Genomic DNA, 143,799 nt, shown 5'->3' on the forward strand with positions numbered 1-143,799 from the left:
ATTCTATTTTGGTTTGAAGCCGCCTCAGGATTAAGGATAAATCTGGATAAAAGTGAAATATTCCCGGTTGGAGAGGTGGAAGAGATGGAGGAGATGGCTGCGGAATTGGGCTGCAAGGTGGGCTCTTTGCCTTCGGTGTATCTAGGGTTGCCTTTGGGGCTCCTAACAAGAGCGTTGCCGTGTGGGATGGGGTGGAAGAGAAGATGAGAAGAAGACTTGCGCATTGGAAGCGTCAATATATCTCCAAAGGCGGGAGACTTATTCTTATTAAGAGCACAATGGCTAGTATACCATTGTATCAAATGTCTCTTTTCCGTATGCCAAAGTCGGTTGCGAGAAGGCTTGAAAAAGTGCAAAGGGATTTTCTTTGGGGAGGAGGAAACTTGGAAAGGAAAGTGCACCTTGTTAAGTGGGAGGTTGTGTGTACGGAGAAGGAAAAGGGGGGCTTGGTTTAAGGAAGCTAACCCCGCTAAACAAGGCTTTGTTGGGAAAATGGATTTGGAGGTTTGCTTGTGAAAAGGAAAATCTGTGGAAGCAAGTGCTTTTGGCGAAATACGGGCAAGAGGGTCTTGGTGGGTGACCAAAAAGGCTAATGGGGCGTTTGGAGTAGGGGTTTGGAAGGAAATTATGAAGGAAAAAGATTGGTGTTGGGAAAACATGGCGTTTAATATGGGGAATGGTTCCAAAATCAGCTTTTGGAATGACTCTTGGTGCGGTTGTACAGTGCTGTCCCAAAGGTTTCCTCACCTTTATGAGATGGCTGCTAATAGGAATGCACAGTAGCAGATTTGTGGACCAGAATGTGGGCCATGGTGATTGGGATTTAAGATTTGTGAGGGGTTTCAATGATTGGGAGCTGGAAATGGTAGGTAATATGCTCCATTTTTTGAGGGGGTTCAAGCCTACTTTAGAAGAGGATGCTGTTTTTTGGAAAGGGGGAGAAACGGACAGTTTAAAGTAAAAGAAGCATACAACTTGGTGGTAAATACCGTGGCTAATAATTTCCCGAAGAACAACATTTGGGTGGATAAAGTCCCAACAAAAATTCTGTTTTTTGCTTGGGAAGCTACTTGGGGTAAGGTGCTTACGCTTGATAGGCTTCAGAAAAGAGGGTGGCACCTCCCTAATCGGTGCTTCTTGTGTGGTTGCGAAGAGGAGACTGTAAATCACATCCTCATACATTGTATAGTGGCAAAAGTCCTATGGGATATGATATGTGCTTTGGTTGGTGTTCAGTGGGTCTTTCCAGAAACTGTAAAGGAGGTCTTGTTAAGCTGGAGGGGCCCTTTTGTAGGGAAAAAAAGGAAAAAGATATGGAAGTCTATACCGTTGTACATTTTTTGGACCCTTTGGAAGGAAAGAAATAGGCTTGCTTTTAGGGGAGGGATGATAGATATTCAGAAACTTAAAAATTCTTTTGTCTGTAATTTATGGTGTTGGGCGAGAATGTATAGTGGAGAGAGGTCGATGTCTCTTATAGGCTCGTTGGAGTGGATAGCCTCCAATTAAGGGATGGTGGGTTTTCTGTTGTTTTTTGGTGGAGAGGCTTAGCTAATTTGTATACCCCCTGTATACGTGTGGCTTTTTGGTCTCTTATCAATATATTCTGTGCTTACTTATCAAAAAAAAAAAGTCTTATTGGGGGAAGCTGTTCTTATTGCCACATACATGATAAATAGAATTCCCTCACGAGTGTTAGACAACAAAAGCCCCGTAGAGATACTTAAGAGTTTCTATCCACAATTCAGAACCTCAAATGGGCTCACTCCTAGGGTATTTGGGTGCATTGCATTTGTTCATGTCCACAACCAACATAGAGATAAGCTAGAGACCCTCGAGCTATAAAATGTGTCTTATTTGGTTACTCATCCACTCAAAAAGAATACAAGTGTTACAATCCCTCAGCCAGAAAATTTTACATCTCTGCAGATGTCACATTCACAGAAAATAAACCTTTTTTTTTCCCAAGTCCTCTCTTCAGGGGGATATTTCAATGATGGAAGATAGTCCTTATGAGTCCTTTGAACCATTTGACCTTCCTCATGTCTCAACCCATGGTGATGAAGAACCTGAGCCACCCAATTTTACCACTGAACCCATGTCATCCCTTGTTCCAGCCAGTGTCATTCGCAATTTTCCATAGGTTCCTAAGGTGTGTTCAAGGGAAAAGGCCATTCCAGAACAAAAGCAGGTCCAAGAATCCAACTCAGACCCTAAGAATGAAATCACGGTAAGATCAAACCCACCTTTACATACACAACTTGGTGAAACTTCCACTGATTCAACAGACAACCTTGACTTAGACCTTCCTATTGCTGTTAGAAAAGGCACCAGAGAATGCACTAACCGACCACTCTATCCACTATCACACTATGTGTCTCTTAAGCACCTATCACTAGCCTACAAAAATTTTATTGTGAGTCTAAACACTACTATCATCCCTAACACTATTTCTGAGGCATTGAAAAAAAGGGAATGGAAGGATGCTATGAGAGAGGAGATGAGTGCATTAGAAAAAAATAAAACATGGGAGATTGTTGAAAGACCAAAAGGGAAAAACATTGATGATTGCAAGTGGATTTTCACTCTGAAATATAAGGCTGATGGATCTCTTGAGAGACATAAAGCAAGATTGATAGTCAAAGGGTACACTCAAACTTATGGAGTTGATTATTAGGAGACTTTTGCTCCAATTGCAAAAATGAATACTGTAAAAATCCTGCTGTCACTGGCTGCCCACTACAATTGGCAACTACTATAGTATGATGTTAAAAATGCATTTCTTCATGGTGATTTAGATGAAGAGATTTATATGAACATCCCACTGGGATTTGAGGGAAACACAGGTAACAAGGTGTGTAAGATGAAAAAGGCCCTTTATGGGCTAAAACAATCTCCTAGGGCTTGGTTTGGGAGATTTGCAAAAGTCATGAAAGAATTTGGGTACAAACAAAGCCAAGGTGATCACACTCTCTTCATTAAGCACTCGGCTTCAGGGGGAGTAACTGCTCTTCTAATCTATGTTGACGACATCATAGTGATTGGAAATGATGAGAGAGAAAAGCATGAATTGAAGCAGAGATTAGCAACAAAGTTTGAGATAAAGGAACTAAGGAAACTGAAGTACTTTCTCGGTATTGAGGTGACATATTCCACACAAGGGATTTTCATCTCTCAACAAAAGTATGTGACTGATTTATTGGCAGAAACAGGGAAGATTGGGTGTAAACCAGTCTCTACCCCAATGGATCCAAACCACAAGTTGGGAGAAGCTAAAGAAGAACCAATGGTGGATAAAAGAATGTACCAGAGGCTGGTTGGTAAGCTCATATACTTTGCTCATGCTCGACCAGGCATCGCCTACTTGGTGAGCGTGATTAGTCAATTCATGCATGATCCAAGAGAACCTCATCTTCAAGCTGCTTACAGGGTGCTGCATTACTTGAAAGGCAACCCCGGGAAAGGAATTTTGTTTAAGAAGAACAATACTCTTGCTCTAGAAGCATACACTGATGCTGAGTATGCAGGTTCCATAGTGGATCAAAGATCAACTACAGGGTATTGTACTTTTCTTGGAGGTAATCTGGTAACATGGAGAAGTAAAAAGCAGAATGTGGTAGCAAGGTTGTCTGCAGAATCAGAGTTTAGGGCCATTGCTCAAGGGTTGTGTGAACTACTTTGGTTGAAGATTATCCTAGATGATTTGAGAATCAAGTGGGATGGTCCTATGAAGCTCTATTGTGACAACAAGTCAGCTATCAATATTGCTCATAACACTATACAACACGATAGAACAAAACATATTGAGATTGATAGGCATTTCATCAAAGAAAAATTGGAAGAAGGAGTAGTGTGTATGTCCTATGTTCCATCATAACATTAATTAACTGATATCCTAACAAAAGGGTTGAACAGTTCAATGTTTCACGATCTTGTATTCAAGCTAGGAATGGAAGACATCTATTCCTCAGCTTGAGGGGGAGTGTTGAGCTGTAAATAAAATAGGAGAATTATTTTCCTATTATGTTAGTTTTCTATTTCTGTAAATAGATAGTTTTGTCAGTTTCCTATTATGTCTCTTGTTTCCTATTTCTTCTCTTGTAATCTCCTATATAAATTGTGTGTATAATCAATCTAATAAATAGAATTTATTATTTTTCATCCCATATTTCGGGTCAAGTATTGTAAACTTTAGTGTGGAGTTATAAGTGTTTAAAGTTTTAAGTATTGAATCTTTCAAATTTTCTATGTTGAATTTGATTTAAATGTTTGATAAAATAAAAAGAATTTAAATATGAAAACTTTTTATTTTGCATATTTGTCCTTGGAATTATGAATGACTTAAAAAAAATATTAAATCATAAACTTGCATAGAATCCATTTAAAATAACCTGTTTTAATATTGTGTTATTTTAATACAATATTAAGTCACTTCATACAAGATCCCCTATCTAACTATTTAAAACTTATGTATTTATTTATCTTTAAAAACAAGAGCAGTTATTAATCAAAAATTCTTGTTTCAACAAATAAAAAATAAATCCAATTTAAAAATTGAAAATATATTGATAAGTCATCAAAACATTTATTCTTTATATTAAAAAAGAAAAAAATTTAAAAAACTAAATCCGGTTAGAAAAATTTAAAGTATATTAATGTCATCAAATTTTTTATTTTTTATATTAGAAAAGAAAAAAATCATAAAAAATTAATCAATTAAGCTTATTACAAGGATTTAGCATTTGAAATAAGTTGAAAGATAAAACAATAATCTAAAAATTGTAAATCCTTATAAATTTCTTGCCATGTTTAACTTTTAGTGGAGTTAAGGTTCATTTACTTGAGGATGAAAATATCGAAAGCTCAGAATATATGTGGTTGGATTTTATTGAAAATTTGGGAAATATCGGACATAAATTTAGAAAAAAAGAATTGATGGGATGGAAATTGATCAAAAGTCATAAAAATATTGGAAAAAACTCCAAGAAATGATTAAATAAGCAATAATACACATAGTAAAGCTATATATATATATCACATTTAATATTAAAATGATGATTTATCTAGTCTTAATGTATTTAAAAATATAAAATAAATGATGTGCATATGTTTTTTTTTTTGTTTAAAAATATTTATAATTTTATTTAAAAGTTTATACTTCTGTTGTATTTAATTATTATGTAATAGATATTAAAAAAACTCATTAAGAAAATTATCATGCAGCTTAATGGAATTTGAAAATAAGACAATTAAATATTTTTATAAAGATAATGAAAATTTATTTACTTATGTAAGTTTTATTTTAATATTTTGTGTTCTACATAAGTTTTAAGGTAGATACTAGTATAAATATTTTATGTGCATAACAATTCATAGATAAAAGGGAGCCTGGCCCTCAACTTGGCTGGCCATGAAACCAGGTAAGCAGGTATTTTGGGCCAAAACTTTAATCCATGCATTTGCTTAATAGATTAAGTTTTTTAACAAAAATTGAATGTTAAGCGATCAAAATTGGCTTACCCACAAAAATTCACTTTTTAGTAATTAGCCCTTTTATCAGACACATTTTTAGCTTTTAAAAGTGTAGTTTTATAGATCACCCACATAGAATTGAGGGACTATACTTATGTTAAATCTTGTTCTTGTTCTTCTGCCTGCTCCCTTAAAGTATTGGGGTGTTGGTGGGGTGACTGAGATTCCCAAATAATATTTAAAGAAGATGAAATCTAGACCATCTTTAATTCCTAAATTACATTTAAAGAAGATGAAATCTAGACTATCTTTATAGGCAAACATTGAATGTTAGTGTTTTCCATTCTCTTTCAAATGATGCCGGGCATGTTGTGGTAAGAGTTCTATAGACAATCTACTTTTTGTATGACACATTTTGAGTGTGTGCACACATACCTATTGGATTTTGTTATTTTTCTCTTTCTTTCCCCTAGTAAGATAATGAAGCATTGCTAGATGTAGTTTATATGCCAACACCTTCTTCCATGAAGTTCATGGTTCCTCTCTAAAATCTTTTCAAGGACTATTATCTGAAACCGACACGTTGATTTTAAAGTTCCCCTTTCCTTTTTTAACGGTTTTATAAAATCTCTACCATGATTTTTAGGCAATCTTAAACTCCCATAAGGTTTTTGGTGACTAATTTTTATTATTAGGGCTGAAAATTGAGCTTCATTAAAAGTGAGCACCAACATTTAGGATAATCACTGTTCTGGGTGAAAGTAAGAAGCATTTTGTTTCTCCATGGCCAGTATACCATTTAAACCAAAAGGTCCCAGAAGTGGCATGTGATTGAGTGGCCCACCTGATTTAATTTTTTTAATTTTTTATTGGCTTTTGCTGAATTGTTTATATATCTACTTGCACCCTTAATATATTATGTTGTGTTTAATTATTCTGTTGCTTTTCAACCTTAAAAAATAATAATCTTTGTTATTTCTGTTTTATGCTTGTCATAGACTTTGGTTGCTTGTTATCATCCTCATAATCTTGGCTTACTTTAAATTATCTCTTTCTGTAATGTTTTTATTTTGAGTTTATGATCATCTTACATAATGAGAACTTTTGTCTTATGTAGGTTAATCTTTTTCATTTTTGGGGAAATTCTCACATAAATTACAACCTTCATTGAAGTTTCCTCATCATAGGCATAGTTGTCTTTTGGAGTTGAAAGTTAGAATGTCTGTTCTAGGTTGTCCTAACTAGCTACACCTTTATCTTATGGTAGTTTATGTTACTTGCATGTTCATTGCATCCTTACATGCTCATTCCTGTATCATAGAGGTAGAAACCAAGCCATCCATCAAATGACATATCTAGGAACTTGAAAGAGATGTTTTCCGGAACATATAATTAGTGTACCCCTATTTTATTCTCCAACTTTATTCTTTCTGTGCAACATGATCATATGTGGAAATTACAATAGCTTTTGATAAGTTACTTTTGTTGCTTCCTTATTGATGAGTATACTTACATGGACATTGTATCATAGTTGTATAATCTAAAGAGTGATCTGAGCTAGAGGTTGGACATTGCCACATTTACATGTGGAAAATGACATTTGAGTGATTATAGGTGTTCTGAATTCCCCAAATCTTGCATCATGGTAGCTTGATTTGGAAGTTAGAATGGTGCAGTGAACAAGTAAAGAATTGCAAACTGGCTTTTCCATATGACTCGTTGAATCATTAGTCCTGGTTTGAGGATTTGTGAAGCATACCAATCCTTGTGTTCAAGCATGCTCATTGCGATAGGGGTTCAAGGATAGAGAAATGAATGGGTTTGATTGTGCTCTTTATTGGACATGTGATGGTTGAATTTTTTATACTCCTTTTAACCTTTTCTTTGATAAGTTATCAGGCTTCTGACAATCTCTTAAGTTATGTTTAGTTCCTAGAAAGTACAAAGGAAATTAAAAAAAATGTTACGGAAAATGATTTTCTCATGTTTGGTTGTACCATGGAAAATACCAAAAAAAATTAAATATAATTAAAATTAGTTAGAAACTTATGCATTTTCAAATAATTTAATCTTTATACTGATGAGTTAACATAAATGAAATGATTTTGAAGTAACACATAAAAATAATTTATTGAGTTTAAATCTATTTTTTATTTTCCTTCACTTTTTCATTCCTTCATACTTTTCCTCTCTATTTTCTTTCCCTTGCATGTTCCTTCAAATTTTCCGGGAATTGAACACAGGCTTACTTTTCTTGGCTGCTGATTTTGCAGTGATGAAGAATCCTGCCAATCTTGCAAAGCATCAAGGAAACCCCAAGGTGGCTCCAGTAATTGCAAAGATGATGGCAAAATTTGCTGGGCCAAAGTAGACAGTTTTAACATCCCCATCACATTTGAGGGAGTTCACATTGTTCAGTTTATCATGCTTTACATGATTGGCTATCTTATGTACTTGGTATAGCTCTCATGATAACATGTGTACCTAGATTGTCTGGTCATTTGCTTTTCAGTAATTGGCATAGACTGATGTTTGTTTACAGTTTTTCATCTTATAGAGTGAAAGGATTTATTTTGGCTGAGGAACTTTTCTGGCTTTAAATATATGGCTAAGGCTTTTCCATTGATGTTTCAAGATTGGAATTAAACGGATTTCTCTATGGTACCATGGAGAAGAGTGGCACTCAATCAAAAATGTTCTTGTGGTTAAAATAAGTTTCATTTCTTTGTACTATGCAATGGTCGCATTTCGTTATATCTAGGTCTTATTTCTTTGTACCTAGATCATATTTCTTTATCCTATGGTTTCATTTCTTCCTAGTTAAATCTTATCTCTCTAGATTGCCATACATGTTAAGCGCTTGGATTCAAATTTCAATATGTTACTGGATTGGTGCTATAGAATTTTCGGAATTAAAGAGTCATGGCTTAGGCCAAATTCCAGTAACTGTACTGCATATTGTGGAATACAGGTATTGAAACATGCCTCTTAAGAGACTGTAGGATTAATGAGATTCATGTGACTTTCCCACTGTAAATGTTATTACAGCTAAATTGTCTTCTATGTTCACCTTTACAGAACTCGGAAGTAGGTGGCCTATGAGTTACTACAACTGAATTAGGTTGCATTTGTTTAGACTGAATGATATCTTAAGTAAATTCTGCCTCAATTCCAGGTAAATCATTTAGCACGAGAATGTTGTAGTGTGCGCTTCGTTGTTGAAGCATCTGGGCACAGCATCATGAGTAGGGTGAAAACATCCCAACAAATTTTGGAAGCAATATTCGTCTGTTTTTTATCCTTCTTTTTCAGAGAAACCGGTCTTTTGTTTCTTCCTAGGGATAGCTCTGGTCCTGATGAAATAATAGTTCTGCCTACACCAGGAGATAAAAGTGATTTATGCAGCCAAACTACTGTGTCATGTCTCACCTTGGAAGTCATATGAGCTCTTTTAATCAAGTTGTGATTAACCCGGAAGCTGCTCTCCAGCAAAAAATGATAGCCAGGCGGGGATATGCAAGCTACGCAACGGTTTGTCATGTGTGTCTAGACTTGCATATTCAGCGGTAAATATTATGGGCCACAATCCAGAATTCAGCTTTCTCTTTCTATTTCTCAGCAGCCACTGCTAACAGTTCAAATCAAATTAATTATTTCCGATTCTTTTTGGAAGTTGAAGTGAAGTGATCATAAAAGATCAATACCTTGAGAATTTAAGCTTTTTGAAGGCTTAAGAAGACCTAAGACTTTTTGTAAGGTTGCTACTTGTTGATAAGCTTGAGTTAAATTTTTTGTCATGATTTCAATAAAAATCATTCTTCTTTCCAAGAAAAAAAAATGATTTTCAATAAAATCAGATGATTTCATGATTTTCAAAAAAAACTCTAACCCTAATTTTTTCTAAGTTTATGTTGAGGGGCTGTGTGAGAATGAATACATGTTATCAGAGGTTTCAAATCTTGATATGAGATTATTATTTATATACACTTTATAGTTCAAACCTTGATATAAGATCATCTTTACGTTTTATAGCGCAATCGGTTGAGATAAGGAGGATTTGGTTGAGTTGGTTGGGCTTTGATTGGTCAAGGTATAGTTTGCACACTCTCTCTTCTAGTAAATCATATGTTTAGCCAATTGATCAATCGAATCGATTGCTTAAGTCATCGAAGGCATGAATCCTACCATTCACCTATTAGTGCATTTAATAACTGGCTACTAGTAATTGATTTAACTGATTATTCAATTGATTGAACTTTTTTTGAGGTTTTTGGGGATTTTGAGCTAAAAATCTATAAATTAAAGTATTTAAAAACATTTTATGGATATAAGAGTTACTGCATTCAATTGAAAAACCAACTTTCTCTCTCATTTAAAGCTCTTACAAGTACTTCTATTTTAAAACTTGCTAATTTCTTAAGTCCATTTTCAAATCCTTACTAGTTTTCATTTGTGTTGTGAGCTTTACTTGCTATTAAAATTGGAGATTACATCTTTACTTTTCTTCATTTTTGTGAGAAGTTTTTTTAATCAAGGTGGATGGCTTGAAATATTTGTAAAGATTCATTGGAACATTGAAATTAAGTGTACAAATTGAAAACATGTGGTTCAAGCTTTGGAGCTAGTGGAATCCTTGTTCAGTTGAGAACTTGGGGAGAGTGAGTGTAGACAGTTTGACAAACCAATATAAAAGAATTTGCATTTGATTTTCTCAATATCTTATTTTTACTTTGTAATTCATTTTTTTTTCTCATCTTGCCATTAATCAAACTTTTCAAAAAAAAGACCGACAACCGACTCATTGCCTACTGGAGTATAATTAGATTGAATTAGTTTATGTTTACATCGACTATGAAAACATTTTATTATCTTATTTTTGTTATAGGTTAGGAAATGAAAATTTTATCCATCTTATCCCCTATCTGCAAATTATTAAATTATTTCTACAAAATAAATTACTTTCCTATATATTTAATTTATTTATTATTTAATAATAATTCGAGGTGTATATATTAGATGTACACCTTTTAGCTTTTAATATTAAATTTTATCTATTGATTTTTTTTTTTAGCATCTCTCTAATTATTATGATTCTCATGTAGCCTATGATCTCTTTTAGATTTAAATAATAAAAAATCCCAATTAAATATTCAAAGATAACGGAAAGCAAAAAATAAGTAACGGCACAATGTCACCTACTCAGGTGTCTGAAGCTTTCCTTTTTGTTTCTTTTATAAGGTCAAGCCGTTTCTTTGAAAGTACCTCTTTGGTACAACCTAGCAAAGCCTCAGTCTAAGAATGTCTGTGGCCGCCCCGGAGGTAGATCATCTAAGACTCCATTTGACCTTCATGTCCATACCTTCTCCTTCTCCGGTTGGCTGTTGCCACCAGCGACATCTCATCTTTCCAGATAAAAAAGAGTCAATATCATGCTCACTATGTCCAATCAGATTCCATGGACGAATTCCCTAATACCTATTCAGCTATTCTCCATAATTTTTTATTTTTTATTTTTAGGACAAGAATGGGAAGTTTTCAATTCCAGATTAAAGCTGGGGAAAAGTAAACAAAAGCATGATTCTCATTCACCGAGTATAAGCTCTGAAATCTTTTTCACTAACCCCACCTCCTTCTCCGCAATTATTTTTGGCTTTTTGGCCAAACAGTTTACATTGACATATTGCATCCAACTCAACCTTCACATGTATTTTTCTCACCAACCGCTATTTTCATCAGGCATTCATACAAGGCTTTCATGTCTCATCAGACAAAAAGAAACCATATTTAAGCTCCAGCCCAACCATCAAATATTTCTATCAAGGGAAAGTCCCGTCATAAGAGTCATAAGATCACTAATTACGCTGTTGATTATTCAAACCTTTCAATTCTTACAGATATTCTGACCTTGAATCAAGACCCCAATTGTTATGGTTCTTAGGTAAGTGATTAGACCCCTTTTGAGCGTGTGAATGACGACTACTATAGGGATTAAGCTTAGTACCACAGACCTTTGATCATCAGCTGGTTGAAACCTGAAAATCGCTTTCTCAGTTCAAAGCTAATTGGACCTTCACGACTAGAAAATGAAGTATAGGTTTCCAGCTAGCTACTTAATCACTTAGGCTTCTTTTAAATGTGGTGTTGATCAAATCCTTGATTCTTTGATTTAATGACGATTGCATTACCCACAAATTACGTCATTAGAGAGTATAATTAAGTTTGAAAGAGATAGCATTTAATTCATGTTTTGTGGAAAATAGTTGTTTCAACGTCTATGAAATCCAATTTGGTAGCTCGTGAGTCGCTTTTAAGGATGTGCTTGATGGTGTCTTAAGTCATAATTGTGCAATGTACTCTTTGGATGCCCACCATGGATACAAGTGGCAGCCTTTGCTGCCACCTTCCTCATACTCATAGCCTTTGAAACATCAAATATAGTTCCCACCCCCATGTATTATTAAACAGTACAGTAAAGATTTTTGTCTCAAATTTTTGTTCTATTAACTTCATCTTCCTTGAATTTTTCTAATAAACTCGGTATTCTGCCATGTTAACTGATTTAACAAATTCCATTCATTCAACATTGTGGTATTATTAATTGGGTTGAATATATCTTGGCAGATCATCTTATTAAACTGAAGTCTCTCTGATATGATGTTGGGTGCTTACAAACTAAGCAAACACCGATTTGGCCTTAATCAAAATGAAGTGTCATAATCACTTCTCCTGACCAGGTTTCGCCGACTTGGATTGATTTAAATAGTTCTATTTTCATGGAATATACTCTGAGGTGAACAGTCTATAATCCCAACTTTAAGGTTCCATACTTCACTGCACCAACCAGGTTGTTATTGAAGCAGTGACAACAATAAAAGCTTCAACGTTATGCTGAAAAAAGAAGGGAAAAAGAGAAGTGATCGTACAAAAGCGGAATTTCACCGATATGGAAGAAGTTAGGGCATTGGTCACTCTGGTGATCATGAACTCACAACTGCTGCTACCGCCATGGCTGACTGAGCCCCAACCAGACACATCCAACCTTGCAAGCAATGCAACCCCTTGGCTCCCTTTACTATACTAAGTATGACCTTCACTTGCGTATATCCTAAAAAACCCAACGCCATTAATAAATTATGTTTGTATTTTTTCGGACACACTGATTTCCACATGATCGATGTTGAGTTGATTGAATTTTCTGGGAGAGCTTGAGAGCACAGCAGGTGTAAGTTGATGGAGACCGACATTTACGACCCAAGTTTGTGAGTCACTTCCCTTTCCTTATGGGGAAAGTATGTGCCATCATAGATGTACATATTTGAGAGCACAGACCAGAGAAAAAAAATAAAATGTAACCAAGACTATTTGGTGTAGGAGTGTATTGCAAGGCAATTGATACATCTTTTTTTTTTTTTTTCCTTTGTTTTTTTATCTTTTTTCTCTGAAGAGATTAGGACATGGAGAGTCAATGGTTTGCATGATGACCACATTGATTTGTTTATAGTGTCGACATTGACCTTCACTGTATGTTAGTTGAAAATTGGATGAAGCACATTGAGAGTAGGATGTGAAATTTAATTGGAAATCATTGGGGAAGATTATTGGGGGACAGTCGTATAATACTCGGTTTCACACGGATTCTCCTCCGTCACTTGGTTTATGGATGCTGAAATTACTGATTAGTACCTCCTTCACCATTATTTGGTTGAAAATCTACAATGATTAAAGAAAATTTTAGAACCCTTTTTAATAATAGTACATTTAAATCAAGGCTTTTTAAAATAATTTTTTTTTTAATTATGTCATCAAATATCCCTCATGATTTCATAATAAATTTTTTCTTTTTCATCCTCCTTACTCCTAAAACCTTTTCTCTTTCATGATTCTGGTCCTTTCTTTGCTTCAATATTTCATTTAAAACTTGAATCAATCTTGACCATTTGATTTTAATTATATATATGAACTTGACCTAGATGGTTGAAAGATTTTCTTTTTTATCTTATCTAAGGTTTTGTTTGGTTCAAAAAATTTCAGAGAAAATAAGAAGAAAAAAAAATAGAAAAGAAAGAAAAAGTTAAAGGAAACAAAAAATACATTCAAAGTTAATAAATTATTTTTAAATATTTTTTTTCAACCTTACTTAACTTATTTTCCTTTATCATATAAAAATTAAGGTTATGTTTGGTTCGCAAAAAAATACTACGAAAAAAAAAATGTTAAGAAAAATGATTTTCTCATGTTTAACTTCATTATAGAAAATATAAAAGAAAATAAAATATAATTAAAATTAATTTAAAATTTATACATTTTTAAATTATCTAATTTTGCTATAATAGAGATAAATAAGTAAAATAAATTTGAAGAAACAAATAAAAATAATTTATTAAATTTAAACTTATTTTTTGATTTTTTTTCATTTTTTCTTTCTTTCTTTCTATTTTTCATTTTTATTTTAGTTTCTTTGTATTTTCTCTCAAATTTTTCAAAACTACACATAGCCTAAATAATTTTAAAATGTATAATTTTTTAATTAATTTTAATTATATTTGATTTTCTTTCATATTTTTTATAATTAAACCAAATATAAGAAAACCATTTTTACTTAACATTTTTTTTTCTTTCCTCAATAACATTTTTACTTAATATTATTTCTAGAACTCATAATAAGCCTTTAATTAAAAGGATATGTATACCACTAGTGTGAGATATGTCGGCATAATATAGTGCAATTGATTTTTCAAATATAATGGTGCGAAATTGCTGTAATGTTGCAATAACCAAGCCAGAAATCATTACTTCCAAGAAAACAATATATAAATAAATAAATAAATATATACCAAAAATCCTAAAACCTGAAAGGGTTAAAAAAATTAGGGTTTGGGTCATAGGTGAGAGCCTAATGACGTCCAACTGGAAGACAATTGGGGGAAAGGGTCCACATTCAATAACACGCACCTCGGCCAAGAGACCCAAGTCAAAAGCTCCAAAATTTTGGACTATCAACCACCCCAAATCCTACCTAATCTTACAGTTTATTATCTTGTCATTAATTTAACACAATAACTGTCCCAAAAGAAAGTCCATGCATCATATGACCACGGTGAGTCTGCGGAATCAACGTTCACCTATGACACGTGCCATGTGAGAACGTAGAGACTCCTGTTGCCTTGGGCCACTGAATGGAAGAATCCAGAAAGACGCAGAGGTGGCAGATGGCGTGGCCCAATTGGCAATGGAAGAATCCAAAGTGTGGTATAGGCGGCGAATGTGTGGCAAAATGAAATGCTGCGTCTGAATATTAACAAAGAACTTGGTGATAAAAATTGGTCAATGTGTATTTATGTATAATAAGACATGCACGCATTTGTAAGAGAGTGGGCAAAGTTGAAGTGTTGTAATGAACATATATGTTTAGTGGTGAGAAGCTCTCCAACGATGAAGAGGACCCCACAACGACTCTGTGAAGTTTGCTGTGTGGCTCCATCGATCGTCTTGTGTTTATTCAAAGTAATGTGGAAAAGGGAGGCGTATGAAGTGGGTGTTTCATTGTTTTTAAACCTAAGATGGATGGATTAGCAAGTCTCATCCTTGTCTCCACATAAGGAAAGGGATTTTCCTTCTTGTTCCCTTCTAACTTGTTGGTCAGAGGCTCGGATGGAGGGCGGAAGGAGATGTTCCGTACCCATCATGTAACCATGCTCTTCTCTGGATATGTTGCTCTTGTTGTAACGCGTAAAGGGACTTAACTGCTTGATTTATTATGAAATAAAAAATTTCAATCTTTTTACATTTGTCGGCAGTGCCTCAGAAAATGTCACAAAATATTTCATTTTTTATATCTAAAGCAAGAAAAAAGAAAAGGAAGATATGATTGAGACAATGCCAACAGCATCTCTATCATTCGTAGTGAAGCATTTTGAAGTTAGAAATTCATTAGAATATACTTTCTTCAATGCAGTATTCCTGTTCCTAACACCGTATTCAGGATGGGCAGTTTTTTTGGCTAAAGCCATTACATTTCCTTTTTTCCTGCCTTTTTGTTCTCCAATAATTTTGTGGCAGCCAATCACAGAGAGCAAAATCATTGTCCATTTGAAAATATCATCCTGCATGTCAGGGAATGCGAAGGAAGGTACAAGATGGTGGAATATTGTGATTGGCCTAGGTATCACAGGAATAGAAGGCAAAAAATAAAAAGAACAGTGGCGTTGAGGTAAATTTTCGGATTGGATGAGAATAAAAGGTTTGGAATCTAGTCTGTAGCCCAGAATGAGGTTTTCTCAATTTTCTTATGAATAATACTTAGATATCGTACCAGAGATATGACTTTATTATTAAAAAAAAAGGATAATTTTTTATTGTAGAATATTTAGGTTAGAGGAAATATAAAAACTTATGTTAATGTAATATGTGAAGAAACTAATGGGTCAAGCTATCATTTTAGATGGCTTGATGGGGTTTGATCAGATTGAAAGAAACCCCATCTAAGAGCTAGGGTCGACACATCGAAGGGTGGAGCTGGGTTGATTCAAAGAAAGAGCATACCAAAAAGCCACACAAGACACTTGGGTAAGTAGAATACGGACACGTAAACGTGGTGATGACGGAATGGATGATGGAATGGTTGAGTAAGAGTGCAATCACGGAGTGGATTGTGTAGGAAAATGGGAAGAAAAAAATTTGGATGGCTTAGATGTAGGCTGTGCCCTGGTGTCATTCATCATTCACTGTCACACATCTCATATATGGAGCTCAACACACACCAGACCGGTTGTTGCAGTTCCGAAGCTCCTTTCATTCACCAATGGTGGGGCCCTTTTTCATATAAAGCATTTATATATATACATGTCCGAAGGAGATTGTCTTAGTGGTGTGATCATATTGAGGACTTTTATATAAAGGTGGGTGTGGGGCTTTTGAGTCTTTACAAGTTGGTGTGGTGTTTTGAGAGTCTTGTTCTATTAGTGGGTATTAGTGATGGGAAGACAACCTTGCTGTGACAAGCTTGGGGTGAAGAAAGGGCCGTGGACGGCTGAGGAGGATAAAAAACTCATCAACTTCATTCTCACTAATGGCCAGTGCTGTTGGCGTGCTGTTCCTAAGCTTGCCGGACTCCGCCGCTGCGGCAAGAGTTGTCGTCTTCGCTGGACTAACTATCTCCGCCCGGACTTGAAGAGAGGCCTCCTCACTGAATCCGAAGAACAATTGGTTATTGATCTTCATGCCCGCCTCGGCAACAGGTTTATTGATCATCTCTCTCTTTTAGGGTTCCTCATTATATGTATTATCTTTAGAGTGACATGTAGCGCAATTTTTTTATTAACACAATTTGGTAAAGCCAGGAACAGCATTACTTTCCTGCATTAGGGTTGTGAATTTGGATTTTTTTTTTTCAAATATTAATTATTTGTAAGTGTTTGGTGCAGAGTTTTGAACAAACACGTGAAAAGAATGGGAAACCTTTCATTGGAAACCATACGTTGTTGTCTCCAATTTTGATCTTATCAATAATGTAGAAAGATGATGCACTATGAAGGAAAGTGGGTCTTTCCCAATTAAAACATTTGGACAAGCCCACCTAATGGTTTCCTTAAGTTGCTAACTATGGATAGTTGGAGTGACACCTAAATTTGAACAAACATTTTGTGACTGATTTTTTTTTTTTTTTGTTAATTTATTTACATTTAGGAAATGTGATGAACACACTTGGTAAAAAGTTTAAGCATTAGATTTTTACCGTAAAGTGAAGGCATGCATGATAGCCTTTTGAATTTGGTATAGTTTATGTTATTGATTATTCATTTGACACTTGTTTAATGTGCCATTATGATACATAGTCTTATTTTAAAAACGTTGTTCATTGGTTTAAGATATGAATGCTGCCTAAAGGATTGTAGCTGAGTTGATGTTTACTAGAGGACAATATTCTATATTCCAAGTGCTAAATCCATCTCTGCAAGCAAACATGCCCCATAAAGTTTGTTTGATGCGAAGTCATGAGTTTTCTTTTCTTATGGTAATGGGTTTTGATTTTTGGTCTCCTTTCGATTATATAATGATTTTGTGTTGTTTGTGGTCTTTAATTACTAGGTGGTCCAAGATTGCAGCTAGGTTGCCTGGAAGAACAGATAATGAGATTAAGAATCACTGGAACACCCACATCAAGAAAAAGCTTCTTAAGATGGGAATTGACCCAGTCACTCACGAGCCCTTCCACAAACAAGCTGCGGCTAAGGAGACTTCACCTCGGGCTGATCATTTGCCAGAAAATGACACCCATAATCTCCAGTTACCCGATCCCGACGGCATCATCAACTCTGATCAGGACAACTCCAGCTCATCACCACCCGAAAATTCATCCAGTACTGATGAGTCCCGCTTGCTAGACAGCGTTTGCAACGATGACTCACTGATGAATTGCTTGTGGGGTGATGAAATGCCACTAGTTGATGCTTCATGGAAGTTTCCCTCAGCCGGAGAGAACTTCAACAACATGGGGTTACCATCGTGGGATGACAGTTGTGCATGGTTACTCGACTGCCAGGATTTTGGCATTCATGATTTCGGTATCGATTGTTTTAATGACATCGAGGTAAACTCGTTGAATACATTAGAGATGGGGGACAAGCACTAGTATGCAGCATAGTGGACAAGAACACAAAAGGGAAAAAAAAAAAAAAGGTTCACACTTTATAGTGCGCATGTTACAAAGTACCATGTCTGGCCTCACTATAGATTCTCTGTGATTTTATGTATTATGTTATAGAAATATTCATGGATGCTCCAAGTTTTCAAAAAAAAAAGTTCTAAGAGGTTTTCACCAACCAAATCGAAGAATGTTACTAAACTCGAATCATTTGAAGGAGATAAAGAAACCCCAATGCTTAAAGTTGTGTAATCTTATGTAAACGATAGGGACATGCACATTGGGCATAATTGTATACTTAAGTGTTAGGTGGTATTGTGAATATGAAAACCTTTTGTATATAGTGTATTTATTATGTTGGAAATAAGGAAGAAAAGGTTATTTTGATGTGGTTTTTATAAATATTGATGATCCAATTGTTGCATGCCGTCTCTTCTGTCTTCTCTTGTTTTCACCCAGAAAGGAAAAAATATGAAGTAAAGATGGAGTCTGTGGAATCATGACTCAACAGATTGTTGAACTTCACTTTGATCATTAAACTAGAGGAAGGGCGGCTGAAGGCCTTGTTTTTGGGTTTTTTCGCAGGTAAATCATACCACGCTGTTACTCCACAATGGTTATGATGATGCTATTTTACATTTTTAGCATATTTAAATGGTATGTATTTTAGATACGTCCAATACCGATTCAACACACCGAGACCAATATGCCTCGGGACCTCAACCACGACTTTAAACCATGATTGTTAGTTCATGAGGTAGCTCAATTGGCTCACCCCATAACCTTTCTTTCATAATATTTTCTTTGGCCTTCCTCCTTTCATTGTTATAATTTGCCTAATAAAACTCTGTAAATAGCTAGAATGACTCGGTACCAGTATTCACAGGTTCAACCAAGCAGAATTCAGAAGAAAAGATCGAAACATTTCTTGTTTGACTAAAGCATACATATTTTCGAATTTTGACATTTTGAAAGAGATTTTTTTTTCCTTGGATCATTGATAATTATCACCCTACCCTCCCTTGCATATTTTGTATTCATTTAGTACAAAAGATTGGAAGCTTTCACTCGTCTGAGTGCCATAAGATTAATTGATTATCGCCAGGAAGTACGATGCCCAATGTAATCCACAGTGTCACCGTCACTTGGATTAACTTTATGGTATTGTGCTGCAACATATATAAATTAATATTGAGCCATTATCCAGTACTGGATAGAATATAGATATAAGATAATATTCCAGAGGAATCTTGATATGGTCCTATCCCCCGCTCCCCCTGCTAGCTAGTGCTACTGTTAGCTGTATAATATTCCTCATAATTTAAGCCTACTGATGAAACTCGAATGCACACGCACATTCCATTGAAGTCTCTTCTTTTAAGAACTTGTCACCTTGTCATCATTCAAGAGATCTCCGGAAAAAAAATGCACTTAAGCAGGCTGTCTCAGCACTAAATTAATTGCACTTTAAGCAACCATCTCAATCATGTCATCTCCCATCATCCTGATATGTCCATTGGCTTTAGTTCTTAGTGGTGCTAATGATAAGATTCTGAAACCATTGTCACCCTGACTTCTTCTAAACCCTAAGTCTCAAAGCAATGGCTTAATTCCGGATGTGTTTGGGTCATGAAATCATTTGCCTCTACCTAAACTGTTTCATTGCTTTGTTTTTAATGGTAGTGGGAAACGCAAACTAGCACAGATCAAACTCGATCACTGTGATGTATGCTTAAGATCAGGAAGACATAAAAGAAAAGGACATTATGAATTATTTATATATATATATCTCCATGTTTGACCCCCTATGTTTTAAACATGTGTTATCCTCTGCTAGTTGTTGAATTAATAAATGGAGGCATGGAACCATTTGTCAATGTGAACAAGATTAATGGAGAAGCTTTATTGTCAATGCTTACATTTAAGAATGGATTTAAGTCCATTGGATGATCAACACATTGTCTTGATTATATCGTGGCTCTGATTATTATATATAGGATAAACCCTAGAATTCAACACAAGTGATTTTCAAGATGAAGAGGTTGATGAAGAGCTGCTTTCAAATATCTCCTTTACTTCAGTAATTTAAGACCTCTCTACCAGAAAGAAAGGTGACGATGGTTTAGATGTTGATGACATGATTTAAAAAAAGAAAAGCTTCACAATTTTTCCAAGTAAAAGCAAAAATCATGCCAAAAGGATCATTATCCAACTCAGATGTTTTAATTTGAAAAGCATTGTGAGCCATGAATTCCTGTGACCTCTAAAACATTGATAGGAAAAGAAATGACTCGATAGAGTTGGGGGGACACCCTTTTGAGTTACATTTCCTTTAGAAAAGGAGGGGAAGGAGATGGCCCATGTAGCTGAATAGAATAGCAATTGAGAAGATTAATAGGGGGTGTGTGGATGGAAAGTGTGGAAAGTAGGAATAGGGGATGAGGGAGACCCTGCACCTAAGGGTGCCTCAGTCGCGCGTGGTGGCTGACCTGGCCTCTAAAAGAGGGGATCCCACTCAGTGGAATTTGTAATCATTCTGGTACTGCCTTTGTGTGATCTTCAATTCAAATGGGTGTTACATATTTTTGAAGAACAATTTTTCCTGGGAAACCCATATTGTCAACGAAGGAAAAGCTGCATACCTTCTTCTGTGTGAACGTGCCATTGAGTAAAAGTCCCTGGGCTCCCCCAGTCTGGGACTTCTTACTTTTGTGCAGTTTGTGCTCTGGAAATTCAAGGTGCAGGAGCCAAGTACAAAGCTAATGGGATTTTCTGAGTTTATTTCTCCGATTTATTTCGGGGGCGGGAATATTAAAAAGGAAATTAAAATTACGATAAAAATAGATTTTATTTTTTTAAGACAATATTTTATTTCCCAATTTTTACATATTATTTCAAATTTATTTTAACTAATTTATATAAAAGTCAAATAATTTAAAACTATTAATTGTGCTAGAGATATAGGAAAATTAAGACATTTATTTAAGGTACATCACATAAAACAAAATTATAAAATTTATCTATAATAATTGTTATATAATACATTTTTATAAATAAATCAAGACTCAAAATTGAATAAAATTTATTTTATTATTCTAAAGAGATAAAATCTAAAAAAAAAAAATTATTTAAATGTAATTTTTGTCAAACATGATTCAAATATTTTTATTTATTTTTTCAAAATAACCCTTTTATATATATATATATATATATATATATATATATTTATATTTTACCTATTAATATTAGAAGATATCTTTCCACTTTAGTTTTAAAGAATACTAGGAAGAGGGAACAAACCCTACAATCCACAGCAAAACCTGCAAAACAACTTCACTAGAAGAAACAAGTTGAACTAAAATTATGGGATTTAATTCCTCATGTAGGATTTGTGGTAGTTGCATGACTACTTGAACCAGCAAAGCGGCAATTTTGATCATCAAATATGAGACTTGCTACAACAAATGAAGCCTTATCTAGAGATAATGAGAAGTGAAGCAATCCTCCCATCAGAGATAATGGTATGCCATGCTTCTTTTGCTTACCTACTTGATTAGGTAAGTATCATAACACAGCTTTTAAAGACTCAAGGCTCTTATGTGATAGGCCATCCAATGCCAAAAACAGATGTGATGAAGAAAAAAGCACATCCTGAGGGAAAATATCCCTAAGATTTTGTTGAAAAATCACATCTAAAGAAAATAAAAGTGATAAATCTTAGATTTTTAGGAGTTATATATCGATAATTTATTAACTTTAAACCTATTTTTTATTTTATTTTCTTTTATATATATATATATATATATATATATATATATATATATATATATATATATATATATATATATTATTTTCTTTCCCTCAAATTTCTCAAAAACCAAACATAACCCTAATCTTTCTTTATTTCTATGGATGATGGGGGGTGCATCACCCCGGATGCAGAAAAATAAAAATAAAAATAAAGATGAATAAAATTGGAGAAATATAAAACTATACAAGCATTTTAAGAATTTATATAAATATATTAAATATAAGCAAGAAAGATAAAAAGGTTTGTATTAATCAATGATTTTATGTTAAGAGTCAAAATCAATAATGTATTTAGGATTATTTAGTATTAAAATTATAACAAAAAATCATTTTAGTGGTTATTATTAAATGGATTTTTTTTTTTACATATTTAACATTAAAATTTACAATTGGCATTATTAAATTAATGGTAAATTTAATTTTAGTCATTGGAGTTAATATAAAAGGATGGGTAGAAAACTAGTTAATATTTTAGAATATAAAGAAATATAATTAAATAATATTTTAATTTTATAAATTTTTTTTTATAAGTGTTTGATAAAACTTAATACTTAATGACTTAAGATGACTTTAAATTAAATTATATTTAGTTATTGATTTAAAATTTATTACCAAGTATCATTTTGCATAATTTCCTGTTTTTTATTTTTAAAAACAAAAACTTCTTTGTGAAAATAGAATATGTTGTGCAAAAAGTATAGAATTGATTTTATTTTTATAAATTTTAAAATTTGAAGGGGTAAAATTTTTTTGATGTATTAATTTAAACAGATTTTAAAGCTATTACTTTTTTCAAGCTATTACATTTAAGTAATTTTAAAATTTAAATTATAATATTAAATTATTTTATTAAACATATTTAATAGACTTAATATCCCATAATTTTACTAAGCATGTATACCTAACATAGTTAAGTTATTAAGTTAAAATACTATCTAATAGGGCATTTGACAAAATTTAGTGCTTAATGTTTTATGACTTCAAATAACTTTACATTAAATTATGCTTAAGTTATTAATTGATATCAAATTATTAAATCGATTTGTTAAAGTATTTTTTTTATCTTAAGTTACGTTATTTTACCAAACATATTAAAAACTTAAATTTGGTCATTAAATTATCTTAATTTGATTTATCAACCGTCCTTTTAGCATTTTATATTTTAATGACTTAAAGATGATTTTTAAGTTAAATTATTTTTAAATCATTAAATCATATTAAGTCATTAAGTTGATTTTCAAAAATCCTCCAAATATGGATATAATAATTGAAATGCTTGCTCCAGGCAAGTAGCAAGACGTCATATCAAGCACTACATGGTCTTTGACCACCCTTTGCTAAAGTTATTAATTGATATCAAATTGTTAGATTGATTTGTTAAAGTTTTTTTTTTTTTTTTTTTTTTTTACCTTAAGTTACGTTATTTTACCAAACATATTAAAAACTTAAATTTGGTCATTAAATTATCTTAATTTGATTTATCAATTGTCCTTTTAGCATTTAATATTTTAATGACTTAAAAGATGATTTTTAAGTTAAATTATTTTTAAATCATTAAATCATATTAAGTCATTAAATTGATTTTCAAAAATCCTCCAAATATGGATATAATAATTGAAATGCTTGCTCTATAGGCAAGTAGCAAAACGCCATATCAAGCACTACATGATCTTCGACCACCCTTTGCCATTTTTTGCTAGTTCATGCATGTTTGGTTGGTTACGAATCACATTAAAAAATAGGAATCAAGCGCTTCAATTGGTAAACTTAAGCTCTGAAATCATTTCAATGATAAGAGCCATTAAGGTTATGTGCAGTTCTTGGAAAATGTGACTGAAAAAATAGAGAGGAAAAAAGAAAATAAAAAATAGAATTAAAATTAATAAATTATTTTTGTATGCTACTTCAAATCACTTATTTAAAAGCGTATAAAATTTTAAATAATTTTAATTATATTTGATTTTTTCTTCGTATTTTCTATATTGAAAAAAAACATAAAAAAACCATTTTCTTTAAATTTTTTTCTTGTCATATTATTTTTCGGGAACCAAACACAACCTAAGTGTTAAAAAGAATGGATATTGGCAATAAATTTAAGAAATTTGATACTATTATATAATTACTTTGGAATTAAGATAATAAGAATAGTAAAATGTGAATAAAATTTTCTTACATATAAATATAATATTATAAGAATTATTATTTATACAAAATATAAAGAGGCTAAAATGAGTGTATTGGTCTTGTCAATAAAATGATATAATTTAATCTATTATTAATTTAAATCATTTTGATGTATAATTAATTAGTTAATTATAAAATTAATATATTAATGAATATAGACTAATATAAATTTTAAAAATTAAATTATTTATCAAAAATTTGAAATCCGAAACCAATTTAAACATGATTAAATTGAGTATGGATTGAAAATCTAAAATAAATTAAGTAGGGGTTGAAGTTGAGTTAGCTTTCATTCAGATCAAACTATGTGGGCAGTAAAATTTGATCGAGAGATATTGGGCCCGCCCATGCCCAGCCCATTATTACCCGACTGAACTCCGTAGGCCCAAGCTCTGTTTACACAAAGGCGTCCTATGATTCCTATCGTCCCTTCTCCAAACGCTGCGTTTCGGGCGATATCTGAGTTGAGGGGATCCGATAACTGTTTGCAGAGAAGCATTCAATCTCTCGCTTGTCGGTACGCAAAAACGGTCAATTGTCACTTCTCCAAAGGCTGCGTTTCGATCGATCTCTGAGTTCAAGGTACTGTTACGATCTCTACTCCCAATTCATTCAATCAGCTTCTCCGTTGGATACAATCGAAATAATGAGAAAATGCAAGAAAATTTAGCCATCTAGGGTTAGAGAATACAGAAGATTTCACTTTACCTAAAACTGATAAGACTCTTTGGCTTAGTTGATCTGAGTTTTTAAATTTTAAATTTTTTATTGTTGGATTTTTGGAAGCAAAGAAAGTGAGAGAGAAAACAAAGAAATCAAAATGTGGTTTTGTTTTATTTTTCTTGGTAACCAAACAGAGGGTCGGATTTCACTCTGAGTGCTTTATAAGTTGGATATGCTATTGCTGGAAGTTTTCGACTCTAGGGTTTGTCTTTGAACAGCTGTGGAACTAATTGCCAGTCTGGATTACGGCTAAATTTTTGTTAGATTAACGGTATTTGCTAAGTGGAAATGTGTTCTTGTATAAAAATAGATAGTTTTCTTGGATGAAAATAGATTTAGTTTAGATGCCAAGAAAATATGAAAAAAGCAATTAAAATTTTGAATTGAAAAATTTTCACCAACAATGATTTGAATCATAAAATTTTCATCAATGATGATTCAGAATGCAGAAAAAATGCCACTTTACAGTCTTTACTTAAAATTCAAAGTACGAAGGGCCTTTTCCTTTTTTCTTTTTTGGAAGTAAAAGATGAGAAATAAGTTGTCTTTTATTACTCTATTTGTGTGGAAACCAAATAGAGGGCTAGGGTTTCTCTTTGAATGCTTTTAACCTGTCAATGCTATTGTTGACAATTTGAATTCTAGGATTTCATTCTTGTTCACAGGTCAAGCTAGTATTTCTATATAAGTAATTATCTAGGAACATTATCTTGTACAATTATATATAAAAAAGATTTGGATGGAATAAACATTCTCTAGTTTTACCATGGAAACATAAACGGTACCTGCTATGCTATGGATGAATCCCAATGTAAATGAAGCCTTTGGAAGAAAAGGAAGAGCAGCCCAAAAAAAAAAAAGTAAAAATAAAAACGCTAATCTTAGAAAAAAGAATAACAAGGTGAATTTATTAATGATTGTTATAGTTATATAATAAAGATGTGAAATATGCTTATCAAAAAAATAATAAAGATGTGAAATATAAGGGGAAATAAGTGATATAATAGGAGTGCTTTGGGAAGAAAAAGGTCTACAAAGTCTTTGTACAATTGATTTGCCATTTCCAATGATTTAGTGAATGGTATAAACCTAGATACAATTGATTTGCAAAGGAATTTGGTCAATCTACCCAAGCAGTTGGGATTTAGGGCTTTGTTAAGTTGTGATTATTGTTTCATATTGTTATAATCAAGTATGTGTTTGAATGTTCAGTGAGAATTTGATCACTCTTGCGTTTTACATAAAAGTTTGCGGAAGAAATTCATGATCCAAAAATTGAAGCCATGGCCACAACTATGTATGGAATCTATTGCTGGATTCATAATATGACGCATATCTCATCTCATATAATGATAGCCAACACTTTTTGTAATGGCCCCTGCTCATGAGGATGGATTTGCAAATAAAACAATATATAAAACACAATGGAGCAATTCATTTTCCACCAGACCTTTAAGCATGTCTTGAATGTATAAAACTTGTTTAGTATTATCAGATTTTATTAATAATAATGAGAAAGTTAACAATGAAGGATCAGATATCTGTTGAGAAAGTAACAATAGGGAAAATAGAAACTAAAATCCATCCAAGAAAACCTGCAAGACCTATAAATAAAAGCCTAAGTCTCTTAAAAAGATCTCTATAGATCTAACACCCCCTTTGCCAAACAATCAAGTGCCTAGTTAGCCTATTTAGAACTCTAAATAAAGAAGGAACAATGTCTTTGCAAAAGTATGAATTCTTCTCATGTATTGAACAAATTGTTGTTTTCCTGAACATTTTTTTTTTCTGGTAGATCCATGGCATGGTGACTGGCAAGTCCTCTTTGACAAGAATGTTCCTGATTGCAAACCTTACACCTTCTTTAAATCTTTTGAGTGGGCTAGAAGCTCAACATTAATATTGATCCTTTTAGTGACCTGTTTGGAAAAGACCCACTATATCTTTCTTCTGCATTCTCTAATAATGCATCCAATTCCAGTGGAGATGGATACCCCAGAGCACATTGATCAAATTTAACTTGAATTTAAAGGTAGGTTTATTAGCCAAGGATTGAACCCTATCACAAAAATGTTAAAAAAAGAAGAATATATATATATATATATAGAGAGAGAGAGAGAGAGAGAGAGAGAGCACCTAATTCCAGTGGAGATTGATACCCCAGAGGATCCCGACTATTCATTTTCTTTTCCAGTGAGGTTAGGGTGGTTGGGCTCCACTGTTGTTTTTGGCAGCAGACGAAAGATGGGAGTTTCTTGTTTAGGTCTTTTATCAGGACTTTGAAAGGGGAGAGGGGAGTAGGGGGTTGGGGTGTTGTTGGGTATGTTTTTCCATGGAACAAGATCTGATGCAGTGTTTCTAGCAATGTGTCTTCCCTTTCATGGACTTCAGCTTTGAGAGAGGCCTTTTATTTATTTCAATGATAGTTGAGCATATAGAGGGAGAATACTTGCTAACTGGTGCTATTTGTAAACATGGAGAGGAGATGGTATATCACTGTAGTGGTGCTCCATCCTTTTTATGGTTGTGGGAGTTATCAAAATTTGGAATAAAAGAGAAAAGAAAAAGGATTTTTTTTTTTTTTTTAATAAAAGATATGTTAATTTTTTGCTTCTAATCGACTTCTAATTGATTATACACACCCACACCCACACTCTCATCTGACACCCCCACCCATATGGATGTAACATAGCTTAGAATGGTGTCAAGAATGTAATAGAACTTTTTAGAGGACAACATGGGGTTTTGTGAGGGAGACAAGAAGGGGATTTTGGAAGGTACTCTCTCTATGGTTGGTATAGACTGTGCAGGAAAAAAGGACCAGGGTAATTTTTGAATAGATAACTCTACCAAACATTGAAGCATAAACCTACATTTTTATCATTTTTTTTTTGTCTCCATGGTCTTGGAGTATTGGTTTATGTGAATCTAGTTCCTTTGGTTATCCTTTTTTATTTTTTTATTTTTGGTAGGAAAAAAAAAGGAAAAAAAAATGATTATATAATATGTGAAAAGGGCTGAAAGAAATAGTGCACCAAAGTAAACCAGATGTATATGCATCAGGCACCAAAAGACATATCCTAGTTCCTTGATTAACTATGCTGGTGATATGAATTCTATGGGTCAGATTTTTGTATTTTTTCTTTTCTCTTAATTCATCCCTGTATATTGCACATATGTTTGGGATGTTCCTCCTTTTGTTATCTTTAGCTACTCTTTCTTTCTTACACTACCACAGACTAAATGACTTCTTTAACTTTCATGCACTCACTAAGAAACCCTAAACCTCTCTGTTTATGAAAGTCTACAATTTCTGGAATTCCTATACCTTTTCCACAATCCTTCCTTGAAAAATCAGTGCATTTATTTGAATGCCAGTTTTTATTTTATTTTATTTTTTCTGTAAACAGAAAGCAAAATAATCCATATATTATAAAGAATAAATTGGTTGGGTGAACTGGGTAGATGTACACCTGATACCTGATGAATACTCTCTCATTGTTAGTGAGTTTTGTGTGAGCATGCACATATATATCTTCAGCTTCTCCATGCCGAGTCCTTTGTATGTGGAGGTTCTCTCCTTCAGCAGTCGTTGTCAAGTGAAAGACAATGATATATGATTCCCCTGACTTTAAGAGGCTTGCAAAATATGCTGGCTTTACTGATATAACTGGTATTGAAGTCATTTCAGTTGTTTGATCTATGAAGTTATTAGGATATGAGTTTGCTTTGATGAAGGCCCTCCTGTTTGTCTATCTGTCTATCTACCTTTCTGTGAGTTTGTGGTTGTCTTAATGTTATGTGTGACAGCAGTGGTCCATGTGTTGTTTTGATCCCTGACTCCTTGAGCATAAAACAGTGCCTTGGGGAAATCTCTATGTGTTTGTCTTAATGTTGTGTGACATCAGTGGTCAGTGTGTTGTTTTGGTCTCTAATCACAATAACACCCTCAGAAAATTAGTGGAGATCTAGGATTGCAATACAGGATCACTTCATACCTGATGCCCTCTATGGTGGTACTTAGTTATTTCTGACCCCGCTAAATAACCTCCATTAATGTTTTCAGGTAATTGTCTGGGCTGTTGCTATACTATGGGTGAACCATTTACAATCCAGATTAGTAGCAAGCTAATCAATCAACTTGCTGATGGTGGTGAAAAGTTGAAGAAGAAAACCAAGAAACCTAGACAGAAGTTACCAGGAGGCCGTCTACAGTCCCAAACTAAGGTATCTGAAAAGCAGGTTTTTGATGGTTCTGAAACACGTAAGGGAACTGCTGCTGCAGGATGGCCACCTCAATCTCTATTATACATGCCAGTGTCCACTCCACAACCTGCAATTAGGGAGTTGGATGCAATTCGATCTGTCCTTCAAGATAGTGAGAGGGTTTTGGAAAGGTTGAAGACGCAGGAGGAGCATATGGTGCAGGAAGTAATGCAGAGAGCCAAGGATCTCCATGATAAGGAGTTCAAGCTTCCATACCAGAAGCCAATACCCTGTTTAGCTGAGAGAGATGCTTGCTTGGAATGCTACAAGGAAAATGTGAATGATGCCCTGAAGTGTGCCAATGTGGTAAGAAGTTTTGCAGATTGTGCCCGCAGAGCTAGGCAGCAAGTTAATTGATCGGAATAGTAGGCTGCTCTAAAGCAAAATTTTCTAGTCATATATACATGGAAGCTGGCCAATGCTGAGTTGAAGTCAACCTTGTTTTTTTGCGGTTCAAATAAGCCAAACCCTAATTGTTGTCCCCATTCTTGGGTTGCATACTATATACTTGTATTGTCATTTTTGATTGATGTACCTTTTTGCTTCTGTACGCCTGTTCATGGGTGTAAGGTCACACCCGGTCCCTACCAATTGAATTTTCAGAACTTGAACTTCATCTGCTCTTTCGTTACTGGATGTCAAAAGGGGGCTTCATTACACGTCTTTTAATATTTATAACCTAATAACCCAGTTAATAATTTCATGCATGATAACCTTCAAATTACTGGTATTTTTCATTTTTCAGTCTAATTCCCTACGCAGTCGAAGTGTTTTACCTCTGCCGTTATGCTGTAAATTCTTGTTTTAGACATTTGTCGTCATTCCAGGAATAGAATTTCGATTTATGCACGATAGTATCTGACATCAATTTCTTTGAAGTATGAAAGATGTACAAGTGAAAGTCACCATTTTGTTTTGGGATAGAATTCCCTTTGGACTCTTCCGTTCATTCTAGTATAAAAATTTTGAATCCATCTTTGCATAATCATCCTTGAGAATAAGGACAGAAGCTAGCTAATTGCAGATATGGGACATTGACGATTAGTGGGTGTGAAAGGGCACTAGTCTTTTTAATAATGCCAAATGTCATCCACGTCTGCATTCTTGTGAGGCAAGTGCCGGCTTGGTTGCTCCAGTTTTGATTGTGAATCCTTCTAGTCTAACAATGATATTTAAAAATTAAGACTAGAATCATAATTAAATTTTATTGGTAAATCTAAGATCAGGTTATGGGAAGAAGTCGAATTTTAAATCCACGAAGGACAGAGGTCCAAATTATTCCTAATAACTTTTATTAGTATTCATTTTATTTTATATAAATCAGACCACATCTGAATTCACCGTAAACCCGACCCGACCCGTCGAGTGAATATATTTTAGTATTTTACATTGTCACGCACGGATCACGTGAAAGATTAAAGGCAGACGATTTTCACGCTTACCTCGTTCGTGGCCGGCGATGACCACTAATTTATCGCCGTGGTTTTTCATTTCCTCGGTTCCCCCGCGGTCGCTCCGAATCGTCGATCTGATATCCGAGCACTCCCACTTTTGCTGTCTCCACTCTCAACTTCCAACAAGAACAACTTCTCTTTCCGATCCCTTTCCTCCCAGGTACTATCTGGTTCTCGTCCATTTCCTCTTCTGCCATCCACCAAACCATGGAGTTCAAATGTGCAGAAGCTCATATTTCAGCTCATCTATTAGACTTATCTCTTACTTTGATCTGGTTTATTTTTTTGTTCCAATTTTTTTTTTTTGTCTGTCTAAGACTTTAAGACGTTCGTTGCTTCAAATTTGATTAAGGAATCATTTCCTAGGACATGTATAATGCTATATTAGTTATTTGTAAGCTGCTGATGTTAACTTCAGTACTGATTATGTGAAGCATCTTGAAGATAGAGTGCTTTTATGATGTATTAATTGAAACTGGAGTTTACGTTGGCATTTATTGCCACATATTAGGGTTTTTTTTTCCCTTTTATAATGGAGAATGATGATTATATTATAGGACGGTATTCAGTGGTCATGACAAAAAGAGGAAGAAGATGGTGCTTTGCACTTCCACAGGTATCACCTAATTTTGAGTAAATGCCTTTGATGGTTTGCAAAACTAGAAGGCATGTGTATGGAGCTTAACATTGCATTTGGAAAGAGAGTTAGGAGGGAAAATTTTTATTTGGGGGTGGAGATGCCCTTTTAGATTTTATCCAGGGCACTGGATGGGGTGAAGGCCTAGATGTTGCCTGTTGTATTTATGTTTCTTTCTCCCTTTTTCTTTTTTTGGATTGAACTGCACTTTGTGTGCTTCTTGTGTGAGAGAGAGTTAATGCCTCCTTTTTTTTTATTTTTATTTTTATCAGGCATCTTCTCTTTTTAGTATTACATCTCTTATTTGCCTGTAAAAGAGTATCTTGTCAAAATTGACATTATTTAGTGACAGAACTTAAAGAGGAAAGTTGGGAACAAATATTTCTGCACAATGTGCTTGTCAACCAACCTCATCAAATTCTCTAGCTTACCCACCCTTCATCTCTTCTCTTATTTCATCCTGTTTTCTCTCTCAAGTGGTGAATCAAGTGAAAATTACTCATTCAGATCAAATTAATACATTATAGTTTGAGCACTTGGTTAATATCTAATCTTTATATATATGTCTCACATAGATATTGCTCAAAAGGTCGTTCATAAGTGTAAGTATATTCTTTTGCAGCTTATTTTATTTTTATAGGCTGTTATTATTTAAATACATACCATTTCTCCCCACTAAAACTTGAAACACATCTGGTCCCATTGCCACAAAGATCCAAACCTTGTTCTATAAGATATTTAACCACATGAATTGATTCAATAATAGAATGTTCAATGTGCCTCTGAATTCTGCATTGTTTCAAGGTGGTTTGGGTCTTGGAATTCACTTAGGCCATGTTTGGATGCTGGAATAGGGAATGGGAATGAGAAATCAATTCAATCTCTATTTATTCATGTGTTTGGATTGTTTTTGAGAATGTGAATAGAAATAAAAAATTAATTGTTGTGGAAATTAAATCCTACTCTCATTAGGATTTTGATTCCTCTCTTCTACTTGAAATATTTCCCTCAATTCCCATCATGTTTCCATTCCTGGTCCCACTTATCAAACACACCCTCAAAGGAAAGTGAGCTCATTCCAGCAGGTAGAGGGAAACAATGGAGAGGGTGGCCCTTCATTTTGGTTTGCAGTTTGAGATGTTCACCCACTACTTGCTTTAGCCTCCCATTAGGAGCCCCCTTTAAGTCACTCTTGTTTTGGGGCTCCATTAAGGAGAGATTTAAAAAGTAGTCGGCCTCCTTGAAGCATTGGTATTTTTTGAAAGGCGTTGGACTTGCCTTTCTAACAATAGTCTTTATAGTCTTCCAAATTATTAAAGGCTTGGAAAGATCTAAATAGATTTTTTTTGGGTTTGTTGGGTGTGGTGGAGGAGGTGGGGTGGTTGGGTGGGAAAGAAATGGGTTTAGGAGGCTATCGGAAAGCTTTCTTATGAAAATAATTGTGGGCGTTTGCTGAGGAGAGGAACCATTTGTGAAGAAAAGTAATTTTGGTGAAGTATGGGGAGGAGGAAGGATGGTCGCATTCCATGGATATTAGAGAGTCTTATGGGTAGCCTTTGGATAGCTATTAGTAAGGGTTGGAAAGATTTCTCAAGAAAATTTTCTTTTTGTGTATGATTTAGCTACTCTTAAAGATGCAAAGGACTGGGGTTGGTGGCATGGTGATTATTGGGTGTTAGGGGATGGACCTAGAAGTAGCTGGATGCCTAATTTCTGGGAGGTTCCTTTGGTTGGGAGTTAGAGTAGGTGGAGCCTTTTTTGAAGGTATTACATTCAGAGACTATGAAAAATGATATGGAGGACACGTTGATTGCTGACAATGTGGTTTCTTTTCTTGCCATAGAGATCTGGAGGGTGAAAGCCTGTTCCAATGTAAAATTCTTTAGGGATGTGAAGTGGGAAGAAATTCCAACAAAAGATCCATGGATGAAGGATGGTTGGGTGATGGTTAATAAATGTTGTCTATGCAAATTTAGAGAGGAATCTGCCAATCACATTCTGATTCATTGAGGGTGGGTGCGGGAGGTTATGGAGTCAAATTTTCTCTTTGTTTAGAGTATACTAGGTTCTCCTTTGTTTTCAATCAAAGATTTAACACTTGGATGGCATGATGGCTTCTTGGATGAGAGGTGCAGGGAAGTCTGGCAAATGACTCCCTTTTGTCTATGTTGGTTAATTTGGAAGAAAAGAAATAGAAGAACTTTGAGAGAGTGAAGGCAAAATTATCACTGAAAAGTTCATTCCTTAGGAGTTTGTTTTTATAGGCTAGTGGCCGCGAGGGAGGAGGACGAATGCAAATTCTTTGTTAGATTTTGTAAATAGCTTAAGCTTGTTTCAGCCTAGTTCTCTTTTGTCTTTTCTTGGTTTGATCTTTCTTACATAGTCTCTATGTATTGGGTTGAGTGTGCTCTTTTGTTAGGGACCTTATTTATATAATTCTCTGTTTTGGCTATAAAAGAAGATTGTTCAATGTGCCTTCTTCGTCCTTTATCAATAGTGGTCATATATTGGATGAGCTTCGTCTTCAAAAGACCATGCTATTACATTCAAGACAAAATATGTTCTTTCATTATGACACTACAAAACAATGGATGTTGATGTAAATTGTACTAATGTTTTTCCAACTAAGGGAAAAAAATAGTAACAAATTAAAGTCTGACAAGAGTTCAAATGGTAGGCTGGTGAAGCCAAGTTGAAGAATATGGAGTTTAAATACATTTTGCTCATCACCAAGGAGAGAGGCTACCAAGCTCTTTCAAAACTTCAATTTAGCATTTATTCTTATGTGTGTTAATTGTGTGCATTCCATGATGTGGAGTATATTTCCAAGCTTTATAAAAGCTTAATAACAAGTATGAACTTTCTCCACTCATCCTACCCTATGCAGTCAGATATTGCAGCTTACTTCTGAAATATAGGCATGAACCATATACTCACCAGATAAACAAAGCAAAAGAAAACAAATTAAAGACAGAGATAAAAAAAAAAAAAAGTCAATGAAGGGGGTTTCCATATAAACACCAGCAAACAAATCATTTAACACAAGTTGAGCATAATAGTAGAGAAAATGAGCTATCCTTGAAAGAGGCGGACAACATCAGAGGATATTGAAGACAAAGAAAGGTAAATATGACAAAAAGAACAACTCAGGGCAGCAAAAGACCCCCCCACAAAGAACACTAATTGAGATGCCCCTTGTTTGGACAAACAATCCATGGTGTGGTTGGCTATGCCAGGTATCAAAGAAAAGGAACAACCTAAATGTCTAGCCATGCTAATGGATTTGCATGCCCAAGAGCCTAATTTTTGTGGATCTTGTTTCCCATGGGATACCCAATCTATCAATGAAGCCAAGTCTCTCTTTACCAAAAGATTGCCAAAGCCCAAAGAACTTGTAAGAGTCAAGCCTGCTAGTAAAGCAAGAATTTTGGTCTCAATGGCCAATTCCTCCCTAGAAAATTTGAGATAGCTCTAACCACTTAACCCTTATTGTTCAATATTGTAGTACATAATTCCAACTCTTCAAAGATTAGAAGCTCCGCCCCTTTAAGATAGTACCGTTCCTTTCTTCCCAATTACTCCAAAGAATTGCATGCAAAATGCCCTTCCATATCTCATTGCTCTTTTTTTTTCTTTTTATGCTAATCCAACAAAGTTTTATCAACTTGAAGTTTGAGTAGGGCATGATTTGCAAAACCCAAAAAGGGTGAAAACCCCAAATATCTTAAGCCACTCTACAATGGAACAAAAGATGTTCATCATTTTTGCCGCATCGTTTAACATTATAGAAATATTTATAGATCATCATAACTATTTACAATTACATTTTTCTCCAACAAAAGTTCAAGTTCTCACCAAATCTATATTGGCTTTATCTTAACTTTAGTTGTAACAACTTGCACCCAACCATGTAGATATTGTTATTAGTGATCCCAAAGGGTCCTTACAACTTTAAAATGAATTTACATAGTTGAGAGGAACTCATACATATATAGTATTAGGAACTTTTTCTCCTATTTGATTTAAGGTATCATAATCACCCTCTCTCACTCAAATATAGACATGATGTCCACTTTGTGTCCCATAGGATTACGGGGCCAAATAAAAAACATCCGAGTCAAACAAATAAAGGTTTATATCAAGGTTGGAGATTAACTTTGACACCATTTATAATGATATACCCTCTCTCATGTAGATGTTATTTGTTTCGGGCCCAGTGGGCTCTCATGACTTTAAAACGTGTTTGCGCAGTTGAAAGGAGGTCATATATATATATAAAAAGAACTTCTTCCCTTAGCTGATGTAGAATATCATAATAGTGGAAAAAGTTCCTCCCATTAAATATGCTTGAGTTTTTCTTAACTGTGTAGACACATTTTGAAGCTGTGAGGACCCATTAAATCTAAAGCAAACAATATTTACACGATTGGGAGCTGGTCGTTATTAATGGTATCGAAGCCAATCCTAACTTGGTGTAGGACTTTGTCTGTTTGGTCACATAAGGGGTGTTTATTTGTTTGACCTTATAATCCCATAGGACACAACGAAGATGTTGTGTTTGTGTGGGGGAGTGATTACGATATCTCATATCGGAGAAAGAAAGAAGTTTCTAACACTATATATGTGTGAGTTCCTTTCAACTATGTAGATATGTTTTAAAGTTATAAGGGTTTACTGGTTTCAGAGCAGATAATATCTACATGATTAGGAGTGGGTTGTTACACTAATGATCTTGAGAGTTTGTAAATGGTTAGTTGCTAAAATGATACTGTATTATTTTCTGGTCTCTTTCAAAACACAGTTGAGTCAATGTGTTTTGTAGACATTCCTCAAATTTGATGAAGCCATGTAAACGTTATGCTTGGGATGCTGCTCTTTTATTTTCTCTTTCTTTGTTTTGTCCACTACTCACTTGTTTTTCCATAACAATAATTTTCTGATCTTGGTGGAATTGTACTAATTTGTTGTTGCTTTCCATTTGCCCACGGTTAAATTTTGAATTTAGCCATAATTCTCATGTATTGCATTTTAAATCGACATTGATATGGGCCTGGAAAAAGTCTTAATAATCTTATATCTATTGTTACAACCCTATTTGGTAAACCTCTTATTTTCTCAGTTTGTTCAAAGATTGAATCCCACTTTACAGAGGTCCCTGCTAGTAAATCCTTTTAGTATTACTCAATTTTCTTTAGGTCATATTACCAATTAACTATTCCACTTTTTTCGCTAGAACAGTCTCCCTGCTTTGGCTGATTGCTTCTGTTGATGTTGATATGTGATTGTTATTTCTGGATACCGTGGATTGCATTATAGAATGTACAACACCCAATGGAGCTGTATTTTACATTAGAGATGATGATCTGGAACAGAATGAGGATATTGTATTGACAAGAATTTTAGACCATAAATCATATCCCATTAAAGTTGAGCCAGCCTCTTCTGAAGGTTCCATATTTTGGGAATCTATGTTGATAATGAAAACATAAATGCTTTGGCATTCAATTCAGGGCAAAGCATATGGTTTCCTGGATTATGCCATTGATGAAATTAATTCACCATTCTTAACAATAGGTTATGGACACTACTTGGTTCATCATGTTATTGCTCTAGGTTTATATGGCACTAAGTTGATCGATGTAAAAGGTGCTTTAGATGCTAGTGTTTCCAAGTTAATTCTGGATAAAAAAGATTTCAGTTGTAGTTTCCTTCTGATTCTCCCAGACAAGGTGGTGGTTATAAGATTTTGGCTTGGGACGCATTTTATTTGCCAGTTTTCTGGATGTTAAATACTATTGGGTAGGTAACATTTTATTGAAATGCAAATGCCTCAATGAAATTTTGTAATTGACAGGTTTGGCTGATTTTTCTTTTGGGGATTATTAGGTTTGTCCACTGGGAGCACATGACATGAGCTTTATATATTTGCATCCAATACACCTAGTATGAGAGTTGGCATACTCTACACTCTATGAAAACCCTTGTTTTGGCATCCCTACTGTTTAAGTCATGCACTAAAAGTCTATATTAGTTTCTTGTTCAATTCTGGCAAACGCCATTATTTAATGGGCTCGATAGATTACTCTTTGGATTGTTACTTGCACTAGATTCTGAATTCTCTTATTCAATATTTTGTTAGGTTTTCTCATTGGTACAATTCTACATTTCCCTCTTTTTCTGGTATTCAACTAGATATGTAGGATATTGGTCATGTTCAATTTATTTCTCATTTTAGAATTTTCAGCTTTATTCTTCCGGAATTATTTAATTTTCATTTTGTGAGAAATAGGGAATCTTACTGAATTTGCTTTTTATTCCAAGATAATGGTCCGAGGAAGAGATGCCTGTTGGGAGCACTGTGTCCTTGTTGATGCAACAAGACAGAAGGTTAGATGTAATTATTGTCATCGGGAGTTCAGTGGGGGGGTTTACAGGATGAAGTTTCATTTAGCTCAAATTAAAAACAAAGACATAGTTTCCTGTACCGAAGTCCCAAATGATGTACGGGATCAGATACAAAGTATATTGAGCACCCCCAAGAAACAGAAAACTCCCAAGAAAACAAAGGTGGATCGAGCAGACAATGGTCAAGAAAATAGCTCTTCTGCTAGTGGTGACTTTCATCCTAACCATGGTTCTAGTGGACAGCATGGAAGCACCTGTCCTTTGTTGTTTCCGCGCCCTTCACCAAGTGAACAACCAGCAGTGGATGATGAACAAAAGCAAAAGCAGGATGATGCTGATAAAAAGGTTGCTGTATTTTTCTTTCATAATTCTGTTCCTTTTAGTGCTGCTAAATCCATGTACTATCAGGAAATGGTGGATGCTATAGCTGAGTGTGGGGTGGGGTATAAAGCCCCAAGTTATGAAAAGTTGAGATCTACTCTCATGGAAAAGGTGAAATGTGATGTAAATGATTGTTGCAAGAAACTTAGAGATGGGTGGAGAGAAACAGGTTGCACAATCTTGTGTGATTGCTGGTCTGATGGTAGGACCAAATCACTTCTGGTATTTTCAGTAACATGCCCAAAAGGGACGCTATTTCTTAAGTCAGTTGATATATCAGGGCATGCAGATGATGCACACTACTTGTATGAATTGCTTGAGTCAGTTGTTTTGGAGGTTGGTCTGGAAAATGTTGTTCAAGTAATAACTGACAGTGCTGCTAGCTATGTTTATGCAGGAAGGCTTCTGATGGCCAAGTACACAACATTGTTCTGGTCTCCTTGTGCTTCATTTTGTATTGACAAGATGTTGGAAGATATCAGTAAGCAAGAGTGGGTGAGTACAGTCTTGGAGGAGGCAAAGACCATCACACATTACATATATAGTCATGCATGGATTTTGAATATGATGAGAAAGTTCACTGGTGGAAGAGAATTGATCCGCCCAAGAATTACTAGATTTGTGACCAATTTCCTCTCTTTGAGGTCCATTGTGGTTCAGGAAGACAATCTGAAACTCATGTTCTCTCATATGGACTGGATGTCATCTGTTTACAGTAGACGTGCTGATGCACAGAATGTGAAGTCCTTGTTGTATTTGGAGAGATTTTGGAAGGCTGCACATGAGGCTGTGAGCGTGTCTGAACCACTCGTTAAGGTTCTAAGGATTGTAGATGGGGACATGCCTGCTATGGGATATATATATGAGGGAATAGAGAGGGCAAAGATTGCAATCAAAGCATATTATAACAGTATTGAAGAGAAATATATGCCAATTTGGGATATAATTGATAGAAGATGGAATGTGCAGCTTCACTCGCCATTGCATGCAGCAGCAGCTTTCCTTAATCCATCCATTTTTTATGGCCCAAACTTTAAGGTTGATTTGAGGATGCGGAATGGGTTTCAAGAAGCCATGAGGAAGATGGCCACTGAAGATAGAGATAAAATAGAAATCACTAAAGAACATCCTATATATATAAATGCACAAGGTGCTCTTGGTACTGAGTTTGCAATCATGGGAAGGACATTGAATGCTGCAGGTAAGGGTTAAATTGCAGTTATTTTCAAACCCTTTTGTATTGGGTTTTGATGAGTCTTTCTTGAGAAGAGTTTCATGTCAGAGGGTGGAAAGAAGTTAGCATCCTTTCTTAATCACATACCACACATAAAACAGGGTTTGGTCCCCCTAGTCAGTAGACACCATGCGTGATATGTGACAAGAAAGAGTGATAAGATAAATTGAGGACATTCTTAATTCGTAGAAAAGAAACCTTAATATTTAGGGAAGGGTATTATAGGTTAGATGAAATCTGTCTATTGGATTGACTTGAGACATAGGAAATGCCCTTTTTGGGTTCCTTAGATGACTACTACTTGTTTGCTCTGAATCTATGTTGCACTTTAGTAAGAATCAGATGGAGGCTTCTTCTCCTCATTTGACTGTCTTGAAAGGATATGAATTTAATATTCTTCCTTGATTCTGAAAAACACTGCACTTACCATTTTGCCATTGTGCGTCCTTAGGTGATTGGTGGGCAGGATATGGCTATGAAATCCCAACACTGCAGAGGGCTGCAATCCGGATATTGAGCCAACCTTGCAGTTCTCATTGGTGCGGGTGGAACTGGAGCTCCTTTGAGGCCCTGCATACCAAGAAACGCAACAGAATGGAGCTGGAGAAACTCAATGATTTGGTTCTGGTGCATTGCAATCTCCATTTACAAGCCATTATTCAGAGTAGGGATGGAAAATGTAAACCTATTATTTTTGATGAAATAGATGTTGGTTCTGAATGGCCCACTGAAATGGAATCTCCATCCCCTCTCTTGGATGATTCATGGTTGGACAATCTACCCCTTGAATGCAAAGGTAGTCCTTGATCTTTTGAATAAAACAAAAAAGAAAAAAAAAAAGGAAAAAGAAATTAAATTCAATCATTTAATGCATGGTAAGGTATATTCTCTTGTGTTCTGTGCTTCATGTTCATAGTTATTTACTTCACATATAGTGAGTTTCTGGAGTTCTTGGCAAAAGTTACTGACGATGCTTATCTTTTTTATTTGAGGCTTTTCACATATGATCAGGGAAAATTGTTTTGTTTCACAAAGAGATGACATGCATGCTGAAGTTTACCCATTTTCAGAGAACAGAAAAGAGTGTTGCCTCTGTTCTTTGTGGAAATTGAAGACAAGTTCATGGTGGGAGAGACAACAAAATGTGGCTTCTGTTCTAGTGGCTCCATGCATTTCTCAAGATACCTGACAAAAATTCATATTTTAAAGCTTTGGTTAAGAAATCAAATCAGTAACAGTTGTGAATTGTCCAGAACCCAATGCCCTGTGAGAAACACCTGACCTTGCTCCTTACATACTTGAAAAGAGACCAAGATCCTAAGCTACTGAGGTTAGCAAAGGCATTGAAGAGGTAAAGACTATGAACGCAGTTGTTAAAAGGGAAATTATAGGAGAGTAGGGATGGGAATGGGGCAGGTGTTTAAGATATCTGTCAGTCCTTACCCTTCCCTTAATAGGCCACAAACCTAAAATAGATGAAAAGCAGAGAAACTAGAGCATATTATCATTAATTTTGTTCTAGATTAGTAGAATGATGCATCAAGCGCACACACTGAAGTGAAGAGGGTTGTGCTGCACTGGGTGCTGCCTTTCGTCCTTGTTGTTATCATCATTGTTGCTGCCATCGGTTTTTTCTATTCTTTCTTTCATTATCGAGATGTCTAATCATTTGAGCACCACGGCGCTTTTGTATTTTCTTATATCTTCATTCGCTTCATCACCATAGAAAACATCATCATCTCACTGTTCAAATATTCACAAGCCGGACACCGTCAAGATCATGACAGCCCCTCTTAGTCTATAACGACTCCCTCTAATGGCGGATGAATCTATTTTCCACATTCTCCAACCGTTGTCTTGAGAGCTCATCCTAGAAATGAGCTAGATACAAAATTAAATAATTGAGATTCATGATCGAAATTGAGTTTTGCACTCCTGAACCTCAAAGCCCATGGATATGCCTCTCATTTCACCCAGACAGCAAATCTCAAGACCGAATCTTCGCTGGTAGATCTTCATCGCAAGTGAGGACAAACACACTCCCTATCTTCTAACTCTGGGTACCAAAGTCAAAAAGACTTCTCACAAGTTCACCAAGATTTCTAAATATAAAAATTTGAAAAATCAAAGTATTGAAATGGGTGTCTAGCAATCTATAAAATATATAATAAATGAGGATGCAAATTATATAATCTAATCAACTTAAATTATAAATAGATGAGATTAAAGGATAAAATAATAAATTTGAAATCTCATCAACTACCCTTATTTCTTTAAATTAAATGAGGTGTCAATAAAAATCATAAATAAGAAGGGATATTTAAGTGTATTTAGCTCAAAATGTAGGGACGATAAATAAAATTAATCCTAATTCAAAACTCTTTTGTTTAATTAACGAACTCATGAGTGATTTATATGTGTGATTTTTATTTTTACAATTGGAGTAATGCATGTGTCATCATGCATAGACAAAGAGTATATTAATTTTAAAATCAAATGAGGTTTTGTTTGGATTGTGTTTGATTCTTTTACGAGTATATTAATTTTAAAAAATAATTTAGAATTCAAAAAGTAAGTCAAGTAATTCCAAAATTTCTCAAAGTAAAATTGGTTTAGAGGATTAACTAACATGATAATTGTTGAATAACTTTGTTTTTAGAAATTCTAGCATTAATTAACTTATGTTTTTATATTTTAAAATTAATAAAATCATTAAAAAATTGAACACATTAAATTTTATTTGACTAAAATTCGTTTATCAAATAATTTATTTTTAAAATTTAAACTAACATGATCATTCTAGACTGATTTATTTGCCAAAAGACATTATGTTTTTAAACTCAAATTTCAATTTTCTCAAATTCCATTCATAAAATTGTACATTTATGGGGCCTACATTTAGCTATTTCGGCCCAACAACCCAAGTTAAGAAATGTCCCCCGTTCCTACCGGTACCATATGCCAAATTGGATTCGCCGGCGAGCTATAAATGGAGGCTAGCGTTGGCAATTAGTAACCACTGCCACAGGATAGCACTGTATCACTGCCATCTTAAAGATATCCACGTGTCCAATAATCATACACCATGAAACCCATCTCCGATTTTCTCAGGAAACTAACATCATCCAGAGAATGGTCGTTATGGTGGGAAAGCAGCAACAGCAGCGACGAACTTACGCGAGTGACCCTCGCTTTAGCCTTAATCTTCCTTGCCATCTATTGGTGCGCATGGGTTTTCATCAATAAGCAGGGTGCCGCACCACCGCCTCCGGGGCCACGCGGGCTGCCTCTCCTCGGTCACCTCCCGTTCCTGGACCCGGAGCTCCATTCGTACTTCGCTGACCTCGCCCGCATCTATGGCCCAATCCTGCAGCTTCGTCTCGGGTCCAAGGTCGGCGTGGTGGTGAGCTCACCGGCGCTAACCCGCGAAGTGCTCAAAGACCAGGACGTCACCTTCGCCAACCGCGACGTGCCAGAGGCGGCCCTCGAGGCGGCGTACGGAGGCTCCGACATAGTGTGGACCCCGTACGGGCCGGAGTGGAGGATGCTAAGAAAGGTGTGTGTGCGCGAGATGCTTAGCAGCACCACTCTCGACTCCGTCTACGCCCTCCGCCATCGTGAGATCCGTCAGACGGTCAGTCACTTGTACAGTCAGGCGGGGTCGCCGGTGAACATCGGGGAGCAAACGTTTTTGACGGTTCTGAACGTGATAACAAGCATGTTGTGGGGTGGGACGGTGAAGGGTGAAGAGAGGACAAGCCTCGGAGCGGAGTTCAGGCAAGTAGTGACGGAGATGACGGAGCTGTTGGGGAAGCCAAACATATCTGATTTTTATTCGAGTCTGGCCCGATTTGATTTGCAGGGCATAAGGAAACAGATGAAGGGATTAGCACTGAGGTTTGATGGGATTTTCAATTCAATAATTGAACAAAGGATGAAGATGGATAAAGAAGGTGGAAACGGAGGAGGAAAGGATTTTCTACAGTATCTGTTGAAGCTCAAGGATGAAGGAGATTCCAAAACGCCTTTCACCATGACTCACCTAAAGGCCCTTCTCATGGTATCTTCCTCTTCCTTTATTCTCTTTTGTTTTTAATTAGTTCCTCCTTGTGTTTTACTTCCCTTTTCCTTTTCTTCCGTTGAGTTCAAATTTAGGTTTATGCTGGGGTGAGTTAAGGTTTCAGCAATCCAACTCCTCTATTCTTTTCTCGTTCCCTTTTTCTTCTATTTTCTCACTGGTCAAGCAGTACTTCAAACCGTTCAGGTTATATTCTGAGTGTCAATATTTCTGGGGTTTGCATAAAACAAGAGAAAATGAAGAACTAATAGTTTAAATTTTCTTCTTCACTTTCTCAGTTACCAAACCAGATCTAGTTAAATTATTGGTGAAAAAACAGGGAGATTGTTTTTATAATGCCAAAAGAAGAAACCATGGCCGTTGGCTGTCACTTCAGGTTTATTTATTTACTCTTTTTATGAATTTGAAGTAGGAAGAAGAAGAACCCGAACCGACAGTCATGAGTGGGGGGCCATGAATGCTGCAAGTTGTTGCAGCAGCCATGGATGGTCGCTCTTCAAGGGCGACGTTTGTAGATAAATTTGAAGTGGAAGATTATTAAGATTAGAAATCGAATAAAATGAGGGCAATTTTATATTTTCACGTGCTTTTTCTTTTAGGATTAGATTGATGTCATTGTTATTGTAATATGCGCACAGGATATGGTGGTGGGTGGAACAGATACGACCTCCAACACAGTTGAATTTGCAATGGCTGAGATCATGAACAAACCAGAAGTGATGAAAAAAGTGGAACAAGAATTGGAGGCGGTGGTCGGCAAAGATAACATAGTAGAAGAGTCTCACATCCAAAAACTACCGTATTTATATGCAGTGATGAAAGAGACTCTGCGCCTGCACCCAGCACTCCCACTATTAGTCCCTCACTGCCCAAGTGAACCCTGCATTGTCGGAGGTTTTTCCATTCCAAAGGGGGCTCGTGTGTTTGTTAACGTATGGGCGATTCATAGGGACCCTTCCATCTGGAAAAACCCAATGGAGTTTGATCCAGAGAGGTTTTTGAGGGGGGCATGGGACTACAGTGGAAATGACTTCAGTTATTTTCCGTTTGGTTCAGGGAGAAGAATATGTGCAGGTATAGCAATGGCAGAGAGAATGACGATGTTTTCCCTGGCAACGCTGTTGCATTCTTTCCATTGGAAATTACCGGAGGGCAAATTAGATCTTTCGGAGAAGTTTGGAATTGTTTTGAAGAAGAAGGTGCCTCTGGTGGCAATTCCCACTCCCAGGTTATCTGATGCAGCACTCTATAAGTAGGCTGGAAAATGGTTTTGAATATGTTTATGCTTATTAATCATGTCGATAAACTTGTTAACTCAAGCCATGAAAATAGTTGAAGCTTATCCTTTATGCTCATAAGTAATAATCATCATGTTGAGTTGCTTCTTACTCTCTGCTTTCTAATTCACTGGTTTTGCTCTGGGTTTTGTTATTGAATCGAGGCTTTAAATGAAACAAAACAAAACCAAAGAGGCAAGAAAAGAAAGAAAATGAAAAATTGTCCTATGTAGGTTTTAATCTTGCTCTGAACCCTCAAGTTGGCAAGCAGCTTGGGATTTCACAAATATATTTATATATATTCCCAAAAAATAAAAAATCATTCGTTTATTGGGCGGGTTAGGGCTGGATTTTTCTTTATTTGGGTCTTGTTGAACATTTCCCCGCGTTTGGTTGTTGGGAAAAGGGAGGAAAATTGTACATATATGTATAAACAGAGGGATAGGGAATAAAAAAAAAAAAAAAAAAAAAGGAAGGTCAGCAGCATCAACTATTTGGCACACACTTTAGAACTTCTCATAGGGCTGATGTCGTGGTTTTATAAATAATAAATATATTCGTTTACAAATATATTTATAAAATTATTTTATTTTTTTATTTATAAGGAAAAATAACCGTAAACAATATTAAAATTTCCTCTTTTGTTTTAAACTCGACCTAGGGTATCAAGTGGTCCAGATTCTTTTCCACAAAGCTTCAAGGAATGCAAGTTGTATATTTGTCTTGCAGCCCGCAAGTTGAATTCGAATCCAGAAAGCCATTTAATATCTTATAATCCATTGGTACTATAATTTATTACTACCTGGAGGTACCAAAAAATGGTACACCATGAACCCACCACCTCCCAAATAGGAAACCTGAAATTGACCAACTTCCGGGCACTAACATCGAGCGAGAAAGCTGACACCTTTTACCCCTGGTCAAAAGATGTTTGGAATTCAGATGGAAAGGTCAAAAATCCGCTGCGCAATCCACCAAGTGGCTGTACAAAAGGCCCATGCATGCAAAGAAATAAGATGAGGAAACTTGGTCGTTTCAGCACCCATAAATTTTATCAAAACTAACATGTAGTAATAACTGAGGAAATTTAGAAACTAGCCCTTTTATTAGATTAATTTGCCAAATTAGTCAACTGTATCTAATATGTCTAGCAAGGCTTCCGCTCTGACTAAAAAAATATTAAAAGAGCATCTTAGGTGACAGATGCCAAGGGGCGTAACAGACAAAAGTAGGATGGGATGGCAACTCCCTCGATCCCTCATGCACCTTATGTTTAGGTACACATGGATTTTAGAAAAGGTCGAGTAGCTTCAGAAGGGAGAAAAAAAAATGTTACCAATGCTTTTAAAAAAAATGTGATACATGTTTTTAAAAACTCGGGGTGTTTGTGTTGAAGTAAGCAAATTAATAAAGCAGTGAGCACTAGTGCTTAAAAAATTAAGTTTGAGAGTAAAGTCAATTTTCTTGAAGGCACGTTGGCTGTTGAGCTCTGAGATGACCAGAGAACCAGCCAATACCATGAGACCCATCTCATATTTTGTTGAGAAACAAGTAACTTTAATGTCCAATGCATTGTCATGGTAGCAACCGCATCTATGACTTGGTTCCCTCAGCCTTACAGTAGCTATAGTCAACCTTTCCAACTCTTGGTACAAATGGGCCTTTATCAACAAGTCCAGCTCACCACTTCCAACGGGCCACGCAGCGTACCATTGTTTGGCCACCTACCGTCCCCCCTAAAAGAGGTGCATTCCCACTTCATCGATTCGGGTGGAGCCTATGGACCCATCCTCCAAATCCGGCTGGGGACCCAGGTGTGCGTGGTAGTGAGCTCACCTTCTCTAGCCCGCCAAATTCTCAAAAGATTCTACCGAACGTCAGCTTGGCCACCGACTTTAGCAACTCCGACGTAGTGCGTACGAAGCACGGCCCAGAATTGAGGATGTTAAGGGTGGTCTACGCTGTTGGGTGCTTTGTGTTGGAAGACTGTATTTGAGTGTGTATTTGATTGAAAAAAACTTCAATCCCATATTGGCAAGGAATGACTTTTTGGGTTTATATTGTTTTCAATTCCCTTAGTAGACTTGTGGCGGGAAGAAAAAAACCGGCTCCGAGGTTTATAATGTGTTTGGTAGTGATTTTAAGAAGTATTTTTATAATTTTTAATACTTAATTTTTTTTTTTTTTAACGTGTATTTGATAGTAATTTTAGGAAGTATTTCTACCATCTTTAATATTTAAAATTTTTTATTTTTTTAACTATTATAAATATTATAAACACTTCCTACAATCATTATTAAACGCATTTTTAAGCCCATTTGAATTTAGGAGGTTTAAGCCCTTTTGGATTTCAGATGGTATGATATGGAAAACCTTTAATGCGTGTCTAATAATTTTTTGCAAAGTGATCGAAAACTAAATTTCATTTATTTAGTTTTGAGACTAAATCTTCAATCTTTCATTGTAGTTTTTTCATTCAATTTTTTGCATTTTGAAATCAAGTAGATGTTTGTAACGAGTGGAATTAATTGATTTAATTTTCATTTATTTATTTTATACTATTTAAACCTATTTACAACCCTATTTTTTTTTTTTTTTTTTTTTTATGATTGTTCCACCTTTATTATTGTTTTGACCCTCAAAGAGTATCTACCAATAAGTTGGCCCTCCCATCAAAGTATCTTATTCATGTATTCTCTATGATTTCTCTTTCTCTTTTTGCGATCTCTTTCTAGCTTTTTTTTTTTTTTTTTTTTTGTGCTTTTTCCTTGCACCTAGCATTCCTTACCATCCCTATGCTCCTTCCCTATACCTAGCATTCCTCGCCACCTTGTGCTTATTCCTTATAGCTAATAATCGAATTGTTGTTGTAACTAATAACCGAGCATCTTTGTCTACCATTGTTGCATCAAGTATTCTTTTGTCTGATGCTACTATTATCATTCGATTCTGTGTTGCAACCTTCTTATTGCAACCCCTTCTATTTCAATTGGAGGAAATTCGAATAAGTGTTATAAGTTGTATTATACCTTGCCAACAAAGTGCACCTAAGGTAAGGTCTTTGACTATTGAATCTTGGAGGTAGGACATTGATTCTCCACTGCATTGAAGTTGATACCTTAAGGAGGTGAATCTACTTTAAGGATAATACTGTGTCATGTGACTTAACCACTATTCTAACTCAATGCCCTTAAGTCTCTTATTTATTATGTTTTGGGCTTGGTTAACTTTCTATAAGTTTCAAGTTTTAGACACATTCATGAACCAATAATCTTAAAGTAGAGCCAATTTATGTAGACTTCCTTAATTCACACTCTTCTTAATACCTTTAAGATTGATCCTTTTAGTAGGATATTATTTAAGAGATAGTAGGAAAGGGTATTTTTGCAATTGATGTTGTGATCTTGAAACATGTTTTGACTGACGCAAAATTTGAGGATAATTATGAAATTTTGCCTACCTAGGAAATTGAAAATAAGTTAGATATTGTCATCCTTAGCATACTCTTCAAATGAGCTATTTAATGTCTTTTATCAATACAAGATGGCCAAAGACATTTGGGATGCTATGAATAAACAATAAGTTTTGGAAGATTTAGGAACCCAGTAATATGTCATAAAGAATATTAAAAAATTCTAAATAATCAAGGACAAAGATGTATCATCTCAAATTTATGACTACCACTTGCTAATTAAAGACTTAACTAATGACTACATAGAACTACTTGAATCTTTTGTGGTTGGGTACTTGATTAAGATACCACTAGAGATTCCTAGAAAGATTATAAAAATGACATGAAGCATAAAAGAAAACAAATATCCCTATAAGATCTCATAATTTATATTTAGATTAAGGAATAGAACATAAATAGGGGCAAAGTAGAAAAAACCAAAGAACTATCCTCCAAAACTCTTGTGGTAGAAGAAAACCTAGATCCAAAAATAATAAGGCCAAAAAGCAAAACTTTAAGACCAAACCAACACAACAAATAAAGTTTAAAACCAAACTATAAAAAAGGTGGGTAATGACTTTGTTTGTGGTAAGTTAGACTATCATATAACTTAGTGTTACTATAAGAAGAGATATGAAAAATCGAACCCCAAAGCAAACTTGACAGAAACAAAGATGATTGCTGTTATAGTATTCTTTGAGATGAGCATGGTCACTAGTGTAAAGGACCGGGTGTGTAGACTTTAGAGCTATAAGACACATGTGGAAACATATGTGCATTCACTTCTTATACCATTATAAAGGAAAGAAAGGAAAAAGTGTTCATGGGTGATTCTAAAATGTCCCAAGTAATTGTCAAAGTGAAAGTTTTGCATTGGCTATGAAGCTTGATGGGGTGTTCGATCCAATAATTGCACAAATGGTGAAGATGGATAAAGAAAGTGGAGCATAGAAGGCAAAGCAGGGAAGGATTTTTGCAGTTTCTATTGAATCTCAAGGATGAAAGAGATTCTAAGACGCTGTTAAAAATGGCCCATGTCAAGGCCTTGCTGGTACTTTTCCACTTTCATCTACCTTTTGAATTATTGAATAGGATATATTAAAAACAATATGGCATTACTCTTATCACATTTAGATCATTCTTGTTGTCACAGATGCACAAGACATGGTGGTGGGCGGAACTGACAACACATCTAATAGACTTAAATTTGCCATTGCTGACATGATGAACAAAGCAGAAGTGATGAAGAAGGCACAACAAGAATTGGAGGTGGTAGTTGGCAAGGATAGCATAGCAGAAGAGTCTCACATTTATAAATTACCATATTTATTTACAGTGATGAAAGAGGCTATGCGGTTGCACCCCTCTCTAATGGTTCCGCATTGCCCAAGTGAAACATGCGTTGTTCGAGGTTATACCATTCCAAAGGGGGTTCGAATCTTTGTTAACGTGTACGTGGGTAATTCATTGAGACCCTTCCATTTGGGAAAACCCATTGGAGTTTGAGTGGCATGTAAGATTATAGTGGCAATAACTTCAACTATTTCTCATTTGGTTTAAGCAAAAGAATGTGTACAAGGCATATAATGCATTTATATATATATATATATATATATATATATTAAGTGATATATTAGAGACATATATATGCACGAAAAGTCATATGTGTCTCGACAAGTAGTCTATTTAGTTGAAACAAGCTTCAACAATATTTAGGCTAATCTCAATTCTGTAAGCCCCAACTTTAACCACTAAACCAAGGCTCTCAAACTAGCCTACGTACATACTTGATGATGTGTGGGGCAAACATATCAGTCCATTACCAAGATGCACTAAGCCCAATTAGGTTCCCTAAGCCGCTCCTAATTACTTATAAGAAAGACAGGAAGAGATAAATGTTGGCATGGAAGTGAGGTCCCATAATCTATCCTAGCACATCGGGTATGATAGTTCCTTTATCCGTATCATTGAATTAATGCTTTTATTTTGAGTTAGATAGGAGATTTTGATTGACATGACTCACCAGTGGACATCTATTAGGCTAGATTCCTGTTGTATCCAAACATAATAAAGAAATAGAGGTCATGACTGTGAGAAAATGCATATGAATGGAAAACAATAGAGAACACCCTCAAGGGCTTGAAGGATATATTTACATTTTTACTTGTAATCATATACATACAACAATACGAATATATTTACATATTTACTTGTAATCATATACATATAACAACACCATATTTACACATTCTTGCACACAGGTAAAAGAATTTGTGCAAGGCATATAGTGCATTTTTTATATATATATTAATTAAGTGATATATTAGAGACATATATATGCATGAAAAGCCATATGTGTCTCGACAAGTAGTTTATTTAGTTGAAACAAGTTTCAACAATATTTAGGCTAATCTTGATTCTATAGGCCCCAACTTTAACCACTAAACCAAGGCTCTCGAACTAGTCTACATACATACTTGATGATGTGTGGGGCAAACATATCAGTCCCTTACCAAGATGCACTAAGCCCAATTAGGTTCCCTAAGCCGCTCCTAATTACTTATAAGAAAGGCATGAAGAGATAAATGTTGGCATGGAAGTGAAGTCCCATCATCTATCCTAGCACATCAGGTATGATTGTTCCTTTATCCATATCACTGAATGAATGCTTTTATTTTGAGTTAGATAAGAGATTTTGATTGACATGACTCACCAGTGGACATCAATTAGGCTGGATTCCTATTGTATCCAAACATAATAAAGAAATAGAGGTCATGACTTTGAGAAAATGCACATGAAGGGAAAGCAATAAAGAACACCCTCAAGGGCTTGAAGGATATATTTACATTTTTACTTGTAATCATATACGTACAACAATACGAATATATTTACATATTTACTTGTAACCATATACGTATAACAACACCATATTTACATATTCTTGCACACAGGCAAAAGAATGTTTGCAAGACATATAATGCATTTTTTTATATATATTAATTAAGTGATATATTAGAGACATCTATATGCACGAAAAGCCATATGTGTCTCGACAAGTAGTCTATTTAGTTGAAACAAGTTTCAACAATATTTAGGCTAATCTCGATTCTGTAAGCCCCAACTTTAACCACTAAACCAAGGCTCTCAAACTAGCCTACATACATACTTGATGATGTGTGGGGCAAACATATCAGTCCATTACCAAGATGCACTAAGCCCAATTAGGTTCCCTAAGCTGCTCCTAGTTACTTATAAGAAAGTCATGAAGAGATAAATGTTGGCATGAAAGTGAGGTCTCATCATCTATCCTAGCACATCGGGTATGATAGTTCCTTTATCTATATCGCTAAATGAATGCTTTTATTTTGATTTAGATAGGAGATTTTGATTGACATGACTCACCAATGGACATCTATTAGGCTAGATTCCTGTTGTATCCAAACATAATAAAGAAATAGAAGTCATGACTTTGAAAAAATGCACCTGAAGGGAAAGCAATAAAGAACACCCTCAAGGGCTTGAAGGATATATATATTTACATTTTTACTTGTAATCATATACGTACAACAATACGAATATATTTACATATTTACTTGTAACCATATACGTATAACAACACCATATTTACACATTCTTACACACATGCAAAAGAATGTCTGCAAGGCATATAATGCATTATATATATATATATATATATATATATATATATATATATATTAATTAATTAATTAATTAATTAAGTGATATATTAGATACATATATATGCACGAAAAGCCATATGTGTCTCGACAAGTAGTCTATTTAGTTGAAACAAGTTTCAACAATATTTAGGCTAATCTCGATTCTGTAGGCTCCAACTTTAACTACTAAACCAAGGCTCTCAAACTAGCCTACATACATACTTGATGATGTGTGGGGCAAACATATCAGTCCATTACCAAGATGCACTAAGCCCAATTAGGTTCCCTAAGTCGCTCCTAATTACTTATAAGAAAGTCATGAAGAGATAAATGTTGGCATGAAAGTGAGGTCCCATCATCTATCCTAGCACATCGGGTATGATAGTTCATTTATCCGTATCACTGAATGAATGCTTTTATTTTGAGTTAGATAGGAGATTTTGATTGACATGACTCACCAGTGGACATCTATTAGGCTAGATTCCTATTGTATCCAAACATAATAAAGAAATAGAGGTCATGACTTTGAGAAAATGCACATGAATGGAAAGCAATAGAGAACACCCTCAAGGGCTTGAAGGATATATTTACATTTTTACTTGTAATCATATATGTCCAACAATACGAATATATTTACATATTTACTTGACTAAAATTAATAAAATCGTTAAAAAATTCAACACATTAAATATTATTTGACTAAAATTCGTTTATTAAATAATTTATTTTTAAAATTTAAACTAACATGATCATTCTAGACTGATTTAGTTATTACCAAAAGACATTATGTTTTTAAACTCAAATTTCAATTTTCTCAAATTTCATTCATAAAATTGTACATTTATGGGCCTACGTTTAGCTATTTCGGCTCAACAACCCAAGTTAAGAAATGTCCCCGTTCCAACCGGTACTATATGACAAATTGGATTCTCCGGCAAGCTATAAATGGAGGCTAGCGTTGGCAATTAGTAACCACTGCCACAGGATAGCACTGTATCACTGCCATCTTAAAGATATCTACGTGCCCAATACTCATACACCATGAAACCCATCTTACATTTTCTCAGGAAACTAACATCATCTAGAGAATGGTCGTTGTGGTGGGAAAGCAGTAACAGCAGCGACGAACTTACGCGAGTGACCCTCGCTTTAGCCTTAATCTTCCTTGCCATCTATTGGTGCGCATGGGTTTTCATCAAGAAGCAGGCTGCCGCACCACCGCCTCCGGGGCCGCGCGGGCTGCCTCTTCTCGGTCACCTCCTGTTCCTGGACCCGGAGCTCCACTCCTACTTCGCTGACCTCGCCCGCATCTATGGCCCAATCCTGCAGCTTCGTCTCGGGTCCAAGGTTGGCGTGGTGGTGAGCTCACCAGCGCTAACCCGCGAAGTGCTCAAAGTCCAGGACGTCACCTTCGCCAACCGCGACGTGCCAGAGGCGGCCCTCGAGGCGGCGTACGGAGGCTCCGACATAGTGTGGACCCCGTACGGGCCGGAGTGGAGGATGCTAAGAAAGGTGTGTGTGCGCGAGATGCTTAGCAGCACCACTCTCGACTCCGTCTACGCCCTCCGCCATCGTGAGATCCGTCAGACGGTCAGTCACTTGTACAGTCAGGCGGGGTCGCCGGTGAACATCGGGGAGCAAACGTTTTTGACGGTTCTGAACGTGATAACAAGCATGTTGTGGGGTGGGACGGTGAAGGGTGAAGAGAGGACAAGCCTTGGAGCGGAGTTCAGGCAAGTAGTGACGGAGATGACGGAGCTGTTGGGGAAGCCAAACATATCTGATTTTTATTCGAGTCTGGCCCGATTTGATTTGCAGGGCATAAAGAAACAGATGAAGGGATTAGCACTGAGGTTTGATGGGATTTTCAATTCAATAATTGAACAAAGGATGGAGATGGATAAAGAAGGTGGAAACGGAGGAGGAAAGGATTTTCTACACTATCTGTTGAAGCTCAAGGATGAAGGAGATTCCAAAACGCTTTTCACCATGACTCACCTAAAGGCCCTTCTCATGGTATCTTCCTCTCCCTTTATTCTCTTTTGTTTTTAATTAGTTCCTCCTTGTGTTTTACTTCCTTTTCCTTTTCTTCTGTTGAGTTCAAATTTAGGTTTATGCTGGGGTGAGTTAAGGTTTGAGCAATCCAACTCCTCTATTCTTTTCTCGTTCCCTTTTTCTTCTATTTTCTCACTGGTCAAGCAGTACTTCAAACCGTTCAGGTTATATTCTGAGTGTCAATATTTCTGGGGTTTGCATAAAACAAGAGAAAATGAAGAACTAATAGTTTAAATTTTCTTCTTCACTTTCTCAGTTACAAAACCAGCTCTAGTTAAATTATTGGTGAAAAAACAGGGAGATTGTTTTTATAATGCCAAAAGAAGAAACCATGGCCGTTGGCTGTCACTTCAGGTTTATTTATTTACTCTTTTTATGAATTTGAAGTAGGAAGAAGAAGAACCCGAACCGACAGTCATGAGTGGGGGGCCATGAATGCTGCAAGTTGTTGCAGCAGCCATGGATGGTCGCTCTTCAAGGGCGACGTTTGTAGATAAATTTGAAGTGGAAGATTATTAAGATTAGAAATCGAATAAAATGAGGGCAATTTTATATTTTCACGTGCTTTTTCTTTTAGGATTAGATTGATGTCATTGTTATTGTAATATGCGCACAGGATATGGTGGTGGGTGGAACAGATACGACCTCCAACACAGTTGAATTTGCAATGGCTGAGATCATGAACAAACCAGAAGTGATGAAAAAAGTGGAACAAGAATTGGAGGCGGTGGTCGGCAAAGATAACATAGTAGAAGAGTCTCACATCCAAAAACTACCGTATTTATATGCAGTGATGAAAGAGACTCTGCGCCTGCACCCAGCACTCCCACTATTAGTCCCTCACTGCCCAAGTGAACCCTGCATTGTCGGAGGTTTTTCCATTCCAAAGGGGGCTCGTGTGTTTGTTAACGTATGGGCGATTCATAGGGACCCTTCCATCTGGAAAAACCCAATGGAGTTTGATCCAGAGAGGTTTTTGAGGGGGGCATGGGACTACAGTGGAAATGACTTCAGTTATTTTCCGTTTGGTTCAGGGAGAAGAATATGTGCAGGTATAGCAATGGCAGAGAGAATGACGATGTTTTCCCTGGCAACGCTGTTGCATTCTTTCCATTGGAAATTACCAGAGGGCAAATTAGATCTTTCGGAGAAGTTTGGAATTGTTTTGAAGAAGAAGGTGCCTCTGGTGGCAATTCCCACTCCCAGGTTATCTGATGCAGCACTCTATAAGTAGGCTGGAAAATGGTTTTGAATATGTTTATGCTTATTAATCATGTCGATAAACTTGTTAACTCAAGCCATGAAAATAGTTGAAGCTTATCCTTTATGCTCATAAGTAATAATCATCATGTTGAGTTGCTTCTTACTCTCTGCTTTCTAATTCACTGGTTTTGCTCTGGGTTTTGTTATTGAATCGAGGCTTTAAATGAAACAAAACAAAACCAAAGAGGCAAGAAAAGAAAGAAAATGAAAATTTGTCCTATGTAGGTTTTAATCTTGCTCTGAACCCTCAAGTTGGCAAGCAGCTTGGGATTTCACAAATATATTTATATATATTCCCAAAAAATAAAAAATCATTCGTTTATTGGGCGGGTTAGGGCTGGATTTTTCTTTATTCGGGTCTTGTTGAACATTTCCCCGCGTTTGGTTGTTGGGAAAAGGGAGGAAAATTGTACATATATGTATAAACAGAGGGATAGGGAATAAAAAAAAAAAAAAAGGAAGGTCAGCAGCATCAACTATTTGGCACACACTTTAGAACTTCTCGTAGGGCTGACGTCGGAGCTTTGACCCAAAATAGTGCGTTTTAAAAAAAAATTTCAAAAAATAAAGTTGTTTTCAAAATAATGTCCGATCTAATGCGTTTGTGCCACATAAACTGTCATATCATAAAACCGTAATTGGTGACTACGGTTTTATTTTTCTAAAGTAGTTAGAAACCGTAGTTACAAACCATAGTTTTAACTTTAAGTTTAAAACTGTAGTTGGTGACTACGGTTTTGACTTTTTTTTTAAATAGTCAAAGCCGTAGTCACCAACTGTGGTTTTAACTTTATATATATTTATATATAACTTTAATTTTTTTAATAAAATATTATATTATTTTGATTTTAAATATACTTATTTCATTATTTTAAAAATAATAATATACGAAATTAAATAATTGATATTTTTAATTTGATATAAAAATATATTTTTAAATTTTATTAAAACAATAGGCACTATATTTAATATAAATATAATTAATTAATTAATTAAAATAAAAATATAATAAATTATATTTATTTAAAATAAATAAATTATAAAGGCCTATTTAGAAAAATAAAAAAATAATATAAATTATTATATTAATTAATAATTTTTTATATATTATATATAAGTGGTATATAATACCTCTCACACACACACACATATATATAATTTAAGTTTAAAATTTATCACATTTTTATTTAAATATATAAATAAATTTTATTAAAACAATTGACATTATATTTAATATAAATATAATTATTTAATTAAAATTAAATATAAATAAAATATAATAAATTATGTTTATTTAAAATAAATAAATTATAAATGACTATTTGGAGAAAAAATAATATAAATTATTATATTAATTAATAATTTTTTTATATATTATATGTAAGTAGTATATAATATCACGCACGCGCACACACACACACATATATATATATATATATATATATATATATATATATATATATAAGTTTAATTTAAGTTTAAAATTTAGCATATTTATTTAAATATATAAATAAATTATTATCATATCGATATAATATTATGAACTTAAATTAAAATATGATAAATTTTAAACTTAATTGAACTTATATACATGTGACATTATATACCACTGACATATAGTATATAAAAAATTATTAATTAATATAATAATTTATATTATTTGTTTTTTAATAGGCTTTCATAATTTATTATATTTTATTTATATTTAAATATAATTAACTAAATATATTTATATTAAATATAGAGTATATTATTTTAATAAAATTTTAAAAAATATTTATATCAAATTTAAAATATCAATTATTTAATTTCATATATTATTATTTTAAAATAATGAAATAAGTATATTTAAAATCAAAATAATATAATATTTTTATTAAAAAAATTAAAGTTATATATAAATATATATAAAGTCAAAACCGCAGTTGGTGACTACGACTTTGACCATTTTAAAAAAAAATCAAAGCCATAGTCACCAACTACGACTTTAAACTTAAAGTTAAAACCGTGGTTGGTAACTACGGTTTCTAAGCACTCTAGAAAAATAAAACCGTAGTCACCAACTACGGTTTTATGACATGACAGCTTATGTGGCACAAACGCATTAGATCGGACATTATTTTGAAAATAACTTTATTTTTTGGAATTTTTTTTTTAAACGCACTATTTTGGGTTAAAGCTCCTGATGTCGTGGTTTTATAAATAATAAATATATTCGTTTACAAATATATTTATAAAATTATTTTATTTTTTTTATTTATAAGGAAAAATAACCATAAACAATATTAAAATTTCCTCTTTTGTTTTAAACTCGACCTAGAGTATCAAGTGGTCCAGATTCTTTTCCACAAAGCTTCAAGGAATACAAGGTGTATATTTGTCTTATACCATTTGTCTAGCAGCCCGCAAGTTGAATTCGAATGCAGAAAGCCATTTAATATTATATAATCCTTTGGTACTATATTTTATTACTATCTGGAGGTACCAAAAAATGGTACACCATGAACCCACCACCTCCCAAACAGGAAACCTGAAATTGACCTCGTCAGTGGGCACTAAAATCGAGCGAGTTTACCCCTGGGTCAAAAGATATTTTGAATTTGGGTTGTTCTATGTACCCACTCTTCGTTTCGGGGGTACTACCCACATTTTTTACCCCAATAAAAAAAAATGATGTGTAAAGTATATATCATTAAAAAATTTATAAAATTTATCAAACCGATAAAAATGATTTATTGATGAGAAATAATTACATACATTTTATATGTATCTAAATATTATAATTTTTTTATAATTTATTATTAAATATCAAATATAATTTGTTATTTAATGCATTACCTAACTCTATCTAAAAAAAGAAAATCCTACCAACAACTCTTATACTTTCATTATTCATATATAAAAAAAAGGATAGTAATTTAATATGAAAATTAAATAATTTTAACTACCAAATTACAAATATGTAAGATATATTTTGATGAATCAAATTTCAAGATCAAGTTTAAAACTTTTTGAGAGAGAATTTAAAATTTGTATTATGTGAAGAAGATGAAGGATTTCAAGTGATTACAAGTGTCAAAGGTAATATTTGATATTTTTTTATCCAAATATAATTGTTGTAGGAAGAAATGTGATGTTAAATAATGATTTTAGAATTTTTTATGAGTTTATTATAAAATTTTGTTATCAAATTGTTATCAATATTTTTATATAAATTTTTTTTTGTTCATAGATTAAATTTGAAGATGAAGCTATATATGTCTTGAAGGATGTTAAGTAATTACAAGTATTAAAAGGTAACATTTGATTTTTTTTTTTTTTTCCATTTACATATAATTTATTGTAGGTAGAAATGTCATGTTAAATGACATTTAAATATGTAATGATTTATAACATCTAGATTTTTTAATTTCTTTCTGAGTTATTATTAATCAAATTGAGAACATTTAGTCATTTGTTATGAAATTGTCATCAATATTTTGTAAGAGAGTGTATGAACTTTCTAATAGAAGATACGAACTTTTTAAGATAGGATACGAACTTTGTAAAAGATGGTACGAACTTTCTAAGAGAATATACGAAATTTCTAAGATAGGGTACAAACTTTCTAAGAGATGGTATGAACTTTCTAAGAGAGGGTACGACCTTTCTAAGAGAGAGTACGAACTTTCTAAGAGAGGGTACGAACTTTCTAAGAGATGATACGAACTTTCTAAGATAGGATACGAACATTGTAAGAGAGGGTACAAACTTTCTAAGAGATGGTACGAACATTGTAAAAGATGGTACGAATATTGTAAGAGATGGTACGAACTTCTAGGAGAGGGTACAAACTTTCTAAGATATGATATGAACTTTCTAAGAGATGGTACGAACTTTTTAAGAGAGGGTATGAACTTTCTAAGAGAGTATACGAACTTTCTAAGAGAGTATACGAACTTTCTAAGAGATTGTACGAACTTTCTACTAAGAGAAGGTACGAACTTTCTAAGAGATGGTATGAACTTTCTAAGACAGGGTACGAACTTTGTAAGACAAGGTACGAACTTTCTAAGATAGGGTACGAACTTTCTAAGAGAGGGTACGAACTTTCTAAGAGAGGAAATGAACTTTATAAGAGAGGATACGAACTTTATAAGAGAGGGTATAAGAAAGATATGAACTTTCTAAAAGAGGGTATGAATTTTATAAGATGGGATACGAACTTTGTGAGAGGGGGCACAAACTTGGTGTAAATTATAAAATTTATTTTGTGAAAAAATGGATTTTAATTTACCAATTTAAAAAATATAAAAAAAGAACCTCAATTTTTATAAATTACTTTTATCTTCATTTATTTATAAATATATGTCATTTTTCATAAGTCGGATAATTATTTCTTAAAATACTCTTTTACTTGATAATATTAAATAAAATTATCAAAAATATAATTTATCATTTCAATTTAATAAAAGTATCTTACAAATAAATATATTTAATTTTTTTATTATATACTATGATTTGAAAATCATTTTGAATAAAATTCTCCAAAATCCTCAAGTGATAAATAAAATCTTTATAATTTTCTAATTAATAATCATTTTATGTCCAATATTATATAAATCCACCCACCTATAAAAATTCTATTAATTGACATCAACAATCAAATAAGAAATTTTAAACACAATTAAAACTAAAATACTTAAAAATTAAATATAATTAAAACTTAAAAACTTAAAAATTTTAAAAAAAATATTGACTCTTATTGTATTTTTAATTCTTTCTTGAATATATATTTTTTACTAGTGTAATTTAGTAAAGTGAAAGTTAAAATTTTATTTTTATATTTTTAGCTTTAAAGTTTTTTTTAATTATATTTTAAAATTTTAAAATTTCTTATTTTATTGATCTCAATTCTCACGGTAAAAAAAAATAAAAATAGTGAAATGGTGTTATTAACCTCACATGTAAAAGATCATTTTAAGAAATAATTATTTTTATTATGAATTACATGTATTTTAAAATATTTTAAAATGTTAATGAAGGGCAGAAAAGCACCATAGCACAGATAACCATGAAAATCCTAGCCATTTTTTCTTGTACACAAATTTAATGTATTTTTTTACAGTGATCAGACTCTCCAAACTCCTACAAGAACCAAAACCCATTCACAGTTAGATCCAAACCTGTCAACACAAGCCCATCAAATAAAATCCAACCAGCAACACCTAGTATGAGTTGAGAAACCCCTAAATTTCCCCCAATTTTGAAATTCCATTTCCAAAGTCTGATCAAAATCCTATTTTTTTTCCCTCCCCACTACACTAGAAAGAGTTTTTCTTTTTCAGAAACCCAACCCACCGAATCTCTGCAAGAATCAAATGAAAAAAAAAAAAAAAAAGAAAGAACAAACACAATCAGCATCATGAATAGTAAACCAAATGGAAAAATAGATCTTGATGGACTCATTCCAACAAAAAGTAAGTCAAAATAAGAAAGTTCATTGCCATCAAAGAGAAAACATTTAATAATACAGTAAATCAATGGCAAAGATGAGAAGGAAAACGAGACTGAAATGTGAAGACTATGAAACCATGAATTGCAAGCAAAAATCAGTTGAAAGGTGACTCATTTCCTGGTCTGGGAACTTCCCCACAAACCCAACTTGTTAAAACCTCCACACCACCAGCAAAACCAGACCAAACTCCCATCTCTGCAAGCATCCCATATTTTTCTCCACAATGTGTTTACTTCCCTCATTTTCCCACACCAAAGGTTTCCCAAGAAAACCCAGCCCGCAAAACCCCTAAAACAACAAGAAAATGTAGCTACAAAGAATACAGATCCAGATCAACTCACCCAAAACCCACACTCAAGGAAAAAAGAGCAAATACCCATCAACAAAAAAGAACAAGCAAACAAACAAAAAATTCACCAAAACCCCTCAACATTATCCAAGAACAACACACAAAACCATAGGGAAGAGGCCATACTAGTTTCAGAGAAGAACAACACTCTTATTACAAGTTTACCGGCAACCTGTAACTTATTTCTTTTTTTTTTCTTTTTTAAATACATAAGCCAGTTGGACGGTCCGGATTGAACGACCTTTATCCAATGGCCAAAAATGTTTTTTGGGTAGGTACCGAAGTGGTACCATAGAATTTTCCTTTGAATTTATATGGAAAGGTAAAAAATCCGGTGCGCAATCCACCAAGTGGCTGTACAAAAGGCCCATGCATGCAAAGAAAAAAGATAAGGAAACTTGGTCGTTTCAGCACCCATAAATTTGATCAAAACTAACATGTAGTAATTACTGAGGAAATTTAGAAAATAGGCCCTTTTATTAGATTAATTTGCCAAATTAGTCAACTGTATCTAATTTGTCTAGCAAGGCTTCCGCTCTGACGAAAAAAATATTAAAAGGGCATCTTAGGTGACAGATGCCAAGGGGCGTAACAGACAAAAGTAGGATGGGATGGCAACTCCCTCGATCCCTCATGCAACGTATGTTTAGGTACACATGGATTTTAAAAAAGGTCAAGTAGCTTCAGAAGGGAGAAATAAAATGTTATCAATGCTTTTAAAAAAAATGTGATACATATTTTTAAAAACTCGGGGTGTTTGTGTTGAAGTAAGCAAATTAATAAAGCAGTGAGCACTAGTGCTTAAAAAATTAAGTTTGAGAGTAAAGTCAATTTCCTTGAAGGCACGTTGGCTGTTGAGCTCTGAGATGACCAGAGAACCAGCCAATACCATGAGACCCATCTCATATTTTGTTGAGAAACAAGTAACTTTAATGTCCAATGCATTGTCATGGTAGCAACCGCATCTATGACTTGGTTCCCTCAGCCTTACAGTAGCTATAGTCAACCTTTCCAACTCTTGGTACAAATGGGCCTTTATCAACAGTCCAGCTCACCACTTCCAACGGGCCCAACGCAGCCTACCACTGTTTTGCCACCTACTGTTCCCCCTAAAAGAGGTGCACTCCCACCTCATCGATTCGGGTGGAGCCTATGGACCCATCCTCCAAATCCGGCTGGGGACCCAGGTGTGCGTGGTAGTGAGCTCACCTTACCTCGCCCGCCAAATTCTCAAAAGATTCTACCGAACGTGAGCTTGGCCACCGACAACTCCGACGTAGTGCGTACAAAGCACGGCCCAGAATTGAGGATGTTAAGGGTGGTCTACGCTGTTGGGTGCTTTGTGTTGGAAGACTGTGTACTTGAGTGAGTGTGTGAGTGTGTATTTGATTGAAAAAAACTTCAATCCCTTGGCAAGGAATGACTTTTTGGGTTTATATTGTTTTCAATTCCCTTAGTTTCTTAGACTCGTGGGAGGAGAGAAAGAGTCCAGCTTTTAATAGTGATTTTAAGAAGTGTTTTTATAATTTTTAATATTTAAAATTTTTTATTTTTTAAAGTGTGTGATATTAATTTTAGAAAGTATTTTTATCATCTTTAATATTTGAAAATTTTTATTTTTTAATTATTAGAAATATTAAACACTTCCAACCATCATTATCAAACACACTTTTAAGCCCATTTGGATTTGGGAGGTTTAAGCCCTTTTGGATTTAAGATGTTATGATATGGAAAACCTTTAATATGTGTCTAATAATTTTTTGCAAAGTGAAAACTAAATTTCATTTATTTAGTTTTAGACCAAATCTTCAATCTTTCATTGTAGTTTTTTCATTCAATTTTTTTGCATCAACTAGATGTTTGTAACGTGTGAAATTAATTGATTTAAATTCCATTTACATATTTTATACTATTTAAACCTATTTACAACCCTATTTATTTGATTTTATTTTATTTTTATGATTGTTCCATTTACTTATTATTCATGTATTCTCTACAATTTCTCTTTCTCTCTTTGCGATCTCTTTCTAGCTTTCTTTTTTGTGCTCCTTCCTTGCACCTAGCATTCCTTACCACCCCTATGCTCCTTCCCTATACCTAGCATTCCTCGCCACCTTGTGCTTATTCCTTATAGCTAATAACCGAACCGTTGTTGTAATTAATAATTGAGCATCCCTGTTTACCATTGTTGCATCAAGTATTCTTTTGTCTAATGCTACTATTATCATTCAATTCTGTGTTGCAACCTTCTTATTGCAACCCCTTCTATTTCAATTGGAGGAAATTTGAATAAGTGTTCTAAGTTGTATTATACCTTGCCAACAAAGTGCAACTAAGGTGAGGTCTTTGACTATTGAATCTTAAAGGTAGGACATTGATTCTCCACTGCATTGAAGTTGATACATTGAGGAGGTGAATATACTTTAAGGATAATACTATGTCATGTGACTTAACCATTATTCTAACTCAATCCCCTTAAGTCTCCTATTTATTGTGTTTTGGGCTCGGTTAACTTTCTATGAGTTTCAAGTTTTAGACATTCATGAACCAATAATCTTATAGTAGAGCCAATTTATGTAGACTTCCTTAATTCACACTCTTCCTGATACCTATAAGATTGATCCTTTTAGTAGGATATTCTTTATGAGATAGTAAGAAAGGGTATTTTTTGCAATTGATGTTGTGATCTTGGAACATGTTTTGACTGACCCAAAATTTGAGGATAATTATGAAATTTTGCCTACCTGGGAAATTGAAAATAAGTTAGATATTGTCATCCTTAGCATACTCTTCAAATGAGCTATTTAATGTCTTCTATCAATACAAGATGGCCAAAGACATTTGGGATGCTATGAATAAACAATAAGTTTTGGAAGATTTAGGAACCCAGTAATATGTCATAAAGAATTTTAGAAAATTCTAAATAATCAAGGATAAAGATGTATCATCTCAAATTTATGACTATTACTTGCTAATTAAAGACTTAACTAATGACTACATAAAACTACTTGAATCTTTTGTGGTTGGGTACTTGATTAAGATGCCACCAGATATTCCTAGAAAGACTACAAAAATGACATGAAGCATAAAAGAAAACAAATATCCCTATAAGATCTCATAATTTATATTTAGATTAAGGAATAGAACATAAATAGGGGCAAAGTAGAAAAAGCCAAAGAACTATCCTCCAAAACTCTTGTGGTAGAAGAAAACCTAGATCCAAAAATAATAAGGCCAAAAAGCAAAACTCTAAGACTAAACCCAACACAACAAATAAGGTTTAGAACCAAACTATAAAAAAGGTGGGAAATGACTTTGTTTGTGGTAAGTTGGACTATCCTATAGCTTAGTGTTGCTATAAGAAGAGATATGAAAAATCTAACCCTAGAGCAAACTTGACAGAAACAAAGGTGATTGCTGTTATAGTATTCTTTGAGATGAGCATGGTCAGTACTAGTGTACAATACTGGGTGTGTAGACTTTAGAGCTACAAGGCACATATGTGGAAACATATGTGCATTCACTTCTTATACCATTACAAAGGAAAGAGAGGAAAAAGTGTTCATGAGTGATTCTAAAATGTCCCAAGTAATTGCACAAAGGGTGAAGATGGATAAAGAAGGTGGGAGCATAGAAGGCAAAGCAGGGAAGGATTTCTGCAGTTTCTCTTGAATCTCAAGGATGAAGGAGATTCCAAGACGCTGTTAAAAATGGCCCATGTCAAGGCCTTGCTCATGGTACCACTTTCCCACTTTCATCTACCTTTTGAATTATTGAATAGGATATATTACCAACAATATGGCATTACTCTTATCACATTTAGATCATTATTGTTGTCACAGACGCACAGGACATGGTGGTGGGCGGAACTAACAGCACATCTAATACACTTAAATTTGCCATTGCTGACATGATGAACAAACCAGAAGTGATGAAGAAGGCACAGCAAGAATTGGACGTGGTAGTTGGCAAGGATAGCATAGTAGAAAAGTCGACTCACATTTATAAATTACCATATTTATCTGCAGTCATGAAAGAGGCTATGCGGTTGCACCCAATGCTCCCTCTAATGGTTCCGCATTGCCCAAGTGAAACATGCGTTGTTGGAGGTTATACCATTCCAAAGGGTGTTCGAATCTTTGTTAACATGTGGGCAATACACCGAGACCCTTCCATTTGGGAAAACCCATTGGAGTTTGAGTGGCACGTAGGATATATTTACATTTTTACTTGTAATCATATACGTATTGTTAATGTATTTACATATTTACTTGTAACCATATACGTATAGCAACAACAAAACTTAAAGTCCTCACCTAGGCTATAACCATTAATCTTAATTTCTTGTAGAGTTTGGCTGTTTCAATATTTTTATAATTATATAGTTAATTGAGTTACACAGTTTAATAACTGGGTCGATGATTAAATCGTGATTCAATCAATGATATTATAAATGTATAATTTATATATTGTAAAATTAAAAATAATTATTAACATTTAAAATATGTAAAGAATTTAAAATTAATAATATTTATTTTTATTTTTAATATTATCAAATTATATCATGGATAAATATAAATATCTAAATATTTTAAATTGTATTAAATAAAATACGTCAAGTACTTAAACTTAAAATGAAAGAAAATTATTTTAAGGTATATATCCTATTATTTTTTAATTTTACAAAATATTGTATTATTTTACTTATATCTTTTACTTATTATAACTTTTTTTTGAAAGCAATCATATTATTTTATTTTAAATTTGCAACTTTCAAGGTGCAAGCATGTCACCGCCCATCCCTTGTACTCAAGCCTCGACATGATTCATATTAGATTGATTTTTCAAATATATATATAAAGGGAAATAGTGTATACGTTCACTAACAAACAAAAAGTATAAATTTTTTAATAACTTTTAAAAAGTAACATGAAAAGCATACACTCTAATAATAATACAAACGAAATTTCAAGATTGTCCCTCACATTTTATCTTTTCCTTTGTCAACTACCATAATTTTTTTTTTTTAATTTTAAATTAACATGATAATTGAAAAAACTCATTATTGTTATTTTTTTTTATAAAAAAATTGACGTGTGACAATCAACCATGTCAAATGATTTTTTTTTTTCTAATCATGTTTATAAATGTTTTTAAACTTGACATATGATCATCAACATGCAACATTATTTTTATTTTTTTATTTTTTATCTATTTTATAATACGGCACTAACACATTCTCATAAAATATTTTTATTTTTTTTTCACTTTTTCATTTTAATTATTTATGAATACTTTAAATATAAAATAATAATAATAACATATAATAAATCATTAATAAAAAAAATTAAAGAAAAAATAAACACATAATAAATAAATTTAAGTTTTTACTTATAGGCATGTAAATTCGTGGTGGTTTTAACTTTTTTTTCTTGATAAAAATGTTTAATAATTTTAATTAAAGAAGATAAAAACTTGGTTATGGTTTTACCATTTTGATTTGTTAAAATTTTTATTTTTATTATATAAAATAAAAATAACATATATTTTTCATAAAAAAATTGTATTTAATTATTTATATTAATTTTCTTTTAATTTATTAAAAATTAAATTTTTTGAATATCTTAGCATAAACCAAAGAACAATGATATATCTTTTCCATTATAGTGATGCTCTTAATACATGTCTGTGTTACTTTTTTCATAAAAGAGTGATATATATATATATATATATATATATTTTAAGTGTGATATTCTCTTTTTTAAGAGTTATGTTGATGGATGCCTAACAAAATTTTTATTTTTTAACAAAATTAAGAGAAAATAATATAAATGATTAAATACATTTTTTTAATGAAAAATATATTTTATTTTTATTTTATATAAATAAACAATTTCAAATTTTAACAAAGCAAAATATTAAATGTTAAAAACCATAAACAAGTTTTTATATTTTTTAACTAAAAATATTATATATTGTAACCCAAAAAAAAGTTTAAACTGTTATCAAGTTAGATCTACAAGTAAAAAATTAAAATCATAATTATTAATTCTGATTTTCACATGAAAATTTAAAAATATTAAAAATATAATAAAATTTATAAAATAAAAAATCTTGTAAAAAATGTTATATCCTAAATCTCTAGATGTGTTATTATGTATTTATTTTTATATTAAATTTGTTCTCATTGATAATTTATTATATATTATTATTTTATGTTTAAAATGCTCATAAATAATTAAAATAAATAAATATGAAAATATAAAATTGTGGAAAAAATTGAAATTCAATATATTTTTATGAAGCCAAACATACGTAAAAAAACAAAAAATGTGGAAGTCTTACGGAAAAAAAGAAAATCATTTGACATGATTGGTTGTCAAATGTCAATTTTTTTTTTAATATTAATGATAATGGGTGATCAGTGATGTAAAAAAATAAAAATAATATATATATATATATATATATATATATATATGATGACAATTGACAGCTAGAATAATAACCCCCGCAATGAATCAACTTCGAAAAAAAAAAGAAAAAAAAGTCAAAAGTTTTAAAAAATTTATTTATTTATAAATTACACACTATTACATGATTCTCCCTTCAGAAAAACACGACTCGATAGTCCCAAAGTAGGGCGCATTAAATGCACCCGCTCGCTGCCCAGTGGGTTGGGCGTGTTCACCGGAAACATTGGGCTTTCCCCCAGCCAAACATTCTAATTTAATATTAAAACATTAAACATTGATTTAAATTAAATTTGGGTTGGACAAATACGTTGAAGCCACCGGAAGATGCCATTGCCACATTCCATGCATGATGTAATATAATGCCAAACCTTGTCCTGAAGCTGAGTCATCCATTCAAGTCATTTTCATCAAACCCCATTGCATATTAGGCAGTGGCAACCGCAACACAGAGAACCATATCCTGAACTCTTTAATTTTCCACCTCTTAGGCATCTCATATAACATGACACCCATCTCACCTTTTCTCGAGAAACAAATAGCCATGTTATCCGATGCGTGGTCATGGTGGTGGGAGAGCACTAATAGCAGCGATGAATTTGCACGAGTGAGCCTTACCTTTGCCTTAATCAGTCTTGTCATCTCTTGGTACGCATGGATGTTCATCAAGAACAGTGGCGGCGCACCACCGCCACCGCCGGGACCGCGCGGTCTCCCACTGCTTGGATACCTTCCGTTCCTGGATCTGGAGCTGCACTCCCACTTCGCCGACCTGGCTCGAGCCCATGGACCCATCCTGAAGCTCCGGCTGGGCTCCAAGGTTGGCATCGTAGTGACCTCACCTTCCCTTGCCCGTGAAGTGCTCAAAGACCACGACACCATCTTCGCCAACCGCGACGTGCCGGATTTGACCAACGCGTTACAATACGGCGCCTTCGACATAGTATGTACCCCGTTCGGGCCAGAGTGGAGGATGTTAAGGAGGGTGTGTGTGCGTGAGATGCTGAGCAGCGCGACTCTCGACGTCTTCTATGACCTCCGCCGCCAGGAGTTCCAGCGGACGGTGAGATATCTGCATGGTCAAGCAGGATCACCGGTAAACGTGGGAGAACAAATGTTTTTGACTGTAATGAACGTGATAACGAGCATGTTGTGGGGTGGGACGGTGAAGGGGGAAGAGAGAGCGAGCCTTGGGGCAGAGTTCAGGCGAGTGGTGGCAGCGATGACGGAGTTGATGGGGAAGCCCAATATATCTGATTTTTTTCCAGGATTGGCCCGGTTTGATTTGCAAGGCATTAGAAAACGGTTTGGAGAATGTGCTCTGAAGTTTGAAGGAATATTCGATTCAATTATCCAACAGAGAATGAAGATTGATAAAGAAGGTGGAAACGGAGGTGGGAAGGATTTTCTGCAGTTTCTATTGAAGCTCAAAGATGAAGGAGACGCCAAGACGCCTTTGACAATGAACCACGTCAGGGCCCTACTCTTGGTTAGATTTTCTGACTTTCAACACAAAAATTAATTAAAAAAATCTGGTTTTATAAAAAACTGAACATTTCAAACAAAATAACATCAACTTCGATTTTTCATATAATTTTATAATATCAATTATTCGATGAATAGACTAAAATAAATTTTATAATATTTCGAACCAAACAATATAAATGTCAGTTGTCTCATACGATCAATATAAAAAAAACCTATGCGTGGGAAAGTGCGCATTCATAAAGCCACTTAAAAATAATTACAAATATTGAAAATACATATATGAATAAGGGATAAGATCTATGTGGTTAAAATAGTATTCCAAACTACAAAACCACATGTTTTTGACATATTTGCAAATATATGTAAAGTAATTCTAAGATACGTTTGTATTGATTATTGTAGTTGTAACTTGTAATACATAAATGTATAGGATATGGTGGTGGGTGGAACCGATACCACGTCTAACACAGTTGAGTTCGCCATGGCTGAAATGATGAACAAACCAGAGGTGATGAGAAAAGCACAACAAGAATTGGAGGTAGTGGTTGGTAGAGACAAGAAAGTAGAAGAATCCCACATCGGAAAACTGCCATATTTATATGCAGTCATGAAGGAAGTTTTGCGGTTGCACCCAGCGCTCCCTCTGTTAGTTCCTCATTGTCCAAGTGAATCATGCGTTGTGGGAGGTTATACCATTCCCAAGGGGGCTCGAGTCTTTGTTAACGTGTGGGCAATACACAGAGACCCATCAATTTGGAAATCCCCATTGGAGTTTGATCCGGAGAGGTTTTTGAGAGGGACATGGGACTACAGTGGAAAAGATTTCAGTTATTTTCCGTTTGGCTCAGGCAGAAGAATATGTGCAGGTATAGCGATGGCTGAAAGAATGGTGATGTTTTCTCTTGCGACACTTTTGCACTCTTTTGACTGGAAATTGAGGGAAGAGAAGTTAGATCTTTCAGAGAAGTTTGGAATTGTGTTGACAAAGAAGATGCCTCTTGTGGCCATCCCTACACCAAGATTATCTCACCCAGCACTCTATGAGTGTGAGTAGGGTGGAGGATGTTTCCGCGTATACATGTCTTTTGGAAAATGCTAAGTAAGGCTGACGTTTGCCTATCATCTTCTATTATGGGCTGTTCTTGGCATTTGAAAAGAAATCAAAGAAAACACACCACTTTGTTTATTTTTATTGCTCTTCTATTAGTTAACTGACATTCCAATCAACAGTTGTCACATCCTTACTTTTTTTCATTTGTTCCACCTTTAAAATGCTTCAACACAATATTTAGCAGTCCATTCTGCATTGTGATAAAGGTCTATTTGTAATGCTCCAAATTCCATTCTTCTAGAAGGATTTAAATGGAAGAGCTTCATTACATGAGTGGTATGAAAACTACAATTATCTGAATCTATTACTCAAATAATTCAGGACTTCTCCAAGTAACTTCAAGTGGTAGAAATTAAAGTATCTTCAAGGAAAAATATTAGGTAAGAATCTCCAAATTCTTTCTTACAAATTTCCACTTTAGTTTGTCTCTTCTTCAGCAGAATCTCCAAATTCTCAGTCTCAATCAAAGAAAATCATACAGAAAACTAATGGTACTCACTAACTACGAAATCAAACAAAAAACATATTTCATAGAGCAGATTGTAACTTAACTAGGGCAGGTTTAGATATAGAATAATTTTTTGAATATGACAATAATTCATTATAAGGAGCCATTCATAATTTTCCACAATTAGAAAAAAGAAAAAAAAGAAAAAAAAGGGATTCTCCTAAGCACCTCTCATAGCAGCCACAAATGAAGCAGAGAAGAGGAAGTCATACCTAGGATTCACGGTAAGGATGTAGCTAGCCACAAATGACAGGTAGAAATCTCATCCAGCTGATTCAAATCACAATTGTGAAGAGAGAGACAATAGAAGGAGAGGCCTTTACCGGAGATGTGTCAGAGTCTACATGTTTTTTGTTGTTGTCGTTAGAAACTGGGGGAAACTTAGCAAAGAGGTGATTGAAGGGAAAATTTTGTGTCAGTATTGAGATGAAGCGGTGGTGGAATTCATGGAGAGAAGCAGAGAACAACAAGATTCACTTGGTTATAACAACTATGCACTATGGCACAAGCTTTAGAAGCTTCAATCCCCACAAAATTATTTCTCATATTCTTATAATTGAATTAGACTCATGCAGATCAGAAGAGTGGATAGGGATATCGAACATTGGAACATTGATTTCGATACTATGACCTGAACTCACAAGATTTTCATGGAGAATTTCAAACACTGGTAAGTATGACTTCAAATTTCAAATCTTCACTTTTTTTTCTCTCCAACCAAACAACGCAGGAAAGAAGAGATATAGTAAAAATACCTGGTGGAGAAAGGCAAAATGGGGCCTAGTGAGATGACTGAGGAAACCGATCGAATACTGAAATCGCCTTCCATGGTGGCTGAAGATAGAGCTGAGCAAGAAAATCTGCAGAAACCCACCCGAACGGACGCCAAGGTGGGAGAGATGGGGTTAGGTTTTAAGAATTTGAAAGAAGTGAATTTCAGAATACTTTCCATTATCCCAAGCAACACGACACCAAGCAACAAGAAAGAGGTAATAATAGAAAGAAGCTGGGAGCATGGATGAAATGCAGCATTTCAATTTGCCACTTGGAATTGAACATTAAACATCTTGAGCAAGTGCGGAAAGTGGGGGCATGTAGCAGGCCAACAATTAGTTGAATGCCAAATAAGAAGGAAACAAAATACCTTAATAATGTTGAAGAAAAAAATAGAACATAAACTACCAAGACCATCAACTGAACACTTGGTGAGCAAGCAGAAAATTTGTCATGAATTGAATTTAAACCTGAATACCAAAATAAAATCATCCTTAACACTTTGAAATAAATAAAGGATTCAAATTTAAGAGCTTACAATCTTTGCAAACTTGGAATGAGATTCAAAGATCTAAAAGCTCTAGAAAAGAAGATGAGAGGTTCTGATTCAGTTTGAGAACTTGAGCAAGAGATGGTGGGTGGGAGTGAGAGGCATCAAGAGAGAACGTGAGAGCATGAGCACCATATGGGTGTGAGTTCAAAACTAAACATCAATGTAATTTTATGTTCGAAACTATTGGCTTAAGTAAAAAACTTAAAATCAAATAGAGTATTCAACACACTTCAGTCTCCAACAAGAAGACTAGAAGATAACTTTTGTAAATCTATGATTCTTAAATAAAGTTAAAGTTGAACCTAATATGAAAAAAAAAATTAACTTACGTAACTTTGATATTAGAAAACCATGATTGACTAAGAACTTTCCTCATTTCTTTGAGATAACACAAGGGTAAATGAAAGAAAAAATAAATTAGGGTTTAGATTGTAAGAAGAAGAAACCCATTAGAATCTTTTCTTCCTTTGTCCTTTGATCTTGACTATATTTTCCCTACTCGCACCGACTAGTCAAGCACCTATACAAATAAACATCATGCCAAACCTTCCCAACAAAACACAAATCTTGGTTCACTCTTGGCTACTTCAGGGAGGAGAAGGCTAAATAGCTTCTCAGTTGTCTCTTACCTCATCACTTCTAATTTCAAGAACCACTCAGATTTGTGATATCCCATTGATGGTAAGTCTTGATGTTGTTGTTGATGATGATGTGAGCTCGTAGAAAACCTAAGCATTGGTTAATAATTGACGAAGAGTTGTTAAGGCTTAGATTTTTCAATGCTCACCACTAGGTTTAGGTGTAAAGGTATATGTTTTGGCAGATGTGAAATTCTTTGGAGGGAGTGAAAATTTGGACATATATATATTATGTAAGATAATGACGCTTTTCAAAAGCACAAGAAAGTGAGTATCATTATTTTGTTTTATATGTACACATATATCATACAAGGCATATTCCAAACCTATTCCTTCACATACTTCTAAGCCTCGAATTTGTTGCTAAGTATGAGAGCTCTAAGGCAAGGGCTTTCCATATAGCTATTATTATATAACAAGACCCATAAATTTGATGTGTGAGACTATTGAACATGTTGTAGCAAAATTAGACGATGATCTTTAAAACACCCTTGAAATAGGATGTCTTGACAAGTAGACGTATAAATGAAATCTTGGTATGCCCCCTCATGAAGGGCTACTCAAGGAGACCAGCTTAGAGTTCCCCCACAGTATTGCTTTGATCATATATAACTCCTTACCTTTGCAATTGAGTTATGAGGGAGCATCATCAGCTTATTGGGATCTTGAATCCTAATTTGGGTCATTGACTGCTGGGCGTAAAATCTGAGAATTGGTATAGGTGTGATAGGTATGTATTAGGTTGTATGGTTAGTACATGCAACCCTATAAGGCAATATTCGTGGTAGAGATGCTTCAAAGTAACCAACAAAGCCTCAAATTTCTATTGATGCTTATATTGTTGAGCCTCTATTGTGCTTCAAGGGATTGCAAGCATTCTTCCATGGCCAAGGCTTGTGTTGTTGAATCTAACATAGATATGCAATAAAGAAGCACAAGCTTTTTCTTGTTTTGTTTCCCTCAGGAGATACCAATGGTTGGTGTCATTGTCTCTTAAAAACTCTTTCATCATATTTTACATTATTTATAGTTTTTCTCGATAACTTTTTCATGCATTCTTCATGAATTGAGACGAATTAAAGATGACATTCTTGCCATCTTCTTTGATATTAAGTTGATTTGTCATGTGTTAATCTTAAGGAGGGTAGGGATGCTTGTTCCATTTGCTCGATCTCCTCCTGTAATTACAGTGGAGCATGACAGATGAATGTGTTCAACCATGTTCTAGAGTTTTAATAATTTTCAATAAAATAAAATCAAACATCTAAGGTACCAATGAAAATGTTGTCCAAACTAGTATTTTCCTATCATATCTCTTGTTTGCAAGTTGCAACAATTATTCATCCATGTCTACTCACGCCAGCGTGTAGGGACCAACAGTTAAGAAGTATTCAACCACATAGAAACTATTGTTATTACTGCTTGTAGGTCAAATTGCATACATTTTCTCCATAATTTAATCTTTGACCATATTGGGCCATCATCACTTGGATCGACAAACATTTGTGTTTTTTTTTATCGATACTGAAAGATTTGGTTGCCAAAATAATGTTATTTTTGAAAAATGACAAGGGTTGTGCAATAAGGTACATGTTATAGGAAGAATAGGATCAAATATATGATGATTTGTGAGAAGATAAATAGAAAATTTTCTGATCATAACGAAAATATTGAATTTTGAAATGATTTTTTTGAAAAATAATTTGAAAATTTTAAATTATATTAAAATTGATTTTGAAAATACAATTTTAATATGACGTAATTACATTAAAGTTGTGAGATTATAATTTTATAAACTATAGAAAATTTAAAAATATTTTTTAATTACTATAAATCTTTAAATTATTTATATAACAACCTTTTTTTTTTTTACAAATATTTATATAAAAGTGCTATGAATATATATATATATATATATATATATATATATATATATATATATATATAAATCCGCATATTGGGACACGTTTTTTATATGCCCTCAGATTCACAATTTTGGAGTAACATAATGATGAAAAAAAAAAGGCAGATCCTCTAGTGGATACTTGGTGGCGTGGCATATGCATATTTTATGTTGATATAAGAATTGCATTATGTGAAACGTTACATTTTCATAAAAATAAAAAATAAAAAATCATATGTTAAACTTATCTTATGGTGTGACATGCCATGTCTGGCCCTTGTCGGTGTTTTTCTTGGTTATTTTAATGGTCATCGACATAAACCTTGGCGTGACATGTGTTTTTTGTTTTATTTTTTTTAAATTTCTGAATCTTTTACTTTTTCAAGGTTGGGTTTATCTGGACCTCATATTTTATTTTTATTATTTTTAAAATACTCGTACATCATTACACCATTCAGCAGAGCACCCAGAGGACTGCGCAGTGCTCACATGCATTTCAATCGGCTGCTTAAAATTGCATTCAAATATTACTCTATGTTTTGTCATATATGTTAGGTTTCTGCCACGTGTATAAATCACACATATTATTTTCATGTTTTATAGGGAGTATTAAAAAAAAAAAAAGGGAAAACCCTTATGGACCGCCTGTATAAGAGTGCTTTGCATTTAGGAAATTTATTCAAGCCACAGCTGTTTGAACTTTTCCTTCTGGGAGGTTCAATTCCACGACCATGATATCATACCATTTGAATAAGGCTACAGAAACAATTTGCAGTCTCTGGTCATGGTGGTGGGCAGGTAGCAACAAGAAATTAGATGTAGTAGCTGGAGCAGTTCTCACAGTTTCTATTGCTGTACTTGCAATCTTATGGTACTTACGTACATCAAGGAAAGGAACAGCTCCATGGCCGCCGGGTCCTCGTGGCTTGCCGGTTGTTGGATATCTCCCTTTTCTGGGCAGCAACCTTCATCATTCATTTGCAGAATTGGCTCATCTCTATGGCCCAATCTTCAAGCTCTGGCTTGGAAACAAGCTTTGTGTTGTGTTGAGTTCCCCGTCCCTAGCAAAACAAGTGGTCCGCGACCAAGACATCATATTCGCTAACCGTGATCCGCCAGTTGCAGCATTCGCCTACACATATGGTGGAATCGATATTGCATGGTCTCCCTATGGCTCCTACTGGCGCAATCTGCGAAAGGTGTTTGTGAGAGAAATGCTGAGTAACACTAGCCTTGAAGCTTGTTACCCACTTCAAAGGTCCGAAGTCAGAAAGGCTATTACCAATGTGTATTCCAAAATTGGCACACCTACGGACATTGGCCAATTGTCGTTCCAAACTGTTGTTAATGTCACGCTCAGTTCCTTGTGGGGCAACACCCCTGAAGCCCACAACGATGGTAAAATTGGAGCCGAGTTTCGGGAGGCGGCGTGTGAAATCACTGAATTGTTGGGAAAACCAAACATCTCCGATTTTTTCCCGACGCTTGCTGGGTTTGATATACAAGGGGTGGAGCGACAAATGAAGAGAGCCTTCCTCTCGGCTGAACAGGTTATCGATTCCATCATCGATCAAAAGATGAAAAAAAGAACTGCTAAAGAAGAGGGGGCATCTGACGACGGAGAAAAGAAGGATTTTCTGCAGTTCCTCTTGGATCTCAAGGAGAAGGAAGACACTGAAACACCGATCACCATGACACAAATCAAGGCCTTGTTGATGGTAATTTTATTTCCCAACTTTAATTCGCCTACTGTTTGATAAGTCTTGAGATCTCATATTCCAAACCCCACTGACCAATATTTGATGTTTACTTTAGATTGAACTTTGGTTTCTTCCCTAAATATAATTTTTTCCTAGTTTTGAGATTTCAATTTAATTTCATGTAAATTTGCTTTCATGAACTCGAACTTATGCTAACAAGTGCGGATAACAGGACATCTTGGTAGGCGGAACAGACACAACAGCCACAATGGTCGAGTGGGTGATGGCGGAGATGATTCGAAATCCGGTGATAATGAAAAGGGCACAAGAAGAATTAACAAATGTCGTAGGGATGGGCAACATTGTGGAAGAGTCACATCTGCCTAAATTACAGTATATGGATGCAGTTATCAAGGAGTCACTCCGATTACACCCAGCAGTCCCACTCCTGGTCCCCAAGTGTCCAAGCCAAGATTGCACAGTGGGTGGGTACACTATACCAAAAGGTACTAAGGTATTTTTAAATGTCTGGGCAATACATAGGGATCCACAGATTTGGGATAGTCCTTCTGAGTTCAAGCCAGAGAGGTTCTTGAGTGAGCCTGGTAGATGGGACTACACAGGCAACAATTTCCAATATCTTCCATTTGGATCAGGGAGAAGAATATGCGCAGGGATCCCTCTGGCAGAAAGAATGACAATATACTTGTTGGCATCACTCCTGCATTCATTCAATTGGCAGTTGCCGGAAGGTGAAGACCTTGACCTCTCAGAGAAGTTTGGGATTGTTCTAAAGAAGAGAACACCACTAGTTGCTATCCCCACAAAAAGACTTTCCAGCTCAGATCTCTATCTTTAATGGAAAGTGGTTCGAATTGAAGGAATAAAATTGTTGTTTATTTTGTATCCGCTCATCCAGTCTTGCAAGTCTCAATGAATAAGGTGCATCTCTGATAAATTGATCCACAGGGGTTTCACGTCCCTGTCTTGAAATTATATTCTGAGGAGTGTTGAGTTTAGGTTAGGTTACGTCCTTTGCGTGCCCTTTTAAGCTCCTTTTAAGATATGGTTTGAGATTTGATGGGACCATAGGTCTCTTTCAGATAGGGTTTGATAGAACTTATTTCCTTATCCCTGGGGTTGCAAAAATATTTTATATCATCCTCCCACTATTTTCTAGTAGATTCAGATGTACCGTCAAAAAAAGATCATGATTCTTTATCAATCTGTGTTGTCTTGTTGTCACTGTGTCATGTGTCATGTGTCATGTGTCATGTGTCTCCCGGTATAATGGTGAGTGGCGTCAATGATCATGGTGCTTTCAGTTGAGGTGGTATAAGGGTCACACCTCTTTTAATGACCCTGGCTATTGGGCATGGTCGTGCGTGGGAAGCTAGAATTAATCTTACAATTTCTATGGCTGTACTACATTCTTATGGCACTCACGGGCATCTGCCCAGTTGAGAAAAGGAATAGTCCCATTGGCATGGCCCCCGTGGCTTTCCATTAGTTGGAAATCTCTCTTTTCGGGGTTCCATCTTACTTTATTCATTTGTAGAATTGGCTCAGCTCTTCGGAGCTCTAGGGTCTAATCTTAAGCTCTAGCTGGGGGATAAGCTATATTTTGTTTTCAACTCACCACACCTAGAAGAAGAAGTGATTCATGACCATGACTAGGTGGTGTTTGTGTTTTGGCTAAATAAAAGAAAATCAAAATATTTTACTTTTTTCATTAAGTTAAAAGTAATTCATTAATATCAACTAACATAATTAAATTAAATTTATTGATAACAAGTTTACTTTAGTTATATTGATTAATATCAATAAGATACTTTTACTTGAATTAAAAAAATCAAATATTTTGGTTTTTTTTAATCAGTCAAAAAACAATACCACCATAATATTTCCTAATCATGATTCACCAATTATAGTATTGATCAACTCATAGTCTCATAGTCCACTGATGTAACGCGATCTCCCTTATGGCTCTCATCTTTTGGGTTGTGAGACTAGAAAGTACTAAAATTAAAACATGTTCTAATGGTAAATGATTTTTTTTATTAGTCGCAAATCATTCTATGTTTTGTATGTTTTTTATTTCAACTTTCTTATTTTCTTATTTTTATTATTTATTTTTTATCATGATTTTTTACCATGCTTAGCAGTAATGACTTAACATTGTTACACTCACAAAAGATAAAAAGTGATAAAAGGTTAGAAAGACTTGATAAATGTATAGGACAACTTATGGAAGTTGGCAAATTATCATTTCAAACTAAATTCAATATCGATGATACTTGTATGATAGTGTTTTGGATTAAAATAATTATTTAAAAAGAATGAATTTTAGATTAAATTTCAAATAATTCTTAATCTAATCCGTTTTGTACATCATATGGTTATGTAGATAAAATTTAAATTTTATTTACCTATTATAAAACAATAGTCCTTGTTTTCTTCAAATATATTGAGAAGGGGTTGTATTTTTTCACATTTTTAAGATTGTGAACTGTTATAGTCCTATTTGTTAATTATTTTAAAAAATAATTAGAAAAGTTAATTTTTAAAAACTGTTATATGATATTTTGTAAAATAAAAATTTGTTTAAGAGCTTAAAATATTTTAAGCCTACTTTTAATTTAAAAATAATATTTATATATAGTATTTTATTTTTAATCATTTTATATATTTGTATAATTATTTTTTAAATTAATAAGCAAGTAAAAAAAATCATCTCAAAATACCTAATTTTTTATTTTTAAAAAATAATTTTCTAATTATCAAATATGGGTCTTACAAAAGAGAAAATAACTTATGCCAAACAAGTCCTGTTACTATTTTTTAAAGAAATAGATTCTCTCACCCAAAACGTGGCCAAGGAGGGTACAAGCTAGAATTCCACTCCATTTAAATCACTGGATGGTTGGGAAAGCCAACCATCTCTCCTCTTCTTCCCTACCCCCCCCCCCCCCCCCCCCCCCCCCCCCCGTCCTCTCTCTTTTCCTTTTTTTTCCTTTTAAATGCTTGATCGGTTTGATGTATTTTTTCCTTTTAAATGCTTGATCGGTTTGATGTATAGCACTTGGAGCGATCTACAAAGAGGGCATTCACTTTGGCTTATCAGGCTATGGAATGCATCATTGAGCATCAGATGAAAATGGAAGCTACAGAAGAAAAAAAGGGGCATATGCCAACAAAGAAAAGGAATTTTGGCTGTTCCTTTGGGACCTCAAGGAGTAGAGAGAAAAATGAAACATAAATTACCATGACACAAATCAAGCCCTTGTTAATGGCAATTTTATGATGCCACTTTTAGGCCGCACATGGATATGATCTTATGATCTCTTCCATTCTAGTAATTTACTACATAAAATATAAAACTGATCCGGGTGCACAAAATCACATCATCCTAAAATAAGGATAAAAAAAGATGACAACTCATCCCGAACCTACAAATTGACCCAATTAATCAACTTGACCTAAAAAGTTGATATCAACCACTCTGGTCCCCATGTACCTTAAAATCAATAAAGTAGAACTAAAGTGTGAAGTAGACAAAGGGAGAGACTACATAAAATAAAGCAAGCCTATGATGTGAAGTAAAGGGAATTATCTAAAAAAGATCTCATAATCCTATAGCCTATTTAATCAAACAAGGAAGTGCTAATCACAACAACTTCACTTATATACAAAAAGTATTTACCAATGATTTAAAAACGGTCACTTTACCAATATAGTAGACCGTTAATCACAGTTTACGGCCCTAGAGCTTGAACCTTGGACCAAGGGTTCAAGGTGAGCATTATTGCACCAACCTACTGCTAATTGGTTTGTGTCAAGATTTGTAAAAAAATAATAAAAGCATCTCAAATATCTAATATTTTTTCCCATTTTCCATCTATAATATTATATATGTTTTATTTAATAAACTTTAAAATATTAATATAGTTATATAAAAGATGAAAAAATAAATATTATTTATTTTTAATTTTATTTATATTTATATTTTTAAAAAAATATTTTAAATTTTAATAAAATATAAATTATATATTTATGACGTCATCGGTTCGATCGTCGTTCAACCATTGGTCTGATTACTAAACCGTGAACCAATAACTTTTTCGGTTCGCTAACCGATTCGATTTTGAAAACATTGCTATTTACTTATCTTATTTTCTTAAAAAATACTATTAAATTTTTTAAAATTTAGGATAATAAACATTTAAAATTGTGATTTTAAATAGTTTTTAAAAATTATTAGATTAAATATCTAGTATTTATGTTAAGAGTTTTTACTCTTTTTGAGTCTTAAAAATAGAAAATATCAAGTGTCTCAAACATAACCTTAATTTGCATTCTATCTAGTTCATCTAAAGAATGTCATTTGCTAAATACAAATGAGGAAGAGTAAACAAATATGTATAAGAAACTAGTAAAGATGATCCAAAGTCTATGACTGTTATTTTCTTGACTTTGTAGAAGTTTTGCCCAATCTCTCATTTTGATGATCAAGTACTTTTAAGTTTTAAGCACAAGAAAATGCTTAAGTGCGGGATTTAGGATCCCCATGACTTGCCATTGGTCGATTGCTCCCACTTCAAAACATCAACCTGACTACATATATCATCAGTTTCTCATATGGTGGGCAGGGCATTGATTGATTGGACTTCTCCTGGCTCCTAATGGCCTTAGATACTAACTTAACTAACCTTAGATACTAAGTAAAACTTAGGTACTACTTATCTGAAGCCTCGAAACTTCATTTTTGGATATTACTTACTTCATTCTCAATCGAACCTCGACATGGAAAGGGTAATCGATCGACCGATTTTATGTCTAAAACTGAAAATGACACCAACTTGCTCTTAAACAGTTGAATGAGCTTAACTAAGGTGGTACCTAAGGTCGGTTAAGGTAGTACTGTAAGGCCATTGAGGTAATACCTAAGGTATATTCACCAAAATTCCAAAGGTGAACCAACTGACCACACTAATTAATCACAAAATGTCACAAATGAAGTAAGTAATATCCACAAATAAAGTTCTGAGGCTTCACATAGATAATACTCAAATTTAACTAAGGTAGTACCTAAAGCCAATTAAGGTAGTATCTAAAGTAGATTAAGATCGTACCTAAGGGCTATAAAGGTAGTACCTAAGGTACAATCACGGGTTCGTCGAGACCCAATACTTTAAGAGTCTCTCATGCTTCATTTTCTGCATTGTTTCCTCTAGTTTTTCAAGGGTTTAGCCAATTTAATGGTCTAGGAGAGATATTTGGTGTTATTTCTTACTGATAGAGCTATCTTGGACACCGATTTACGAGTCTAGGACGCATTTGGAGGTTAGGGTTTCGATTTTTGGGTACCTACTCTCTCCACCCGAGTTCCATTTCGTTTTTCCCGGATTCTCTTAGACTCTCATGGCTCCTAGATGAGCCGAAAGACACGTTTTGACATCGCCTTGAAGTTTTGGATTTGGGTTTTTGAACTGAAATAAAAGAAATTTTGAGTTTTCGGGAATGAAGAAAGATGAGAGAAAGCTTCCAAATGAGAGAGGGTGACATGGGGGTGGGGATGATGCTGAGTTGGAGAAATGGAGGGGCAATATAGGCATAGAAGATGGAGCCGGCTAAGAGTGCAACAAAATGATAATACTTTTCATATTAAAAGTTGATTCTCATATTTCCCATTGTTGGGTTTCGAAAATACTATCATGTTGGGATGGAAAGCCCAAAGCACAACTTTCCCATGATTCAATCTTTTGAACTATTTACTTCAATGATTACCTATAAATCCTTCAACGAATCATTTTTGGGTGACCATCTAATTGATTGGTTGAGTTAAAATTATTTTTAATGACTAGTTTCAACCCAAAACCACCTATTTAAAACTCCTACATCAGGTTCAATCGGTTGAACTATTTATTTTGATGATCACCTGTATATTTTTTAACGACTAATTTTTTATCAACCATCCAGTTGATTGGTTGAGATAAAATCATTCCTAATAACTATTTTCAACCTAAAAATTCCTATTTAAAACTCCCACACTTCATTTGTGAGTTTGCAAACTTTGAAAAATCATTGATACATTACATTAAAGAGATGTAAACAATGTTTTAAAGTACACCTACATGTTCTGTTACTAATCTTGATTAATGTACCTTAATTCTAATTTTTTAAAGTATGTGTAAAGGATGACATTTTCCTGACAAAATTAAGGTTTAGAAACCATTTGCATCTACTGAAAAACCACAACCATTGTCCATCAAAGCTCATACTTGAGGATTAAAAACATCATCTTTCATTAAAACACATGTCTCATGTCAATTAAAAACATATTTTTGGGATAAGACATTTTTTGTGACTATGAAACTATGCCGGTATTTCACATTGTTCTTCAAGATAACATTTTTTTAAGAAATAACCTTATGTTAATGTAAATAATAGTGGTCTCTAAGGCAAATAATAAAAAAGTTAATATGGGTAAATGAAAGGTATTAATTTTTAAGACAATAAAATGATAAAATATATAATTATTAAGGTATGGATAAGTTTAGATAATAAAATTTTATTTTATTTTTAAATTAAATTATTTATTAAAATTTCAAATATTAATAAATTTATATTTAATTTTTATCATGATTTAATATATAAAAAATTATAAATAATTTTAATAATATATAAATATTATATTTATGATGTCTTGCTAATATTATAATTTAATCATTGTTGAACCATCATAACCACAATCTTGATAACTTTTCCGATTTAATCACTAATTTGAAGTGAAAACATTGTAAACTATAAAAGTTAATTTAAGACCATAAAATTCTTATATATTGTCCTTGGCGTTCCATAATTTCAGCCCATGTTTATAACTATTTTATTTGATTATTTAATCCATTTTATTAGACAAATATGATACATATCTAGACAACCACCATCTTTTGGAGTTTGGTGGGCATGGTAAGATTATTGGTTTAATATAATTGTAAAAATAATTCCAGATTTCTACATAACCCTTCTCTCCTGCCCTTGTTAGCCATGTCACCTAAACGTTCTTTGCCACCTAAGTGCAACCCCGTCAGTGCGTCTCACACATCACCCCGGCCCTTTCTTTCCCTTGGCCGACCATCGTGTGGCTCAAAATCAAACAAATGGTTTCACATGTTTACCCAAAACTATGAAATAAGATTTTCTTCTTCTGGTTCTTTTATGGATATCTCATCCTGAGTCTCAACCAGTGAGAGGGTTTACTGATTAATCATATTATTTCCCCCATAGTTTCTGAATGAAGTAAATATTCGGGGGTTCCATAAGCTTTAGTCTAAATTTTCACCCAAATTCCAACATCGTTAATTTGATTTTATATCTTCCAAAGAAGGGTATCAGTATAATTAGTTTGTAGCCAACTGGACTCGAGACAGTCACCAAAATTAGAGATGAAGCTACATCACTTATCCATAAAAGGAATGGCCTCATGGCCACTGGTTCCCCAGACGTTCCATCGTTGAGTATCTTCCACATAAAAGGAATGGCGCCACTAGTTCCCCTGACGTTCAATCGTTGAGTATCTTCCACTTGAGTATATCAGACACCTACATCGTTTCATTTGCATATTTGGCCTATCTATGGTCCAGTCTTGATCAAGATCTAGCTCAGAAAGAAAGGAATCGAGCTTGACCCACCTATTGCAGTGTTGGTTTTCTTCTGTGGTACGACTCCATGCACGTTGCTTCATCTTCCTATGGCTCCTAATGCCACCATTTGCATGTTACTTCGAAGATATGACGTTAGGAATAACATCGATGTGTTCACCAAAATTTGTGTTGCCATGCACCAACAATTTGGTTGCTTTCACACATAAAACATAAATTGTTTTGATTTTTATAGCTTTTCAGCTCCTTCCTCATAAGGAATGCACCATAGATATTTGATAAGCTACAGTCGTCTGATTTTTCCCTTTCATGACAATTCAGTTTCATTGAAAAATCTTTTGGAGAAAGCGATTAGTACAATTTATAGCAATTGGACATGGTTGCGGGAAGATAGACACAAGAAAGAACATGTGGCTGGAGCAGTTGTCAATCTTTGAATCGGCCAATTGGCCAACGATATTTATTTTGTCCTCACCCTCACCTATGGTAACCAGGATTTTGGTCCGTCTAACATATGCGCCAGAAGGTGATTTGATATTTATTGGGTGCTGTCTGTTCCTACAGTGATTCCCCGGACTCGAAGGTTCAGGGACTGTCTATATAAGAGTGCTTTTGTGTAGAGATTTTATACAAGCTTTAGTTGTTCCAGCTTTTTCTTTCCTAGGATTCAGTTTCAATAATATGGTCTCTCATCATTTAGAGAGGGCTACTACTACAATTTCCAGCTACTGGACATGGTGGTGGGAGGCTACCAGCAAGAAAGACCATGTAAATCAAGCAGTTCTCACCGTTCTTATTGCCATATTTGCAACCTTATGGTACTTATGGGCATCTCTGAGGGCGAAAAAAAGAACAGCTCCATTGCCGCCTGGCCCTCGTGGCTTGCCAATAGTTGGATATCTCCCATTTCTGGGTTCCAACCTGCATCATTCATTTGCAGAATTGGCTGATATCTATGGTCCAATCTTCAAGCTCTGGCTTGGAAACAGGCTGTGTATAGTGTTAAGCTCACCATCCCTTGCCAAGGAAGTGGCACGGGACCAAGACATAATATTTGCTAACCGTGACCCACCAGTTGCAGCATTAATTTCTTCATATGATAGGCTTGATATTGTATGGTCTCCCTATGGCTCCTATTGGCGCAATTTGCGCAAGTTATTTGTAAGAGAGATGCTAAGTAACAATATCCTTGACCGCTGCCATGCCCACAGGAGATACGAGGTTAGGAAGACTATCACAAATGTGTATAACAAGATTGGCACACCCATGGACATTGGCAAATTGTCATTTCAGACTGAACTCAATGTCATGACTCGTTCTTTGTGGGGCAACACAATTGAAGGCCTGGAGGACAGTGTGACGGCAGTTTCCTTCCGGGAGTTGTCAAATGAAATGGTGAGATGGTTGGGAAAGACAAACATCTCTGATTTTTTTCCGGCGCTTGCAAGGTTTGATATACAAGGCGTGGAAAGAGAAATGAAGAAGGTCTTCCTCTCTGTTGATCAGATTTTGGATCGCATCATCGAACAAAGGATGAAACTGGACGCCGCAAAAGAAAAGAGGACCTCTAACAACAGAGAAGAGAAGGATTTTCTGCAGCTCCTCTTGGACGTCAAGGAGCAGGAAGCCACCGAAACACCAATCACCAGGACACAAGTCAAGGCCTTGTTAGTGGTAATTTTATTTGGCTTTATTTAATTAGCATACTCTCTAGTAGATCATGCCTATGCAAAAAATAAACTAATAGGATGATATCTATTTTTCTACCCTCTGGATTTTCTCTTAGAGGGCTCCTCCACTCTGGTGAAAAAATCAAGCAGATACATTCCATTACACTTCACTCTGCTCTTAGTTTGATTTGAAATTCAATATTCAAATGAACCTGTTTGCCATAAAATTTCTATGCACTTTTTTAGTACATAGAAATTCAATGTGCAGGATTAGGAGACGATACATTCCATTACACTTGACTCTGCTCTTAGTTTAATTTGAAATTCAATATTCAATTGAGCCTGCTTGCCATAAAATTTCTATGTACTTTTTTGAAACTGTGCCAACTATGTTGTAAGGACAGGACATCCTGGTAGGCGGGACTGACACAACAGCAACAACAATAGAGTGGGCGATGGCAGAGATGATGAGCAATCCAGAGACAATGAGAAAAGCCCAAGAAGAATTAGCTGATGTTGTAGGGATGACCAATATTGTGGAAGAGTCCCTTCTGCCCAAACTAAAATATATGGATGCGGTTATGAAGGAGACGCTGCGGTTACACCCGGCAGTCCCACTCTTAGTCCCTAAGTGTCCAAGCGAATCTTGCACTGTAGGTGGGTACACTGTACCCAAGGGTACTAAGGTGTTCGTCAATGTCTGGGCAATGCATAGGGATCCAAAGTATTGGGATAATCCCTCCGAGTTCAAGCCTGAGAGATTCTTAACTGACTCTAGCAGATGGGACTACAGAGGCAACAATTTCCAATATCTTCCTTTCGGATCGGGGAGAAGGGTTTGTCCCGGGATCCCCTTAGCAGAGAGAATGATAATATACTTGTTGGCGTCCCTCTTGCATTCATTTGATTGGCAATTGATCGCTAAGGGTGAAGACCTTGATCTTTCAGAGCAATTTGGAATTGTCGTAAAGAAGAGGACACCGCTCATTGTCATCCCCACCAAAAGGCTACCCAACTCGGCTCTCTACGCTTAATATAAATTTCTTTGAAATTGATATAACAGCAGTGATATTTGTCTTGTCTCTGGTCATCTACTCCTGAAACTCTCCATGAATATGGTCTTCTTATATAAACTTGTAGTTTTGAATAATATCCTTATACTTCTGTATCAAAGTCAGGGGATTTAAGTTTGTGTTTGGTCCGAACAAAGAAACTTGAGATGTGCTGCACTCAAATGAGATTCCATGTGTGTTTTTTAGGAATCAGATTCTAAAAAGTCTTCTTCCATTTCTTCCCGAGTATAGTCTAATTAGAGAATTACATTTTTACAGTTGTTGCATATGGGTATGCTATTGAGCTGGCCATTTACTGCCATGCTCTGATTTGTGGGTATTTCTTGGCTGCTCCGCTCTTGTTGCCTAGCAAAAGTAACGATTTTGGTAGTATACAGAAAGTGTTTGATAGAGAGAATAACCCGCTACCACGTCTTAGAGTAGAAACCCTAAAATCTTCGCAATCTATTTGTTGGGACCATGCCATTCTTTCATGTGGTTTCGCACATCGAACCAATACCGTGAACTGAGATTTTCATAAATTGAGGCACAGGTTGCTACAGTATTGAGCTCACCATCCCTTTTTAAAAAAGTTGTTCCCGACCATGACACTTTATTAGCCAACTGTGACTTATTCATTGCAGCATCAGTATTCTCACATGGTGGATATTGCTTTCCCTGTCTCGGACAGGTTGTTGATTCCATCACTGATCAAATGATGAAAGTGGAGCCTACAAAAGGTGGCCACAACTGAACATAGAAAGGAAGGATTTTCAGGTGGAGGGCCTTGTGGAGCTTGAGGACTTGGGACATGGTGCAATTTCACTGAATACAAGGACACAAGTCAAGGCTTTCACTTTGACAGCGTTCAGGATCCTGTGTTGTACCGGCATAAAGTTGAAGAAAGTTCTCCTGATATTTGTTGTACTGGTGGAAGGTTCATTAGTATCTTTAGTTCTAAATATAAAGACAAAATCAAATCACACAAGAGGCACAAATTTTAACATGCACAGCAAAAGATCAGTACCTTAGTTGGTTCCCCACTTTTTTGGAGAGCTCAAAGCTCGGAAAAATTCACAAATGGAATTTAAGGGGCCACCTGTTAATCGATCAAGAAGGGATTTAGTATGATATTGGTAATAGCTAACAACCATGCTATCTGTTGGAGGATCTCAACCGGTTTAGCTATAGGTTGACCAATAGTACAATCCGTTGAATTGTTTGTTTCGTCAGTCATATGTATATCCTCTAATGGCTAATTTTTTATCAACCACCCAATCAATCAATTAAGTTAAAACCATTTCTAATGGTCGCTTTCAACCGACTACCCCTATCTAAGGCTCCCACACTTCATTTGTGAGCTTATCAACTTTGGAAAATCATTCATACATTGCATTAAAGAGTCTTACAAAGTTTTTTTAAAAGTGCACCTAACGCGCCCTAATCTTGATTAGTGTACCTTAATTCTAGTTTATATTTATATTTGAGCCTCGATTTGTAAACTGCAAAAAGAACTTTGAGTGAATTTTTTTGTATCTTGCATGAGATTTAATTCAAGTGTGATTAATCAATTGAGTTGTTGGAAAAGTTCATCAAAATCCTAAATCTAATTATACAAAGACTTAAAGGCTCTGGTTGAAGAAACCTTTGAATTAATCGAAGGAATCTCCAATCTGGATAGAAATAACTAATAAGAGAGAGTAGATATAGATAATTGAGGAACAATGATGAAAAACCCGTTTTTCATCTTCCTTTCCTTCTCTCTATTTATTTTCCTCGCAATTGTATTCATATTATGAAGGAATCTCAAGTTTTGATAGAAGTAAAGGAGAGTAGATATAGACAATTAACGAATAATAATAATGTTCTTGTTTATATCCTTCCTTCCTTCTCTCTACTTATTTCCCTTGCAATTGTATTGATAATTGTCATTTGCATTATGATTGTTTTTTTAAATAAAAATCAAAACTAAATTCAAATAAATATTTCCTTGTTGCATTATGGTTTCTAGTTTATAATATTATAAATGTATATAGTTGTATGATATATACTAATTTTTAAAAAAAAATCAATAAATTAAATCTCAATTGATTCAGAGTAAGTTTGTTAATGAAAAATAAAATAAAAATTAAGAAAATCACTTAGAAATTGAATAAAAATAAACACATGTAAGTGTGTACTAATATTTGTTTATGCATATACTAGTCCTTATTTAGCCATGTACTATCTCATGTATGCGCATATATTGTTTCAATTATTGAGCAAAAACTTGTAGCTTACTCAATAAGTTCATCAATTTTTTTATTTTTTTATTTTCTCATTAGGAAACAAAACTCAATGCCTTAAATTTGTTAACAAGTCTAATAATTTAAAAATTAATTTAGAACTCAAAAATTGGACCAATTAATACTAGAATTTATTGGATTAAAACTAGTCCACTACGATTATGTGAATTTCTCATCTACGCAATAATATTTCTTCGATTTTTTAACTAGGTAAACGAGCTTCAAATCATGTAAAACTTGATACATTTGATTTACTTGGTATGTTTATAAAGTAGATAGAAATGACATTTTTGAGGGTTACTCTTCTTGAGCACCCAACAAAAATTCTTTTCAAAATAAACATAAAAACACAAATCCCAAATTAAAAGCTATCCAAAATGTTTAAAATTGGACATAACAACATTATTTCCCCAAATTATAAGCCATCCCAAATGGCTCTTGGATAACACTATTCAAACCTAACATATCCTTGGTAACTATAAATAAAACTAATGATTTTTTCATCCAGAGTTCCACAGGATGGGGCTTTTAATGGACTGGAACAAATGCGATCAACAGTCAAGAGGATGCAGTAGGTCTACAAACAGGAAGGTCTTTTTCGAAGTTGGGTGCAGCCCGAAGAACTGGATTGCTTTCAAAGAAATTAACAGGCTTCAGATCAAAACTGGATGATACTGTTGGCATTATTGGAAAGTCTTCTTGGCATGGTATGTGATGGAATCCCAAGGTGTACCATAACACAATGTCTCTGTTCTCAATTGGACGGTTCCTGGCAATCAGAATAATGAATTAATCAAACATATACTAAAAGACAATGAAGATATCATATGTGCAGAAGGCCAGTAGTTTATATGGAGCCATTATTGTACCTATCAGACCACACGGCCAGAGTATCCTCTCCCTTGCCCTGATACACGAAAAGCCCCCCAGCCCATTGTTCAGTCCGATTGTATGGAGTCACCCAGATCTATCAAATCCAATGGTAGATGTTAATTTTTTCTTGTCATGCAAAATTTGAGTTGTTAGGCCTGGAATTGGCATCACTTTGATGTAGGTATGAAGTATATCAGATGGTTGGTTTCAATTCTGGTTACATCTATTTAAGATACTGAAAATTTGATCAAAAGCCATTCAAAATCATACCTGATTATTTGTGAAAGCACTTCTTAGTTGAGGAGGATCTTGTAAATCGAGCAAGCTAGCCGCGGTGCCACTGGGGACAATCTTGTATCCAGCTGAATTCCCCAACCTAGACCGCTTCAAAGGATTGATCACGTGAAACTCTGATGGATCATAGAGCTTAAGCTTGATTTTCGCATCATTTTCGGTCGCCGCCACATTCCTCTTGGCTTTCAAGTAACTCTTCCTCGGTGATTGGCCTGGCAGAGTCTCTTCCTTCACCAGATTGACCTTAACAAAGGAATTATCAGTGTTATCTATATCCAGATCGAGGTGGAAAGTGATGAAGTGATCATGAACCACACCAATGACATTTTCGGACACCAGAGTGCCAGACATGTCATCTTGATTAGGTGCTTGATGAATATTTTCCAAAGGGGTTCCTTTCACCATTAGCATTCCAGAGAGCCCAACCTGTTACAAATAAAATGCTTTAGCCATCCTCTCCGAAAACAAAAGATTAACGCATTGGGTACTGACCTTAACCCGAATGAGACCATCTGTTTGGAATTCCCAGTCGAAGATGTAGTCATAGTTTCCAACTGATGCCGCTATTCGAGCCACAAGCGTCACCTTAGGCCTTGCTTCCCTAATCTGTAACAAATTTAGAAATTAGAATTATGTTCTTTTTACCTTGAAACCACAGAAAAAACAAAAACATTAAGTGACTCAAGGATCCGCCTAATCAGTCAGGTTTTTCCGAGGGTTGGGCAGTAAACTTAGACTATGAAGGAGATGTAGGATTATGTCAAGATCAGTTAAATCTGTAAGATACCATGTACAGGTGATCGATACTGCAAGCCCTTTCAATTTCAAATAACATGACAATTGGGGACCAGGAATATTCAACCTTCCAATTTGTCAATGGTGAAAGACAATTTGGAGAGAGATGATTGTAACGTGAAAGCTACGGGGGTGGCTCAACGGAGCCCATCACCAACCTTGACAAAGTTACTGATTCTAGCCCAAGCTTGTTACTACTGTTATTGCTATAGTTGCTACTTACATTAAAACCAGGAAGGAAGGTTTCAGAGTGTCGCCAGCCAACATCGCCAGTGTACCGCTCGAACACACATATCATGTTGCTCTGAATAAAGGGTTTCCCATCCGATGCCACGAAAACCCCGTCCATGTAGTATGAGTTTCGAGGACAGTCATTTAGTGGCACAAGTGCTAGTGCGGTCCCCCCTAGCCCAAACTCGCCTGCATCCATGTACGATTTGAAGTACCAAGCTTCATCTGGGTCCATATAAGGCACGAACATTTCAGAAGCAAACCCTTTGTACATGACACTCCGGAGCTCACCAGTCTCCGAGTCCCGAACCTTGGCTTGGGAAATTATCATACCGGTTCGTTGGTCAGCCTTGAGGTGGAACTCCCAATTAGCCCATTTCACTATATGTCCATCTTCGACTCTAAAACTTGGCCCCTTGGGCTGCTCCATTGAAATTGGATTGATTGGCTCCATTTCTGGTGGCCTGTCCTGGGCTGTGTATCGGTAGTCGGTGTTTGTCCCTTTCGGAACCGGAATTTCTCTGCCTGTATCTGAAATCCTCACCACCTCTTTCCTGTCGATGTCCACCGTTACAGTGAGCCCTTCAATGGGCCTCATATAGAAATTGGCCGTATCTTGAATTGAGCCGCACTGAATCTTTATGATCCTCCTTCCTTCCTCATCAGGCCCAAACCACCCACTTGAAGGCGATATGCACCCCAAATCCGATAACTTAACGCCTCGGGCCATGATGGACTTATTAAATTCTGGATCAGATAATGGCACCCGTAAGGCCACCTGGATGTCGTCCATGGACAAGGTCGGGTAACCTGAGCCCCGATGAGTCGAATGGCTAGTGACCCGGCTTGAATCCAAGTCCACCAAGAGCACTTGAGTTTTGCCATTCAATAATGCAATCACGAAGGCTTTTCTAGGGGGAAGAGGGTCACCTTTTTTCCAGCCCAGAACTACAGACTTCTCAGGCTCATCCAGTGACAGCGACTGGATTGCTGGGAAAGAGGAAGAGAAAGGTCCATATGATGAGAGGACGGCTCGGACCTTGTTGATTTCTTGTATGCTAAGTGGGTCTAGTGGGTGATGAGTGGTCTCAGCCGAGTGAGCTATGGATTTGGGGTTCTGGGTCTCTAAGATCGAGTATTTTCTGTTCCGGGAACCGCCCCAGGGTGTGGTTAGAGAACAGCCAACGTACTGTTGTGTGGCTAGAGGGTACCGTGAACATGGAAAAAGAACCAAAACCACAAGGAGAATCAAACAAAAGGGAAGATATGAAGTAGCTTGCATCTCTCTCCCGACAGAAAGAGAGAAGAGTATGAACTGTATGATACAGGCAGACCGATATCAAATTGGATTCCTTTTAAGGTAGAACTTTTGACGGGGGTTCTCAAGCCACTCCACAGTGGAGATAGAGGAAGGTTTGGGGACCCAACGCCATGTGCTATTGACAAATATCAATGCGAAGTTGTTATGCGAGCCTACAACCACTTCAAATCGCCTTAAAAGTACTGCAATAGTGGGCGGTTTCTGACCCGTTTGGTACTTAGAGCTAAAAAGAGTTATTGACTTGCAGGCCAAAATTATTTCCAAATTCCAACTTTGAGAGAGCAGAAAATAACACAATTGTAACATTTTCTCCTCTTCAAAATTTCTACTTTCAAGTAACGATTGAAAAGTCTGATAGTTTGCCCAGATTTTTAGTTGGGACCTGACAGCAAAACACACCAGAAAATTCAGCCAACTACTATATTGTGATCTTTTGTCAAATATCCCGATTTATTGCAATTCGACTTTTTCTTCTTTCTTGATGTATAGTTGTGCTTTGGCACTTTCTGTAATCTTATCATAAATTGACAATTTTTCTCAATGTTTTATGATAAATAATTTATATTTTGATAATTTTATCACCGCATAAAAGGAAAATCCCCTCTTACGAACTAACGGGTCTCGCTCCATAGAGTATAGGGCTTCACCACCATAAGAAAAAACAGCTATCAAACTATGAATTTTGTATTAATAAGGCTGTGCTGGCTCTTTTCGTGTTGGTAGGAGCCTGGGAGGAACACGGAAAACAACAGCATTTCACCACCACTCAATGTCAAGTCGTCCAAGCAATGGATGTGATCCACGAAAATATCAGGACGGCCATGTCGCATCCATTGATCAATGTGGACCCGTATTTTTACACATATGTTTCCACCGGAACGGTGAAACTCATTTTTATTTAAAAAAAAATTATTTATTGAAAATTAAGTTTAAAGTCATCATTTATTTTTATTTTATTTTAAAAGAGAAAATAAAATAAGAAAGAAAAACTCTAAATATGACTCTTAAAAAAAAATAGGTCTGTCAAAAATCGAATCTGATTTAAGGGTTGGATTATCTATTAAGAAAGTAAGGTGATAGACCGTAACACTCCTCTAAGCCCTAAGAATTAAGTCTCTACTAATTAAGTTAAAACAAGTGGGACAATTGATAAATTAAATATGAATACCAAAAGAATATCAATTTAGAAATAATCAAATGAATAAGAAAGACAAGGTGTGTACTTGAGTAGTGAGCTAATTGTTTCGTGGAAAACAAAGGTTAGTAAACGAATACAAAATAATCGCATGTGTCACAAAGCAAATCAAAGTCAATCAATGTTCAATCATAGATGTTGGGCCCCACCAATGCCTAATTAATTTTGCATGAATTAATCTTACAAATTCCATTATTTTGGAATTATGAAAATTCATTCATGTTTATTTAAAATCGAGAAAAAATTAATAAAAATCAAAGAAAATATGAAAATGCATGCCGGAAGAGAAATATGGCAGCGAACGATTTATTTAAATCAACATTTTATCGCCCAAGGAAAATCTGAGGATGAGCAAACAAAGGAATTAAAATTATCTAAAAACCAAACTTTTGAAAATCAATTTTTGAAAGCAAAGATGAAGAAAATAGGGATGAAGAATTAAGAAGATGAGGCACGTGGGAAGTGGGCAGACAGTTGCTAGAAGTGAGTATTGGATATGGTCTTCAAATCCTCTTAACTTTGCTCAAGTTCTAATGGTTCACTCACATACTTTGAATTATTATACAGTCTTGAAGTAATAAAATCAAGAGTCTTGAACAGTGTTCTTCGGGATCCTAGTCTCATGGTGCTTCCCATATGTGTTATTGGACTCTCTGGCATGAATAGTATAATGTGATCAGGTGTCTAGGTGTTAAAACTCTTTAGCATTCGCTCTTTTCATGCCCAAAACAAATCTAGCAAGCCCAATCACAGAAATCTACATGTCCAAGCAAAAAATAGGTACGCAACCTGGAGAACCATACCCATAACTCGTGCCCACTAACTTTTTCCACCAACATTTGGTCCAAAAACAAACACATTTTCCTTCACATCCATGGTCTCCAATGAGTATAGAAAGATTGGTTGCATTTATCAACCTAAACATGGATGTTACACGAACCCCATCCTACATGACTAGAGGCACAGACACAGAACATCAAGCAACCTTGAGGCATTATCAAATTGTTGGATGGGAAACATACACAGTTCATATTTCACCTTGTGAACTATATACGACTAGATAAGTGGAATTATTAGGCTCATCAAACCTTATCTCTATAGGTCGAGGAATAAACTTTTTTGTTGTCACCTCATTCCAACAAATCCTGGTGATCAAACCCTTCTTCAGGCTAGGCTCATGCAATGTAATCAAGGTTGAACATGGCTCGCATGGGACTGTGACTTGGCATGCTGGAGGTGGCCATGCAAACTCTCACTGGTTCTACAGTTAGAATTAGAATGAGCAAAGAAATATCCAAAATGTTAACTGCATAAGATTTTCTTTGGGTGACAGATATAGTTCCTTGAAGCTTTGTTAATTTGCTATTGAAGCTTCTGACTTTGAGCTTTCAAATGCAAAAGCTGTTAGGTTTACAGAAAGAAAGAAAAATGAGAACATATTATTCCTTTATGATTCATTGTATTATATACTGGTTACAAGAGATATGTGTGGATTGTAAATTACAACCAAGATTGGTAGGGGATTGATAGAGAATATGTATATTACAACCGAGATTGGTAGGAGATTGATAGAGAATATGGGTAGTGTTTGCTACCAAAAATATATAGGTCAAGGTCAACGGGTTTTCCTTTCATTCCCCCGCAAGACTGAGCTTCCATCATGGATGTCAATCTTAAAGCGATGATTTAAAAACCGAAGGCGAGGTAAAGGCCTTGTGAGAGAGTTAGCAAATTGGTCAGAAGTATGAATATGAAAGACACGCAACAACTTCTTGGACACTTAATCACGAACAAAGTGAAAATCAATGGCAATGTGTTTCATGCGAGAATGAAAGACAGGATTGGCACACACATATGTGGCACCCACATTGTCATAGTAAATTGTTGGAGTAGAGGAAGATTGGGCATGAAGTTCATAAAGTAGGTTTTGTACCTAATTGATTTCAGTTGCGGTGGTAGCAACAACTCAATATTCCACTTTAGTAGAAGATCGAGCTACTATTTTTTGTTTCTTAGAGCTCCAACTAATTGGGTTACACCTAAGAAACACGACATAGGCTGATGCGAAAGTGCGATCATTAGAGTTTCCCGCCCAATCAATGTCTGCAAAGGCATAGAGAGTGAGTGGCGAGTGCTTTCAAAAAAATAGGCTAAGATGAATAGTGCGTTTGAGATACCAAATAATCCTCTTAACTGCAGACCAATGAGTAGTGGATAGGCGGTGCATGAATTGAGAGAGCTTGTTCACTGCAAAAGATATATCAAGTCGAGTGAGGGTGAGGTATTGTATAGAACCAATGACTTGACAATATTTAGTGGGATCAACCGAAAGAGCCCCATCATGCAACTTAAGAGACATGTTGGAGAAGATCGGAGTGGAAACTGCATTAGCACCAAGCATATTGTGTTTCGTTAGTAGGTCACAAATGTACTCATTACATGCATGAAGAACAACATAATGAGTAATATGAATAGAAAATTCACAATGTTCGCCCTGGGAGAGCTCTTCTCTAGCAAAAGTCAGCAAAAAAAAACTCATGAATTCCTCCCTTTCTTTGCTCTGTTTTTCCCTCCCCTTCTCTATCTTCTTTTAGTTCCTCAAGAAAAAGTCTTTTGCCAGCCCACTCTCTTCCACACACCTGCTGCCCAAAATCTCTAAAATGTGGTCCAAAATATCCCCAAAAATGAGGGTCTATAATCAAACAAAAGCCTACTCTTATATTCTCCTTTGAAACATTCAAATTAGGGTGTTTTAGGCTTTCAGTTTGGGTTGCCTGCACGCTTAGTTTTAATACAAAGATATAATTTGGCCACGCAGTTTGTGAGGATTTTTTTACAAGTGTACATAATTTTAAAAAATAATTCATTGAAAAAAAATAATTCTAAATTTATTGTAGTTTTTTCCAAATAGAAAAGAAAAATTAAATTTGAACTAAAAATCATCTTTTGAAGAGACAATTCATTTTCTTTTAAAAAAAATTATACCTCTTGAAAAAACAATTTCTAAAAATTCTTTAAAAAAAACTTATATGTTAAAATTGTCTTTTGAAGAAACAGATTTCTTTTTATTATTTTTTTTATAAAAAGTTATAGGTAAAAATCATTTATTTAATTTTTCAACAAAAAAAAAAAAATCATGTGGGAAACAATTTTTTTTTTCATGTTTTCTTATTTTTAATAATATTTTAACTAATAACATATTGTAATAATAAAATTATTATAAATATATGTATTGTAAAATTAATTAATTTTATGTTTATTATTATCGATATATCATTTATAATTATAATATTTATAAAAGTATAAATTATATTTACCATCTTATATTGACTAAAACAATATTTTGGTTTTTATCTCGATTTTTAAATGACGTAGTATAAAGATAATATAATTATTATAAAATTAATCAATTTTATTTACCAAATTCAATATATAAAAATATTTATAATTATTGGGATATATTATTTATCAATCTATTTATAAGAGCATAAATTATTTATGTTTAGCAACTGATATTAAAAAAAATACTATTTTATATTAAGTTAGATATTGATTAAGAATATTTTGGTTTTTATCTCCAAATTTATATTTAAATTAATTTAATTAATTATGATTATAAATAGAAATTAATTTAGTTTTATATTATTTTTTATTTCTTAGATAAATAATAAATATTTTAATTTTTAAACTTTATCTGTTACTTTTTGTTCGATTCACTTTTATATTAAGGAAAAAAAAACTATTGCTAATTTTATGTGAAAATTGAGTTTATAAAAAAATAAATTTATTATCAATTTAATTTTTTAATTATTTACAAAATAAATAATTTTGCTTGGTTCTAATTATTAAGAAAAAATTTGAGGAAAATAATTTTTTTTTTGTTATATAAACTTTTTTTTTATCTATTTTCAATTTTTAATGTCATAAGTTTTAAGAAAATCGTTGAAATAAAAAAAATTATAAAAGGAAAATCAAGACATCATCTTTTCAAAAAGCATATATCCAACTTATAAAAGCTTTGAAATTCAAAGACATTACATCGTAGATATAAAAACTAATAACTTGTATTTCAATCCTTAATAATCAAATACTTTAAATACTAAATGATGACAATTATCTACTATGTAATTATAGAAAACCAACAACCTTGCTCATAACTTCATATGAATGCTAATAAACCAACAAGTATCTAATAACCAAAAAAATTACCAACCCTATTACTTGTATTAAAATGCTCAGTTCCTAAACAATAGAAAGGATTCAAATGATAAATGATCCAAAATCAACCACTATTAGAATTAAAAAAGAAATTAATACCTTATTCATATAAATAAACTAATAAACCAACAAACAAAATAATAACCATGAATATCAACAAACCTAAAATATTAAAATTCAATGTTACTACATAGTAATTTAATACTAACAAACTATAGACTAACAACATATGTTACTAATATAAATCAACTAACAACTAATACAAGCTAACATGCATCATCAATACAAATAAATCAACAAGCAACAAAATATTAATGTGTGTCATCAATTTATGTTTAATATTTTAGAATTTCAATATTTTATAATAATTTTTTCAACAATTTACTAATAATATTAATTTTAAAAAATATATAAAATAAATTCATAATTTTAATATTTTTGAAATCATATTTTATGCAAAAATAATAATTTACTGCTAATAACAATTAATAAATTCATAGTTTTATTTTATTTTATTATATATCTAATATTTTATGTGTGTGTAGGGTAGGGGTGTATGTTTAATAATAAAAAATAATGTTGAAGTGTTTTAGAACCTTAGAAGTGACAATACCATCTAAAATGGTAAAATTGTATGAAGTGGTGCACTAGTGCAGACTGTGTGAAGTGTCAAACCGTCGGAGTAGTGCAGTGGTGTGTGAAGTGATGTAACGGTTGAGTGGTGTGTAAAGTAGTGGATGGTGGTGGAGCGGTGTGTAAAGTAGTGGGTGTTGCAGCGGGACAATAGTGGGCGTTGCAGCCGTGGTAGGCTAACAGATGAGCTTCTCCTATAAAAAAAAAATGCTAAAATAGATTTTTAAACAAACGATTTCTTTGTTGTTAAAAATCGTTTTTTTTTTTAAAAAACAAAATTATTATTTTGTTTTAAATTGATTAATACTTAAAAAATTATTTGTTAATGTTGAATTTTTTATTCCAAATTAATTTATTTTTATATATTTTATACGTTAGATAGTTAAATTTAAATTAAAGAATAATATTTTTAATTTTAAAGTTATCTAATAAAATTAATTTTAAAATTAAAATGAAACAAAATTATTCGTTTTATAAAAAATATTATTTAATAAACTAAAAAAGGAAATCGATGATAAATTTATTTTTATAAACTAGAATAAAATTGATAATAGATCTTTTTTTTTTTAATATGAAATTTCAATGAACAAGAACGTAATAGATAAAGTTTAAAAATTAAAATATTTATTATTTATATTGTAAATAAAAAAGATATAAAATCAAATTAGTTTCTATTTATAATTATAATTAATTAAATTAATTTAAAGATAAAATTGGAGATAAAAAACAAAATATTGTTTTAATCAATATCTAACTTAATATAAAATAGTATTTTTTTAATAGGAGATGTTAAACATAATTTATATTTTTATAAATATTATAATTATATATAATATATCAATAATAAAAAACATAAAATCAATTAATTTTACAATACATATATTTATAATAAATTTATTATTAAAATATTATTAAAAATAAGAAAACATGAAAATATTTTGTTTTCTTTAATTTTTTGAAATCATCTTTTGAAGAGATTATTTCTTTCCTTTTTTATTTTTTTATTTATTAAGAGATCATATTTTCAAGAGATTGTTTCTCCTCTTATTTTTTATTTTTTATTTTAAATCGTCTCTTCAAGAAACACTTTAAACTTTTTACTTAAGTATTGAAATATTTGTGTCTACGTTTGAACACCCTTAAGCACTTAAGCACTTAAGGAAGTTTTAAAACCTTTTTCAAAACTTTTTTTAGAAATATTTACTTCATACAATGTCTTAATTAAATCCAATTTACCTTTTTCAAACCTTTTCATACTTATCTTTGTCATCGTGATTGATCACACAATACTCTCTAAGTCTTTAATATAGAGTAAAATACAATCTACAAAGTTCTTAAGTTAAAATATTTGAAGCAAAATTGTCAACTTTAATAATATATAGCATAATGCATCAACAAACTCTCCATTTGACAATTTTATGACAAAATATAGATTATATAAACCACTAATACCCTAACGAAGTTTACAAATTTCTCAATAACACTCGTCCAAATCAAGTCATTCTCTAAAATGCATATAATGATCAAAACTCATCTAAGAGTGAGGAATTCAAACATATCTTAAATCCAAACCAAGATCTCAATTCCATTCATTCAATAGATAATTCAAAATTAAATAAAGTATTACGCATCAAGACAATGATGCAATTAGCCCACTTTTTAAATATTACTAAATTTATACAAATATGTATCCTATAGTCATCTCTATGTTATTTAAATATCATTATTCCACTTTAATCATCATCTACATCAAATCACTAAGTTTTAACGTTATCTTCATAGGCAAACTCAAGTCAAATGATACCATGTTTCAAAAGCTCATAATAGATTTATGACATACCACAAGATAAAAATGGTCTAATCTTCTTTTTGTCTTTTTGCAAATTAGGAACCAACACAAATACATGGATGACAACTAGGTGATTGTACTATCAAAAAGTTTGGTTTTCCATGATAGAAGCAAGCCCATCGATATAATTAAGGTATTATTTTATAAGAGAATTCATTATGAAAAGAGTGCAATTAAAATTTCTAAATGGTGAGTCCGTGACAAGGATGAGAACCATTTCTTTCACATCAATCTTCATGATGAGTTTTTCGAAAAGGAGCAGTTAGTGTGGTAGGCTTTGTGTGATTCTATCGGTTGGCTGAGAGAACTACCCGACTTGGATTATAAACCAAGACATCTTATTAATGTATTCTTTAGAGCTCGCTTTCTTCTCAAGTTTCTCTTTTTACTATTCACCTTCTGGTTGATGTTTCAACCTAATCTCCATCACCCACACCATCTCTGTTTGGCTCTTTCCTTTCTCCCCCTTTCACACCATTGATCAAACCTACACTGCCATATGAGTATATGACTAGCAATGCTAACCCAAATACCATATAGTCATGTTATGAAAGATTAATTATATAATTATCGGTTAAATTACCGAGAAAGAAAAAAAAAATTAAAATTATTTTCTTATATTTGATTTTGTCATTAAAAAAATCACATATTATTAAAATTAATTATATATTATTAAATTATCTAATCTTTATATAGAAGAATTGAAAAAAGTGAAATAAATTTGAAATAGTATATAAAAACAAAATTTTGACTTTTATTTATTTAAATTTTCTTGGCTTTGTCTCTCATTTTACTTGCAGTCTCCATTTCTTTGCCTTGCATTTTTCTTTTTTGGAAATCATGCATATACCCTAAGACCATGTTTGGATGTTTAATACTTTATGAGATAGAATATGAGAGTAACTAACATATCATATCTTTTATTTAATCGGTAATAAGATATGATAAGTCATCCAATCATGTATCCTATCATTATTCATTATTTTTTTTTATACCTTATCTATATGAAATATGTTAATCTTATACTGAGGTATTATCGGATTATCGTAAATTTAATTTTTATTTTTATTTTTATATTACTTATTTTACAAAATAAAATATTTTTGATTAAAAAATAATTTTGTAGTTAAAAAAGAAGAACTAAAATAAAAATGAATAAAAAATACAATGAAATATATATTATTTTTCAATTTTTGATATTTTTTTAAATAAAAATTATGTTGTATACCAATATTTAGGATTAAAAAAATGAAATTTCTCTTATGTTTAATAATATTTATGATTAAAATATTTTAAATTTATAAATAAAATTTTATATAAGTTATTAAATATATATATATATAGTAAATAATACATGTATTAGTATTAAAAAATAATTAACTCAAGTTCAACTCAACTCAATCACTAACTTTAAATGTCATAACTCGAGTTCAACCTAAATTAAGAAACAATCAATTCAAAATCCAATTCGATCCAACTTCCAACTTAAATTCCACTAGAATTTAAAAATAATCAACCAAATATCTAACTCGAGTTACTCAATTCAAATCCAACTTAATCTTATGTTTTTTAAGTTTAAGTTGAATTCAAATTGACTGATATGTATAATTCATAATTCACTTTCTATGTTTTAATTTTTTTTATATATATATATTTATATCAAAATTAGTAAATGTGAGATATTTTAAGGTAATAAGAAAAAGGAAAAAAATGATTTACATAGGAAAAAAATGAAAAATATATATATAATATAATTATAATTTAATATTTTAAAAAATTAATAAATAAATATTATTATATATAATAATATAAATTATAAAATATTAAATGAATTTCAAGTCAAACTCTAAATTTTTTTGAATCTTCGTCAAAACTCGATCCGAATTAAATTCAAGTCTAATTTGACTATTAACAATAATTTTTTATGGACTCGTTCAACTCACCCAAGTTACGCCACCCCTACCAAATAAGCCGAACGTGGCGTCGGTTCATCTCACTTGCTATGTATGAGAATGGTAAGATTAATCCGGGAAAGTTACACCTCCTACCAAATACAACGCATTCGACAGTAATATACACCGCATAATTTTAAAAAAGGATATTACAGTTGTAAATTTACAATTCTATACCTTTCTCTTTATTAAAAAAAAATAAAATTGATCCTAACCTTAATAGCATCCCCTAATTTTAGAGGCATACATATTTTTTTTGGTTGGTTTTCATGCCAAATCAGCCTGCTAGCCTGTCACATGTCATGTGTGGGATGATGATGAATAATTTAATATTTAAAGTTTAAAAATAATAAAACCGACAATATTAAGGAAAAAATGGAAACAAATATTTGATGATACAAATTTTCCTTAACAATTCCCAAAATCATAAAGGTCATTTGGTAGGTAATCGTGTTTGAATGACACGAGGTCAAAAGCCCTCCGGCGAACAAAGCTGGTTTAACAATTTTAATGGCATGATGACGATTTTGCCCATAGGTCTAAGGACTTTGTCTACAATTGCAAAATATACAATTGGCACCGCCCAGCCTGTATCTATATAGACAGGTATACGGTCTAGCCAGCGGCCCATCTCAAGTTCTGAGTGGAATCCAAGAAATCAAGAAAAAGTGAGGAGAAGATTGCAGCAAAAAGGTCTCACTGTTTCTTCACAACACGCATCAAGCCAATAGTCGTCTGTGAAGAACAAGAGCGCAACCCCATTATGACCCACAAAACCTATACCCTTTTGTTTCTATTTCTGAGTTGAAGAATCGAGTCAGGAGAGGAGGGAATAGACTAGGGTTTGATCAGGTTCCGATCAGTTTTCTGCCAATGTCGCAGCACATGGACAACATCCCCTCCACGCCCGGAAAATTCAAGTCCGACAAGTATCACTACATTCACCGATTCCGATCCCACTCGTCTCTCGCCAAGCTCATTCTCTGGTCATTATTCTTCTTTAGCGTCATTTGCTTTTTCTTTCTGTTATCGCCTACGTCGCCGACGTCCCCTCCCGCTGACCGGTCTCGCCGGGTTCTGGCGAACTATACCTGGGGAGGTCCTGAATGGGAAAAGAAGGTGCGGCAATCGGCGCGTGTCCGCTCTGATCACGGCCATACCGTGCTGGTGACCGGTGGCGCCGGCTTCGTCGGTAGCCACGTCTCTGCAGCGCTGAAGCGGCGGGGAGATGGCGTTATCGGCCTCGACAATTTTAACAACTACTACGACCCGGAACTGAAGCGCCACCGCCGCGACCTGCTTGAGCGCGCCGGCGTGTTTGTGGTGGAAGGCGATATCAATGACTCGGAGCTTCTTAGGAAGCTCTTCGATGTGGTCGCGTTCACACACGTAATGCACCTTGCTGCTCAGGCCGGTGTTCGCTACGCAATGCAGAATCCTAAGTCATATGTCAACAGTAACATTGCTGGGCTTGTGAATCTTCTTGAAGTTTGTAAATCTGCGGACCCGCAGCCAGCTATCGTCTGGGCATCTTCGAGCTCTGTTTATGGGCTTAATTCTAAGGTGCCCTTCTCGGAAAAAGATCGAACGGACCGTCCGGCGAGCCTATACGCAGCGACAAAGAAAGCAGGTGAAGCCATTGCTCATACATATAATCATATATACGGTCTTTCAATTACTGGCTTGCGATTTTTCACCGTGTACGGACCGTGGGGCAGGCCAGATATGGCATATTTCTTCTTTACTCGAGATATTCTCACAGGGAAGCCAATTACGATCTTTGAAGGGCCAGATCATGGATCTGTTGCTAGAGATTTTACATACATTGATGATATAGTGAAGGGGTGTTTGGCATCATTGGATACCGCGAAGAAAAGTACAGGTACTGGTGGTAAGAAGAAGGGGGCGGCTCAATTTCGGATTTTCAATTTGGGGAACACGTCGCCGGTGGATGTGAGCAAGCTGGTGAGCATACTGGAGAAGCTTTTGAAGGTGAAAGCAAAAAGGAGGGTGTTGCCAATGCCCAGGAATGGAGATGTGCAGTATACACATGCGAATATAAGTTTGGCACAGAGGGAGCTCGGGTATAAGCCTACAACTGATCTTGAGTCAGGGCTGAAGAAATTTGTGCGGTGGTACATCACTTACCAGTCGAAATCGAAGAAAAAGAGCTCATGGTGAATTTCTGCATCATGTTTGCTAGAATCATCCTAAGTCATGATACTGATTGCATATGGTTTTATCCCTCTGCCAATCTTTGCATTTTCCCGTTATCTTCATACGCAATACTGTTATACAAGGAGGAACCATGTTCTGCAATGGATTAGGTTTCGTTGGTGGGTTTGTTTTTGCAGGGCATTACCAATTTGTATGAACAGAAAGCTAGAAGCATCCACATAGCCTTTCCAATTGTTGCTTCCTTTTTTAGGATTTTATTCATAGTCTAGACACTGTACAGTCTGTGACTGATAGTTTACAAAATATGCTTATTGCTTGACTTTAATCATCCTCATGAAGCAGTTTTAATAAGATAGCGTTTGCTGAATTGGGCACTTAATGAATTGCCTTATATTTGAATTTGTGTCTCTGGTAATTTTGATACCATATGAATGTAAGGTGGCCATGATTTGTTTAGCTACTTTTGATGGACCAATGGCAAAGTTAAATGGGCTTATCTGACTGTCTAATCAGTCCATCTCATGTCCCAAAAATCTGCCCACTCATGTATATGCTACGCAGATGATTCTTTAGCTTTGTGTAAGATATGTATGTGCTCTAGATCAATTTTGTTGAACCTCATTTTCATTTTCCAGTCTAAGTTGCACATAAACTTATTGGTTATTCAGTATGCGATGAGTTGCCAAACTTAGAGGTTGCATTTTTTTTCTTTTGCTTGGATTTAGATATTCTTTAAAAAATCTAAATTTCGAGTTGATTGTTGTGGGCTCTTTTTGTGTGATTGGAATCATCATGGTCAACTAAATGAACAGCTGTAGAAAGTAGTCTGAGTCCTTGAATTTCTGTCCCTGCATCTTCAAACAAACTCATTTCCTTAAGTTTCTTGACGACTTAGAAGAAGAGAGAATATTATTTTTTTTCTTTTCTTTTTTAGTGCTTCTATTTGCAGTGGTATGCAATTTATTTATGTTTTTTGTTGGCAAACTGGTATCTTTTGCTTGTCTTTTTGTTTGCTAGTTTAGCAAGTTGGTTAGAAGAGCAACTCTCAAATTTTTGTTGAAGGTTACAGGGGCTTCTATCGAGAGAGATAATTTTGGGATTTTTGATGGTTTAGAATGTAGCCATGAGTGGTGTAAAAAGCTAATGAGAAATACTGATATGTTAATAACAGTTATGAATGTAATTATCAACAGAAACATGGGAAGATAATTGTTCTAAGAGAAACTTTGAAGATTATTGAGAGAGAGAGAGAGAGAGATGTCCATGTGCAGTTTGATGGCTCTAATTGATTCATTTAGACTATAGGGGTTTATATTTATGAACTACTTAAACATTTCTTAGTGGGATTTTCATTCTCACATGCAGTGACCTTTAATCAAATTACCTATTATCAAACAAATTTTAATAATGAGTCAGGTTTGTTAAGAGGAGTAAATGTAACTAAATATAGAACATCTTGTCAGATATGAAGGATATAGACAAAGAAATAACAATGGTGGTGTCAATCTCAAAATTTCCTAACATTTATTGTATTAATGATGCATCTGATCTTGACGCAAATGATAATATGATAAATTTCAAAGCTTTGCGGTGATTGTCCATAAACATACCATTATTGTTTTTTCCTTAGGTTTTGAACACACAAAGTTCTAATGGGAGGTGTAGTCATTTGTAAGGTCTTATATGCCGATGGGAAATATGGTGACGTAAGAAGAACCTTAGCTAAGTTTATAGACTCTAGAGGATTGGTTTTAATTACCCCTTTCTTTATATCAAAAGGGATTGATTCTTTGGATACAATAGATAGAGCATTCTACCTCCATGAAAAGGAGTTCATTGCAGTAAAGGGTAACAAAGGCCCCTACGCTCTTGAAAAGGGTGGATAGAGATCAAAGAATTGTCATTCCACCTACAGTAGAATAGATATATGATGTAGTTGGTTGAAGAGTGGGGAAAGCTTTTAGAGATTGACTTGAGAACTTTTCAAGTTTGTTGATCTCACGGAGGCATGTATGTGTCTTGCTGAGACGAAAGAGGCAGGGTGTTGTCGGTGCTGAAGATAAATGGTGTTTGGATTTTTATCATCATGATAAAGGATAGCCGGTAAGAAGAAGTTGAGATGGTGCTTGGATTTTATCATCATGATAAAAGCGTGAGGGAGATGGAGACAAGGTGTTGTCGGTGCTGTTAAAAGTTGAAGATGGCGCTTGGATTTTTATCATCATGCTAAGGCTGGCCGGTGAGAAGAAATCAAAGATAGCACTTGGATTTTTATCATCACAAGAAGGGTGACCGGTAAGAAGAAGACAAAGTAGGTGGATCTCTTGTTGAGTTCACTCGTGGAAGGGGCGAGTCTAACTATTTAGTGTGACATCAATTAAGGATAGGAAACACATTTGGTGGTAGGGAATGCGCCACGTAGTGGTATACGTGGCAGCAACATAGATGAAACGGGAAACAGTTGTCCACCATAAATGTGTTCCAAGTCTAGTATAAGACCGAACAAGTCTTTAAGTAAGTCCTTAAAAGTGCTAAACAAGGCCTTAAATGTGGATGTGGTTGAGAAGCTACTACAATGGGTTAGTGAGCAAATCTTTTTTAATAAAGAAAGACTAACCTGTAAGACCTAAGGCCAATGCCCTAGCCCAAGCTTTGGTCTAGCAGCCCAAGCCTAAAAGCCTATCTCTCCTTCTTGTTGAACACTAAAAAGGCACAAAAAGAGTCCTTCCCCTTAATGACACTACGATTCTAGTGTTTGTCCTCATGGAAGAATTCTTGAGGACTTATAAAGAAAGGGAACATGTGTTGAGACTAAGAAGTTATAATTAATCCTTGTTTCAAAACGTTAATGAAGATAGGAGCTTGGATTGTGAAGAAGAAGAAAAAATGGATTATAGTTTGTCAAACACATTCCAAATAAGAAAGTTATTAGTAGTTTAGGAGCTTTGAATACACTTTGAGGCTCACCTTAATGTGAGGTGCTATGAATTAGGATTGAGCTTTTAGCTTTAGTAGAGTAGTGTACAACCTTGAGGCTATTGCCTTGAGGCAGCTGAGGCTTAAGGCTCAAATATTCATTAGGTTTTAATGGATTTGGTGGCTTTTGATTTTTATTTTAAGAAGTTTGATGGGTATTGATTAGTTTTATGCTTTGTTTGGATTTTGGCATAGATTTTTTCTTAGGTCCAGGGCCTCGTTTAAACTTTTTACAAATAAGTTGGCTTCCATTGACCTTTTAGAATGGGGAAACGAAAAGAAAAGAAAGAAAAGGGGTTGAGAAGAAGAAATAGTAGTTGTTAGTTGTTGTAGTGACTAGGCTCATATACAATTATTATATTATTACTAATAAATAAAGGAAAAGGAGGATTGCAATTGATGAGTGAAACATAAGAATGGTTGGGCAATAATGAGGAGGATGATAGAGCGATTAGATATGATGATAATATTTTTAGTGGATCTTACTTGTAATAGTGATGGTGATATTAAAGATATTTGATAGAACCTTGAGAAAAGAGTTGGATTTTAGAAGAGAGGAACTAAATTAAAACTATTAAAGATGACAAACAATTAAGTTTCTTGTTATGAATTTTATGATTTTTTTTAACATTTTTCTTTATTATTATTAATTTTATTTCATGTTTTATTTTTACTTTTATTTTTTATGTTTAAGTGAGGCTTATGCCTCATTCTACCTCAAACCTCATGTCTCTCCTCATTTGGGCAAAACGCCTCAAAACCATCTTTAACCGTTTAAATATCACTTTGGGTTATGGAAGGTTCCTCATTCTTCTTTAGTAATCTAAAGACGGTCCTTCTGTTACCATGGCTAATGCAATTGGTCCAAAACTAGATGGGACTCCTATGTTAGCTTTGGAAGTTTAGATGCTTGTTGCACTTAAGCCTTTTTAGTGTTGTCTTCTAGCAACCAATTAAGGAGTCTAGTGTACTTACTTAATTCTAATGTTGACAACCCTAGATCTATACTAAGAGGAAGTTTGGTAGAATTTAATACTTAGTGCTTAATGATTCAAGATGACTTTAAGTTAAACTATACTTGACTTATTTAATCATTAAGTTGATCTATGAAAGTCATTTTTAACATACTGTTAGTGTGAAATGGAGCTCTTTTTACCTAAGCATTAGAGATTATTGCTCCCTAATTAACATGCGTCTTGTTTCAAAGGAGACTCTTCCTTCTTAGTGGGATTAGGCCTTCTTCTCCTCTTTCCTCTCTAGATGGTTTTCATATTAAGAGTCTTACCTCCAACAAATGGGAGTGCCAAAACACTCTTGACATCAATGTGCATTAACCTAATCAAAAGGATCTTATCTCATTAGTAGAATTGAGATAAGAATCAAGTCAAAAGACAAGGTATACTATAGAAAGAGATTTAGTTCTACCAAGCTGGAAAATAAGCTCATGAGGGCTTCTAAGGTTTTGGGTTGTAATATACCAGATTCATGAGGTTTTAGGGAAGATTGTAAGTTGGAATCTATGGGGTTTAGGGTCCACAAAGAAAATAAGGGCTGTTAAAGATTTCACTGTAAAGGATCATCCAATTTGGTTATATTCCAAGACACTAAAAAAGAAGAGTCCAACACAGAGTTTGTGAGTAGCCTTTGGATGGCAAAGAACAGTGAATGGGTAGAGTGTCATCTTGCAGAGCCTCATGTGGCGTTTTTATACTTTGTTATTGTCAACTTAAGGACTTATAACAAGTGTTGGATCTGCCAGTTTTGCCAGTGACGGGACACTTTTGCATTTGGGCTTTCTATGTTTAGCTAATCAGGTTGCAAATCATTTAATCAATCAAGGAGCAAGGTAGTTGATATCTTTTATAGGAGATTTTTTACCCCATAAATTGTGTAGTGCTATTTGAGGTTAGTACTTTTTTATCACATCCTTCAGCTGTATATAACTAGTTTTGTTATGAAAGTGGAATAGTGGTGTATATTCTCTTTGATCAATTCTTCTCTTTTTGGAGGGATACCTTGTTTTTCTTTGTATCTTTGAACTCATTCAATGAATTTGTTACTTCTGATTTAACAAAAGAAAAAGAATTCCATTCTTTTAATATTTTTGTTGATTCCTGGATTCTTGGATTGGTTGTTATAAGGAGAGGAATGGTGTACTGAAAATGTTCTGTAGAAAGAGGTTATGATAAACACAATAGGCAGGTGACGAGCAAAGGATCTTAAATGAAAAACTCCTCTACCAAAAAATTGAGAGAACTTTATTAAATCCCCTTTTGCATTGGTTTAAAGCCCAGTTGGAGATGGAGAATTGTTCATTGTTGGATTTTGTAGAAAACTTAAACTCTGGATCATAAGTTCTAATTCTGTTGTTTTTGTCTAGGTGTTGATGTTGTGTTCCATTTTCTTTTGGTGCCTCTTGTATACTCCTATATAAATAAGTTGTGCCCCCCATTTTTTTTTTGTTGCTGTTTAATACGTGGTTTGCTTATCAAAAAAAAATTGGCATGTCCAACAAATTGTCGTCAAAGTTTGGATTAGTTCACGATATGGTCAATGTTGAAATCAAGATCAGGGACGCAACTTAATTAGGCTTGTTAACTCTCAAAGCTATGTGGTATCCAGCTACGGAAGGAATTGCCTGGAAATTAAGACCCTTTATAACATCTTCTGCTTGCATAACAGGAGTTCTCACTGGAGGACATTGTTTCAAATATGTGTTCATCATAGGGGGTATGGGGAAATGGCACCTAAGATGTTGATTTTAAGGTGATTTTAAATATAAAAAGAAAATGTGTGATTGATTTGATATTTTAATCTCACCTGGAACTGTGGTTATACATTATGATAAATAGTTCTGTACAGTTATGAGGAAAGTGGTGATCCTAAACCTAAAGATATGATCAGTTGTGTTGACAACCTTATGGATTAGTAGTTGGTATTGTTTTCCAATGGTAGTTGGTGGTTGTGATATTATGATTTTTTAGCCATGGTTGTAGTTTGATTTTGATTATTTAGATGTCATGCAGGGTTTAGGTTTTGGGAGCATGTATATACTTCTTGCAGAAAGCAAGGGTTTTGGAAAATATGTTTCACAATCAAAATCTGTTTTCTATTTTTTATTTTTAAGAAAAAAAAATAATATTTTCAAATAACATCTGTTAGTTATTTTTTATTATTTTCAGTTATTTTCCGATTATTGTTTTAAAAAATAATTATACATACGTATAGAACAATTAAAACTATTCTCAAACCATTAAAAAACAATTTTCAAAAATTGTTTTTTAAAATAATTACCAGGTCTTAACATACCAAGAAAAAACTTGGAACTATTTTGCCTGTTCCTTTGAAGGGAAAGTTCCAGTTCTAGGTAATGAAGAACTCCGAACTCGGAATTATATCCCTGCTTGCAGTCCTTATGTGCATCTCTGGTGTCCAAGTTGAATTTCTTGTGAATTCGTGACACAGCAGATGCGGTTTTGGTGAGTTCCTTGCCTTAGGCTAGTAATTGACTGCTTCGAAGAGATCTGTGAGTTTTGAATAATCATTTGATAACCAATAAAAGGCGGAGATTATGCAATTCACTAATCATTTGATAACCATATAAAATTCAGAAAATAGGCAATCAGAAAACTACAGAAAAATAATGTAGCCGACTTTTTAGAGGCTGTGTTTATATTTCTTGTAGATTAGGAATGCACTAATTTAGGAGAGTACTAAGCTGTAGGGTTGAATGCTAAAAAATAGGCAACTTAGTTGGCAGGAACCAAAAGAACAGGACTGGCAAATCTGAGCATGAAGCAGGAAGGTTCCTGCCCGAGAGGAAACCTTTTGTGTTCAATTTGGATTTTTTTTGCCCTTTTTTCACACTCCGGCACTTTAGATTGGCAACCGGTTGTTTTTGCCACTCAAACAATTTATATTAAAAACAATAGCTAAGTCACCGGATGCCCTCCCAACAGAAAATTAGGTCTTATTTAATAATTATTTTTTAAAGCAATTCTAAAAAAATAATTTTTAAAAATATTTTTTAAAAACTGTTTGAGAATTTAATGTTTTGTATAATAAAACTTATAAAAGTGTATTTAAAAATCTAAAATTTTTTTTAATGTTTTAAAATATGTTTTAAACATAATTTTTTTATTCATAACTTTATTTATAATTATTATTTATGTTTGTATAATTATTCTTTAAAACAATTTTAAAAAAACATCTGAAAACAATTAAAAAATTTTCTAAAAACACCCTATTTATTTTTTCTAAAAAATAGAAAACTATTATTGAAAACAATTTCACGGCTTTAATTTACAAGAAAATCAAAAACTCAACCAGACTTCCTTCTTCCATTTATGAGGGCATGCAACATATATGAGACGTCTAATAAGTAGGCAGATAAAGTGAAGAAATTCCACGACTCAAGTACAACATCTTCCTCAAAATTACCTGTGTCCAGGAAATGGTGCTAGAAAATAGGCAGATTCAGAACTCATGCCTTACAACATAACTGCTTGATGACCCCTTCAACTATGTTTGGATATTTGAAAGAACAAGAAAAAAAAAAGTTAAAGAAAATGATTTTTCATATTTAGTTTTATGGTAGAAAATACAAAAGAAAGTCAAATTGAATTAAAATTATTAAAAAATTTATATATTTTTAAATAATTTAGATTTTATATAAAAGAGTTAAATAAGTATATATATATATATATATATATATATATATATATATATATATATATATATATATATATATATATATAATTTATTAATTTTTAATCTATTTTTTATTCTCTTTTACCTTTTCTTTTCTTTTCTTCTACTATTTCTCTTTTTTTTTTTTTATCTCACATTTTCCTTCAAACTTTGTAGTATCCAAAGATAACTTTTATGTCTTAAGAAAGTAAATTAGTTCATTTTTTAAGACACAACTACTTGATTACCACTTCATGTCTTAAGACAGGTCTATTCAAACACAGCTGCCTTGCCTCAATCTGGCAGTCCTTCATGTTTTAAGACACGATTGCCTGATTATCCTTTCATGTCTTATGACATAAGATGTTCGTTCTTTATATTTTAAGACACAGTTCTTCATGTTTAGACACAACTGACGTTCAGACATCAAAGGATCAAAGGTCCATATAGACATAACTTCCTAAATCAAGTAACTATTCATGTCATAACTGATATTCGTTCTTCACATCTTTAAGACATAATACAATTGTCTTCATTATCCTTTCATGTCTTAAGACGCTACTAATGTTTCTCCTTTGTCTTGTTAAAAAATTCATATATTTTTATTTGGACAATAATTTTAAGATGAATTTTTATTTATAGTTTAATAGAAAAAAAATCCTATGTCGATGGTAAGAAACCCAAGAAGTTCACTAATATGGACTACAAGAGATGGCAACAAAAGATATTGATCTACCTTATGATACTAGATCTTCTTCAGCACCTTTACAAGGATGCCCCCACATCAAAGAATGTTTAAACTAATGGTCAAGTAAGTGTGAACAGTGGTGGAAGCTTGAAATCAATCTTACTTCCTATGCAATAACTACATCCTTAAATAGTTTAGACAATATATTATACAATGTATTGTCTATTAAGGATTGCAAAGGATGGTTGCTTGAAGAAATTCATAATTGACTAATTTCTAGACTTCAAAATGATAGATTTCAAGACAATCATCAGTCAAGTCCAAGAACTATAATCATTCTACATGAGCTACATGCAGAAAAGATAGTGTTTGATAAATCATTTCAAGTTGTAGTTATAATTGAAAAATTACCACCTTAGAAATATTTCAAAAATTACTTTAAGTATAAGTGCAAGGAGGTAAGGCTTGAGTACAAGGCAAACTTGATGCAAAAACACTTGCAAGAAAAGGAAGCACTCTAGTGAAGAAACTTGTCGGAAAAAAGGCAAGTCCAAAAAATTTAATGGAAAGTGTTATTTAGAACAAACTAAGTCATAGAGCTAAAGATTGTCACTTCAAAGGATATAAAGAACCCAGTATATAAGAGTGAAGAAAAAAAGTTGACATCTGGTGCATCATATTTGAGGCTTACTATTGTGGTGTTTGAAGTCAATAGGATCCCTAAGGAATGGTGGATAGACACTAGAGCTACTTATCAGCTATCATGCCTGTTATGATATAAAGATGTTCTAAGCTGCTTGTCATGTATGTTTTGATAAAAAGATGTTCTCTTCATATGTACCAATAAAATAAATTGAAAAGAGTGTATGGATAATTCAACTACTTCCAAATTGAAGGCATAGGAAAGACAGTATTGAAGATAACTTCAGGAAGGAACCCACTCTCAATAATATGCTATATGTACCTAATATTCCCAAGAATTCAGTCGCTAGTTCATATTAAGTAAAAATGGATTCAAGATAGCCTTTGAATCTAATAAGTTTGTACTCACCAAGAATGGGAATGTGCATTATACTACAAGATTTCAAAAATAATAATTAAGCTAGTCGTTATGCATATTTGCTTGACTCCTCTAATCTATGTCATGATAAATTAAAGAATACAAATTTTAATTCTTTACTCAAATTAATGAATTTAAACTAATGACCTAACTTTCACATCGATCCAAATCATAAGTGTGAACCATGTGTAGAAGTTAAGTTAGCTAAACCACCATTTTATTCTATTGAAAGAAGGATTACTGAACCTCGAGAATTAATTCACAGTAATATCTATGGATTAAAGTTTGTGCAAACTAAAGGAAAAAAATATTTCATTACTTTTATTAATGATTGCACACGATAGAATTATGTATATTTTCTAATAAGTGAAGATATGATCATGGAACTGTTTAAACACTACAAGAATGAGGTTGAAAATCAACTTAGCAAGAAATAAAGATAGTATGAAGTGGTAGAGGTGGAGACTATGAAGCACATTTGGGGTGAGTTCTATTTGGAACAGGGTAATATTCACCAAACTATTCCTTACCTTAATCAAATGGTATTGTTGAACACAAGAATTGAATATTAAAGGAGTCGATGAATGCTATGTTGATAAGTTTTGGTTTACACGAAAATTTGTAACGAGAAACAATTCTTTTTGTAAACGACTTCTTAACAAAATACCACACAAGAAAGGAAGTGTAATTCCATATAAATTATGGAAATGACAAAGCCCATCTAATAAATATTTGAAAGGGCGGAGGTGTTTAGATAAGACAGTTGTTCCTAATCCTAAGATTATTAAGATAGGGCTTAGAACAATGACCATGTATTTATCAGTTACGCTAATAACAATAATGCACATTGGGTCATAATATATATATCACACTCTTAATATTCATGAAAATGCAATCATTAAATCAAGGTATGCTTCATTTTTTGAGAACAACTTTCCTTGTAAAAGTGTATTAGAGAAAGGTTTTCAAAAAATATCATACAATACTACTAACAGTATTCATAAAAATGTTGAAGTACCTAAACGCCATAAAAAGGCCCAAGTTGCTAAGTCATCCAATCTTTGATTATCTAACTTATATATTTAAAAATAAACCTCAAACATTCAAGGAAGCAATGAGGACTCCAAAAGCTTCATTTTGGAGAGAAGCTATCAATAGTGAAATTGAATCCATCATGCTAAATGAAAATCATACATGGAAGTTAGTGGATCTTTCACTAGGTAATGAGTATTTAGGCTACAAATGGATTTTTAAAATGAAATTGAAGGTTGATAGATCAATTGATAAATATAAATTGAAATTAATTTTAAACAAAGAGAAGACCTAGACTTTTTCTATTCATATTCATCAATCATAAGTACAATTTTCATTGGAGTGGTAATTGCAATCATTGTATTACATAATCTTGAAATTCATCAAATGAATGCCAAGATAGCCTTCCTAAACATTGAAATACAAGCAAAGATTTATATGGAACAACATGAAGAAGGGCTATTGCGCTCAGACAAGACAAAAAAGTGTGTAAGCTTGTCAAATCCTTGTATGGATTAGGCAAGCAACAAAGTAATAGAATGAGAAGTTTGACAATACTACATTGTCAAATGGCTCCAAGATCAATGACTCTGATAAATTATTCAACACATCAACCAGTTTTGTAATAGTATGTATCGATGAGGATGATATGCCAATTTTAGGTAGCAATAATGATGTCATTAAAGCTACCCAAGAAAATGTCGACCAAGCATTTTTTATATGAAAGATGTGCCTATAGAAAATGTTATATTAGAAACTAAAATCTCTAAGATGTCTAATGGACTAGCATTATCTCAATCACACTATAGAAAAACATGCTTAGGAAATTTAATAAATATGAAGATAGTCTAATAAAAACACTAGCAAACTTAAATCTACAGAGTTAAAAATATTGGTCAAACAATATCTTCATTAGAATATTCATGCACCATCGATAGTGTAATGTATAGCTTTACACACTCAAACATAACATACAAAGTAAATAAATTGAACAGATTTATAAAACAATCCAGGAAAAGTTCATTAGAAGGCAATAACCAAGGTTCTTATATACCTAACGTACACTCTATATTATGGATTATGCTACACAATATATTCAATTGCACTTGAAAGGTTTAGTGATGCAAATTAGATATCCGATGTAAAGGATACCAGATCCACCAATGAATATTTACTCACAATAGGAGGTAGGATTGTATCATGGAAGTCTTAAAAACAAATGTGTATTGCCAAATCTACAATGAAATAAGAATTTATAGCTTTAGATGAAATAGAAGTAGACTGACTTCATTATTTCCTAGAGGACATACCCTACTATCCATAACTTGTGCTAGCAATAAGAATACATTGTAAATAGCATATACAATGATAAGTCTAAACATATATATCAAGTACACAGTACTTTTAAGTGGTTAATTTCAAATGGAATAATTTTCATTAATTATATCAAATCAAAGAACAACCTAGCAAATACACTTACTAAAAGCTTGTCAAGAGATCAAGTTAACTACTTATCAAGAGGAATGAGATTAAAGCCTATGATTAAAGAACCTTCATAATGATAACCCAACCTAGTTGACTAGAAATCCTAAGATCTAGATTCAAAGGGACAAATAAGTCATGAATGACAAAATGAACCTCTAGAGGGATACTCTCTACTAGTTGCTCCTATCATGAAGTAGTGCTAATAAATCTTATAACTTGGACCAATGTGGTATTGACTAAAAACCGTTAACAGGAATCAACTGTATGAATGCGAAAAGGTTGTTTCTGTGAAAATTTTTAAGATTGAAATTCTCTAGAACACTCATGAAACCAGAAGTTGTTTAGGGCCAAAATAAATACAACTAGAGAATAAAAGATGTCCAAAAGTGGAGTTGCAAAAAACCTATTTATTGTCTTGGCTTACATGAATGGCTAAATGGTTTAAGATATCGCATTCATTTGTTAGCTAATAAATCCAATAAAATCAAACTAAGGATGGTTCAAAATCACAATCTGCCTTATCTTGATGCAATTTATCTCTATAGTACTCTCTCAAGTGTGAGCATTTTATTGGCATATGACAAGATAATTTCTATTCATGTGGGGGATTGTAAAAAAATGGGCTACAAAAATAACAAAAAAAACAATTTTGAGCAAAAATTTAAACAAGCGTTATAGACATTTTAAGATGGATTAACATTGAAATACATTCACAAGTAGATGAACATAATATATTTACATGCTTAAAAATTAATTTAAGCATAAATAAGAAATTAAACTCAAAGTAACCTATTTGACCGTAGGAAATGTGGAGATAAGAATGAAGATAACAAGGGTAATCAACATATGACCGACCTATTTGATCATAGGAAATGTAGTGATAAAATTGAAAATAAAAAGGGTAAACCAGAAGATGGTTTTATAAGCATTGAGTTGATTTATAGGCATCTATAAAGCTTGGATTTGGATTTGAGCCCACATACCTGTAGGCCAACCAGGAAGCTGATTGCATTTTGCATCTTCCATACATCCTAGCCTTGATTAACCCATTGCTTATGAGTTTTATTACGTTCTAGTGATTTATTTATTAAAAGATATCCATATATTTTTATTTAGACAACATTTCAGATTAAGTAGTTTAAACACAGGAAAACTCTATTCAGTTGTCCATGAAAAAAAACCTTCTGCTACACATCAACATGACAGTGGTTGTTGGAAACCGAAAGTTTACCTTCTGACCCAGTCAGGGAAAGTAAGAAACTCCAAGAATAGTCTAGCACATCTTGGCAGTGTCTTTGATTTTCACTTTCAACCTCCCAAAAGATGTGGTACATGAGTAAGGTTATAATCACTGAGATAAGATTATTCTTAGTAGTTCTGAACTACAACTAAATACTTCTACTAGAGAGACCTTTGCCCCTCACAGTGAAATTGAATTGTGGATCCTCCAAACTAGAGATCCATGCCTATGTAGAAAAGGAACAATAGACTATCCACAAATTAAAAACATTAGAATTCCATCAGGGTGCCTTCATACACCACAACAAATCCTGAATTTAGATGTCACTTTGTTATTGTTCAGGAAACTGACAGGCAGATGAAAATTTGGGTACCAGTGAAAAGTCAGAGACATGTGGTGAGACTACTTCTGCTGTTGAAAGCTCAGGCAGTAGATTGGCAAGAATGATTATGCTGCTCCTGGGAATAGAAACCTGCAAAAGTGAACAGATGAAGAAAACAATTAGTCTAGAATTAAGTAGACCACAATGTAAATGATTTTAATACACATCATGCCATTTTAAAAGCTTGTGTATATGAAGCACATGCACCTTCAATTAGAACTGGTGCTTGTAGGGAAGGAACTGGAGCTAGTTAAAAGAAAATTTGACAAAGAAAACAAAAAAGGAGAATGGAAGATTTTAGTTGAGAAGGAAAGCAACCAAGGCATGCAGCCCTAACTTAGCTCAATACAATTAACCAGTAATGTATATGTGCAAAACATAGTGGGGGTCTTCATCCAGTCCACTGCTAGGTCTGAAACCCATGAAACACAAACATGTTGAGGCTCAACTAGTTCTGAAATGAGCATGAAAGATAGCATAGGAAACTTAAGAGAAATATCCCCATCAAATTTGACACAACAATGCTGGAGATGGTTTTAACAGAACTTTGATATCTCACTCATGTGAGCAGTCTGCATCTCAAGACATGACTATGACGATTTCCAAACTAAAAATCACCCCACATGTTAGGGAAAGCACAGCAACAGAAATTTGGGCAAGAACATTCATGCAAAATGCATACTCTCCTCTGCTATGCAGAAAAAGCATCAGTCGAGGCAACCTTTGTCATTGGACTTGGCTGCCCTGAGAATCAAAACCTAAATATTGCTAAAGCAAGCATCAGAACTACATACTCAATGTTCAATGATACTAGATGACCATAAAAATTTGAATGTTTGTGACAACACAGTTTTTAAAATAGAAGCATTGCACAGGATCCCTCTCCCATCTCTGTTCCCTCTATTGTGATCGTGTCAGTATTTTAGCACCATCATTTGCTCAAAGGCTAATGTTTTGCAGCAGGGGTTTGTCTTCTAGATTAAGCAGAAACAATAGCCACCTTATGCCCCATTTCAACACCTTTTCTAGGTTTATACATATAAAAAACAGAACAAAAAATAATAACAGCCTTACATCATATTGGTCTCTGTTCATTAGAAACCCACAATGATGCATCCAAAGCTGCAGGTTTACACTTATAAAACTTCCCACTACAACGAATCTCATAGCATAAAGCTTATAAACTTCAACAAAAAAAAAATGAAGAAGAAGAAGAAAAGCAACAACATCTAAACATTATTATTTTGAATGGCAAAGAAACTCAGTTGCTAAATTTTAACCACAACAGATGGTAAAGAACTGCAGAACTTGCAGGAGGAAAACAGCAGTGATGTTCAGACAACTCGTTTTGAAAATCAAAAAGTTAAAACAAATGAGAGGTTGAATACACTTCAAATATTTAGAGGGTATTATTTTTGTCAACTTGATTAGGATGAAATGAAGAAACCCTGTCCAAATTAGCACAAAAACCTTCTGACTGATGTCAATACAATTATAACATGGAGCAAGAAATCCAATGATAATAATAATAAAATAAATAAATAAACAAAAACAGTACTAAGGGGCACAAACAACACTTTGGATGAATATCTAGTCATGTGAAAAAACAGGCTCAGTTGAGAGGAGAGGGTTTTGTTCAGTATTGCAATGATAGGAAACTTCATCACCCATCTTTCTATGCAGAGCTGAGAAGGGAGGGGGGACTAAACCATCAGTTTTTCTTTTCTTTTTCAATTTTCCTCTCGGTATGATAGAAGTTATCCCAGACCAACCATCCCAATGTGACATACAAAACAAAAAATAAAAATAAAAATAAACAAAAAGAGGAAGAAGAATAAAGAAGAAGAAAAATTCACCAAGGATAAACTCATTATCATATAATAACTCTAGCAAGCTTGCCTATTGTCTCAGATAGCCTATTTGCTGCAGTATGAGTGGCAATCATAGGATAAAAACTTCTGAAGGATCACTGCAACATACTATTAGAGTTGTTGCCCATGTCAGCTTAATATATATTGTTGCCCCACCATTACTCAACAGTTTAAGCTTTTTGGTGAAATTGGTAGCTTAATAAGTGTCCAAGCTTGTTTTATAGGAGGTCATGAATTCATACCTTACCACTTATTTATTTCCTCCTTTTATTAAGCTCACATGCAAGCCCAAAGAAGAGATCTGGAATATGACAGAGATTGTAACAAGAGATCTAGGATGGGGTTGAGAAACAGGTTTCCTTACAAGGTCTCTTTCCTGCAAAATATGAAAAAATTCAAAATGCCAATAAGCCTATCTAGGTCCAATCAATGATGAAGCAATGGAACTAGCATGCAAAATGGTCTTTCCCAATAAAAACAGAAAAAGAGAGTACAAGAAGAAACATAGTAAATAGAAGGCAAGCCTCTCCATCCATCCCTCTTCCGTGCCTGTGAAGCCACAACATGAGGAATCTCTGAGTGGCAATAAAGGAAGAGAAGCAAATAAAAATACTTATCAAGTAAATACTCCTTCACAAAAAAAGAAAAAGGGAAAAAAGAACTCCATTTCATAAAATAGAACAAGCCATGTGGTAAGCCACAAAAGTAGGCACTAATCTAAGAATAAAGCAGTAGCCACCTCAACATTGTAGGAGACTTTCAGCCCTTAAGAATAAGCCAATCTTGATTGAGTAGCTTAATCTAGAAAATGACAATTAATTACTCCATTTAGTTATTTTTTCTACAATTTGATGCACACAGTAGTAAGAAAAGAATAGTAAATTCTGATGCACCCTAATCTTCATTACTTAGGAAAAGATTTATCCTACTGAAACCAGGTTTCTCATGCATGGGAATATTTGATAGGAGTGTAACCAAAAAACACCACAAAGTAAACAACCAAATGGAGGACAAAAACAGAGAGAGACATGTAGATGAGTTTCGCATTATTACAATAGGGTACCATTTTTCTCTACCATTTTGCCAACAAATGGCCAAGAGAAGAAACAGTAGTTTGCAGCAGATGTAGATTTCACAACTTAAGCTAGGCAAAATGTCTGTCAAGGGCAAAAAGGCCTGAGCAATGAGCGCCTGAATTTCAAATTAGAATCCAAGAAGCAGGCAATCAGAAAACAGGAGTAAGGCATTCAACATTGCAATTAACTCAGAACCACCATCCAACTTTCTATCTGATCCTGTTTCACCACTGCACTCTAAAAGTTGAACCTTTTGCTTGAACATTTTAAGGTTTAACATAAATAGACTAATGTTCCAAGTTCACAATGTTGGTGGTTGGCTCCCTGAAATCCTTATCCTTCACTGGGGATCTGTGACTAGATTAGACACCAAGCATGACACACAAAGTCTTTCCACTTTCACTTATATGAAATATAACTTATGACTTCCTAACAAAGAAAGTAATACTAAATCCTAGGATGAAAATAGGGGATGCTTACCAAGTTACTAAATCCTAAGGCAAATGACAAGGATTTCAGCAAAAGAAGATAGATACTAGATAACAAAATCCCTAATTCTCCAAATTTAAGATAAGTTGATTGCCTCGTTTTCTAAAACAGAATGTTGCTTTCAAATAACATGCCATTCATACAATTACCCACCTAATTCAACCCAGAATCGAATTGTATACCCTACCAAAAGCAATAATAGTTTTTCTATGGTTTTATCCATTGCAGCAAACATGAGCAAAAATAAATTAACTCTTCTTTATCTACTTACAAAATAATATTCATTTTCTTTGGTTCCCTTCATACAAACTCTCACCAATGCCTTGCCAAGAAAAAGTAACAGAACTTTCTCAAGCCACAAACTCAAACGCAATATGTAACAATGAAAAATTACTCAGTGAGATTTAGAAGATCTCAAATCAGAATCAGAATCCAGTTCCCACCAAGCACAACTGTCTTTCTCCTGCATAAAATTATCATCTTTCCCATAAGCACCTTCTATGATTTCCCTATCGTCAATCTCAAAATCAACCTCACCATCCGAACCATACTCTTTTTTCTCCATTTCTGGATTGTATGTCCACTCCAACCTCTTTAAAATATCGCGGTCCTTCCACCTCCCCACAACTGAAGCACCCTCCTTCTTTGCCTTACCCAACATGACTTCCTTCCATGAAAATCCAGCATCCGCTGTCCTCTTCAAAACCCCATCATTGCTATCTCCAACAACAACAGTCTTGAGACATCTCAACTTCGCCTCCCTCAAAACATCCACAAAATCGGAATCATCGGATACAAGGACTACACACCCAACCCTCCTCTTATCCATCATATCCACAATGTGGTTCCTCAATGCAGTATCGGCAGCCTGCGGCTTATCCGAAACCATCCTAACCCAATACCCAGCTCGTTTCAACTCGTCCCCTAAACCATACCCAACTTTCGGCGTCAAAACGTCCCTCGCTGCATTCCTATATTTGTCCATCTTCATCGCAAATTTACCCACCAACTTCACCCTCCTTTTTCCTCTAGCTGACTCAATCTGGTTCAACCTTTTTGCCTGCTCACGCTCATGAATTTGCTTAAAATGATTGATAAGCTTCTCATTATTGTAAAATCTCCTCCCACATACTCGACATAGATAGGGTTCAACACGTGCAACCACACCCCTATTCTCCAAATGATTCAATAGCTTTCTCTCTTTTCTTTGCTCCCTAACTGCAGATGGGACATAGCTGAAGGCATGGCGATTGGCATAGGCAACCATGTAGCGGACTACGCCGAAAGATGAGGCCACCGCCTTCAGTCTAACGGCAGCATCGTACGGTGGATATGAATTTGGGGGTTTGTTGTCTAAATCCCAGAAAATTGCGACATTGAATTGTGATTGGTTCGAGGAATCGTGGTGAAAACTGTTGAATGAACTTAGGGCTTCAAATCTTTTAGATTGAAGTGTATTCAATTTCAAAAGAATCAAAACGCTGCGAAGTCTAAGCATACCTGTGATGGGATGGCCGTGTGGGTTTCGGGATTATGGTTTCATGCTTTCATTCAGAATTTTCTGATTAAGTTCGGAGAAGTAGTATGGGGAGTTCTATTTTCTACCTGATTTTCTTTTATATGCTTTCTTTTTTTCTTTCTGGGGAAAATTCCTCTTTTTCCGTAATTTCAAATACTTTTTTAGAATTATGTCTGATTTCTTATTTCAAATCATTATGGATATTTAAAACACCGTCCAAAAAATAATTATAAACAATTATTTTTTAAAACATTTTATAAAAATAATTAAAATGTGTTATCAAAAACATTATATTTTCAAAACAAATTTTAAAAAAATCATTTACCATCCTAATTTTTTAGGATAGAAGACTATTTTTAAAAGTAATTCCCTAATAAACTCTCATTCTTGTGGTTTCCTTCAACCTCGACTCCCTCATCCACTTAAAATCTTATTTTTTTCGATGCTTCCATGTTGGGATTAGTTACTAGTTTTAATTTGATACAAATTTATATTTTTTGGGAATTAATCCAAATGCGTTCATATTTATTACTAGGTTTTTGGTTCACGTGTCCTATTACAGCACATGCTTGTCAAAAAATGATTTTGGGTTTTTATTGGACAACAGGTAGTTTCAATTTTCAAGATTTGTTCGAAATATTTAATAACTTGATTTATAATAATGGGATAAAGTTTTTATTTGTTTCTTTATATGCTTGATTCTTATTTGTAGGTGCACTTGCTAAATCAGTTAAATTTCCTCTTCATGCTCCTATTTCAACTCTTATACATGCTGCTACTACGGTATGGTAGCAGCGGGAATTTTTCTTATAACCGGCGTTTTTCCTTTTTTTTATAGTCATACCTTACATAATGAAAATAAATTATGATATGAAGAATTTCATTAATAAAATTTGAAAAAAAAAATCAATTGGTTCATACCTTTCTATATGAAAACAAATTCAAATAAAAATAATTTATTTAGTTATATACAATTCCTTGAGAGAAAATAAAAAATGATAAAAGAAAAAGATAAAATAAATTTAAAATCAATAAATTATTTTTATTTATTTCTTTAAATCCATTTCATTTCTTTTTACTTTACTATATAAATATCAAATAATTTGAATATACGTAGTTTTAATTAAAAAGTCAAACCGGAATCAATGAATTTAAGGAATGTGTTACACATCCCAACCAAAGCTTAAAAAGAGTTATGAGCCAAAATAACACATTAGAAGAAAAAAATTCCACAAACCAAATCAATGCATTTCAATCACTTGGTTATTTACGTGATCTAAGATTTTTATTTTTATTTTTTCGTAAAATCGTAACTATAATTCTGAATTTTCTTTAGATATATCAATTGCAACTTTAAGTTTAAATTTAAAATTATAGTCATTAATTATAATTTTTATTATTTTAAAAAAGATTTAAAATCATAGTTATCATTTGCAATTTTATCACATGGATACTTACGTGGATATCAGGCATTAGTTTAAAAATTATTTTGATAGAAGCTTTCAGAAAGGTAGAAGAATGCCTTCTATATGAGATTTGTATTTTTACCCTTTCGTAAGGAATTAAACAATATTTATAAATCAGATTTTATGAATTTCAATTTAAAAAGAAGTTATGCCTAACAAAAATCCACATCTCCCAATAGTTTGGGCCAAAAATCAAAATTTTGATGGACAGTAGGGACTAGGGCTTATGCCCAAGAAGGCTAACGCAATTCCGTCCGACAGGGGTTCATCAAAACCGCAATGGCAATAGAGAACATAACGCTGACATGTAGTTGAAGACAGCTCCGTCATTGACCGTGACCCTAGCCAGCTCAATCCACGTGGTCCCTCGTCTTCTCATCAAAACCCCCATAAACGAATTGCTGAATTTGAAGATCACAGCGACAACCAGGTCGATCAATCGATAGTATAGGGAGATATCAAAGTGATAGATCAAATCGGAAATGGGTCTGTGATATGGGAGAGTGCTACTAATAGTCAAATGAAAGGCGTCTTTTCGGCGCCAGGAGATTACATCCACTTCAAGTCTCAGGTCCCTCTCCACAAGATCCCCGTACGTCTCTCTCGATTTCCCTTGTGATTTTTCCCCATTTTTCTTGATTTTATTTTTTTTTGTGGGTTTCACTCTGCTTGTTTTGTTTCTGGGGTTGTCTCTGTTTGGCTATAGTCTCTCCGTTTCAATCACGAGCATGTACGTTTCCAATTTTATACGCTGAATTTCGATTTCTGGTCTAAATTATGTGAATTTGGATATGGGCTATAGTTGATTAAGGTTGGTTTGCTTGGGCCTTGGTTTCTATGTTCTGAGTCAATTTTATGGTTTCTGATAGGCATGGATTTGTATTTGTTGGACCATTTTTGTAGAGTTCTGAATTTTTTAATCAAAATTAATCAATTTTGATGTGGTTGCGTTTAAATTCAAGCTTCAACACCCTATTTTGCACATTTGGGATCTGGTTGAAATATAATTTTTCAGTCTTCTAGACAATTCTTAGATTCAAGTCACTGTCCTTGGCTTGGCATTACTTTTATGTATCTTACTCGTATGGTGACTTGGGTTTATTTAACTTTCTTAATCATTTTGATGAAACTAAGGTGGTTATGTTCTAGAAAAATGGTAACTTCTTTAGCATGCTTGGCTTCTCATGGGCCAAATGCAACTTTTATTTCCATAACTTCATTGTCAGGAATTATGATTTTACTTGTTGCACAATTTATGTGGTTGTTGGATGTTTTCTTGCTACAAATGGGAAGCACTAATAATTTTTTGTTAGAATCATTTCAATTTTTGGGATTGGAATTTTATTTTTTGTTGTATACTTGATACGGTTGTGGATTATTCTTGCTACAAGTGGGAAATGGTAATAATATTAGTCCTGGTTGTTGATGTACCAGAAAGGCTAATGAATATCTGCCACAAACTTCTTATTCCTCACAGCAGTTTGGTCATATATGAATTGGGTTTACTGTCTTTCATACAAAATTTTATTTGAAATGCCTGTCATGAAGGAGCTTTCTAGAAACACTGGGCATGATTCTGATTTTTTTTTTAACTGAGCTATTAGGTAACCCACAAATCAGGAGGGGTTATGGGGTTTTGATTGGTTGATACTAGAGAAGTGACTTGGTTTTGAATTTGTTGGAGGGGAATTTTCTTTTCTTCGTACACTGTGTGTACCAGAAGGTTCACTTCTGCTTGAACAATTGAGTGACTAATGTTGTGTTTTAATTAGGAGTCTTTATTTTTCTTGTAGATTGGCACAAAGCAGTGGCGGTATTATGATTTTGGTCCAAAAGTGGTCCCTCCACTTATTTGTCTTCCTGGGACGGCAGGAACTGCAGATGTCTATTACAAACAGATAATGGCATTGTCCATAAAGGTAGTGTGTTTGATGTTATACTTTTCTCTTCTTTTCTGTTTTATAAATAATGTTGACTACATATGATCTTCATTTTTCTTCTCCCTGAAGAAATCTTAGGGAATCTGCATTTTGATTCTTATTTTTCACGTCTATCTAAAAGAACTAGCAAAAAAAGGAACACTTTGCAATTTTCTGTTCCCCTTACTGAGTTTCATTTTTGTTTTAAAGGGGAAGATTTTATATCAATATAGTTATTGAGGTTTTATAAACTAGATACTTAATTTCTTTCTTGCATTACAACCTAATATTCCTTCTCCCCTTAGCAGGTCTTTGACAAAACTCTCACCCTCCCTGACCCCAAAGAAAGTGTGTGCCTGTGTTCCAGTTCTTGTCCACTATATGGCATTTTGGGATCCTCCAAATGGAGAATATTGCTTTGGAACCTCTCCATCCCTATTAGTTATATTGCTAGGCATTATGAACGTGGAGATTTACAGGGGTTGGAGATTGGTGGAGATGGAGTTAGTATGGTTATACTATCTCCATCTGAGGTGTAAATCATGGTGCTTTGGATTTCTCCACCATTCTTCTATAAGATTAGACTCCAAAAGTTATTTAAAAGAGGTAAGCCATGATGGGTGAGAGGCCTCTAACTAGTTCCACACCTAAAGTGGTCAAATATTTTGTAATTTTTTCTCCTTAAATTTGAATAAGCATGCAATCATGTAATCATGCATGACAGAGTGCAATAGACACATCTATAACTGAATACTTTGTTAATGATGCTAGCAAAGGAATAAGAATTCATTCAAAGTGAGGACAGTAGGAAAAGTTAATAATCAGTATCATCACAGTTACAACATCATGTTCAAATAATTACATTAATTATATGTTATTATTAAACTATTTATATACTTTACGATGTCTCTTATTGAAAAGGGTGGGGAAGGGTTGGGGGAGGAAATGGAAAAAACAAATTGCATCTGGAAATCTACTTAATAGCTATATATATACTATGGTAAAGCAGGAAAAAAGATTTAAGTATTCACAAGCCTAGGAAATGGAAAAGAAGAAGAAGAAGAAGAAGAAGAAGAAGAAGAAAAAGGAGATGATGAACATGAAGAATTGAAGAGAGATAGAACCATAGGGTCTTAAATAAAAACAAAAGGTGATGAGGCAGTTTACTTGTATATGGAAAACTGTAGAACACCTGCTTGGGCAGGTAAAGAAAGAAATTAAGGTGGGAGATTTTGACTAATTATTTATTGAATTTACATGGTAAGGTACCATATTATTCTAGCATATGTTAATTTTTCAGATGCCTTTTATAGGGTTGCAGTGTTTGCATTTGAGAGGGTACCCCAAGCACCTTATTCTCTACCCCAAGGTTTTGATTTTGTGAGATAAAAATATAACCCTGGAAGGCACTTTCGAGATTTAGGATGATCTATTCTTAGGGTAGGGCTACTCCGTGTACTTGATAATAATTATTTGGGGTGTTACTGTACTTTTTATTTGTGACAGATCATGTAAGACATCTCTTTGAATGAGTAAATTAAGCAATTTGTGATTTTTTGTTTCAGGGTTACCGGGTGATCTCTGTTGATATTCCTCGCGTATGGAACCATCATGAGTGGATTCAAGCATTTGAAAAGTTTTTGGATGCTATTGATGTGCACCATGTAAGAATTTCATTTGCTTCTTGTAGATCCGTCATACCTTACGTTTTCTTTAGGATTTAGTTTTCATCAACCTTGATGCTTCCTATGACTGAAGTTCCTTGGCCATTTGATTCTTGAAAGAAGTGTTGCTAGTGATCATGTTACAATTACATCATTTCTCCAACTATCATAAGAACTGATAATCATCTCTAATATGAAAGTTGTATTCTCATGGTTAATTATCGCTGTTTTTCATCTTCACTGTTGTCAACTTATGTAAAATAGAAGATCTTGGAAATATATTAACACCAGATTGAAGATCATATGGGACTTATCTTAAAAAAGATGGATTTTTATTCGAAATGAGGTTCACTGAAAACCATATATAAACTAATATAAGATGGATTTTCCACGATAAAGAAAACGCTGATTTGTTAGGTTGTGAGCAGTGAGCTTTGAACCAATTTCAGGTCACAAAATTGAAGATTTTCAATTCGTGGAGTTTAAGATGGATGACTCATGATTCACTAGCTTTAACTGTAGAACTAGAAACACCATGAATATGAATCAATGAGACTGGGATGTAGAGCATACTTGATCCATGCTTTTTGATAAATTTTCTGCAAGGAAAAAACAACTTTACCAGCCTGTGGGCTTGCATTTGGTAATTGTTTGTGCAATGTGAGCCTAGATGAGCATAAAGGAAGAAAATGGTGCAGCATCTGGTTTGCAAGACTGAAACATCTTTATGCTGGATTTAGCAAAAAATGTGTTTTTTTTCACAGTAAGTGTAGATTCCTGATCATATTTTCTAAATGAGACATATGTAAAAGGTTCATATATTTCTTGCAAATATTTGTTCTAGTTAGAATGATAAATCTATATTCAACAGATACATCTTTATGGCACATCCCTTGGAGGCTTCCTGGCACAACTTTTTGCTCAGCATCGTCCAAGACGGGTTAGGTCGTTGATTCTCTCAAATTCATTTTTGGAGACACGCAGTTTCTCTTCTGCAATGCCATGGGCCCCCATGTATGTTGTATTTTTAGATAATGAATATATGTTGAAGATGACCTCCAATATTTGTTAATTGTTTTAATGACATATCATTAATTGCTTGCCAATATGGTTTATTGTTTCTCCTCTGCAATACCATGGGCGTATGTTGTATTTTTAGATAATGAATATAAGCCGAAGATGACCAAATTGCTTGCCAATATTTTTTGTTGGTTTAATCACATATTGGGTTGTAATTTTTTTCTCCCATCAGTAGTATTGTATCTTTCACTGGATTTTTTGCTGTTGAAAGGACTAAATTTATTTGTTCCATTTGCAAAAGATCATGTGCATGATTTTTTTTTTTTTTTCCTGATAAAAAATGTGCATAAACATAAATGTATTCTATCATGATCTAAAATGAAATTCAGTCAGAAACTCATCGCAAGTCTATTACAGAAAATTATGTGAAGAAATATTTTGTTTGGATTCTTATATGAGATATCTAGTAAACTAAATTCGACTAGTTCTTACCTTATATGGTCAAAGTTTTCAGAGAATTAGTTAAAAATTTGCTTCAAATAGAGAACTTCCAGTGGCCTTAATTTTTTTATTTTTAAAATTGGAAATATGATTACTGTTCTAGTTCTGAATATTCCAGGGTGCCTTATAACCATGGCAGCCTTTGGTCTGCGCGCAGATTTGGTTTATTTTCCAGCAACTATTATATAATTCCCATGTCAGCTTTAAAAAATTGGTATCTGTGTTGAACAAAGTCTATTATTCTGGGGCATTTTTTCTTTCTGTGATTTTTTAGACTTATACAACGAGTATGATATCAAGGAGAGACAATTAATATGGTTGACACACCTGTGTGTGCATGCTTGCTCTATTTTCTTCCCCATCGATTGAACTTTTGTCATTTGATTGACTTGTTAATGCAATATGCTTGTTTGCTGTTTGTGCTGATTTTTTACAACCTTCAACAATATGCTATTAATATATTGATCTACTGAAGTTTTATGTTTGCCTACATGTAAACCATTTTAAATGATATACATAAAGTTAAGGTCTTTATTGTCAAACTAACTTGCCTAGTTGTGGTTTTTTCCTTCTGCAGTGTCAGTTGGACCCCTTCTTTTTTGCTGAAGAGATATGTCTTAACGGGAATTCCAGATGGCCCCCATGAACCATTTATTGCAGATTCAGTAGACTTTGTTGTTTCCCAGGTAGAACCTTAGATTAAGTTGAATAGCCAAGCCATGTGTTTGTTTTAGATATCTATTTTGCATTCTGAAGCAATATGCCCCAAAACTGTCTATAAGTGTCAGTTTGGAATTGCACAATTATAAAATGGTTTTTTTTTTTCCTTGTAAATTTGTATTATCACTGTGTTTTTCTCCCTTTTCATTTGTTTTTTTTCTCAATAATTAATGTTCCAATAAGGGACTGCTTTCACAGGTTGTTGCATATTTGCTTCTTTTTGTGCATAAAAAAAAATTGACATTGTTTTAAACCTTGTTCACCAAAACTGGAAATTCCTTTGATGGTAATGGAAGCCAACCAGAATATGGAATGTGTATAAGTTTTGAACTTGGACTTTGAGTTGGAGCTCAGTCCAAAACTGGAACTTATTCATGTAAGTTTAAAGTTTTAAGGTATTTGGCAACTTTTTAAGAATAGTTTTCAATTGTTTTCAAGAAGAAAATTCTATTTAGGAACTCAAATATAAAAAATAGTTTCCTCAAATTATTGTATTACACATTTATGTACGATACAAAAGTTTCTGAAGTATTTTCTATAATTGCAATTTTTTAGAATACTGTAAAAAGAAATATGGAAAACATCTTAAACTTGTTCTACAAAACAATCTATTTTCAAAACAAATTCTCAAAAAACTATATTCAGTCAAAAATTTGTCAAACAAGTTTTTTTAAGTTAGAAAACTACTTAAAAGAACAATTTCTAAAACTGGACCTTAATTTTAATCAACTTAATGGGTGCACTCAACTTGTACACTCAGGCATCTTGAGTTATGATCAATTCTAAATTTACATTTCAAGTAGTATGATGGTAGACTACAGTCTGATGTGTGCTTTATCTGAATGACGATATTCTATACGGTGAGATTTTCTTGGATTTATTTTTCCTTTTTTTTCTTCCCTTATGGTCCATTTCCATATGCTTTAGTTATTCCATCTCTCACTTGCTGTTTGTGTTTGTTGTTCCATTAATTTAATTGCAACCTTATTTACCTCATATAAAACCTGTTTATTATCTTTTATGCTGTAACATGCTATTACCATTCAGGTTGAAACACTCTCAAGAGAGGACTTGGCCTCCAGGTTGACCTTGACTGTTGATGCTGCTTCCATTGGACCTCTTCTTCTCTCAGATTCATTCATCACTCTAATGGATGTATGTTATTCCAAACTCAGTCTGATGTGTGTGAATTCTTGAACATCTGGGAAAATCATGCATCTGGATGCTAAATGTTTTGATTTTGGTTCTTATATCTTTTTTTTTTCTTTTTTTTTTGGTCCTAATTGAAATAAAAATAGTACGTTACTTCAGCTACTAGATTTTAGGAAGATCTTTCTGAAATTTAAATCTTGTTGAAAATTTTATCTCTGTTGAATTTGCTCACCAATGTGCCAAATTCTACTTAAACCTTGGGAAATTTTTGAAAAGATGTCCAAAATATAACTAACTAATATTCACTGAATTAGCTTATCAAGTCAACAGAAATTTTATTTGTTGTTCCGAAATGTCTTGAAACTGTCAAACATAATGCCATGTTTCCACATAAGCAACATAGCATTCTTCTGCCCCGATTATATTTGGAATACTGCACCACCCATTGCCTTTTAAGCCTTCAGATTGTTGAAATGAATTTTCACGAGCAACTTGGTTTTTTTTTCTGGAGCATTTTTATCTCTAATACATCAAAAAAGGAAATTAAAAATATTTAGCCGATACCTCTCTTGATCCTTTTGCTATGATTACATGCTCCTCCTTGAAGACGAATGACTACTGTTCAATTCCTCAACAACTCAAAGATCAGCTGAGTGAAAGGTACCCTGGAGCAAGGCGAGCATACTTAAAAACTGGAGGTGATTTCCCATTTCTTTCACGTTCAGATGAAGTAAACCTACATCTTCAGGTAATGCTTATAAGTAGTTCAGTTGCTTCTATCCATGTTGTATTAAAGGACTGATGGCATAAGTGTGTATTTCCTCTACTGATATTTACTATGTGTCAGTTACACCTGAGACGAGTTGGGGTGGAAGCCCGTCCAGATTTGGTCAAGGGCATCTCAAAGGATGGTAGTGGTGGGAGTTCTAGTGAAAAGAATGATGAAAGAGAAGATTCAGATGTTCCTCCTAAGGACAATGGGGGAAGTCCTGAAAGCCCTTCCACTGAAACCCAATTGCCAGAGGCTCCAGAAAGTTCGGGTTCTCATAGCTTAGATGACCAGCTCCTCAGCAATGCAAAGGTTTGCTTCACCAGTCCTGAACATGTGAGGCTTCTCATATCTCATGCATTTTTTGAGAAACAGCAAGACATTGTATCAACAAGGTTTGTCCAACCGGCTTGGGAGATTTTTATTCTTTGTCTGCTTCCTCTCTATGTGGAAACAATGTACATTACTTGGATTTTTTGTTGGAAAAGTAGATGTCTTGTGTAATGTGGAAGATTTGCACATCATTGTTTGTATATTCTTATACAAGCAATTGCTGCAAACCTGGCGTGTCCAGATAATGCTGTTGTTTTGCGTAAGATACAGGGTCTCTCTTTGCCTGTGTTGCACATTTGACATCCAAGTCGATTTGTTTAATTGAAAATGGATTCTGTTCACCACATTCTGATTTCTGGCAACTTGCTGCCTCCTCAGTATTTGGGCTCTTCACACATCAGGAGGTTTTTTTTTGGTTAAAATGAGAGTTTTGTTCATATTGCCTTGTTTTCCCAAATATGTAATACCTAGTAGGCCAGATTCTCAGCCCAAATGGGCATGGAAGGAAATGATGCAAAAGGAAACATTTGAACTAGTCATGCAGCACTTACTGGATTGCAAAATGAGACCGTCCTCTTGTTTAATTGAAATGGGCGAAAGTACCCAAAATTCAGTCTGCCAAATTTCATTAATAAGTAGGGATTAATTGATTGCCCTGCTAAACCTGTTTAAGTCGGTGGCAGATCAAGTTTTGAGCGTCTGCGCCCAAAAGCAACACTTCGTCTCTCGTGCTTTCCACCTCCACCCACCACTAACTGTTGATGCGTACACATTGAAAACCTTGAATGCGAAACCGGGAGTACTTCTCTTTCATACTAAGGTGGTAAGGTTAATGTCCCTAACCATTAAAACCATTAGCAATGTCCAGCACAAATTTCACACAATGTTAGCCCTACCATTTCAATGATTTAATAAAGTATGACCGGGTGAGGTTACAAATATAATCAGTTTAGGGACCAGAGAGTTCGAGTTACAAACATTATTTACTTTGGGAATTACAGAGTTGAGAATTAGTATATATTAACTGGCTTCTGCTTATTGCTATTTTAAGCCACAGCGGGCTTAAGATGTCAAATAACAGGCTCAATAGATAGTAATGTGACAGTTTTTTGTTTTTTCTTCCCTGTTTCCCCATCAATTAATGCTGTCAAATGTAATGCTTCAGAAATATGTACAGGCCAACACCACATACAAGTGTAGATTAGACTGTAATTACTCCAACAGGTAAGGTAGGAAATAATACCACACATTGGTTACCAAAACAAAAACATTTGTTTTCTATGCCAATCCACAAAAACTTGGCACAAAGAACTATTTCATTTACCACAAAAGATTCCCATAAAGCTACATATTTTAGTAACTTTTACATGGGTCCTGTGCTTCAGCCAGTCGTGTAAACCTTTTCCAAATGATCCAGTATTTCCCTATGCAACCTGAATGCTTGCAGTATTTGACTCACTGCATAAATCAGGGACACATAGTCAGTAACTAGATGTAGAAAGACATAAAATCAGTGAAAATAGCCAATAATTAGGAGTGGTTTTTTAAGTTTGCTGCATATCAGCCCTTAGTACATTTAACAGTTAAAGACTATAGCTTCACACGCACAATAAGGATGAGCAAATACAAACATTCAAAATCATATGAAACCAAAGGTTCAGCAGCTTTCACAGACATGCACAAATGCAAAGCTCCATAGGCCTCCTCCATTTCACATATCCATTAATTTCCTCCCTCCCTTCTACTCTATGGGCAGTAGAAACTCTCTTCCCCCAACCATTTCTTTTTCTCTGATATTGTAAGAGGGAAAATGATTTCAAAGTATTGTTTCAGTTACACCATCAAGAGAACTACAAGAGTCGATCTGTCATACTGTTTCTTATTCATAGATTAAAGAATTTCAAGATTTGTCTATCACTTCCATTTTGAACTCAATACAAAATAATCTAGACAGTTTCAAAAGAACTCAGCCAAATCAAACTCTATAACTTCCCCAATAAAAGAGTTTTCACAAGTTGTCCACAAAGAATAAAGGAAAACAAGCTGATATACAAATGTTCGACGGCGTTGAACCCCTCTTCGCCAACTTGCAGATTAGATCCTCTGCCTGAACGCTGAGAAAAAAAATAGACGTAAAAAATTTGTACAGGGATCATTAAATCATCCTCAGCATCAGTATCGAGAAGACGAAGGAAAAGGAAGGTTGGAATAGTACTGTTTTTGTCGTTTGCTAGTCAAGAAAATATAAGGCCCAAAACTATACATTATTTTAGTTTCCTTTACGTTTTCTTAGTGACCAAACAAATGGGTTTCCCAATTGAGAATGAAGGAGATTGCTCACATCCGAGGGGGTGGCCTTGCACCAAGCTGGTGGGGTTCTCTTGTAAGGCAATACTGAAGCGGAAATACCTTACTGCAAAAAAAATATTAGAAAAAAAAAAAAAAAAACAAAAAACACGAGAAAGAGCAGTGTTACTATACGAAGAGATAGTGAGGAGGGGGTTGAGGAAGAAGTAGAAGACAACCCGCTGCCGTGCATACGACCCATGGTGGTCTCTCTGCTTCCTTTTTCTTTTCTTAGAATCTCAGGTAAGGGTAGTTTAGGGTTTTTCATGGAGGTAAGAGTTTTAGAGTTAAAATATGGCGTAAAAGGATGAAACGACGTCGTGGCCATCTCTCCAATTAGAATCATCGGCTGTAAATCGGTTTTTCCAATGCCACCCAGGACTAGGTTGATTTGCATAAAAGAAGAAAAAGAAGAGTGAAAAAATTAAAAAATAAATTAAACTCAATTTATTAATTCTATACATTATTTTAAATTCATGAAAAGAAAATAGCTGGGAGATTCCAGGCTTATTCACGCCTCCTTGTTCATTGGAAGTCATGAGCTGCAACTTGCACGTTTTGGCTGACAACTTGAAGTTTCAAAATTGGATTAGTCATATGCCTTTGGAATTGATTATGCAGTTTGAAGATATGTTATTCTAGTTAAATTCCAGACTCTTGTGTATACAGTAGAGCAACAACCAATGTGGATTAGATCCACAGCCTCAATTCCCTGTAAAGGCCCAGTGATATAGAAAAGGACGAAAAAGAAAATTGCTTGTATCACATAGTAGTAAGCCCACACACGATACACAACCTTCAGTAATGAGCTGTCCTTTACCCTCAGACTTTTGTCGTCTGTCATTGATTTCCCTTGATGCAGCGCTACGGCCATGCCTCGTGACAGTGTAAAAAAGTGAAACCAAATAATTCGTATACAACTCATGAGATGAGATTCGTAGCATCTTTCATGATTTTCGGGAAGGTTTGCTTGTGTAGAAAGTAGAAACACAATCCTCCCTGCCTCATTCCATGTGGTCACCTCATCTTACTCAAAAGACAAACCGTAGGGAAAAGAAACAAAATTACAAAAGAGAGACAGGTGGGAAAAAGAGGAACAGAATCACAAAACACACATGTAAACCACAGAACTGTAATGCTAAGAAAGGCTTTGAAACAGAGATGATCCAACTAGAGTCATTGAACTGAGCCACTTGTTCACACAAAACAAGATCAAGCAGCTTGCCGCACACCCTCTAGTGCTTAACAAGCCAACATGTCGCCATCAAACTCAGCTTAATTAGCCTAGTAAATAGTTGAGGTAGGTAAGATTCCACTATGGTAACATTACATCCAAAAGAACATTTCCCGAAAAACTACTTTAAGAGAACTGTTAACAAATCACATACAGTGAATGAGATAGCATGAAGAATTTAGTAAGGATTTAAACTCATTAATTTGTATGCATACAACTATTGATTTTCTCCCACCCACCCAAAAAAAAATATAAAAAACCAATGCCAAAATAGATAATGAAAAGTACTTTTCGGCTGGTGAACGCCTTGCAGCCAAATTCGCACTTCTAAAAGCTTGAACCGGCTAGTTGAGCTCAATCCAAGTTCAACAAACCTGGGTTTGCCTGTTTGCACCTCCATACCCAATCCATAGTTTTAGCTCAATCCCATCCATATTCACTGAAATTATAATCACCATTCATAAATGAAACTCCAAGTATTGGAGTCTACTCATCATCAATTAGGCAAGAAACATATTGTTCCTATCAATGATACCAGAAACCCTCTTGGTTACACCCTGTTACAGTTCCCATATCTTCCAAGGTTATAGGAAAACCATTCTAGAACAATTACAGAATGTGATTCAAAAAAAGTGAATTTTGTACCTCAAAAATAATAAGTGCAAAAATAAATAAGTAGTCTGCCTCACAACACCAACCATTCACATTGACTTATTTGTTTTGACAACTTTTAGTCACCAACAAACCTACTTATCCTAACCACAATTGCCCCATGTTTACTTAAAGGCCGTGCTTCCCACTTACACCCCCACACCTGCTTTCCAATCCAAAGACCATCATAAGAGATAAGTAAAAGATTATTACAAATATGCATCTCCTGCAAGAAATTTTCTTAAATTTCTTCAAAGAGATACAAGGCATAGAAAGATTGGAAGACCCAAAGGGGGTAATGAATCTAATGATGTTTCATCACCAAGTATTTTGAGTTATTTTTACTTTAGCCTTTGGGAACGGAACCAAAAGTTCAAATAACACTGCCAGACACGATCTAAATGGTATAATTTTATGGATTTTCCTATTCAGGAAAACATTACCTATCCTATGGCAGCATGTTAAGCGTCTTATTATCAAGAGAATAACAAAATTTCCACAACCCCATACTATTCTTATACCAATCAAGCCAGAGTTCAGAAAGGAAAAAGGGAAAAAAAAATATTCAAATTAATGTTAACACCATAGAAATTGTAATGCCAAATTCTCATATAACTACATAAATATGAACACAAAGAACCCCAAATCTCTAATAGAGTCAGCATCACTTTAACAATTCAAACACCATTGGCCTCAAACAAACCCTAATCCCAAAACAACACAACAACCCAAAAAACCAAATCTTACTCAAAACCACTTGCAGAAAGCGTTTCACGATAGACCCAATTCCTCACTTGGCCACCATCCGAGAGATGAAATCCTCGTAACGGATCTTCCCATCGGACCCGACATCGACTTCCCGGATCCACTCGTCGAACTCAGCCGGCTCGAGCTTCTCGCCAATGCTGGTGAGAATGTGGCGGAGATCGGCGACGGAGACGAAGCCGGTGGACTCCTTATCGAGGACCTTGAAGGCATCGCGGAGCTGGCGATCGAAGGGCTCGGGCTTCATGTGCTTGGACATGAGGTCGAGGAATCTGGGGAAATCGAAGGGGGTGGTGAGGTTTTCTTGGGCTACGATCTCCTTGAGCTTGGCTTGGGTAGGGTTGCCGCCGAGAGAGCGCATTAGGATTCCAAGCTCCGACGGGGCGATCCGGCCGTCCCCATCGGTGTCGAAGAGGGTGAAGGCTTCTTTCATGGAGGCCACCTGGTCATCGCTCAGATCTTTGCCCATGTTTTCCGCCTCTCTCTCTCTTTCTCGCTTTCCGTATAGGAGAGAGTGGCGGAGCGAGTTTTGTTCCCTTTGCCATCCGGATCGGACCGGAACCGGTCCAACAATCGGTTTCACATGCAAGTTTTGGACCGGACCCTAACAGCTTCCCCGCTATCACTTTCTGTATTTTTAAATAACACTCATAAAATAATTGTTGATTTTTTTATTCGAAAATAATCTCTTTCGCCCACTCACTGCTGTCTTCTGTCACAGACTCACAGTTGAAACTTCAAGCAATCTCCTCACCACCCTTAATATTTCCACTTATTCTATTTCCTTTCAATTTTTATAAATTATTTTTATTTAGTAAATTCAGTAACATTGCATCCCAAAGCGTTTGTAAACATAAAGGAAAAAAAAAATCAAAATTATGTTATTTATGTTCTCAACAAATATTAAAAATAAATTACGTTATTATGAATATGAATTTTATATACTTGAATCCAAAATATACAATATTTACACGAATAGAAGTTGATAGTTAAAAATATAAATTTTGTTTTAGAACTTAAATATGAAAAACCATTTTTGTAATATTTTTAAATTGTTAAAAAAATTATTTATAGTAAGAATTTGTTAAATGAATTTTTGAAATTTAAAATTTGTTTTGTGTTAGAGAAGAAGCCTTTATGAGGGCTTTAAATAACTGCACGTGTAGTGTTTCTCCGTAGGTGTAGGGAGTAGGCCCATGCCACTGCCATAGTTTGGTACCTACCTTATTTGGAGTTTCAGATTTATAAATTCCAATTTCAAAATTTCAAATTTCAAAATTTAAAGAAAGAACTAACTATATAAAAGTATTGTTACATGTAATAATGCAATTCAAAATATCATCAATTTTGATGTATTTTAAGCCCATCCATTTTTATTTTTTTTCATACATATTTCTATGTAATGTTCTAAGCCCATGAAAGTTTTAATAGTACAAAAAGTATACTTCCTTTTAAAGGGCTGAACCCTGCAGAGGGTGAAAGATGAAACTGAAAATCCTTGGAAAAATTCAAATTCGAAAAAACTTCTAGAAAGAAAAAATAACTTGACAAATCACATAGTCTATTAACTTTCTTGTAGATATTGGAATTTGTTAAGGGGATCAATTTCTTCCATTTTTAATATTATTTTCTACCATTGGTATTAGAATTAGGTCATACCCGGATCTAATCCTTCATGGACCAGCTCCCATCAAATGCAAATTTTATTTATTTATTTTTAAAGAGAAACAATCTTATGATGAGCATTCCAAGATTTGTCTTTGCAAAAATTGAAAAGGGTGGGAGTTTTCAAAGAGTTATTATGACTCCTTTTATTTTTTCCCAATATTTTTCCTAGCCTTATGCTATTTTTAAAATTAAAACTTACTCTTTTTAGGCAGATGGGAGTGCATGTGGGGCCCACTAACTTTGTTTTTCAGATGAAAATGTTTCATTATGGTTTTTTTATTTATTGGGTGACATTTTTCCCAAATTGTTTAGATTTTATTTTATTTTTTATAATTTCTTAGTCATTAAATTTAATTATTTGAAAAAAAAAATGGCATAAAAATTGTTATCCAAATTTTTAGTACTCTTGAGAATATTAGTAAATAATATGGACGGGAGAAATTATTTTATAAATTATTAAAATGATTTTCTATAATATTTTTGTGTGTAGAATTTGGGTAAAAGTCCATGATGGATTTATGTAGCACAAGAGATAATTAAGTAGCATCAAAATGATTTGATGGGTTTATTTGACCAATATCAAACCACTCAAGGGATTTGGATTTGCCTCAAGGATAAGTTTGGTGGGGCCTTGGCTACCAGGTTGTGCAAGGGAAGTTGGCACAAGGGAGTTGTTCCTAAATGCAAAAACTTTAAAGAGAGGTAAAAGAAAGCAAAATAATTAGGTATCTAACTATCTAAGGTGGTGTTTGTTTTTTTACTTAATTCTAAATATAACCTTAATGCTTAATAGTGTTAAATATTAGGTTGTTTGTTTTTGTAGTATTTTATTTCTATTAAGTATTAAAAAGTAAAAAAAATCAATATGTTATTTTTTCTATTTTAAAAAAATTACATATTTTGACTTTTTCTATTTAGTAAAAAATTTATAATAAGTCATGAAAAAGTAGAAAAACAAATAACCTAAATTACTTTCAGTAAAAAGCAAAAAAAACAAACACCACCTAAGTCTAATAAATCTAAGAACACTAATCAAGGGCAAGTGAGGCAAGAATGGTAGGAAAAGGGGCAAAGCTAATAAAGCAAGTTTCAACCTTGGCAAGAAATGACACTTCACTTACGATTCAAGTGAGCTAAAAAAGGTACTTTCCCACTTGGATTCTTATTGTGTTTATGCTTTTCATCATGTAATGGTTGCTGATTCCTCTCTAGATGAGATTGTGGATTCAAAAGCAATGGAACCAGCAATAAGGAATCAAGTTAGATTTGTAGGGTATTGTTGAGTGTAGTAGGAAATTGAAAGATCTTCGTGGGAAATGGAACAAGTATAATGGTATTGGGCATTTGTACCTACCAACTACATTGGCATGGTGACCATACTTTGTCACTTTAGGACTTTTTCTGGGAATGATTATTTATGATAGTGAGTTTTTAGCATGTAATTTCATTGTTTGGGATATTTGTTCATAACTACTATGTGGATTATGTGAGAATGTTATGTTAATATATTGGGCAAAATAGAATGAATAGGTCAGTTATAGAGAAGACCTATTGGACCAACTCGTTGAGCATGGTACATAGGCATATGTGGCCCAATGAATGTGAAGGCAAAGCCCTGGTGCCTTCTACTTCATTACATTTATAGATGATCTACGCACGCTATCGTTATGTCTATTTAATCTCTTATAAGTCAGAAGCATTGGGTTGCTGCAGGCGTTTTATGAATGGGGTAGAGAATGAAACAGAAAGAACCATTGAGGAACTGAAGATAGATCATGGGCTCGAGTAACTATTAGAGAGTTTTAAGAGTCTTTAGAGTCCTTTGGGCATACAGAACTACACCTAGAAACCAACTGCAAAAACCCTTTTTGCTTTGGCCTATGCCACTGAAGGCGCCATACCCACAGAGGTTGGAATGTCAACTTTGAGAACAAGCGTTGGCCTATCCACAAATTGAAGAAAGAAGTTGTTCAGGCTTTGCATGTTAATCAGTTCTGGTCATCATTGATGAGACTGGCTCAGGCAAGACAACCCAAGTAACACAGTATCTGGCTGAAGCAAAAGTACATGACTAGGGATAAGACTGGATGTACTCAGCCTCGTATGGTGGCTGTAATGTCTTTGGAAAAGGTAGTTGCAGAAGCGTTTGCTTGTCGTTTAGGAAAGGAAGTTGTATATGCTATTCAGTTTGAGAATTGTTCTGGACCAGATACTATGATCAAGTACATCTCCTTCTTATGTAGATTGTGATTGATGAAAATCTTTCTCAATGCTCGGTCATCATGGTTGACGCTCGAGACAGGACAATCCACACTGATCTCCTTTTTGGATTGCTGAGGCAGCTTGTCAAATTGAGATCTGACCCCCATTTTATTGTCACATCTGCCACAGTGGATGCAGAAAAGTTTTCAGGGTATTTCTTCACCTGCAACATCTTTGCATCTATGGAAGAAATTTCCCTCTACAGATACTCTATACCAAACAGCCAGCAATCGATTATCTGGATGAAGTTGTTTGACACCTTTTCTTCTAACCCATTTGTTACTAGTGAATGCTCTTCAGATCTATATGTTTCTTTTAATGTACCCACATTTGCCACCATAGGACTCTATTGACTATCGGGATTATATAGTTAGATTACCATGTAAACTGCAAACCCTGTTCAATTTTGATGAATGCCAAGTCTTCCCCATCAGTTCCATTGATTCAACTGCAAGCCAAATTAAAATCATAAATATAAGATGCAGTAGAGTAAGCTAGGCCCATGCCATCCTGCTTCTGTGCCATCTTTATGCTGATGGGAAAAAAACAGTGACTTAAAATTTAAGTTCCATTTGTACATCAGATTCTAACTCACCACCCAATGCTGCATTTCTGGTATAAGTTGGACATTGTGAATGCTGGAAAGGACTTTAAGCTGATTTTAAAAAAATTCTTGACATTATATATGTAAGGCATCCTCTTAACCTTATGCCCCAGGATTGTTAATCTACCATGAATTGGTAATGACTTCAAAGAATAATGTGTGAAGCCACAGTTAAAGACCCCAAATGGCTTGTGGGGCTGCTGGCACCCAGACTCTTCAAAGTGGTAGATTCCAAGAGAATGAGCAGGCGTAAGCCTCAAGAGGGTATTGAACCACTGCACGACAGAGATAGTGAACCTAACTCTTGGTGATTGAGTACACGGCGTTCTTGATTTGTGCTAACTGGTCTATGATTTCAATTTGAAATGTAAATATTCACATGGTCCAAGAATATGTTGTGGACCCTTGTTGAAGGAATGAAAAATATGTTAGACATCTTTCTGCAAACTTCCTTCGTGGAAGCAGAATGCAAACTTGTCCTTCCCTACCTATGTTTCTGCATTCTGGAAATTGTGCAATGAAGAAACTTCAAGCAAGTTTCTCTGTCTCAGTGGTCATGAGTTTCTAAGATTTTTCTTCACCATTCTCCACTTTTCCTTGACTGGAATTTATGCCATTGTTCTGGTAATTCCAAGATTTCATGGATTTGTCTTCTTTATTTAAACTACAGGATTATTTGCCTGCAATTTCACGGGCCCACTAATCACCAGTAAAATCATGAATTAGTTTAATCTGTTAAGAGGCAAGTGCGAATCCAGCGTCATAATTTTGTTTTTTCTTTTTCTTGACAGGAAGATATTTAAATAAAGGGAAGATTAGAAGACTAGACTTAAAGGCGTTGAAGATCATTCATTTTTAAGTTTGAACAGTAGAAAAAAGCATACCTTCTTTTGAGGGGGCAGACCCTTTTCATAACTCTTGATTGCCCTGATAAGAAGGGAAAGGCAAAAGTGAGACGACTCCACAATTCAAATTCAAAACCAATCTACATGAGTGGATCGCTTTTTCTTCAATATACTTGTATGTATTGTCTTCAATATACTCGTATGTTTTGTCTTCTTCTAAGACATTTGAAATCGTTGAGTGGATCACTTTTTCCTTTTTCATGCCATTTTCAATCATTCACATCGCAAATGGTGGAGAGAATTTGAAAATGACCTTCACATTGCCATCAAAACTCCACCATTTTCTTTGTCATGATGGCATTTTATATCCCCCACTTCTGCCACTACCTATAGTTTAAGTATGCCTTTTCATTTGAATGACATGAAAAAGTTAGTGGTAGCCCTTTTGAAACATTGAAAAGGGTCACACAAACCTTGGCTCCTTAACCTAAATGTTCAAGTTGGTGACCTACTCTCATGTAGAAATCTACAGCCAAACACAGATCAACGATGAGGTTTATAACTTCTTTTGATGACCCATTTCCTCATATTTCCTCTCTTCACGGTCGTGTTTTTTCAAGGACAGACAGTTCATTTATTTTGGCGCTGATGGTGGATTAGAAGTTAGGGGAATCCAAGACAAGGGAACCCAAGGAACACTCCTCTTTTTGTCCTACTTGTGACTTGAAAAGTATGAATTAGGTGCTCTGGATGCCAAGCTTATATAACTATAATATTTGCTACAAATATTTTGACTTGACACAAGGCCATGTTTCTGTTGCCAAAGTTAGGTCTGCCATCCTTTGACTGGAGGCTTATCAATATATATATAGAATGTTAGAAACCCCACACTGCTCACAAATAACAGATTGAGACTTTCTATATCATATTCTATCTTTTTTAAACCATCCATTCTGATACTGATATACCTCTCAAATTATGAAACATCATGTCAAAATAATATGTGAGAATGATGTTATTGATACGTGAAAAGATAGAAGGCAGAGTGTTGTTAATAATTTTCTGGACATGAAAGGATAAGAGTTGATCTGCCCAAGCTTGATCCTAGAGTCAAAAGACTCTGGTAAATCTTTATTATAAGGTAGTGAGTTGGCAACCAGAG

The 143,799-nt window shown here is 34.3% G+C and overlaps 14 protein-coding genes and 1 long non-coding RNA gene across 26 annotated transcripts in view; 11 read left to right on the forward strand and 4 right to left on the reverse strand.

Moving 5' to 3' along the window:
* LOC117929727 (FAM10 family protein At4g22670) overlaps positions 1 to 8,226 on the forward strand; it is a 17,644-nt gene extending 9,418 nt beyond the window's left edge. The window contains exons 11-12 of one of the 2 annotated variants that reach the window (XR_004653805.1): positions 7,746 to 7,929; positions 8,015 to 8,226. Coding sequence is in view for 1 of the 2 variants with exons in the window: in XM_034850117.1 (XP_034706008.1) it covers positions 7,746 to 7,843 (98 nt within the window). In the remaining variant the exon portion in view is untranslated. Of the gene's footprint in view, positions 1 to 7,745 lie in introns of both variants that reach the window. The other variant, XM_034850117.1, reaches the window with a different exon arrangement.
* An 8,117-nt stretch (positions 8,227 to 16,343) lies between these two features.
* On the forward strand, positions 16,344 to 18,502 carry LOC117928811 (protein ODORANT1). The gene is made up of 2 exons (XM_034848837.1): positions 16,344 to 16,709; positions 17,560 to 18,502. Exons 1-2 carry the CDS (start codon positions 16,447 to 16,449, stop codon positions 18,101 to 18,103), a joined length of 807 nt encoding a protein of 268 aa, XP_034704728.1. The 5' UTR covers positions 16,344 to 16,446; the 3' UTR covers positions 18,104 to 18,502.
* A 6,024-nt stretch (positions 18,503 to 24,526) lies between these two features.
* On the forward strand, positions 24,527 to 29,766 carry LOC117927062. The gene is made up of 2 exons (XM_034846451.1): positions 24,527 to 24,691; positions 28,899 to 29,766. The coding sequence occupies exon 2, from the start codon at positions 28,925 to 28,927 to the stop codon at positions 29,453 to 29,455; it is 531 nt and encodes a 176-aa protein (XP_034702342.1). The 5' UTR covers positions 24,527 to 24,691; positions 28,899 to 28,924; the 3' UTR covers positions 29,456 to 29,766.
* Positions 29,767 to 30,530: 764 nt separating this feature from the next.
* LOC117907002 lies at positions 30,531 to 40,454 on the forward strand. 2 transcript variants are annotated; one of them, XM_034820314.1, is made up of 4 exons: positions 30,531 to 30,712; positions 31,110 to 31,168; positions 37,511 to 39,176; positions 39,661 to 40,454. In XM_034820314.1, exons 2-4 carry the CDS (start codon positions 31,127 to 31,129, stop codon positions 40,014 to 40,016), a joined length of 2,064 nt encoding a protein of 687 aa, XP_034676205.1. In that variant the 5' UTR covers positions 30,531 to 30,712; positions 31,110 to 31,126; the 3' UTR covers positions 40,017 to 40,454. The 2 variants fall into 2 exon arrangements, with proteins under 2 accessions (XP_034676205.1, XP_034676214.1); XM_034820323.1 differs by lacking the exon at positions 31,110 to 31,168.
* Positions 40,455 to 42,214: 1,760 nt separating this feature from the next.
* On the forward strand, positions 42,215 to 44,675 carry LOC117927268 (flavonoid 3'-monooxygenase CYP75B137-like). The gene is made up of 2 exons (XM_034846728.1): positions 42,215 to 43,269; positions 43,926 to 44,675. The coding sequence occupies exons 1-2, from the start codon at positions 42,295 to 42,297 to the stop codon at positions 44,541 to 44,543; spliced, it is 1,593 nt and encodes a 530-aa protein (XP_034702619.1). The 5' UTR covers positions 42,215 to 42,294; the 3' UTR covers positions 44,544 to 44,675.
* Positions 44,676 to 52,664: 7,989 nt separating this feature from the next.
* LOC117928247 (flavonoid 3'-monooxygenase CYP75B137-like) lies at positions 52,665 to 55,116 on the forward strand. The gene is made up of 2 exons (XM_034848164.1): positions 52,665 to 53,711; positions 54,367 to 55,116. Exons 1-2 carry the CDS (start codon positions 52,737 to 52,739, stop codon positions 54,982 to 54,984), a joined length of 1,593 nt encoding a protein of 530 aa, XP_034704055.1. The 5' UTR covers positions 52,665 to 52,736; the 3' UTR covers positions 54,985 to 55,116.
* A 12,718-nt stretch (positions 55,117 to 67,834) lies between these two features.
* On the forward strand, positions 67,835 to 70,009 carry LOC117930608 (flavonoid 3'-monooxygenase CYP75B137-like). The gene is made up of 2 exons (XM_034851245.1): positions 67,835 to 68,818; positions 69,248 to 70,009. The coding sequence occupies exons 1-2, from the start codon at positions 67,835 to 67,837 to the stop codon at positions 69,869 to 69,871; spliced, it is 1,608 nt and encodes a 535-aa protein (XP_034707136.1). The 3' UTR covers positions 69,872 to 70,009.
* Positions 70,010 to 74,977: 4,968 nt separating this feature from the next.
* On the forward strand, positions 74,978 to 77,488 carry LOC117926894 (labd-13Z-ene-9,15,16-triol synthase, chloroplastic-like). The gene is made up of 2 exons (XM_034846202.1): positions 74,978 to 76,022; positions 76,237 to 77,488. Exons 1-2 carry the CDS (start codon positions 75,036 to 75,038, stop codon positions 76,861 to 76,863), a joined length of 1,614 nt encoding a protein of 537 aa, XP_034702093.1. The 5' UTR covers positions 74,978 to 75,035; the 3' UTR covers positions 76,864 to 77,488.
* Positions 77,489 to 84,327: 6,839 nt separating this feature from the next.
* LOC117928778 (geraniol 8-hydroxylase-like) lies at positions 84,328 to 86,577 on the forward strand. The gene is made up of 2 exons (XM_034848790.1): positions 84,328 to 85,339; positions 85,740 to 86,577. The coding sequence occupies exons 1-2, from the start codon at positions 84,347 to 84,349 to the stop codon at positions 86,367 to 86,369; spliced, it is 1,623 nt and encodes a 540-aa protein (XP_034704681.1). The 5' UTR covers positions 84,328 to 84,346; the 3' UTR covers positions 86,370 to 86,577.
* Positions 86,578 to 88,898: 2,321 nt separating this feature from the next.
* LOC117906391 (primary amine oxidase-like) lies at positions 88,899 to 92,308 on the reverse strand. The gene is made up of 5 exons (XM_034819398.1): positions 90,858 to 92,308; positions 90,332 to 90,445; positions 89,816 to 90,265; positions 89,542 to 89,639; positions 88,899 to 89,441 (listed from the first exon to the last, which is right to left on the reverse strand). Exons 1-5 carry the CDS (start codon positions 92,145 to 92,147, stop codon positions 89,231 to 89,233), a joined length of 2,163 nt encoding a protein of 720 aa, XP_034675289.1. The 5' UTR covers positions 92,148 to 92,308; the 3' UTR covers positions 88,899 to 89,230.
* Positions 92,309 to 102,643: 10,335 nt separating this feature from the next.
* Positions 102,644 to 104,610, forward strand: LOC117907320 (UDP-glucuronate 4-epimerase 3). The gene has a single exon (XM_034820826.1). The coding sequence runs from the start codon at positions 102,907 to 102,909 to the stop codon at positions 104,212 to 104,214; it is 1,308 nt and encodes a 435-aa protein (XP_034676717.1). The 5' UTR covers positions 102,644 to 102,906; the 3' UTR covers positions 104,215 to 104,610.
* Positions 104,611 to 117,353: 12,743 nt separating this feature from the next.
* On the reverse strand, positions 117,354 to 122,782 carry LOC117907516. Of its 9 annotated transcripts, none has more exons than XR_004650018.1 (4): positions 122,700 to 122,782; positions 120,129 to 120,183; positions 119,877 to 120,010; positions 117,354 to 117,853 (listed from the first exon to the last, which is right to left on the reverse strand). XR_004650018.1 is itself a non-coding variant. In XM_034821099.1 (4 exons), the coding sequence occupies exon 1, from the start codon at positions 122,695 to 122,697 to the stop codon at positions 121,594 to 121,596; it is 1,104 nt and encodes a 367-aa protein (XP_034676990.1). In that variant the 5' UTR covers positions 122,698 to 122,776; the 3' UTR covers positions 117,354 to 117,853; positions 119,877 to 120,010; positions 120,139 to 120,183; positions 121,471 to 121,593. The 9 variants fall into 9 exon arrangements, 7 of the variants coding, with proteins under 7 accessions (XP_034676990.1, XP_034676974.1, XP_034676998.1 ...); XR_004650017.1 differs by having other exon boundaries at positions 120,129 to 120,209; positions 122,700 to 122,779; XM_034821099.1 differs by having other exon boundaries at positions 120,139 to 120,183; positions 121,471 to 122,776.
* Positions 122,783 to 124,390: 1,608 nt separating this feature from the next.
* LOC117904953 (maspardin) lies at positions 124,391 to 132,606 on the forward strand. The gene is made up of 8 exons (XM_034817787.1): positions 124,391 to 124,776; positions 125,978 to 126,103; positions 127,669 to 127,767; positions 128,639 to 128,781; positions 129,866 to 129,974; positions 131,056 to 131,163; positions 131,768 to 131,908; positions 132,008 to 132,606. Exons 1-8 carry the CDS (start codon positions 124,705 to 124,707, stop codon positions 132,431 to 132,433), a joined length of 1,224 nt encoding a protein of 407 aa, XP_034673678.1. The 5' UTR covers positions 124,391 to 124,704; the 3' UTR covers positions 132,434 to 132,606.
* Positions 132,607 to 133,434: 828 nt separating this feature from the next.
* On the reverse strand, positions 133,435 to 135,018 carry LOC117906399. Of its 2 annotated transcripts, XR_004649808.1 has the most exons (3): positions 134,604 to 135,018; positions 133,938 to 134,376; positions 133,435 to 133,720 (listed from the first exon to the last, which is right to left on the reverse strand). It is a non-coding gene; the product is annotated as an uncharacterized LOC117906399 (long non-coding RNA). The 2 variants fall into 2 exon arrangements; XR_004649807.1 differs by lacking the exon at positions 134,604 to 135,018 and having other exon boundaries at positions 133,938 to 134,586.
* Positions 135,019 to 137,028: 2,010 nt separating this feature from the next.
* LOC117927407 (probable calcium-binding protein CML13) lies at positions 137,029 to 137,760 on the reverse strand. Its single transcript, XM_034846903.1, has one exon. It carries the CDS (start codon positions 137,725 to 137,727, stop codon positions 137,284 to 137,286), a length of 444 nt encoding a protein of 147 aa, XP_034702794.1. The 5' UTR covers positions 137,728 to 137,760; the 3' UTR covers positions 137,029 to 137,283.
* Positions 137,761 to 143,799: the final 6,039 nt, after the last annotated feature.

The sequence above is a fragment of the Vitis riparia genome, chromosome 2 (genome assembly GCF_004353265.1).
Source record: "Vitis riparia cultivar Riparia Gloire de Montpellier isolate 1030 chromosome 2, EGFV_Vit.rip_1.0, whole genome shotgun sequence".
Lineage (NCBI taxonomy): Eukaryota > Viridiplantae > Streptophyta > Magnoliopsida > Vitales > Vitaceae > Vitis > Vitis riparia.

Excerpts from the sequence above, each read along its gene's own strand:
- LOC117930608 (XM_034851245.1), top strand. The coding sequence starts at position 67,835 with ATGACACCCATCTCACCTTTTCTCGAGAAACAAATAGCCATGTTATCC. Across the intron at positions 68,819-69,247 it reads ACGTCAGGGCCCTACTCTTG|GATATGGTGGTGGGTGGAAC; the intron begins GTTAGATTTTCT and ends ATAAATGTATAG.
- LOC117927407 (XM_034846903.1), bottom strand. The coding sequence starts at position 137,727 with ATGGGCAAAGATCTGAGCGATGACCAGGTGGCCTCCATGAAAGAAGCC.
- LOC117926894 (XM_034846202.1), top strand. The coding sequence starts at position 75,036 with ATGATATCATACCATTTGAATAAGGCTACAGAAACAATTTGCAGTCTC. Across the intron at positions 76,023-76,236 it reads AAATCAAGGCCTTGTTGATG|GACATCTTGGTAGGCGGAAC; the intron begins GTAATTTTATTT and ends TGCGGATAACAG.
- LOC117927062 (XM_034846451.1), top strand. The coding sequence starts at position 28,925 with ATGGGTGAACCATTTACAATCCAGATTAGTAGCAAGCTAATCAATCAA.
- LOC117927268 (XM_034846728.1), top strand. The coding sequence starts at position 42,295 with ATGAAACCCATCTCCGATTTTCTCAGGAAACTAACATCATCCAGAGAA. Across the intron at positions 43,270-43,925 it reads ACCTAAAGGCCCTTCTCATG|GATATGGTGGTGGGTGGAAC; the intron begins GTATCTTCCTCT and ends ATATGCGCACAG.
- LOC117907516 (XM_034821124.1), bottom strand. The coding sequence starts at position 122,697 with ATGCTTAGACTTCGCAGCGTTTTGATTCTTTTGAAATTGAATACACTT.
- LOC117906391 (XM_034819398.1), bottom strand. The coding sequence starts at position 92,147 with ATGCAAGCTACTTCATATCTTCCCTTTTGTTTGATTCTCCTTGTGGTT. Across the intron at positions 90,446-90,857 it reads CCTTCCTTCCTGGTTTTAAT|ATTAGGGAAGCAAGGCCTAA; the intron begins GTAAGTAGCAAC and ends AATTTGTTACAG. Across the intron at positions 89,640-89,815 it reads GTGCTTTCACAAATAATCAG|ATCTGGGTGACTCCATACAA; the intron begins GTATGATTTTGA and ends TGGATTTGATAG.
- LOC117928778 (XM_034848790.1), top strand. The coding sequence starts at position 84,347 with ATGGTCTCTCATCATTTAGAGAGGGCTACTACTACAATTTCCAGCTAC. Across the intron at positions 85,340-85,739 it reads AAGTCAAGGCCTTGTTAGTG|GACATCCTGGTAGGCGGGAC; the intron begins GTAATTTTATTT and ends TTGTAAGGACAG.
- LOC117928811 (XM_034848837.1), top strand. The coding sequence starts at position 16,447 with ATGGGAAGACAACCTTGCTGTGACAAGCTTGGGGTGAAGAAAGGGCCG. Across the intron at positions 16,710-17,559 it reads CATGCCCGCCTCGGCAACAG|GTGGTCCAAGATTGCAGCTA; the intron begins GTTTATTGATCA and ends TTTAATTACTAG.
- LOC117907002 (XM_034820314.1), top strand. The coding sequence starts at position 31,127 with ATGACAAAAAGAGGAAGAAGATGGTGCTTTGCACTTCCACAG. Across the intron at positions 31,169-37,510 it reads GGTGCTTTGCACTTCCACAG|ATAATGGTCCGAGGAAGAGA; the intron begins GTATCACCTAAT and ends TTTTATTCCAAG. Across the intron at positions 39,177-39,660 it reads AAGGACATTGAATGCTGCAG|GTGATTGGTGGGCAGGATAT; the intron begins GTAAGGGTTAAA and ends GTGCGTCCTTAG.
- LOC117928247 (XM_034848164.1), top strand. The coding sequence starts at position 52,737 with ATGAAACCCATCTTACATTTTCTCAGGAAACTAACATCATCTAGAGAA. Across the intron at positions 53,712-54,366 it reads ACCTAAAGGCCCTTCTCATG|GATATGGTGGTGGGTGGAAC; the intron begins GTATCTTCCTCT and ends ATATGCGCACAG.
- LOC117904953 (XM_034817787.1), top strand. The coding sequence starts at position 124,705 with ATGAAAGGCGTCTTTTCGGCGCCAGGAGATTACATCCACTTCAAGTCT. Across the intron at positions 124,777-125,977 it reads TCCCTCTCCACAAGATCCCC|ATTGGCACAAAGCAGTGGCG; the intron begins GTACGTCTCTCT and ends TTTTTCTTGTAG. Across the intron at positions 128,782-129,865 it reads GCAATGCCATGGGCCCCCAT|TGTCAGTTGGACCCCTTCTT; the intron begins GTATGTTGTATT and ends TTCCTTCTGCAG.
- LOC117907320 (XM_034820826.1), top strand. The coding sequence starts at position 102,907 with ATGTCGCAGCACATGGACAACATCCCCTCCACGCCCGGAAAATTCAAG.